This window comes from Salmo salar, chromosome 09 (assembly GCF_965601325.2).
Source record: "Salmo salar chromosome 09, fSalSal1, whole genome shotgun sequence".
In the NCBI taxonomy this organism is placed as follows: Eukaryota; Metazoa; Chordata; class Actinopteri; order Salmoniformes; family Salmonidae; genus Salmo; species Salmo salar.
In genome coordinates, this window is record NC_138299.1 from 15280412 (window position 1) to 15424590 (window position 144179).

Consider the following 144179-nt stretch of genomic DNA (forward strand, 5'->3'; position numbering starts at 1 on the left):
TGTTACGGAATAAACTTACCAATACCCACAGCACTTGGATACAATTAAATTAAATGTCTTTGGGTTGTCCTGGAGTCCACTGATGAGGGGATGTGATGGGGGAGTAGGTGTAGGCCATCATGATTTTGGAATGAGATGTTCAACGAGTATGTGTCGAGTAGTGTATCACCTTTTCCACAGTGAAGTTTATGAAATGCAGACCTTAGAATTTGGGATGAAATTTGGAGGCCCAAGCTACAGTATAGGCTTCTCTAGCCATACGCAAATGGAAGTATAGCGCCAAACCTACCAGGTTAGGATTTATATAATGTTTTAATCATTTCCCAGGACTTTTCACAGTATTTTTTAAACAATTTGTATCGTGTCAAACATTAGCCACTATCGGTAGCCACGTCAGTTAAACCCACATACATTTTGAACTGCCACTGACTTTGTTTCCTTATATTTTGCATCATTCCATTACGTCGCTAGTTTACCTTTCCTCTGTCACGTTCGTGTGGTTGTTCCTGAGGATGGCTAGCAATAGTGGATCATATTATGCTAACATATTACAAATTGTGTAATAATTTGGGACATGTAGCTGCATGGACCATTGTTGAGGAAAACTCAATCCAAGGATCAGGGAGAGCTCATTATCCAGTTAATAATAGTTTATTCAAGAATTGCAAGGGAGATTACATTCAAGATGAATCTGAGAGCAAACAAAACATTTCAGAGTCACACACACAGTCATTATAAGGAGGCAATTTTACATGAGAGAGAAGGGGTATTTGGCTCCACTTCCTTAAAGCATTGTACACCAGTCCTCACAGCCCACATGTCTAAGAGAGGGGAGTGGTGAGTTCTTTAAAGCCTATGCAGCTGCAAGAAGATTTCAACCTTGAGCTAGGCCTCTGGTGCCCAGAGTGATAAGGAGTCAGCAGCACATCACTCCTTTGTGCGCTATGAGAAGAGGAACACAAGACAGTAATGGACAGTTACCGGTTTAATAGCGCTATACAACTCAAGCATATTCATAGCATTTCAGACTGTAACAAAACATTTTTTTGCACCCACACCATACATAGCAGTTTAAACCTGTAGCCTGGCAAAAGTTTCACAACGACTGGACTGTTGTCATCACAGTTCCATGATTAGTGAGGATTATTAGGATAGATTTATAGGACTATTGTTCAACCCCTATTATATACTTCTCACCTTCCAATATTTCATGGTTTGAAGAATGGAATATGGCAACCTTCAGGATGACTAAAACCAACCACTGTATTGTTTATTCACCAATATATTTTGTGCGTAAAGGCTCCCCAAACCAGTTTTTTTTTAAATAATATGCAAGATCAGAGTATTTTTAAATCTACCCATTGGTGCTGAAAATGAGAGGGATATGCGTGTATTTAGAACTGCGTGGCTTTCTTTCGTTGATCCCATATATTCAGAACTGCTCTCCCCATATATTCAGAACTGCTCTCCCCCATTTATTCAGAACTACTCTCCCCATATATTCAGAACTACTCTCCCCATATATTCAGAACTGCTCTCCCCCATATATTCAGAACTGCTCTCTCCATATATTTAGAACTGCTCTCCCCCATATATTCAGAACTGCTCTCTCCATATATTCAGAACTGCTCTCTCCATATATTCTAGTGAGTCTGTCCAGAGAAAAAAAATATTAAAGGGATGGCTTTAGAGAAATCTTCTGAAGACGTTATTGAATGAAAACTCCAAGAAAATCTGTTGGCCAGCAAGTGGGAGGGTTTTCAGTGGTTGAATTACATTAGTTCAGTGCGCAAGCGAGCCACGCCTGCAAAGCCCATTACGCACCTGCATAAGGTAAGTCTAAATACCAACTACTGAGAAGTGCGTAGGAAGGGTGTGGGTAAGAAAGGGTACATTTCTTAAGTCTGATCAAGCCCGATTCAGACTTCGGAAATCTATTTCATTTTTGCAGGTTTTGATTTAAGGACTTCTGAATAGTTGGTATTCAGATTTACCGTATGCAGGTTCGTAACGGGATTTGCAGGTGTGGCTCGTTTACACACAACATATATAGGTGAATACAAATCCAGTGGTTTGAGTCATCCTGAAAGTTGTCATATTCAATTCTTCAATTCATGAAATATTGTAAGGTGAGAAAAGTGTACAATAGGGGTTGAATTATAGCCCTTCAAATCTACGCTAATCTTCACTAATTACAGAACTTTGATGACTATGGTCCACTTGTCATGAACCATGCCCAGGCTCCAGGTGTAAACTGCTACGTATGATCTGCGTTCCATAATGATTCAAATAGGCCACATGTCCGAAATGATTGCATAACTTGTAATACGTTAGCCTAATATGATCCACTATTACTAGAGATCCTCAGGAACAACCACACGGACGTGACAGAGGTAAGAAAGGTAAATTAACGATGGAATGGAATGATGCAAAATGTAGGCTACAAATTGGAAGGAAACTAACAGTCACTGCACTAAAGTGACAGTTATTATGTAAGTGGGTATTACTGACAGTGGCTATCGATAGTGGCTAATATTTTATATGATAGAAATGGTAAATAATAATCTGGCATATAATTTAAACATTCTAGAGTGCATAAATCAACTTGCTGTCAGAGCACACAGGTTTGTCAGTGCGCACATGTTTCCATAGGCTCAGCCTCGACTTGGGTCTCCAAATTTCAGCCCCCCAAATTATGAAGCCATAGGCCTACAATTACAATTCTGAATAAATACAACTATTTGTACTCCACTGTGGAAAAGAGGCCAAAATACCTGTCATGTTGTCAGAATTTTCAGTTTGCTGAAATATGACTGGTTTCACATTTGTCTCCAGCAATCATGAGGTAAAATAGATCTAAAACAATTGTCATTTATATTTACAATCCCTTAATCAAGCGGATTACTCATTTACAGTTGAAGTCGGAAGTTTACATACACTTGGAGTCATTAAATGTTGGAGTCATTAAAATGTGTTTTTCAATCACTCCACACATTTCTTGTTAACAAACTATAGTTTTGGCAAATTGGTTAGGACATCTACTTTGTGCAGGACACAAGTACTTTTTCCAACAACTGTTTAGACAGACTATTTAACTTATAATTCACTGTATCACAATTCCAGTGGGTCAGAAGTTTACATATGCTAAGTTGACTGTGTCTTTAAACAGCTTGGAAAATTCCAGAAAATTATGTCATGGCTTTAGAAGCATCTGATAGGCTAATTGACATTTGAGTCAATTGGAGTTGTACCTGTGGGTATATGTCACGTCCTGACCAGTTTAGGTATTATTTGTATTGTAGTTTGGTCAGGATGTGGCAGAGGGTATTTGTTTTGGTTGGTTCGGGGTGGTTGGTTGTGTTTAGGGTGTGTGATTTGTTAGTTCTGGGTGTTGGGTATGTTCTAGGTTGTATTTTCTACGTTCTGTCTAGTTTACTTTTTCTATGTTTAGGTTTGGGTGTGGACTCTCAATTGGAGGCAGGTGTTTCTATTTTCCTCTGATTGAGAGTCCTATATATAGGTATGTGTTTGGGGTTGTTAATTGTATTTCGTACTGCTGTTATTATTTAGCCTGTGAAACTGTCGGTCTCTGTTTTCTTGTTTTTTTCTCATGTTCACAATAAATAATATGATGAACATGCAACCCGCTGCGCCTTGGTCCCCTCTTCACTACGACAGCCGTTACAGTATATTTCAAGGCCTACCTTCAAACTCAGTGCCTCTTTGCTTGACATCATGGGAAAATCAAAAGAAATCAGCCAAGACCTCAGAAAAAAAAAATTATAGACCTCCACAAGTCTGGTTCATCCTTGGGAGCAATTCCCAAATGCCTGAAGGTACCACGTTCATCTGTACAAACAATAGTACGCAAGTATAAACACCATGGGACCACGCAGCTGTCATACCGCTCAGGAAGGAGACGCGTTCTGTCTCTTAGAGATTAACGTACTTTGGTGGGAAAAGTGCAAATTAATCCCAGAACAGCAGCAAAGGACCTTGTGAAGATGCTGGAGGAAACGGGTACAAAAGTATCTATATCCACAGTAAAACGAGTCCTATATCAACATAACCTGAAAGGCCGCTCAGCAAGGAAGAAGCCAATGCTCCAAAACCGCCATAAAAAATCCAGACTACAGTTTCCAACTGCACATGGGACAAAGATCGTACTTTTTGGAGAAATGTCCTCTGGTCTGATGAAACAAAAATAGAACTGTTTGTCCATAATGACCTTTGTCATGTTTGGAGGAAAAAAGGGGATGCTTGCAAGCCGAAGAAGACCATCCCAACCGTAAAGCACGGGGGTGGCAGCATCATGTTGTGGGGGTGCTTTGCTGCAGGAGTGACTGGTGCACTTCACAAAATAGATGGCATCATGAGGTAGGAAAATGTGAATATATTGAAGCAACATCTCAAGACATCAGTCAGGAAGTTAAAGCTTCGTCGCAAATGGGTCTTCCAAATGGACAATGACCCCAAGCATACTTCCAGAGTTGTGGCATAATGGCTTAAGGACAACAAAGTCAAGGTATTGGAGTGGCCATCACAAAGCCCTGACCTCAATCCTATAGAAAATGTGTGGGCAGAACTGAAAAAGCGTGTGTGAGCAAGGAGGCTTACAAACCCGATTTACACCAGCTCTGTCAGGAGGAATGGGACAAAATGCACCCAACTTATTGTGGGAAGCTTGTGGAAGACTGACCAAAACGTTTGACCCAAGTTAAACAATTTAAAGGCAATGCTACCAAATACTAATTGAGTGTATGTAAACTTCTGACGCACTGGGAATGTGATGAAAGAAATAAGCTGAAAAATCATTCTCTACTTTTATTCTGACATTTCACATTCTTCAAATAAAGTGGTGATCCTAACTGACATAAGACAGGGCATTTTTACTAGGTTTAAATTTCAGGAATTGTGAAGAACTGAGTTTAAATGTACTTGGCTAAGGTGTATGTAAACTTCCGACTTCAACTATTCCTACTCATCAATTTAGTAAATTACAGTGCCTGGAGAATGGTGTTATTTCTATTGGATACTTTTTAAGTGTTTTTCCACTAGAATGTAAAGGTGGTGGAATTAAGTCAAGGTCATAGTATCTGTAGACACACCTCCCCCAGACCTACATTTGATCTCCACTCCAAATGCATACCTTGCTGGCACTGGCTTTTCCCCAAGCGTAAATTCAAGGCCAGAATACACTTAGAAAGAAAAGTGCATAAAAAGGGAATACAGTTCAGGTCTGAATTCCCCCCTAAAGATCTAATAGGCAAAACCAATCCTATATCATCACTCCTACACTGAGACTTTGTGAATACGGGCCTAGATTGTCCTACACCCAATCCTAAACGTAACCTTTAGGGGTTGAAATTAGCTATACCAGACTTTCTACTCTGTGTTTGTTGTGCCATGTGACTAACCGTGCTTCAGGGTATGGTAATCTAACCTAAGGCAAACTAGTCTCCTCACAACCCTCTCATGAGTATTGCTTGGAACTGCACACATTAGCAACCATTCTCAAAGTTATCAAAACATATTCTGATAAGGTAAACATTAGTATATAAGATTAAAATTGCCTTGTAAAGTTTTACTATTTGCACTGTGTATGGAAAGTGGTTTGTGTTCTTTTGTTCCAAGTACAAATATTGATAAAAGCCTGAAAACTCTGCAGACACACAGCAGTAGCTTTTAAGTACACATTTCATGCGATAAAGTCTCATTTATAATGGCCATTATGATCAGACAGATGTGTAAACATGCTCCTAATGCAACACGTGAAAGGGTTCTCTGTACAAATCAAATACTACTGAAACAGTTTGTTTATCTTCAAACACAAGGGAGCAACATTTCATGGTGTTCCTTTATTAACATTACACATTGAACTGTACTGTATGTGATGCAATGGATAGATTTTCCTTCAGGCTCGTGAGCACTTTTGAAAAACTACTGGCTGAAATTATACAAAAGTTCTGGAGCATCACTTTAAGTGGGTTCATTCGGTGGTAGTACCCTGGAAAAGTAACCAGAAAAGGCCTTTTTCTGAGTATGTCCTTTCCTTGACCATCATCCATCTGAGTAGGTCTGTATCATCAGTTTAGTGTCCATGTTTCTCCTCATACAACGGAGGTCTGCTCTCTCTCATAGACCTCCTCACCCATCTCCCCCTCTCCAGCATCTCCATGGTAACGGATGGGGGGAAAGCCTACCTTCTGCTCTATCCACTGGGCTACCGTCAGCAGCTTCCTGTCCTGGAGGGCGGGGCCTATCAGCTGCAGGCCAATGGGAAGGCCTCTGTTTGATAATGCTGTTGGCACGGAAACAGCAGGGAGCCCTGGGGTAGAAATAGAGAGTTGAAGGGAGAAAGGTTGGGAGGGTAAGGTTATCTGAAGATCAGTGGCTGCGGGGATAAAAGTCGGGTGAAACTTTAACTGCCTTCAAAGTGATCGGTTTCCTTTTGGAGATGAACTGTTTGAGATAGACCTTAATCTGATTTCTAAATCAATGGGTTGACCGAACTATGAATTCCAACCCAATTACTTTGAAAAGGGAGAGTTAAAAGATTAACATTATTTCCCTTGAAGTGTCGGGGGAGTGTGTGTTTCCTCAGTACCTGCCATGTTGACAGGCTGTGTAAAAATGTCCTCCTGGGCACTGCGTGTGCGGTTGTCTTCCTGCATGAAGTCCGTGTAGCGCATAGCGTCACTCAGTGTGGTGGGCGTGAGCAGCACGTCAACACCAGAGCTGAACACTCGCTTGAAGTCCTCCGCTATTAGCCGCCGCACCTGCTGGGCCTTCACAAAGTAGTGCTCGTAGTTCCTGAGGGAGACAACCTGTGAGAGATCTTAACTTTTGTCCAGAAACTCTAATTTCCGCTTGATCACTCATCTTACAGTAGTAGAAATGTGAAGTATTTTTTTTATTTGCTATAAGTTAGCTATTGAAATTAAAATGTTTTTTTATTTATTTATTTTTTTACTGAAAATGTGTCTGATGTATCTTACTGTCTGAGCAGGAAGTAGTTCCCGGAGAGGATTCTTCCTCGTACAACATCATTGAATCCCTCGTGGCGAGTGGTGCTGTACATGGCCTCTGTTGAACTGTCAATCCCACTACGGTGGCCTGTGAAGAACAATTCACAAATAATATCATATCAATCTTGCTTTACAATGACAAATCCCTTGTAAATAAATATTATGTTGTTGTTTTTTGTATATGTTTTGTCACATTTGCCGGATAGGTGCAATGAAATGTGTTGTTTTACAGGTGGTACATAGTGGTACATCTTTTCTGAGCAAAAGAGGGTCAAGTGCCTTGCTAAAGGGCAAATCAACCGATGTTTCACCTTGTCGTCTCGGGTATTCGATCCAGCAAGCTATTGGCCCAAACGCTGTAACCGCTAGGCTACCTGCCTCCCTACACATACAGCAATAATGAAAATAAACAGAGGTAGCCATCATGGGCTTTGCTGGCTATAGGGCATTTACAATAAATGTAACGTCAAGGAAAACTTCACTTTGTTGGGCTTTCAAATGAAATTACCTTCGTCTTGCATTTACTGAGCAAAATAAATTCACACCATAGATCATCAAACAATGTCATAGCCAGACAGTCAGATAGATCGAACCACTCAATTCAATACAACTTAATCCATAAGTGGCAATTAGAAAAACATTTTCAGCGCAAGGTGTTAAATATCGAAACGTGGTTTGTACCATATTCCAGGCCGTCAAAGCGTGCCATGTTGGATGCCACCTCGGTGTGGCATAGGACGTGGTAGCAGACGATCGAGTGCTGGGTGTGGGGGAGGGACACCTGCTCCACCCGTGCCCCCGCCCGCTCAAACATGTCCGCCACACGGCTCCACTGGGCCAGGGTTTCCTGGGACAGACCTGGGGCGTGGTACTCCTGACGATGAGGGAAAGGACACACAACACAACCAGAACAACAATCTCCACGTTAAACCACTGGAATGAGCGGAGAAGCCTGATCCTACTGGGAGAATAGGGAAAGCTCACCTTGGGAATGCCCACACAGATGTTCCTGACATCAAAGTCATCAAATAGGTGTGTCAGTGTGGAGGGGTTATGGATTATGGTAGTAGAGTCTTTGACATCATGGCCTTGGAGAATATCCAGGACTGTAGCTGCGTCATGGACACTCCTGGTTATGATGCCTGGGACGTCCATGGAGTTGACCAGGGGGATGAGGCCATGTCTGGACACTAGGCCGTAGGTGGGCTTCAGGGCCACAACACCACACAATGCCCCTGGGTTACGGGTGGAGCCACCTGTATCCGACCCTAAAGAGCTGCAAGTGCCAGAACATGAAAACAATAAATCATTTTTGTGTTTAAATTGTCATTTCAGTTTGGAAAAGTCCAAAGCTCTTGAACGCAGCCCTGGGTCTGCAGACTCACAGGAAGCTGGTGAGAGAGGCCACGGCTGCAGCACTTCCTCCAGAGCTGCCTCCAGTGATGACCCAGTCAGAGTCCATTTCAGTCCCTGTCTGCTCTCTGTAAGGGGCAGCATAGCTCCAGGGGTTCCGGACAGGTCCAAAAGCACTGTCAGTACTGCCTGCACTGGAGAAGGATGGAGGGAGGGATGTAAATGAAGGCCAGAAGATGATAATACTCTAGTAAGTCTGCAAATAAATATAGTTCTTAGTGTATGCATAGTTCTTGAAATGTGTTTAAGAGGCTTACCCCATTGCAAACTCATCCAGGTTTGTTTTCCCCATGAGAACAGCACCCTGATCAAGGAGCTTCTGAACCACTGTAGCACTGTATGGAGGAGTGTAGTCTACAAAACAGACAGCAGGGGATTATGATTATCAATGCACCCAACTCAAATGAGGAGCAATGAATCCCTTTTTTAGATATTAGGGGACATACCTTTCAGCATTTTGGAGGCACAAGTGGTCTTGATGTTCTCTGTGCAGAAGTTGTCCTTCACAGCAAAGGGGATCCCATCCAGTGGACCTTTGGGTGCACCTGTAGGAAAGAAAGATAAGGCAAGACCTGATCATAATCTGCACTGTACAAAACATGCACATACAGCACACAGAAACAAACAGATACAGACAGACAGGAAACACACACCTTTGAGGAGCCTACTCTCAGCCTCCCGTGCCTGTTTCAATGCAAGTTCCTCTGTCACGGTGATGTAAGCATTGAGATAGTGAGTTTTCTTGATGCGGTCCAGGCATTTTCGACACAGTTCCGTGGGGGAGATCCTACCTTCCCGCAGAGCCAAGGACACCTGTCAAATAATGTGAAATGTGTATGATTCTATAATAATCACAATGATTTCCATTTTGTGAACATTATGGTTGCTGAATCAACATGACTATACAGTACACTGCTGAAATGGTTGGAAATCTGTGCCATTCAACTTTAACCATGTCTCTGTGGGGATGTGGACTAATACATTGATGTTTTATATGTGATACTGTAGCTAGCCAACTAACTCCCAGAGTTTAAGGCTTTGCATCAGTTGATATGTGTAGCTAGGTAGCTAACGTTAGCTAGCTACATTACATTGCAACTAGCAGACTAGTCGTTATTGCCAATAAAGTACACCAAATACAAACTAGCTCATGTTACTGGTAACAAGTTGATTAAACGTACCTCTCTTATAGACAAGCTCAGCATACTTTCTATGTCATGAGCCAAATCAACCTGGGAAATCTACAGCAACCTTCAGCGACAGGAGGCTGCCATGTTTGTTTCGCTTCTGGAATCCCAACATCGTGCTCTGTGATTGGATGGGGGATGAGTAAACCGCACAACCATTGGTTGAGTAGAAGCTGTCAGACGCTGCCAGCAGTAGACGAGGAAGCAGCGGGATTAAGTGCAGAGCTAAATGAACACTGTCCTTCCAGACTGTAAAAACTATAGTATCTGCAACTTTGCCCATTGTATTGTCTAATGAATGGAAAGATTAGATATCAGTCATTGAGCTAATTGTAGTCGCGTGCATGGCTTGATAACTAATGTGCAGAGTACACGATTGAAGAGGAAGTGTAGTGACAATTGATATCTGGAGATAATCATGCTTCCTTTGAGACAGTTGGCTTGCAGTTGGTGGTCGTGTCTCCTTAACAGTAGAGCACCATGTGTGAAAACATTGGTGCATGGAGATCAGAGGAGACTGTTCAACACCTCAAACAGCCGTATGACAATAATGCCTGCTTGGGTTATCGATAGATACGGCAGCAATGATGTCCTACGGTTCACTAAAAACGCCGGCTTCCCAATCATCAACTATCCGAATGAAGTCGTCGTTCAAGTTCATGCCGCAGGTCTAAACCCCATTGACGTCAGCATGAGAGGTTGGTGCCTGATAAAGATATGTGGTCTTCTAGCACGTTTGATTCCCGTGATGTAACTTTTTTATAGGCTACCTCTTCATTGTTCATGTCAGTGGTTTTCCTATAACCTTCAGTTCTTAGAGAACATAGACTATCAGATATTTTACATATAGCCCGTGCTTGACTTGGGCAGGAGCTCACCACAGCTGAGTACCAGCACCTCAAATGTTCTACTGCTTGAGCTCCTGTTCCTCTTACAGAATATCAGCTCAAACGTATTGTGGAGCTCCTGTACCTATATGAAGACAGATGCAAGACATTTTCACATTTGTGCACACACCACTAGTGAAAAGGAAATTCAACATCCCTCAGTCTAAACTGCTCTCATTCAGAGTTGACTGAGCATCTGTTTTTTTGCCATTCAAATATGGTCTGTGTGAGAGAGAACTGTGTGGGCATAATGGATCACACCAGGTAACGAGTAAAGCTCTTCTGACGCAAAGGGAAAGTAGACTGACGAAACTTGTGGTTTGGGTGTTGAACTCCCACCACTCAACGACTGGTAAACCACAGCTAGGCCTATATGTGCTCTTTGAGGAGGTAGGGTGCATTGAGTTCTTCATGGTTACCTCTCTGCATATTCAGTGATGATCTTGCCAGTTAATCTGTGTTCTCATCATCTTGTGGCCTCTGTTCGTAACTGAATCCACATGTCTCCACATGGACTGTTGTGGTTATTTCTAATCTGGTTAGGCCTCATTTCTGTGTTGTTTCTGCCCTCTCAGGTGGGTATGGGGCTGCCACTATGGCCATGAAGAGAGACCCCCTGAACATCAACCAGTCGGGCAGTGAGTTCCCCCTCATTCTGGGCCGAGATATGTCCGGAGTCATCATGGAGTGTGGTCTGGATGTGGCATCAGCCTACTTTAAAGAGGGGGATGAGGTAACACAAACACGGGCCCCAGGATGGAGTAGAATAGGGCGACACTTTCTCTCTCTCTCTGTGTGTGTGTGTGTGTGTGTGTGTGTGTGTGTGTGGCTTATAGTATAAATACAATGTGGCTCCACAGTGCCTCTTCATGAAGTCATGTCATTGTAGCATGTTATGACAATGAGGGGCTGTCTGTTTTTTGGCTCTTCTGTTAGTGCTTTGTTTACTTAATCCAAGTGCAGTTGAGATGTGGAGTACCTCATTATATAAGGTTACATTTAATTGCACCACCTTGGGGCAGTAGCGTAGGCATTAATTGGTTGATGGGTGGGTCAAAGAATATACATTCAACTTCCTGCAATTCTACACATTTTGCCACGGAGCAAAGAGAAACGTGCAGTTTTATAGCTAATCTCATGCTATTCTACAACGTTTTGCCATGAGGCTGAGTGAAAATGTTGCATTTTTAAAGCTAATTAAAGCTAAAATATAGGTGTGTTGTCTGATAAAAAGCACTGGATTATGAGCTGTCTTGTTTGCTAAATTAATAAAGGAAGTAGGCAGTGGCATGGTGCATATAGCCATAGAATCACAGTGTATTTGTCAATAGAGTCATATTCGTGGCTTAATGGGGGTGTGACTTACAGTTAGTTATTTTCAGCCACCCATCCCAAGAGAGTGAATGTCATTCCAGTGCACTGCACTGCACTGCTTGCTATGAATTCTATCTGATGGTGTTTGCATGTTTAGGTAAAAAGACAAATAATGTCCTGTTTGGAACACTGGGCGGATTCGATTATGCTGAGTACCGGTCTGTGGCCCGTGACGTGAACAAGCAAAAGCCGTGAGGGAGGAGGGCCCTTCTCAAATGGAACAGTAATCTGCACCACTCGGTCATGTTGTCAACAAGGTAGCATGGTGCTTCGTTTCAAACTAATTTTCATTGTTAAGGCAGATAAAGCGTTTTTATCCAAAGCAATCACTTTTACATGTGAAAACACAGAATGCTACTATTTACTCCTCGTGCTTAATTACGTCACTTTGGTTTTGAGCCAACTTCGCCGTGGGCTTTGAACAGGGCACCTGGGTCGCGCCCGGGAGGCAACCCGGTTTTAAAACGAATGCAATCATCTTTCACCTGGTGCAAAACATACCTACCTGGGTGCCCGGGCCAGATTAATCTAATCCCCTCACTGACAAGTAGAGCATCATTTTTTACATTTTTTTAAAATGTATCTGATTGGGTGGGCCTGTGGCTTGCAGTGAAACACTATCCCATTAAATGGATGTAAACATAACATACACTACATGACCAAGAGTATGTGGATACCTGCTCGTTGACCATCTCATTCCAAAATCATAGGCATTGATATGGAGTTGGTCCTCCCTTTGCTGCTATAACAGCCTCCAGTCTTCTGGGAAGGCTTTCCACTAGATGTTGGAACATTGCTGCGGGGAGTTGCTTCCATTCAGCCGCAAGCTTTAGTGCGGTTGGGCACTGATGTTGGGCGATTAGACCTGGCTCGCAGTCGGCATTCCAATTAATCTCAAAGGTGTTCGATGGGGCTCTGCAGGCCAGTCAAGTTCTTCCACACCGATCTCAACAAACCATTTCTGTATGGAGCTTGCTTTGTGCACAGGGGCATTGTCATGATGAAACAGGAAAGGGCCTTCCCCAAACTGTTGCCACAAAGTTTTCCAACAGAATCGTCTAGAATGTCATTGTATGCTGTAGCGTTAATATTTCCTTCCACTGGAACTAAGTGGCCTAGCCTGAACCATGAAAAACAGCTCCAGACCATTATTCCTCCTCCACCAAACTTTACAGTTGGCACTATGCATTGGGGCAGGTAGCGTTCTCCTGGCATCCGCCAAAACCAGATTAGTTCGTCGGACTGCCAGATGGTGAAGCGTGATTCAACACTCCAGAGAATGCTTTCCACTGCTTCAGAGTCCAATGGTGGTGAGCATTACACCACTCCAGCCGACGCTTGGCATTGCTTATGGTGATCTTAGGCTTGTGTGTGGCTGCTCGGCCATGGAAACCCATTTTGATTAAGCTCCCGACGAACAGTTCTTGGGCTGACGTTGCTTCCAGAGGCAGTTTGGAAATCTGTAGTGTGTGTTGCAACCGAGGACAGATGATTTTTACGTGCTAAGTGCTTCAGCACTCGGTGGTCCCTTTCTGTGTGGCCTACCACTTCGCGGCTGAGCCGTTGTTGCTTCTAAATGTTTCCAATTCACAATAACAGCACTTACAGTTGACCGGGGCAGCTCTCACAGGGCAGAAATTTGACAAACTGACTTGTTGGAAAGGTGGCATCCTATGACGGTGCCATGTTGAAAGTCACTGAGCTCTTAAGTAAGGGCATTCTACTGCAAATGTTTGTCTATGGAGATTGCTTGGCTATGTGCTAGATTTTAAACACCTGTCAGCAATGGGTGTGGCTGAAATAGGCGAAACCACTAATTTGAAGGGGTGTCCATGTACTTTTGTGTATATAGTGTATATCCAAACAGAGAATAAAAAATTTCACAATATTTGTATCTGTGCCACCCATGCAGGGTCATACTAGTGCATGGTTGGTTAAGCCATTGTTGTTTTTTTTCTTCTCAGGTGTGGGCAGCCATTCCCCCATGGAAACAAGGCAGCCTGGCTGAGTTTGTGGTGTTGAGTGCAAATGAGGTACTGTTTTGTTTCTGACCCGTTTGTTTTATGTTGTATTTTTTTGTAATTTTTTTTTTACCACAACCACTGTTTGCTTATTTCTACATTGTACATGCAAATATGTGTACGAGTAGTTAACATTTCAGTTGAAGTACTATATGTTTTTTTAAATCTCACTTTCTTTACCACTACCAGGGATACTCTGCTTTCTCTAGCATGTTCACAAGACAATGCACAGTAGTGTTTGGATACCTTGGTATAGGCAATACTAGGTATCTCTTGTGAGCTAAATTATGTTGCTAGGCTGGAATGGACTTTTGGGATAGACTACAATTGGTCTCAGATTTGAGAAGAAAAGCTGCAGGCAGTGTGGCTGCTGCTCAGTGAGGCATGGTCATTAATGGCTTCGGTGTTTCCCCTTTGATTAGCGTGGGTGTGGCCAATAGAGTGGTTTTAGAGGCCCTCTTTACATTTCAAAATTGTAAAGCTAATTTCCTGCAATTTCCTACAGTTCAACACATTTTCCCATGGCTTATTCCGTGTTCTTATGCTATCTAAGTGAGTCAAACATGACATTTTTTGGAATTTTATATTCTCCCCGATTTAGGTGATTGTTAGTTCTCAACGATTCTTTTATAAAAAAAAATATTGCTCCATTATCTTTTCTACATGCTTTGTATCTGGTTTTAGTTGTTTAAGTTTACACTGAAAACGTTTTACCATCCCCAAAATGATATACAGTACCAGTCAAAAGTTTGGACACACCTACTCAGGGTTTTTCTTTATTTTGACTATTTTCTACATTGTAGAATAATAGTGACGACATCAAAACTATGGAGTCATGTAGTAACCAAAAAAGTGTTAAACAAATCAAAATATATTTCAGATTCTTCAAAGTAGCCACCCTTTGCCTTCATGACAGCTTTGCACACTCTTTGCATTCACCAACTTAATGAGGTAGTCACCTGGAATGCATTTCAATTAAAAGGTGTGCCTTGTTAAAAGTTAATTTGTGGAATTTCTTTCCTTCTTAATCCGTCTGAGCCAATCAGTTGTGTTGTGGACAAGGTAGGGGTAGTATACAGAAGACAGCCCTATTTGGTAAAAGACCAAGTCCATCTTATGGCAATAACAGCTCAACTAAGCAAAGAGAAATGGCAATCCATCATTACTTTAAGACATGAAGGACAGTCAATACGGAACATTTCAAGAACTTTGAAAGATTCTTCAAGTGCAATCACAAAAACCATCAAGCACTATGATGAAACTGGCCCTCATGAGGACCGCCACAGGAAAGGAAGACCCAGAGTTACCTCTGCTGCAGAGGATAAGTTCAGTAGACATTCCAGCCTCAGAAATATCAGGCCAAATAAATGCTTCACACATCTCAACATCAACTGTTCAGAGGAGAATGCATGAATCAGGCCTTCATGGTCAAATTTCTGCAAAGAAACCACTACTAAAGGACACCAATAATAAGCAGAGACTTGCTTGGGCCAAGAAACACAAGCAATGGAAATCTGTCCTTTGGTCTGATGAGTCTAAATGTGTGATTTTGGGTTCCAACCGCCGTGTCTTTGTGAGATGCAGAGTAGGTGAACGGATGATCTCCGCACGTGTGGTTCCCACTGTGAAGCACGGAGGATGAGGTGTGATGGTGTGGGGGTGCTTTGCTGGTGACACTGTGATTTATTTAGATTTCAAAGCACACTTAACCAGCATGGCTACAACAAGTCATTTGTTTTTCAACAATGACCCAACACACCTCCAGACTGTAAGGGCTATTTGACCAAGAAGGAGAGTGATAGAGTGCTGCTTCAGATGTCCTGGCCTCTACAATCACCCGACCTCAACCCAATTGAATGAAAAGCAGCCAACAAGTGATCAGCATATGTGGGAACTCCTTCAAGACTGTTGGAAAAGCATTCCAGTTGAAGTTGGTTGAGAGAATTCCAAGAGCGTGTAAAGGTTTCATCAAGCCAAAGGGTGGCTATTTGAAGAAACTCAAATATAAATATATTTTGATTTGTTTAACACTTTTGGTTACTACATGATTCCATATGTTTTATTTCATAGTTTTGATGTCTTCACTATTATTCTACAATGTAGAAAATAGTAAAAATGAAGAAAAACCCTTGAATGGTGTGTCCAAACTTTTGACTGGTACTGTATGTATAAATAATGTGGCAGTGCGCCCCTGCTAAATGCATTTAGGGGAAAAGCTGACCTTACTATGTGAAGAGGAGGAGAAATTAGGACTGCAGACAGATTAGTCAGCTTTTACATGGCATCATAATGCATAACTTTTAATGGATGATTACTGAACCGTTTCAGATAGTGACAGGTTTGGTGGGAGGTTTGTCAGGCTCAAGGTGGAAGTTGATCTAGGATCAGATTTCTCTTCCCCCTAATCCTTACCTCAACCTTTTGACATATGGACAGATATTTGTGACCTACTTCTGAGTGCGCCATTTTGTGTCCGAGCCAGGTGTCCAAAAAGCCCAAATGTCTGAGTCACATAGAGGCGGCGGCTGTTCCTTACGTGGCTGCCACAGCCTGGTCTGCCCTAGTCAACACAGGAGGCCTCAACAAGGACAACTGTGCCAAAAAACGGCAAGTCCCCCCCCCCCCCCCCACACACACACACACACACACACACACACACACACACACACACACACACATTTCCTGCCACTTTGAGTTCAAGTTGTCTCTTTCCCCTTCTAACCCATGCTGTTGTCCATATTCATCTAAAAGACTTCTCATGTCTTTGATCTGGTTGAGTATTCAACTTGGTTATTTCATAAAAATCCTGTCTGTGAGGCCTGTGGGTAATGAGCATGTGGAGGGAATTGTACTGTGGGCAAAGTTGGTTCTTTGGAAATGGGCTTCATCAGTGGCTGGCATGGCACTGGACCCTGAAGCACCTGGTTCACATGCAACATATTGAACAATTGGACACATTTTTGTGTATGACTTTGACTTCGTGTACAAAACATTAGGAACAACTGCTCTTTCCATGACAGACTGACCAGGTGAATCCAGGTGAAAGATATGATCCATTATTGATGTCAGTTGTTAAATCCACTTTAATCAGTATAGATGAAGGGGAGGAGACAGGTTATTAAAGAACAATTTTTAAGCCTTGAGACAATTGGGACATGGATTGTGTATGTGTGACATTCAGAGGGTGAATGGGTAAGACATGTTTAAAATGCCTTTGAACAGGGTTTGGTAAGGGTGCTTGGCGCACTGGTTTGAGTGTGTCAAGAACTGCAACGTTGCTATGTTTTTCACATTTCCCGTGTGTATCAATAATGATCCACCACCCAAAGGACATCCAGTCAACTTGACAACACTGTGGGACGCATGGGCCAGCATCCTTGTGGAACGCTTTCGACACCTTGTAGAGTCCATGCCTCAACGAATTGAAGGTGTTCTGAGGGCAAAAGGGGATGCAACTCAATATTAGGATGGTGTTCCTAATGTTTTGTATACTCAGTTAAATGTGTGTGTGTTTTGTACACACGTTAAATGTACATCAAAGTCAAACACAAAAACCTGGATTAGTAAAGGACATATGTTTGTCTCCATCATGACTCTGTGTTTACTCCATCATGACTCTGTTTTAATCCGGTGTTTTCCGTCCTCATACAGCATTCTGATCCTGGGAGGTTCAGGAGGAGTCGGAACATTTTCTATACAGGTGATCAGGCTGCTGATGATAACCATGATGCTCTCATTCTGTAGATTCATGACTTAATCTTCAATGTGACTCTGTTTGCTTTCAATCTTAGGTATTCAAACCACATCGCGGTGACGATAGCTGCGTGGTCATAATACAAAACAATGGTGGAAAAGAAAGATCCTTAATAATAAACAAACAATTATATTATCTAAATCCTGTAAATTCTGTTCCATGGACAGCTGTTTATAATTATGTCAGGGATGTTATACGCTCGTCTTGGATCGGGTGTCCTAGTGTGCCACTTCAGCCTTTTGCTGTGACTTCAATCTGCACATGTATCTTACATCATGGATTCAGTGCTGGTTCATCTGATCTCTCCTGTTATAAGAGATGATATGTGTGCCGGCTGCACCCTCGCTCACTTCTATTACACAAGTCTTACTGATATTATCAACATCATTCCAGGTAAAGAGTGTGATGATGATGTAGATCCTGTTTTCTCGTCTCAGATGCTCAAGGCCTGGGGAGCCCATGTGACAGTAACCTGCTCCCAGAATGCCGAGCGGCTGGTGAGGGGTCTAGGGGTGGATCACGTGGTGGACTACACAGCTGGGCCTGTTGAGGTGCCCCTGAGGGCGCTGGAAAAGTGAGCTCGCCCACAAACACACACACCTTTTCCCTTGTCACACAGAAGCATACAGAAGCACATGCAGACATACTTTAAAACCTCCATGGTGGCATTTATCTGAATAGGATGAGGAGTGTTCCCCATTGGTCAGGTTGCTGTAATCAAGGCTTGGGCACATCTCTCTCATAGCCACAGTCAACTCTCATTGGTGTGTGGGAAAATGACTCTCCATGTAACAAAATTAACTCCCTCTCTGTCTCTCTCCATCTCTCTCTACCTCTCCTCCCCCGTCCTAGGTTTGATCTGGTTCTGGATAATGTGGGCGGGGACACAGAGAGCTGGGCTCTGGGCCTGCTGAAGCCGTGGTGTGGCGCCAAGTACGTAACACTGGTAACGCCCTTCCTCTGTAACACTGACCGGCTGGGTATCGCTGATGGAATGCTCCAGACTGGGGTCACCGTGGCATCCAAGGCCCTCAAGGTAACTGTGGCAGCGTTTCTGTATTTCATTTTCTGTGTCCTTTATTTATACAGGTGATCACAGAACCATACAGTACCTGTCAAAAGTTTGGACACACCTACTCATTTAAGGGTTTTTCTTTATTTGTGCTATTTTCTACATTGTAGAATAACAGTGAAGACATAAACTATGAAATTACACATATGGAATCATGTAGTAACCAAAAAAGTCAAAACAAATCAAAATCTTTTTTATTATAGATTCTTCAAAGTAGCCACCCTCTGCCCTGATGACAGCTTTGCACACTCTTGGCATTGTCTTTTCCAACAGTCTTGAAGGAGTTCCCACAAATGCTGAGCACTTGTTGGCTGCTTTTCCTTCACTCTGCAGTCCAACTCATCCCAAACCATCTCAATTGGGTTGAGGTCGGGTGATTGTGGAGGCCAGGTCATCTGATGCAGCACTCCATCACTCTCCATCTTGGTCAAATAGTCCTTACACAGCCTGGAGGTGTGTTTTGGGTCATTGTCCTGTTGAAAAACAAATGATAGTCCCACTAAGTGCAAGCAGATGGGATGGCATATCGCTGCAGAATGCTGTGGTAGCCATGCTGGTTAAGTGTGCCTTGTCTGATAAATAAATCACTGACAGTGTCATCAGCAAAGGACCATCACACCTCCTCTTCCGTGCTTCACGATGGGAACCACACATGCGGAGATCATCCGTTCACCTACTCTGCATCTCACAAAGACACGGCGGTTGGAACCCAAAATCACACATTTAGACTCATCAGACCAAAGGACAGATTTCCATTGCTTGTGCTTCTTGGCCCAAGCAAGTCTCTGCTTATTATTGGTGTCCTTTAGTCGTGGTTTCTTTGCAAAAATTTGACCATGAAGGCCTGATTCACGCTGTCTCCTCTGAACAGTTGATGTTGAGATGTCTGTTACTTGAACTCTGTGAAGCATTTATTTGGGCTGCAATTTCTGAGGCTGGTAACTAATGAACTTATCCTCTGCAGCAGAGGTAACTCTGGGTTTTCCTTTCCTTTTGTGGTCCTCATGAGGGCCAGTTTCATCATAGCGCTTGATGGTTTTTGCGACTGCACTTGAAGAAACTTTCAAAGTTCTTGAAATTTTCCATATTGACTGACCTTCATGTCATAAAGTAATGATGGACTGTTGTTTGTCTTTGCTTATTTGAGCTGTTCTTGCTATAATATGGACTTGGTCTTTTACCAAACAGGGCTATCTTCTCTATACCACCATTACCTTGTCACAACTGATTAGCTCAACACAACTGATTAGCTCAAAAACATTAAGAAGGAAAGAAATTCCACAAATTAACTTTTAACAAGGCACATCTGTTAATTGAAATGCATTCCAGGTGACTACCTCATGAAGCTGGTGGAGAGAATGCCAAGAGTGTACAAAGCTGTCATCAAGGAAAAGGGTGGCTACTTTGAAGAATCTCAAATATAAAATATATTTTGATTAGTTTATTATCACTTATTTGGTTACTACATGATTCCATATGTGTTATTTCATAGTTTTGATGTCTTCACTGTTATTCTACAATGTAGAAAATAGTAAAAATAAAGAAAAACCCTTAAATGAGTAGGTGTGTCCAAACCTTTCACTGGTACTGTATACGACCTCTGCCTTGAACATGTGCAGTAAAGCACTTTACAAGACATCTGCAGTGTCCCCTTATAAAGCAAAACCCCATCTCACTCCCCTTGCTTGTCATCTCACCCTTACAGAGTGACACTGAGATCCTGTTGGCATTTTGTGGTGTACAAACCGCAATATGTGTAGTGCATTTTGAGGCTTTGTGCGTGCCAAGTTTGTTCTTCTTACTCCCACTCACCACACAATACACACAGAACTACAGATAACTGTATGCTTAAGTGAGTCTTATCAGGGAGAACCAGAACTGTGATGTGCGGATTGCATTCATTGAATACAGCACTGCTGGAATACTGTAGCACTTCTAGGCTGAAGTAGGACTTGGAACACATTGTACTCCAGTGCCATAAGGTTCTCACTTTATCAGTACTGTAATAGTATCTAGTAACAGAAATGGAAAAACATTGACTCTGGGAAATAGAAACTGAAGACAAGGTGGGTGTGTGTGAAGACATGGTTTGGGGGAACCCCATGGAAACATGCACCATTTTTCTCCCCCACTATAGGTAGATTGGCACGGTGGATTTGTACCATGGGGTTTGTCTCGGGACAGTGTTGACAGTAGAAAGTGTCAGACCTTGGCTAGAATATAGAAGATATGGGGGAACTTAAATCAACACACCTTATCAACACCCCATACTGTCTATCACTTTTTGAACACCCACTGATCTCTCCCTCTTTCTCCCCTCTATACCTTAATGTCTCTCTCCGCTCTCTACATCATATGATCTCTCATTTCCAAGACAGCCTACAAAGTGCTTAATGGAGCATGGCCTCTAAGGTCTGGGGCCAACGATGGGAAAACATGGCCCCTAGGCTTTCGGGAAACAGAGCTGGATGCAATGATGTGGGAGTGTTGAGCTGATCTCGCGGCCACCCCAGTATTAGTGGGCCTTGGGTAGTTTGGGTAGAGAGAAGGCCTCTGTCCCCAGAGAGGGAGCATGTCACAACGGGGTACAATTCGCTCATCAAACTACTGGCCTGGAGTCTCCATGGAAACAGCCCTCAGACAGGACTGAAAGAGGCATACGTAACAGATTTGGTTCATGTTTAAATGTTTACCTTTGGTTTGGTGGTTAGATACTTTGGAGGCGTATTTTGTTTGAATATTACTAATACAGACAGTGTATGCTCACCTGGTTTGTTAGGTGTCAAAATGAGAACCTCAGTTCCTTTGGAAATCTTATTCTCACACACACACACACACACACACACACACAGTGGCTCTCCTAAACATCTCTTTCTCCATCGATCAATTGCAACTCTGCAATTGCAGAAGATTGGGCACCGGTAGAATAAAGCACTGAATTGCAAAAACTCAAAAGTGGAAAATAATGAATGACGGATGTAGTCTGTGGGTTAAGACAGGAAATAACCCAACCTCTCAGTTCCAACCTTTCTTTCTCCTCAAACTATTAGTGCTCATAGTGCACGCACAGTGTAATCAGAACTAAAGTGCAGACAACCGGTTTGCCAGTCGAAGTTGTCCTCGTTTAAAAACCCTATAATCTCCCTAGGTGCTTTATGTTGAGGAACCTTCCCCTGGACCACGCCCCCGCTGAGACACCACCCACAAACCCTAGCACTCAGCCATCTCCTTTTTCTGTTTGGAATGGAGCCGGGAATGCCATCTTGATGCTGGGAAAAATAATGGATAGGGAATGCCTTCGTGAAAGAGGGGTGCTCCACACCCTGTCGCCTGACATACTTTGACACTTAGACAGTCCTCTTTTGGTTAAAATGTAAACTCATAAAAAAAAAAAAGAAAGTGCTTTGTGTGTATGGTGTCTGGGATTAGAAGGCAGTTGATACAGCCAGGGATGCCGTTGTCTGTGTGGGTTGGTGTCTTGCCTTGTGTGTGCCAACACTGCCTCACAATGGTATAGTGAGTGATCGACAGCAGAATAATAAAACCAATGCATTTGTAATGAAGAGCATTATAAACCACGGATATACCACATGCAACGAAGGCAAATATAACCAGAGATTCAGACAAAGGTGCTCATCTACATATGCATGTTTCTATTTTACAGGCCACTGGTTAGGAGTGATTTATAAACTGGTAATAATCTCAACCTAATTATCGACTGATAAATTTGTATGTGAAGTTTGTAGTTTGTTTAATTTATATATAGTACATCTGAGACACATATTTTTACTTAACCATCTGCATTTAAGTCTGTATGGGTGGACAACAACACCAGTAGTCTGTGTGTGGGTGGACAACACCAACATCAATGTCTTTGTTTTATTTGAGTGTACAAAACCTTGTTCATCTCCCTTTTTCTCCTTTGTCGCTCCTAGCATTTATCCAAGGGAGTGCACTATCGCTGGGGGATGTTTGCACCCAACGGACTTGCCCTGGATGACATCAGCGAGATGGTGGATGCGGGAAAGGTACTGTTCAGTCTTAGCGTTCACTTTCTCAGTTGAGCCACCAGCTGTTTTCCCTTTTTATAAGAGTAATCAAGCTGAATAACAGGTGCTGAAAGCATCCTGACTGAATGGTTATTGGTATAATAATAAACTATGCAACCATCCAAGAAATGTTGAATACTTACAAAGACTAACAGTGAATGTGACCGTTCATGGTCTTTGGATTTGATGAAAACCTCTTCCACTTGACTTGTAACCTGACTTTTGTAATCTGAATCAAACTAAGACAAATTGAAATGTTGAAGGAATTAACAGAATTGAACCACGTTCTTTATATGGCAGTTTTGGCCTTGGCAAAACACTTAACTGCCAAATACGGTCTCTCACAACAACAAGGAAGTTGATTTGTAAGAATGCTAATGACTAAACATAATTTGAAGTCAAATTATTACATTTTACTGTAGAATGTACATGAAATCAAAGTCCAGTAGGCTGACTTAGCTGCCAGAAACATATAGTTTGATGACGACGCTCTTCTGTGGCTGAAGCCTCAGTGTTTCCAGGGAGTTGGGGCCCAGGCAGTCCAACCTCGAGCTGGTCACAAACCAGGAAGTGAACACAGCCCCAGGAGCGTAGGAAGGCCAGGATGGGGGGCGATGGCATGGCTGGGTAGAAGGTGGAGGAGGAGAAGGGGATGGAGGAAGTGTTGGAAGCTGCCAAAAAGGAGGGTTTCCTCTCTTGACCGGGAGTGACTGAGGGAGCGGAAGAGATCCAAGCTGAAGCTTTTGAGTTTCCCCTTTTCCCCCTGAGGATCCCCCTGCCCATTTGGTCTGATCATGTGCCCTGCCCTCTACAGACATGCTCTGTGAATGGCTGAGTTCTTTGCCGTATTTGACAACAGGTGTTCCAGGTAGTGTCATCACCAGAAACATGAGTAGCCTCTGCAGCCCCTGTGATGCTTCACCACTGCCCACCATCAGACTCTGCAAAATGTCTCCCTGGAGATTTTGCAGGTGTCTCTCCATGGCAACGGCCACTTCCTGTCCGGACAGGAAGTGATTTGTGCGTGGCTGCAGTGACCTCACATCTAAATCCACCAATGAGATGTTGGGAGCCCCTCCGGGCAGGTAGAGACTCATCACTTTCCTGTCATCGTCCTCTGAACTGAACTCCTAGACCACAACTCTCCAGAATCTGAGCTCCCACCCCAAGGGACTTCAGGTAGGGCATACAGATTTGTTTTTATTTTAACTAGGCAAGTCAGTTAAGAACAAATTCTTATTTACAATGACGGCCTACCCCGGCCAAACCTGGACGACGCTGGGCCAATTGTGTGCCACCTTACGGGACTCCCAATCACGGCCGGATGTGATGCAGCCTGGATTCGAACCAGGGACTGTAGTGACGCCTCTTGCACTGAGATGCAGTGCCTTAGACCGCTGCGCCACTCGGGAGCCCCCTGGTCTGGCGCTCACTATGTCCATGAAGGAGGCTGGCTGCAGGGCGGAAGAACAGTGTCCTCTGCCACCAAAGAAGATGTGGCGGAACTGGCCGAGTGCTCCTTTGATGACTATAGTGGCGCCCAGCATGGCCAGTCAACCTAGCCAGAAGAGCAGCAACAGGCTGGAGCGCACCTTCCTCCACCCTGGTCCCCCAGTCACAAGCCTTAGTCCCTCCTTGGACATGTGCTGCTATTTGGATTCTTCTGGTTTGGGCTTCAGCATCAACAGTGGGTCTCAGAACCACCCAGACTGATTAAGAGCCTGGGGCCTGCGCTGGCCGCCATGCTGCTGTTACCGGGATCGCTATTCCCATACAAAGGCATTCTGAATGACGGATAGGTGAAGGCTGTTGACTTGGTGAGGAGTGCAGCTATGTGCAACTCCGAATGTAGTAGTTTTCTCTTAAAGAGGGAAGGAAATTCATCTGTAAAACTTGACCCGCTTCAGAACACTTATTTGTGTTATCGCACAGTGCCATATCATAAACTGGCTCTATACTATTGTATTTTAAATGTTTTATTTTTTTTAAATGTAACCTTTATTTAACTAGGCAAGTCAGTTAAGAACAAATTCTTATTTACAATGACGGCCTACACCGGCCAAACCCAGAGAACGCTGGGCCAATTGTGCGCCTCCCTATGGGACTCCCAATCACGGCCAGTTGTGATACTGCCCAGGATCGAACCAGGCATCGAGCCAGGGTCTGTAGTGACGACTCTAGCACTGAGATGCAGTGCCTTAAACTGCTGCGCTATTTGGGAGCCCTCGTAGCATCAGTACTGTACTTTTAGGCTTTAAAGTATATCAGCTATACAATGAAAGTGGGACCAGTACTCCAGGTCAAGGCATAGCATCATGTTGGTGGTCTATTTCATGTGCCGCAAGAAAGCATGTGTGAATACCTTTCAAATGTTGTTGTGATTATAGTGTTGTGTAATTGAAAAGGAAACAAATAGTATTTTCTCATTGCAATTTTATTCTGCAAAAGGGAAGTACAAATCATGACAAAAGGGTCAAACAGGAATAGTCAATTCAGTAGGAGTTGCCAGTTGGGCATCTGGCCAAGACACAGGAGTTAACACCCCCTAGTCCCTACTCTTGGTGACTGTTCCATGGGATCCTCAGTGGCCATTGTCAAGACTCTGGCCGGTATCATTTACAGCATCTGAAAGAGAAAGCATCCAATAGATTTGGTTGGGAAAAATACGCAACACCAACATTTATAGCTGTATATAAAACATTGAATATTACCAACCTGGCCTCAGGAAATTCGTAAGATTTGGTACATAAATCTGTTCCCCTCTATTTAGTATGATACATTACTTTACAACCAACTCAGTGGCCTTGTGGTTAGTGTCTGCCCTGAGATTGGAAGGTTGGGAGTTCGATGCCCGGCCAAGTCATACCAAAGACAGTAAAAATGTGAACCAATCCGTCTTTGCTTGGCACTCAGCGTTAAGGATATAGATTGGGGGAAAGGCCCTATGATAGACTCGCATCCTGTAGGGGGTGTACTTGTACTTCAAGCTGCCTCACGCTACAGAATTAGAAGATGGGCTTCTCCTACGCTGCTGCTAAATCGATTATTGATTAGATTTATTACTACCACTATGCTGCTGTTCATTGATTATTGATTGCCATTAACATTAGTATCTATCGACATTGAACAAAAATATAAACGTAACATGTAAAGTGTTGGTCCCATGTTTCATGAGCTGAAATAAAAGATCCAAGAAATGCTTTCAAATTGTATGCACACATTTTTTTACATCCCTGTTAGTGAGCATTTCTCCTTTGCCAAGATAATCCATCCACCTGACAGGTGTGGCATATCAAGAAGCTGATTAAACGGCATGATCATTACACAGGTGCAGCTTGTGCTGGGGACAATTAAAGGCTACTCTAAAATGTGCATTTTTGTCACACAACGCAATGCCACAGATGTCTCAAGTTTTGAGGGAGCGTGCAATTGGCATGCTGACTGCAGGAATGTCCACCAGAGCTGTTGCCAGATAATTTCATGTTCATTTTTCTACCATAAGCCGCCTCCAATGTTGTTTTTAGAGGATTTGGCAGTACGTCCAACCGGCCTCACAAGACCACGTGTATGGCATTGTGTGGGCGAGCGGTTTGCTGATGTCAACGTTGTGAACAGAGTGCCCCATGGTGGCGGTAGGGTTACAGTATGGGCAGGCATAAGCTACAGACAACGAACAGAATTGCATTTTTATCGATAGAAATTTGAATGCACAGAAATACCATGACGAGATCCTCAGGCCCATTTTTTTTTTAAAGGTATCTTTGACCAACCAATGCATATCTGTATTCCCAGTCATTTGAAATCCATAGATTAGGGCCAAACAAATTTCTTTTAATTGATTTATTTCCTCATTTGAACTGTAACTCAGTAAAATCTTTGAAATTGTTGCATGTTTCATTTATATTTTTGTTCAGTATATTTAGCCTGCTACTGGTCACTACTCCTTTTTACATTACTGTTTACTCCAGTTTACAAAAGTATGTGAACCCTTTGGAATTACCTAGATTTCTACATAAATTAGTCATAAAATGTCATTTGATCTTCATCTAAGTCACAACAATAGACAAACACAGTCTGCTTAAACTAACACTCAAACAATTATACGTGTTCATGTCTTTATTGAACACACCGTGTAAACATTCAGTGCAGGCTGTAAAAAGTATGTGAATCCTTGGTTTTAATAACTGGTTGACCCTCCTTTGGCAGCAATAACCTCAACCAAACATTTTCTGTATTTGCAGATCAGAACTGCACAACGGTCAGGGGGAATTTCGGACTGTTCCTCTTTACAAAATTGTTTCAGCTCAGCAATATTCTTGGGATGTCTGGTGTGAACCGCTCTCGAGGTCATGCCACAGCATCTCAATCGGGTTGAGGTCAGGACTCCAGAAGGCGTATTTTCTTCTGTTGAAGTCATTCTGTTGTTGATTTACTTCTGTGTTTTGGGTCGTTGTCCTGTTGAGCTTCAACTGGTAGACAGATAGGGAAAGGGGGATACCTAGTCAGTTGTACAACTGAATGCATTCAACTGAAATGTGTTTCTTCCGCATTTAACCCAACCCCTCTGAGTCAGAGAGGTGCGGAGGGCTGCCTTAATCGACATCCACGTCTTCGGGGCCCGGGGAACAGTGGGTTAAATGCCTTGATCAGGGGTAGAACGACCAATTTTCTTTACCTTGCCAGCTCGGGGATTCAATCCAGCAACCTTTCAGTTACTGGCCCAATGCTCCTATCCGCCAGGCTACCTGCCGCCCCAGATAGCTTTACATTCTCCTGCAAAATGTCTTGATAAACTTGGGAATTCATTTTTCTGTCGATGATAGCAAGCTGTCCAGGCCCTAAGGCAGCAAAGCAGCCCCAAACCATGATGCTCCCTCCACCATACTTTACAGTTGGGATGAGGTTTTGATGTTGGTGTGCTGAGCCTTTTTTTTTCTCCACGCATAGTGTTGCGTGTTCCTTCCAAACAACTCAAATTTAGTTTAATCTGTCCACATAATATTTTTCCAGTAGCTCTGTGGAACATCCAGGTGCTCTTCTGCGAGCTTCAGACGTGCAGCAATGTTTTTTTTGGACAGCAGTGGCTTCTCCCGTGGTGTCCTCCCATTTACACCCTTCTTGTTTAGTGTTTACGTATCGTAGACTCGTCAACAGAGATGTTAGCATGTTACAGAGATTTCTGTAAGTCTTTAGCTGACACTAGGATTCTTCTTAACCTCATTGAGCATTCTGCGTTGGGCTCTTGCAATCATCTTTGCAGGATGGCCACTCCTAGGGAGAGTAGCAACAGTGCTGAACTTTCTCCATTTATAGACAATTTCTTACCGTGGACTGATGAACATCAAGGCTTTTAGAGATACTTTTCTAACCCTTTCCAGCTTTATGCAAGTCAACAATTCTTAATCTTAGGTCTTCTGAGATCTCTTTTGTTCGAGGCATGGTTCATATCAGGCAATGCTTCTTATGAATAGCAAACTCACATTTTGTGAGTGTTTTTTATAGGGCTAGGCAGCTCTAACCAACATCTCAAATCTCGTCTCATTGATTGGACTCCAGGTTAGCTTTTGGAGAAGTGATTAGCCCAGGGGTTCACATACTTTTTCCAACCTACACTGTGAATGTTTAAATGATGTATTGAATATAGACAAGAAAAATACAATAATCTGTGTGTTATTAGTTTAAGTGTTTGTCTATTTTATGACCAATTTATGCAGAAATCCAGGTCATTGAAAGGGTTCACATACTGTTTATTGCCAATGTATATATTACCAGCCGCACACAAGCCTAAGATCACCATGCTCAATGCCAAGTGTCGGCTGGAGTGGTGTAAAGCTCGCCGCCGTTAGACTCTGAAGCAGTGGAAACGCATTCTCTGGAGTGATGAATCACGCTTCATCATCTGGCAGTCCAACGGAAGAATCTGGGTTTGGCGGATACGCTACCTGCCCAAATGCATAGTGCCAACTGTAAAGTTTGGTGGAGGAGGAGTAATGGTCTCGGGCTGTTTTTCATGGTTCGGGCTAGGCCCCTTAGTTCCAGTGAAGGGAAATCTTAACGCCACAATAATTACTTTACTTGTCTCATCGCGCTCTAGCGTCTCCTTGTGGCGGGCCTGGTGCCTGCAGGCTGACCTTGGTCGTCAGGTGACCGGGTTTCCTCCGACCCATTGGCGCTGCTGGCTTCCGTGTTAAGAAGCGCGGTTTGGCGTGTCATGTTTTGGAGGACGCCTGACTCGACCTTTGCCTCCCGAGCGTGTTGGGGTTTGCAACGATGAGACAAGATCGAAATAGGGGAGAAAAAGGGGATAAAATACAACAAAAAATAAATGGTTTGTCGAGATCAGTGTGGAAGAACTTGACTGGCCTGAACAGATCCCTGACCTCAACTCCATCTGACACTTTTGGAATGAATTGGAACGCCGACTGCGAGGCAGGCCTAAAACTCAACATCAGTGACCGACCTCACCAATGTTCTTGTGGCTGAATGGAAGCAAGTCCCTGTTCCAACATCTAGGGGAAAGCCTTCCCAGAAGAGTAGAGGCTGTTATAGCAGCAAAGGGGGGACAAACTCCATATTAATGCCCTGATTTTGGAATGGGATGTTCAATGAGCAGGTGTCCACATACTTTTGTTCATGTACTGTACCTCAAATACACCAATCCCTTTTTATTTAACCTTTATTTAACTAGGCAAGTCAGTTAAGAGCAAATTCCTATTTACAATGACGGCCTACTGGGGAACAGTGGGTTAACTGCCTTGTTCAGGGGCAGAACGACAAATTTTTACCTTGTCAGCTCGGGGATTCAGTCCAGCAACCTTTTGGTAACTGGCCCAATGCTCTAACCAATGCTCTAACCACCTGCCGCGCCAGATTTACCCTGTATATAGCTTCCTCTCTTATTTCTTGTGTATTTGTCAGTGGATGAAAAAGTACCCAATTGTCATACTTGAGTAAAAGTATAGATACCTTAATAGAAAATTACTCAAGTAAAAGTCAGCCAGTAAAATACTACTTGAGTAACAGTCTAAAAGTATTTGGTTTTAAGTGTACTTAAGTATCAAAAGTACAGGTATAAATCATTTAAAATTCCTTATATTAGCAGACAACACAATTTTCTTGTTTTTAGCCAGGGTCACACTCCAACTCAGACACTATTTACAAAATATGAATTTGTGTTTAGTGAGTCTGCCAGGCCAGAGGCAATGGGCATGACCACGTGTTCTCTTGATAAATGCTTGAATTTGACAATTTTCCTGTCCTGCTAAGCATTCAAAATGTAATGAGTACTTTTGGTTGTCAGGGAAAATGTATGGAGTAAAAAGAAAAAAAAAATCTAGGAATGTAGTAAAGTATAAATAGTAAAGTACAGATACCCCCAAAAAACTACATAAGTAGTACTTTAAAGTATGTTTTACTTATGTACTTCACACCACTGGTGTTTTTCTTATTTTTTCCTCATTAGTTATACTTAAAAAAAATATGAAATACTGCACTGTTGGGTACTGCTTGCAAGTTAAGCATTTCACTGTACTTGAGCATGTGACAAATAAAACGTGCCCCTGTGAGATGTTCCGGCTTGCACAAGCCAAGGCTCGTGCAAGGGTACCTACGTTACATTGCATTATGAATGGAATAGGGGTCAATGCATTATACAATATCATACGAATTATAGGAGGTATAGTATCATAGGTCGTACCCGTCCGTACATACATAGCATACGAATTGGATGGTGTATCTTATCATATGTCTTGGGAGGACCTATAGTAATATAGATCTTTCTCTGAGACCAAATTGCTGGTTGCGTCTAACAACAAAGAATTACGGTGAGAATTTACGTTAGCGGTTAGGAGAAAATGTACGTAAAACGATAAAGGTTAGAAGAATTTAATAAAAGGTGAATTGAGTCAAGGTTAGGGGAAGGGTTAGCTAAAATGCTACACTTGTCCCGGACGCACCTCGAACACGCAACCTTTGGGTTGCTACTCGGCCGCAGTATACGCCCCCCCACCAGTCACCCCACCCCCACTAGTCACCCCACCCCCACTAGTCGCCCCCCACACCCACCCACCAGTCATCCTCCCCAACCAACCTCCACTAGTAATCTTCTGTTTTTAGTTTTTAGTAACGATACAAAACGTTCCATATACTTATTTGAGGAGCAAATATTTACGTAAAATCGCAAACGTGAGTCCAGTCTGATATTACTGCTATGCATACAGTAATTGGAATGTATTTGAAATTCATAATGGGACACTGCATTTCTGATTTATCAAGTCAGTTTCGGTCATTGATAAACTTACACATTCGGCCATGTACATCCCATTTTTCCAATGTTAGTACCACCAGAAGCAAGGCACAAACGAAGGTTTCTGCACCCGCCCCCACTAATGAAACATAAGTGTAGAGATGCAGATGCCTCTTGTATTCCACCTGGAATTACCAGAAAAATGTAAATCTCATTATTTCCTAACATTATAGCACATAAATAGTTTTTACAGTTTCTAGTTTTTACAGTTTACAAAAACAGTTAAAAAACTTTTTTTTTTTTTTTTGCTGTTCAACTGTAAAATCGAAGCTGTGTTATAGGAGCTGTTGCTCATGTGCACTGCCTTTTAAGAATGAATTTGATTTGACTTACAAGCAATGACTAAAAGAGCCACTAGCATGAAGATCATCAGGCAGTTCATGGTCTTTGATTTGATGAATATGACTCTCCGTTTAGAAGAACGCAACGAAGCTGAATTGCAAATGTATTTTCCAATCTCTGTGTTGTCCTTTTATGACCTAATTTTAGTGCCATCCCTATTTAGGGGTGGAGATGATTGTGGTCCAATTGAATGAAAGAGTCTTATCTGATCAGTCAATAAACAGTGGTTGTAATATTTAACATTTCTTTCATGTTAAATATTAGCCACTGTCAGTATCGACCGTAAGTAGGCCTAATAACCACATATTCAACTCTCAATTTACTGTTTGTTTCCTTCAGTTGGTATAGCCTACATTATAATTCAATTTATTTCCGTTGTTTAATTTACTTTCATTTGCTTCCTCTGTTAACACCTCACTGCTGTGTGGTTGTAGCTGAGGATCCTTAGTAACAGTTTATAATATAAAAATAATAAAATGCATGTAGGCTAATTTAAATCTTTATGGAGCAGAGCCCACACCAAGTCATAACAGTTTGAACCCCATGGTTAGTGCAGGCAATAGACAAGGTTATTCTACACTATTCTGCCTATTATAATTCTATGCTCACTAACCTTCCAACATTACCATGGGTTGAAGAACTGAATGTGGACATTTTCAGGGTGACAAATATGCATATATTTAGATGGCTTTCTTTTATTCCCTAATATTCTGAACCGTACATGTAGCTGCTGGAAGCAGGGGCGCCCTAAAAACAAATCTGAATTACAAGTGTGTGTGTATATATATATATATATAGTTGTAATTCAGATTTTTTTTTATATAAAAACACACAAATCATTTTAAAGGCACTAGGCCTTTAATTGTCTTCCATGAGGGGTAAGTCTTTTAATAGACATTCCCTCATGGGTTTCTGGTTGTGCCATTAAAATGGTATAGTAACAGAAGGGAATAGATGGTCAACAACATGCCATAATAGTGAGAGACTCAATTAATAATAATAATAATGCGTCAATTCGTGAGTCTGACATTTCTTTACGTTTATATGGCTTTTGTATAAGTGTACTTTAAACATATTTTTTTTTTAACACAGGCTGCCTTAGAAACCTCAACCTATTACTCTTGTGACCACATAGAATTAGACACAGGTGAACACTCACTCACTCACTCACTCACTCACTCACTCACTCACTCACTCACTCACTCACTCACTCACTCACTCACTCACTCACTCACTCACTCACTCACTCAGAGACAGACAGTAGGTAACTAGGCCATAGCACCTATAGTGGAGCAGATGGTTGTGACTTGATCATCTCTGCCCGTTTTGACATAAAAGGGTGAGTGAGATGTACAAAAGACCTGGATGGGTCTTTGCCCAAAGGGGGGATGTGACACACTTCACTGTGAGTGTATGTGTGTCTCCCATGCCAGCGGGTCAGTGGGAACCCACTTCATTACTCTATACAGAGTTTTTGTAAAGCTGAAGACAGCCATGAAATTATTTCTAGCATCCTAGCAGATACCCATAGACTTTGTCATTGCACTAATGCTAGTTAGCGTTGGCTCACGAAATACCTCTACCTTCCTTAATACTGGACACAGAGACATGAAAATGGTTTCCACGATTTCATCTGACTCTGGGGAAGTAGATAATCCTGAAATATCCCTTTGATATGGTTGGCAAATGTCATATAGCGCCTATTGATGAAAGGGTGAAATTATATTGGTCAATAGTGGCACCATTACATCTGAGTGCCACGTTATATTGGTCAATAGTGTGGGTTTTATGACCCCCTTGGCCAAGTGGAGGAACTAATCGGTACGCTTCAGCCATCAAATGGCTGAAGCCACACAAACACACGTACACGACACACACCTCCCCTTCTCCTCTGTCAGACAGACAGTGAGGCAGGCTGGGTTTGGTATGGTCAGACCAGATAATCACCTGCTATGTCGGGGCTGTCCTGACCGGCCAAGATGGAATGCCAGTGTAATCCTGGTTCTAGGCCCTTAATCCGGGCCCTTTGTCAGCCCCCGGGTCCACTCCCCAGCCTGGAAGCGGGACAGATTCCTGTCTCTTCATGGCCTGCCTGGGTGTTATGGAAGCGTTCCACCATGACATCATGGTTCCATTCTGTTCTGATGAAACGGCGACGGCTAGCTTCAGCCTGGCCTGGTCACCAGATCCTCTACAGTTGGTTGTCCTACCATGCTGTTGGTATGTTTGTCATGGCAACAAACACAACAGGATGCAAATGTGTGTGTTGACTCATTACAGTGTTAGGTTAGCAACAGAATATGCGGTATACTGTGTCAATGATGTAATTTTCTCTTCAGTGAGCTGTTTTGTTCATGTATTTTTTTTTTTAACTCATTTTCAAATATACAATACACTACATGATGAGAGCATCTTAGGCTGAACAGGGTGCTGTTGTGTACAGTGTTGGTGTACGTCGTAGTTTGTGAAAGATGTCAGTACATCCTCACCAATTCAATTACAGGTTATCTTCATTCAATCCACTCAGAGGTAAGGATCAGGTCATTCTGTGTAGAAGAGGAACTGGCTCGGTGGCCTAATCACCATCACAGCCATTCTCTCCGTTTTTCAATGTAGGCTACTCTGCCAACAGATACACCATATCTGACTCAACTTTTTCTTTTATTCATTTTCGGAAGATCAATTTGGCCAGGATTCATTCAAAGGCCCGTTGCAGAATTGTGCACTGCACTACCAACAATGCGCCTTTTAAAGGCAATTTCTCAGATGTTTGTGGAGATCAATTCATGCTAAGTGCTGCATAGATTTTGGCTCAAGTTGAAATTTTATTTTGAAGGTAACTTGTCGACAACAAGCCTTTGAGTGAATCCTGACCTTTGCCCCTTCACACGTCTAAAGTCAGGTTTGTTTTAGATTTTTTTTACTTCCTGTGACCGCACTTCCTGTTCCTGCAGATCCGTGCGGTGGTGGAGGAGGAGTTTACCTTCTCCCAGGTGCCCCAGGCCATGCTGAAGGTAGAGAAGGGTCACGCTCGGGGGAAGACTGTGGTCAAGATCAGCAGCGGAGAGGACTCATCCGAGTAACCAGCGAAATCCTTAGGCATCCATTATGAGAAATGATCCTTTATGATCGTCTGTGCTAAGGCTATGACTGTGTGTCTGAGATTAGGCTGCCTGTTGTAGCTATGTGATAAGTAAATGTATTCAAGTCCTTGACCTTGTGATCTTCATTGAAAGTGTAATTGAGATTCTTCGCCATAGTAACACCAATCAAGGAAACTATTTTTTTTTGTAGATGTAACAGCATTTTGTTGACATATTTACAAGCAAGACCGTGGTTAGCATGATACTGTAGCACAGTGTTGAAATTGCTATTTAGTCATTCAACAAAATCTATACACCTGCAGCAGCTAATGTACTGTGCAGGGATGTCTGTAGTAAAGTAGAAAAATATGAAGTTGACTTCAAAAGATATGAAAAAACATTTACACAAAACATTATTTGGAGAATTTAAGGAGTGTTTGAATATGTGACCATAGAACAATAAGTGTGCTAAAAAAGATATACATTTACAACATTGTTGTAAGAAAACAGACATCTCAGTAATTGACTGGTAAAGTACCATAAAGAGATTTGTGGATAAACTCAGCATTAATACAGGGCTTAAGTCATTGTAAATGATATGAATACAGGAGAGACACTAGTGCATTCCCATACAGTTATTCTTTGGTATGCTCAATGAGAGGTAAGTGAACAAATGAATTGTGCTATTTGTACAGCATCAGTCAAGTCCTCAAAGTAAAATGCTGTGCTCCTTGCTCGATAGCCGTGTGTAGTTTTGCCTTCAGAGTGTAGATCACTGGTTTATGGTTGTATTTCATAAAGACGGTTTGGAATTTCTGCTCTCAAGCTCAACAAATGTTGCAGAATGTAGGGAGGCCCACTGCAGACCAGCATCACAGAGCACTAAGGCCCATGGAGAAACTTAATCAAGAAGCAAGAGTATGGGCCCCACGGTGGAGCTGCATCACAGAGCTCTGAGTGCCAAGGCAGAGCTGCTGTGGAAGGGCAAGGGCCAGATTGACATTCCATTACAGGATTTCCAAAGACCATCTTTGGGTGTGTTTTCTCTCATCAAATGTGTTGAGAATCACTTGAGTTTTGTCATAACTTTGTCCACCTGTGAAAAGAAGACAATACATTTAAAGGTGCACTCCAGGATCTTAAGCAAAACAAATTCGTATAATATTATATGAATTGCAAAAAAAAGTGGGCAGGACGTAAAATATCATATGAAATGACGTAGTACACAAAACGGGAACCACTTTTGTCTCGTGAGCACCACTCAAAAATACTGGCTGAAATTATACAAAAGTTTGAGAGTGTATCTTTAGGTTTGGTGTAGGCTACCTTTTCAATAGCTTGAGGATGTGGCAACAGATGGATAATACAAAGAACTACACTTCCTAAACCTACCACCAGATGGAGCCAGACTATAACTATGGGTACTGAGCTGAACATCAGAGCTCCTATCTTTGTAGCTCTTAGCTAATGATAGTAAGGCTAGCTGAGAGAGAGAGCAGAAGAAGTGATCTGACCTTTAATCTCCAGCACCAGGTCAGGTTTGAGGTGGCATCGGACCAGGCCGTCTGGGGTAATGCTCCACAGCTGGTTGTCTGTCCCTGGCTCCGGAGGAGACACACTCAGCCTGCTGCCCGCCATGATAATGCTCCCCGATGTCTGCAGGCAACAGTCCTCCACCAGCTGTAGAGACAGAGAATATGGGTTCAGATGTGAGTGGATTCTGTATGAATACAAACTGACAAGCATGGTACAGATAAAGTTTAATTTGATTTTATATGAGAGATAATTGACAATTGCACTGGGATATGCTCAACACGTGACATGAAACTATGTTGCAAGAACAAGGAAGCCAGTTCTGCAACACTTGAAGTTGGTGGCGATGGAATGAGTGGAAATGATGATTCAGTGCAAAAGCTTGAGCCCATGAAGTACCTTGCAGCGTAGAACTCCGTCATGGTAGATCCAGACCTGGTCCGCTCCCCCTGTCTCCTCCAGGGCCTGGACCCGCAAAAGCTTGATTTCATCCAGAGGCCCTGACAGGGACATCACATAACCCGTCTCCCTGCTCCGCAAACGGAAGTACACCTGCTTCTGTAGAGGGCAATAGGCAAACAACACACTTAACATTAGCTTGACTAGGCTAGATAAGAGTTCTTCTCACCCGACAGTGGTCATTATCCAAATCCTAACTTGAGGGGGCTGCATATCATTTGCATTATGCGGTAATTCATGCAGTGATGACAAAATGAGATTAGTGCAAAAGTTGAGTTGCGTACAGGATGCAGTCCATTGACTGTTGTTTAGTTATAGGGAAAACTGTATTGGATAGACAGCAATATGTGAATCTAAAATGGAACCATGCCCCGCATCCATACCTGCAATAGTGGTCGCAGGGATCCGATTCGTGGCCAGCTGCTGAACTTACACCAATCATTCAGTTCGCTTGGCGGTAGCAGGATCTGACGGCCGCGGTGGTTACTACCCTCATACAACACCCAACTGTAGGGCAGGAGAAATCAATCCAACACAGTCAGTTGGTCTTCTTATACAAAATCTCTGACACACCTCAAATGTAAACAATCAACCTTCCTACACCGTTTCAGTTTACAATAGCCCAGCAAAACTATGGGCTCTATTCAATCCATATCGCGGGAGTTCAGTTTTACGGCGCGATTGAAATGTAAAGGCAATGCTCCCGCGTTAGCGGAGACTGCGTTCACTGTAAACGCTGCATATGTCGGCTCAATCGGAAATGACCTTTACATTTATATTGCGCAATCTGCTTCGCTTCAGGGATACAGATTAAATAGAGGCCTGGTTGATGGTTTATTAGGTGCTTAGACAGTGCTTCAACCAACCAAGATGAATTGTTTGTTTTTGATCGCCTAATAAAAACGGCCAAATCTAACCAGGTATGACTTACATTCCTCCGTGGATCACCAGGGAGCGTATGCGTCTGTCCGCCACAGCCAGCTGCAGGTTCACCGTCTCTCCCGTCAGCACCACCCTACGGCCTCTACAGCCAACCTTACTGAACAACGTTATGGACGGGAGGGAGAACTCCTGGAGAGACAAGGGGGAAGGGGAGGGTGGGTAAAAACGTGAGCTTATACATCATTATGGTATTGTAGGTACAGGACATCTCTAAGATATGCAGTCACTTTACACAGACATGACTTAGGTTCACAAATACGCGTGCATACCATGCCAACGCACATAATCCACTCTACTCACATGGCTGATGGTCTGTATGGAGCGGATGGTAGAGTCAGGACCCAGACAGCCCATTGACTCAGTGTTGGGGTAATCTCCCTCCTCCAGGACAAACATGTGCTCTGTGAACTTGGATCCCTCATATGCCACCCAGCTGGAACATAGCATAGAGGCACACAGTCAACATAGCTCTCTCCAGTACTAAGTCCCCTTTGAGTGTTCAGTTGGCTCTTGACAACGTCTTCGTCAACAGAAAAGGAAAGCCTACACTTTCAGTATTTTTTTCCTATCAAAAGGCACAGTAAAAGGTACAGTATTGATGTTTACATGCTGCATTTAAAGCAGATTATTTTTCTCACCTCCCAGCCAGTACTCTACAGGAGCCAGGGGAGAAGTCTTCCTCCAGGGATTCCACACTGTCCTCCAGTACCACCACTCTGCCCTGGAACCCAGGCTCTGAGAACAGCTGGACCTATAGTACATACACCAGAGACTGACATGAGACAGGGTCGCCATAATGTACAGTGGATTACAGGTAGGTAGTGGGGCCTGGAGAAGTAGGTATACTCTAATTTAGCAAAAAAAATCCTCAGCGGCCCACCCGGCTAAGCAAAGGTGCCCTGTGTGAAGAATTCTATGAGAAACAGTGACATACAGTCTGAATGACCTAAAATGATAAATCCATATTGGTCTTTCACAGTTAGGCCAACCCAAGCTGTACTGTGCAGTAGTCTAAAAGTAGGCCTACTATTGAAACAGATAAATGATGCTGTCAACTAAGTCTGAAATTCACAGGTTTAATAGTAAAACTACAAAATTGGATGTTCTCAGACCACAACAATGCTTAAACCACATCAGCACACCACTTTTGAGGTCTGGGAAAAACAGAATACATTTTTTTTTAAATTGTGTAGTTACCCTTTAATTCAAGTGCTCGGGCACCTAGCACTGTTGTTTGGTTAGTAGTGTTTTTGTAGCATATGAGATGGAGTTTGCAAAACAAATGTCCACAGGATTGACGCAAATAATATCATTCTGCCAGGTAGGCATAGGCTACTTTGTAGCTAGTTAACATTTAATTGAGAAGATTTTTGGGAAAGACTTTCCCATCTACCACAGGGGTGTCAAACTCATTCCATGGGGGGCCGAGTGTCTGCGGGTTTTTGGTTTTTCCTTTCAATTAAGACCTAGACAACCAGGTTAGGGAAGTTCCTAACTAATTAGTGACCTTAATTCATCAATCAAGTACAAGGGTGGAGCAAAAACCCGCAGACACTCGGCCCCTGTGGAATGAGTTTGACACCTGACCTACCAGAAGATGGTTAGGCCTATCATTAGTATCGCTATATTTTTCCTGTTCCTTAATTGTTTAAAACCTGGACATTTTACTTCATATTATGAGGCATGCTTCAAAGTAGCCTATAGCTAAAATCCCACCATAGAAACTCGGAGGCAATTATTTTATAAAGACTTCCTCATATGCTTTCTCCTGTTCTATTAGTTTTCTTTTAACTTTCATTGTTTAGCAGCTAAAGGCATTATCCTAGTCATTTTAGCAACCCATGATAGTTGTTGCATCTTTAGATCTCCCCTCTCTACATTTCTAACAGATATTTCCAACTCTGTCCATGAAACCGCTCACACGTGTGGTATGGATTTTAGAACAGTGTTTTCCCGCAAATTGCATTCTGGAACATTTGCACCGTTCTAGGTCTACCGCCGTGTGCACATTGCTGTGCTGAAAATGTGAAGAAATATTAGTTTAGCAACATTTTAAGCTAAACATTCTGATCTGGTCCACCAGCCTTGTTAATTGATTCGGGGTATATCTCCACTCCACTACTTTCATACGCATCATGGGGATTAAGAAGTGAGTATACGCAATGCCCACTGAAAAAGAAGTGGGTATATGGCGTAAACCTGCTTATAACCTCCACTACAGCACTGCACGTAGGCTACTCTTCATGCAAATTGATGGTTAAATCACTCCCATACACTATTGACTATGTTAAGATAGTGTTAAACAAATAATATTAACTATCTGACTTTACCTTGAACTTGCTTGATCCACCCAGGTTATCCTGAAAGTAATAAAGAAGGAAATGATGAATTACATTCTTTATCGTCACTGGATAAACAATTTCAAAGTGTCCTCACCAACCTCATAACTTATCAGTGTCATGCAAGTAAAAACTTAGTATGATAAAGTATGATACTACTGTGATTATTATTTTACAACGGCTTTCCCTAGTCCACCCATTAAAAGTTCTTGGACATGTTTACCTGGAAAACTGGCTGCAGTGAGGAGATCCTGAGGTTCTGTCCTCCCCAGTCCTCTGGGCTTCCGTAGAGGCCTTTCTCTAGAACGTAGAGCTCTCCAGAGAACATTGGGTTCTCAAAGGCAACCCACCTGTTTAGAGCACACAACAGGTTGGATCTGGTAAATTAACACTTACAGTAGGACACCCCATAATACGGTACAATTTTACAATATAACATGTTGTGAATAGCATCATTCCCTCCCATATTACATAAACTTTAAACAGGTGGTCTGAATATGATCATTACAGGCCTCATTTGACTGTAGTCTCTAGTCCTCTAACTTCACTGACATTTTCAACCTCTCCCTGACCGAGTCTGTAATACCTACATGTTTCAAGCAGACCACCATTGTCCCTGTGCCCAAGGAAGCGAAGGTAACCTGCCTAAATGATTACCGCCCTGTAGCTGATCGTGGACTACAGGAAAGGGCGTGCCGAACAGGCCCCCAATAACATTGACGGGGCTGTAGCGGAGCGGGTCAAGAGTTTCAAGTTCCTTGGTGTCCACATCACCAACAAACTATCATGGTCCAAACACACCAAGACAGTCGTGAAGAGGGCGCGACAACGCCTTTTTCCCCTCAGGAGACTGAAAAGATTTGGCATGGGTCCCCAGATTCTAAAAAAGTTCTACAGCTGCACCATCAAGAGCATCCTGACCGGTTGCATCTCCGCCTGGCATGGCAACTGCTCGGCATCTGACCGTAAGGCGCTACAGAGGGTAGTGCGAACGGCCCAGTACATCACTGGGGCCAAGATTCCTGCCATAGGGGACCTATATAATAGGCAGTGTCAGAGTAAAGCCCATAAAATTGACAGAGACTCCAGTCACTCAAGTCATAGACTGTTTTCTCTGCTAACGCATGGCAAGCGGTACCGGAGTGCCAAGTCTAGGACCAAAAGGCTCCTCAACAGCTTCTACCCCCAAGCCATAAGACTGCTGAACAATTAATCAAATGGCCACCGGACTATTTACATTGACCCCACCCCCCCTCCATTTGTTTTGTACAGTTTATTATCTATGCATAGTCACTTCACCCCCACCTACATGTACAAATTACCTCGACTAACCTGTACCCCCACACACTGACATGGTACCGGTACCCCCTGTATATAGCATCGTTATTGTTATTTTATTGTGTTACTTTTTTATTATTTTTTACTTTAGTTTATTTGGTAAATATTTTCTTAACTCTTCTTGAACTGCACTGTTGGTTAAGGGCTTGTAAGTAAGCATTTCACAGTAAGGTGTATTCGGCGCATGTGACAAATAAAGTTTTATTTTATTTATAACTTAAATCACTAGCTGTAACTCCCTTATATTACTACCAAACCACCAGCCCTAGCATTAGATATTCATAACTTAAATCACTAGCTGTAGCTCCCTACTAACCAAACAAACCACCCTGGCATTTTGAAAGACTATAAAACAATTACTGAGTAAACAGTAAAAGGGTATAAAGAGATTATGTAAGGGTTATCCCCATTCAGTTGTTCATTCTGAACTACATAAGATTTAGGATTATGCTCTACGAGGCCGATTCCAATTTAAGAATGTACACCTTTCCTACGCACTCCTCAGCATTTGGTATTCAGACTTAACTTATTCAGTCGGGTAATGCGCTCTGCAGGTGTGGCTACTTTGCACGCTCTGAATACATTTAATTCAACCAATTAAAACCCTCCCACTTGCCAACAGTTTTTCTCTGGGAGTTTTCATTCAATAGGGTTTTCAGTACATGTATCTTAAGCCATCCCTTTAAATACGGTGTATCTTATAGTAGGAATTTTGGCGACAGACTCGAGAGAACAGGTTCAGAATAGTAGGAATCAATTAAAGAAAGACATTTAAATATATGCATACTCGCCTCCGTTTCAGCACCAATTGGTAGATTTATAAATACTCTGATCTTGTAGATTATTTAGGTTTAGGAAAGTATTTATGAATCATAGAAACTGGTTTGGGGAACCTTTATACATGAAATAAAGAAAACTGTGGTTTGACTCATTCTGAAAATTGCCACTTTCAGTTCTTTAACCCATGGTAATGTTGGAAGGTTAGTGAACATATAATTATAATAGGGAGAATAGTGTACAATAGTACTGTACACTTATGTTTTGCCTGCACTAACCATGGAACAGTGTGATGACACGGCCAAGTATTGTGCTATGTGTCGGGTTCAAACGGTTACGGCTTGGTCTGCGCTCCACTCAATAACATTTTAATTAGCCTACATATCGTTTGTTATTATCAACTGTTACTAAGGATCCTCAGCAACAACCACACAACCGTAACGGCGTTTACAGAGGAAGCAAACTAAGGTAAACAAAACAATGTAATTAAATGGATGATAATGTAGGCTATACCAACTGAAGGGAACTAACAGTAAATTAGCAGCTAAATATGTGTGGCTATTAGTCCTACTGACGGTTTGATAATGAAAGGGGCTAATATTAACATGATAGAAATAGGAGACAGAGAAAGTCGAGGTAACCTATAATTAAGACATTCGAGAGTGCCCATCCCTGCATGTTAAAAGGCCGTACATTCTGCATAATGGCACAGCATTTCATAAACTTTACTGTGGGATATGCTTGATATACTTCAGTTTGCTGCCATATGACTGGTTTCACATTAGTCTCCAGCGATTATAAGGTAAAATAGATCCCAAAAAATATTTATTTAGGCCTATATTTACAATTCCCTGATCCAAACGGATTACTCATTTCATTTACCTGGCTCTTATCAATAGCTCTTATGAAGTTCTAAATTACAGTGCATGGAGAATGGTGGTGTAAATGTGGTAGAATTATTAGAGAATTAAGTAAAGGTCAGAATACACCTCTGCCACACCTTGATTTGTAGGATCTAACTATGTGAGAATAGCATGCTATTCTCATGCTTAAATTCAAGGTCAGATTACGCAAAGAAAGAGAAGTGCATAAAAAAGGAATTCTGTTCCATTTACATGCACTTAACTGGGGTCACAATCTGGCCCTACATAACTATATAGTTTGATACATTAAAATGAAAGTGAAAGTTCTAATTTCATTCTAACACAGAGACTTTTGTGATAGCTTATGAACCACTGTGACAACTGAATATACTGTATACAAAAGAGCACCGGCATCCATCCTGCTAATAGCTAATGAAGCTGAAGGTGATTCAATTCATGTCTGGAACATGGCCACTCCCTTTCGAAAAACGTACAAAGCTCATAGAGTTTTAATATTGACTCCAGCACTGTGCCTTTACACACTAATCTCATCTTTTAGAATATATAGCCCTAGAGAGCGCTCTCATTCCTCCGCCCATTGTCTAACCTTCAGTATTACTTTACTAAGCGTGACATTCACACACCTCTTTCATGTTTGTGCCCTCCAGTGGTGTGTGTGTGTGTGTGTGGTGTGTGTGTGTTCATTATTTATTTATTTTATTTCACCTTTATTTAACCAGGTAGGCACGTTGAGAACAAGTTCTCATTTACAATTGCGACCTGGCCAAGATAAAGCAAGCAGTTTGACACATACAACAACACAGAGTTACACATGGAGTAAAACAAACATACAGTCAATAATATAGTAGAAAAATAAGTCTATATACAAAGTGAGCAAGTGAGGTGAGGTAAGGTAAGGGAGGTAAAGGCAAAAAAGGCCATGGTGGCGAAGTAAATACAATATAGCAAGTAAAACACTGGAATAGTTGATTTGCAGTGGAAGAAAGTGCAATGTAGAAATAGAAATAATGGGGTGCAAAGGAGCAAAATAAATAAATAAATACAGTAGGGGAGGAGGTAGTGGTTTGGGCTAAATTATAGATGGGCTATGTACAGGTGCAGTAATCTGTGAGCTGCTCTGATAGCTGGTGCTTAAAGCTAGTGAGGGAGATAAGTGTTTCCAGTTTCAGAGATTTTTGTAGTTCATTCCAGTCATTGGCAGCAGAGAACTGGAAGTAGAGGCGGCCGAAGGAGGAATTGGCTTTGGGGGTGACCAGAGAGATATACCTGCTGGAGCGCGTGCTACAGGTGGGTGCTGCTATGGTGACCAGCGAGCTGAGATAAGGGGGAACTTTACCTAGCAGGGTCTTGTAGATGACCTGGAGCCAGTGGGTTTGGCGACGAGTATGAAGCGAGGGCCAGCCAACGAGAGCATACAGGTCGCAGTGGTGGGTAGTATGGGGCTTTGGTGACAAAACGGATGGCACTGTGAAAGACTGCATCCAATTTATTGATTAGGGTATTGGAGGCTATTTTGTAAATGACATCGCCGAAGTCGAGGATTGGTAGGATGGTCAGTTTTACGAGGGTATGTTTGGCAGCATGAGTGAAAGATGCTTTGTTGCGAAATAGGAAGCCAATTCTAGATTTAACTTTGGATTGGAGCTGTTTCATGTGAGTCTGGAAGGAGAGTTTACAGTCTAACCAGACACCTAGGTATTTGTAGTTGTCCACATATTCTAAGTCAGAACCGTCCAGAGTAGTGATGCTGGATGGGCGAGCAGATGCAGGCAGCGATCGGTTGAAGAGCATGCATTTAGTTTTACTTGTATTTAAGAGCAGTTGGAGGCCACGGAAGGAGAGTTGTATGGCATTGAAGCTCGTCTGGAGGGTAGTTATTAACACAGTGTCCAAAGAAGGGCCAGAAGTATACAGAATGGTGTCGTCTGCGTAGCGGTGGATCAGAGACTCACCAGCAGCAAGTGTGACATCATTGATGTATACAGAGAAGAGTCGGCCCAAGAATTGAACCCCGTGGCACCCCCATAGAGACTGCCAGAGGCCCGGACAACAGGCCCTCCGATTTGACACACTGAACTCTATCAGAGAAGTAGTTGGTGAACCAGGCGAGGCAATCATTTGAGAAACCAAGGCTATTGAGTCTGCCGATGAGGATGTGGTGATTGACAGTCGAAAGCCTTGGCCAGGTCAATGAATACGGCTGCACAGTATTGTTTCTTATCGATGGCGGTTAAGATATCGTTTAGGACCTTGAGCGTGGCTGAGGTGCACCCATGACCAGCTCTGAAACCAGATTGCATAGCGGAGAAGGTGCGGCGGGATTCGAAATGGTCAGTAATCTGTTTGTTGACTTGGCTTTCGAAGACTTTAGAAAGGCAGGGTAGGATAGATATAGGTCTGTAGCAGTTTGGGTCAAGAGTGTACCCCCCTTTGAAGAGGGGGATGACCGCAGCTACTTTCAAATCTTTGGGAATCTCAGACGACACGAAAGAGAGGTTGAACAGGCTAGTAATAGGGGTTGCAACAATTTCGGGAGATCATTTTAGAAAGAAAGGGTCCAGATTGTCAGTTAGAAAAGCCAGGCAGTTAGAAAAGCCAAGGCTGATTTGTAGGGGTCCAGATTTTGCAGCTCTTTCAGAACATCAGCTGACTGGATTTGGGAGAAGGAGATATGGGGAAGGCTTGGGCGAGTTGCTGTGGGGGGTGCAGTGCTGTTGACTGGGGTAGGGGTAGCCAAGTGGAAAGCATGGCCAGCCGTAGAAAAATGCTTATTGAAATTCTCAATTATAGTGGATTTATCGGTGGTGACAGAGTTTCCTATCCTCAGTGCAGTGGGCAGCTGGGAGGAGGTGCTCTTATTCTCTAAGGACTTTACAGTGTCCCATAACTTTTTTGAGTTTGTGTTGCAGGAAGCTAATTTCTGCTTGAAAAAGCTAGCCTTGGCTTTTCTAACTGCCTGTGTATATTGGTTTCTAACTTCCCTGAAAAGTTGCATATCACGGGGGCTGTTCGATGCTATTGCAGAACGCCACAGGATGTTTTTGTGTTGGTTAAGGGCAGTCAGGTCTGGAGAGAACCAAGGGCTATATCTGTTCCTGGTTCTAAATTTCTTGAATGGGGAATGCTTATTTAAGATGGTGAGGAAGGCATTTTTTTCAAATAACCAGGCATCCTCTATTGAAGGGATGAGGTCAATATCCTTCCAGGATACCCGTGCCAGGTTGATTAGAAAGGCCTGCTCGCTGAAGTGTTTCAGGGAGCGTTTGACAGTGATGAGTGGAGGTCGTTTGACCGCTGACCCATTACGGATGCAGGCAATGAGGCAGTGATCGCTGAGATCTTGGTTGAAAACAGCAGAGGTGTATTTAGAGGGCAAGTTGGTTGGGATGATATCTATGAGGGTGCCCGTGTTTACGGCTTTGGGGTGGTACCTGGTAGGTTCATTGATAATTTGTGTGAGATTGAGGGCATCAAGCTTAGATTGTAGGATGGCTGGGGTGTTAAGCATGTCCCAGTTTAGGTCACCTAGCAGCACGAGCTCTGAAGATAGATGGGGGGCAATCAGTTCACATATGGTATCCAGAGCACGGCTGGGGGGAGAGGGTGTTCTACAGCAGGCGGCAACTGTGAGAGACTTGTTTTTAGAGAGGTGGATTTTTAAAGGTAGAAGTTCAAATTGTTTGGGTACAGACCTGGATAGTAGGACAGAACTCTGCAGGCTATCTCTGCAGTAGATTGCAACACCGCCCCCTTTGGCCGTTCTATCTTGTCTGAAAATGTTGTAGTTAGGGATGGAGATTTCAGAGTTTTTGGTGGTCTTCCTAAGCCAGGATTCAGACATGGCTAGAACATCCGGGTTGGCAGAGTGTGCTAAAGCAGTGAATAAAACAAACTTAGGGAGGAGGCTTCTAATGTTAACATGCATGAAACCAAGGCTATTACGGTTACAGAAGTCATCAAAAGAGAGAGCCTGGGGAATAGGAGTGGAGCTAGGCACTGCAGGGCCTGGATTCACCTCTACATCACCAGAGGAACAGAGGAGGAGTAGGGTAAGGGTACGGCTAAAAGCTATGAGAATTGGTCGTCTAGGACATCTGGAACAGAGTAAAAGGAGCAGGTTTCTGGGGGCGATAAAATAGCTTCAAGGTATAATGTACATACACAGGTATGGTAGGATGTGAATACAGTGGAGGTAAACCTAGGCATTGAGTGATGATAAGAGAGATATTGTCTCTAGAAACCAGGTGATGTCATCGCATGTGTGGGTGGTGGAACTGAGAGGTTGGATAAGGTATAATGAGCAGGGCTAGAGGCTCTACAGTGAAATAAGCCAATGAACACTAACCCGAACAGCAATGGACAAGGCATATTGACATTAAGGAGAGGCATGCTTAGCCAAGTGATCAAAAGGGTCCAGTGAGTAGTGAGGTCGGTTGCGGTCACGGCGATTCAGACAGCTAGCCGGGCCATGGGTAGCAAGTTGGCAGAAGATGGTCTGTTTTTAGCCACCTCGTGCGTTTCCGTCGGTAGATTAGTGGGGTTCCGTGTGGTAGAGGGGACCAATCCAATTGGCAAAATAGTTATAGTTATAGTGGCCCAAGAAAATTGGCCGATAGACCTATTCAGATAGCAGCCGATAAGACAGCTAACGATTAGCTGGCCGCAGATGGGCGTTCAGGTTACGTCGCGACGGAGAGGCCAGTTGGATAACTCCCTCGGGCAGATAACGTCGGTAGTCCAGTCGTGAAGGCCCGATGGGGCTCCGCATCGGCAGTAAAACGGGTCTGGATAGGTGATTGTAGCCCAGGAGTGGCTGATGGAACTCTTCAGCTGGCTAGCTCCGGAATAGTTGATGTTAGCTCCAGGACCGACGTTAGCCAATAGTCACTCAGATAGCAGCTAGCTAGCTGCAAGATGAAGGTGTAAATGTCCAGAGCTTGCGGTAGAAATCCAGGGATATGGAGAGAAAATAGGTCCGGTATGCTCTGGTCTGAGTCGCGTTGTACAAAACTGGCGATAGCTTTTCGAGCTAAGGGATAGCTGATGACCTCCAACTGTGGTTAGCTGAATTCTAACGTTAGCTAGTGAACTGGCTAACTTCTGGCTAGCTTCTGTTGTGGATTTCAGATTTGAGGTAAATAATACTTTCTTTTTTTAATTGGTGAGGTGGGTTGCAGGAGAGTGTTTTGAAGTTGAGTTTTTAGAAAAAAATATATAAAAAGATATGCGAACAAAAGATGTAAATATAAATATACATGGGACACGACAAGATGAGGACAAAGGACGTCTGACCGCTATGCCATCTTGGATAAGTATGCAAATTAAAAGCGTGCAATAAGAGGAAAGAGGATAGGAGTGACCCACCTATATATCTCTAGCACAGCAAGCCCAAGCCTTGGTGCAGTTGTGACACACCGTGTTTCAGTAGATGCAAGGCCTGCTACATAGGACTGTCAGAGAATTTGACTTACACTCCACCCTGGACATTGATGGACTGCGTCTTGGGGCCGCAGCAGGTGTCCTCCATGTTAGTGACAGGCCCCAGCAGGTCCATGTTGACCCCTCTCTCCCCAAAGTCCCTCTCACTGAACAGCTTCACATGGGGAGACAGGAAGTCCTACAACACAGGGAATGTACACACAAACACCATTCAAATGGCCCCTCTGGATTAACAAGATCAAAGTAGACCCATCTTTTCAACTACCTGACCATTCATACTTTGAATCATCAAAACCAATCAAAGACAGGTCGGAAATAGATTAAACAGAGTTAAACCATGGTCATGTTCACATAGCTCTGAATAGAGTTGCAATACTTACAGTGCATACAGGGCGTAGTGACAGGAGCTGATCTCCGTAGCCTCCCCACTCTCTCCAGTCAGGGTACTCCCCCTCCTCCAGGAGATACTGGTGACCCTCAAAGTCTGGCTCATCATAGCCCACCCAGCTACAGGGACAATCAGGAGGGTGATTTTCGAGTACATACAACCCAATACAGTACAGAATTAATAAACCGTTAATCTGTGTTATGATAGGTTAATAACATAGTTAGATAAGATACACAATTCTACAATATTATTCCTTACTGTACAGTATGTCAGCTGAGATCAACCACCAAGTACTTACAGTCCTCTAAGGATCTTGAGGGATCCCACAGAACACAATGTCTTCCTTTTGACTGGATTCCCTTCTTCCTCCTCCTCCTCCCCCCCATCTTCCTCATCTCCTCCCTGTCTGAAGTCGTACACATCATCGTCAATCTCCACACACTTGCCCTCGAAGCACGGCCTCTCGAACACCAGAGCCTGAGGGGGAGAGAAGGGGTTCAAGTTTAGGCTTATGTGCTGAGGTGGGCAGTGTTCTCCATGCCCGTCCCCATCCCCATGCCAGAGCTGCATGCTCCTCATACCACAGATTCCAACTCCCTAGGCCCTGTGCCATCTGGCCAAAACATACTGTATTTCACCACTGCCTGTCTGTCGGTGTAATTTAAGCCCAGATGGCTACGTGGTACTTTTTCCTAACCTATAAATGAATCATATGCTTGAATGGATACACAAATGTTCAGCACATACTTTGCCGGACAACTACATTATCAGCCCCTTGAAACGCATAAACGGCGCTTGCATATTTGTACATTTTAGATTGACTATTGAACTTGACCTAAACAAACAGCTCTACTGGTAACCACAGGCCTGTCTTCTGGGTTAGACAGAGAGAGTGAGAGCATGCAGAGACAGCACACTGGTGCCATGTGTCCATAGAGCTGCCAGTGCACACATAGTTCTCTCACTAGTCACTGGCCAATTCACCTGCAACAACAGGCCTGTCTGTCTGATTCACAACGGACAGATTTGATAAGGCAGAGGATTTAGGATGGCAGTGGTGCTATAATAATATGCCATGTCATCATATCAAAGCTCGTCTTCGGCCGTGTCACAAGAATAACATTTTACAAGCAATTGTATATTATGAGTTTTGTGATAAGAGGCTCTTGCAGTTGTTGAAACTTCCCAGTGTCATTCACTGACTATGTTTATTTTTTTCATCCTTAAACATTGATGTAAATATGAATGGCCATGGAAATAGCTATAAAACAGAAGAATTCACAGAGGGGAAACCTACCTTTACTTCATTAGAATGCTCCACCTTTATCCCACCCTGTAAGACACGGAAAACCACACAGTAGGCTTTTAACATCATAAAGATAAAACAGTAGAAGCTATATGGGGAAAGTGATTTTCAGAAAATAAGTAAGGATGCCATAATGATACCATTTTGAGGGGTTTCAGAGATCCGATGAAGGGCTGAGGGAATCCCCAGGTCTCTGGACAGGGATACTCTCCCACCTCCAACACCGCTAGCAGACCCCCAAACCCTGGGTCACCATACACCAGCCAGCTACGGGACGGGGAAAATGCCCACACACACACACACCGCATACAAAGATTAGACACTTGCTAGTCATTCAAAAAAAATCCCAATACAAGTTCAGGGTGTTAGCCCTGTGATTCTGCTTCATACCTGAGAAGACAGACATGAGTAGATATCCTAAACTATATCTAAAATGACGATATATGTGACTCGTTTCAGGAAACTAGACGTATGTTGCACGTCACTACTTCACAGGAGAGCCATTTGAACGTAAACTTTTTTTATTTTTATCAAAATGCATTTTTTGGCAGAAATGCCTTCTGGAAAATGTGAACTTCATGTGTCTTAATAACAAACATGTATGTCACCTGTAAATACGAAAAATAATGTTAAATTACGAGCCTAGTTGGTTTAGCCACAGAAAAATGAAGCAACCTTCCCGCTAGCCATGATTTGCTGAGATAATGAGTGGGCTAGACATGCCAAGAGATTGATAAGGGAATAATATGCTTAAAGGTAAATGATTAAAGAATCCAACCCTGTCACGTAACCAATTAGTAATTAGTAGTTATGTAGCATGTATAATGAATAATTAAAGTACTAATCGAAAGGACCATAAGGTCTCGTAGAGGCCCGGGACAAAAACGAAATGTGTGTGTGTGTTAGTGGGCCTAAGAAAACAACAAGTAGACTGTGATTGACAGCTGAGGAACTTTGAGTAACTTAGAAAAGAAAGGGAGTGACCCTCAAGGTCTCTCTAATCTCGGGGGAAAGGAACAGACAGCACTGGGAAGTGATTAGCTTCTCTAGGATAGGGGGCAGTATTTCGACATCCGGATGAAAGGCGTGCCCAAATTAAACTGCCTGCTTCTCGGGCCCAGAAGGTAGGATATGCATATTATTAGTAGATTTGGATAGAAAACACTCTGACGTTTCTAAAACTGTTTGAATGATGTCTGTGAGTATAACAGAACTCATATGGAAGGCAAAAACCTGAGAAGAAATCCAACCAGGAAGTAATCCCTATCGAAACTACAGTGTCTGTGGGGTCATTTTGCACTTCCTAAGGCTTCCATTGGCTGTCAACAGCCTTTAGAAACTTGTTTCATGCGTCCACTGTTACTGGGCAGAGAATAGGAGCTCAGTCAATCAGTGGACTGCCTGGGACCAGTGAGTTGTTTACTGCGCGGACACGTTGGCGCGCCGCTCCTTCTTTTTCCTCTGTAATGAATACGCTATTGTCCGGTTGGAATATGTTAAAAAGACACTAAGGATTGATTGTAAACATCGTTTGACATGTTTCTATGAACGGTAATGGAACTATTTGACTTTTCGTCTCTGGTTTTGCGCTCTCGCGTTATGCCTTTGGATTAGTGATCTGAACGCGCAAACAAAACGGAGGTATTTGGACATAAATATGGAGTATTTCAAACAAAAAGAACATTTCTTGTGGGAGTCCTGGGAGTGCATTCCGACGAAGATCAGCAAAGGTAAGGGAAGATATATAATACTAATTCTGAGTTTAGTTGTCTCCAGAACTTGGCGGGTAACTGTATAGCTTGCTTTGATGGCTGAGCTCTGTACTGAGAATATTGAAAAATGTGCTTTCGCCGTAAAGCTATTTTAAAATCTGACACAGCGGTTGCATTAAGGAGTAGTATATCTATAATTCTTTCAATAACTGTTGTAAAGTTTATCAACCTTTATGATGAGTATTTTTGTAAATTGATGTGCTCATTCACCGGACGTTTTGGTGGGCATACATTTTCTGAACATCACGCGCCAATGTAAAATGGGGTTTAAGGATATAAATATGAACTTTATCAAGCAAAACATACATGTATTTTTTAACATTGAGTCCTGGGAGTGTCATCTGATGAAGATCATCAAAGGTTAGTGATTCATTTTAGCTGTATTTCTGGTTTTTGTGACGCCTCTCCTTGCTTGGAAAATGGCTGTGTGGTTTTTCTTGTCTCGGCGCTGTCCTAACATAATCAAATTTTATGCTTTCGCCGTAAAGCCTTTTTGAAATCGGACACTGTGGTTAGGTTAAGGAGAATCGTATCTTTAAAATGGTGTATAATACTTGTATGTTTGAGAAATTTGAATTACGAGATTTTTGTTGTTTTGAATTTGCCGCCCTGCTATTTCACTGGCTGTTGATAGTGTGTCCCGCGGGTGGGAGGCTAGCGTCCCAGATGTCCCAGAGAGGTTAACAGTGATGAGAACTCCAGGGAGGGATACAACTCACCCACTGTTTGTGTGGAGGTATGTGCGTAAGTGGAGAGTTAGCATAAAATGAATGTCTTTGTATAATGGACTTCAGAACGTTCTCTGAATAATCTGTACAAACCTTTTGCAGAAAGCTGAGTCCTTGCCTAATTATTCTTAACCGAGTGTCTTACAAACCTTGGGGATTAGTCAAGGCTTATTGATTGTTAATTATTATCATTGGGATAGAAAATTCCACTGACAGAAATGAATTCGGATTGGTCTGCCATGTAGCACACTTCTGTCTATTTGAGCTGGTCAGTAACGTTATGTGTAGGTAATCCTGTCTAATGTGGCTTTAAAAAATATATATTTCATAGTAGAAATGCATGTGTTGCTCTCCACTTTCTGGAGGACCGAGTTTTGAAATCAGTGGAATTAGAGTCTGATAGCTAAGGAGAAAACACCTGTCTCAGGATTACATCTTCAAACTAAGTGCAACCATGGCATCCGTGAGAGAGGGAGAAGTGTCCATCCATACGGGTAAGATAGTCTAGCTAGCTACATTTTCAGATATTACACATTTCAAATTTTTGTCAGAAAGTCATTTTCATTTCAAGTTAGTGTACTGTTAGCTAGCTAGCTAACATTAGCTGGCTGGCTCGCTAGTAATATTATTTGTATCTCAGAGCCATTTGTTTTGCTAGTTATAGCTTAATGTTAGCAAGCTAACATTGAACCTGGTTAGTTAGCTACCTGCAGAATCATGCAGGGTATTAACGTTCATGAGTTGGGATTATGGTTCATTGTTTAGTTAGTTAGCTACATGTCTTAATAACTCCTTATGGCTCAAATCCCGTTAACAGGATCGATTTGACAACATCCGGTGAAATGGCAGAGCACCAAATAAAAAATAATTTAAAAAATATATATTGAACTTTCATACATTCACATGTGCAATACACCAAATTAAAGCTGAACTTCTTGTTAATCTAGCCACCGTGTCAGATTTCAAAAAGGCTTTATGGCGAAAGAAAACCATGCGATAATCTGAGGACAGTGCCCAGCATACCAACACATGAAAATCAGATTTCAACCCGCCAGGCGCAACACAAAAGTCAGAAATAACGATTTAATTCATATCTTACCTTTGAAGAACTTCTTCTGTTGGCACTCCAATATGTCCCATAAACATCACAAATGGTCCTTTTGTTCGATTAATTCCGTCGTTATATCTCCAAAATGTCAATTTATTTGGCGCATTTGATTTAAAAAAAACACCGGTTCCAACTCGCGCAACATGACTACAAAATATCTTATAAGTTACCTGTAATCTTGATCCAAACATTTCAAACAACTTTCCTAATACAACTTTAGGTATTTTTTTAATGTAAATAATTGATAAAATTTAAGACGGGATAAACTGTGTTCAATTCCAGAGGAAAACAAAGAAAGCGCGTTCCTGGTCACGCGCATCAAAACATTAGAGAGCCCTAGGCTGGACCCTCGTTCTGAAAAGCCGTACTTCTTAATTTCTCTAAAGAAAAACATCAACCAATTTCTAAAGACTGTTGACATCTAGTGGAAGCTATAGGAACTGCAAGCATATTTATATTAAAACGGCTTACCATAGAAAACCAATGGAAAACAGATTGACCTCCAAACAAAATTTCCCTGGATGGATTGTGCTCGGGGTTTCGCCTGCCAAATCAGTTCTGTTTTACTCACAGACATTATTCAAACAGTTTTAGAAACTAGAGTGTTTTCTATCCAAATCTACCAATTATATGCATATTCTAGCTTCTGGGCCTGAGTAGCAGGCAGTTTACTTTGGGCACACTTTTCATCCGGATGTGAAAATAGCGCCCCCAAGCTAAAAGAAGTTAACAAGAGACTCCACTATGCAAGTATCCATTTCAATAGGGTGAGTAAAATGGTCAGAGTGAGCTGTTCTCTCATTTGTGTCTGGAAGTAGCTAGCAAGCTAGCCAACGTCAGCCAGTTACCTTGGGTGCTTGACTGCTGTTGTTAGGTCAGCTAACGTTACGTGTATGATCTGTGTATTAATATTATTTGTTTCTCAGAGCCATTTGCTTTGCTAGTTATAGCCTAATGCTAGCTAACATTGAAACTGTTTGGTTAGCTACCTGCAAATTCATGCAGGTTGGAACCGGTGTTTTGGATTATGGTTCATTGTTTAGCTAGCTAGCTAGCTACATGTCTTAACAAAATACTCTACTATGCAAGTAACAATTTCAATAGAATGGTAATGATGTGATTACAACAACTGTTGATAGATGTAGCTGGTAAATTCGCTCTGGCTATCTACCCCGATTTTAGAGCACTCTCATCTGAGTGTGCCAGAGCGCAGAATAACTGACAAATTTACAAACGCTCAACACTATGCTCTGGATAACATAAAAACAGCCTAACCAGCTCTGCTAGGGCGAGTAAAATGGTCAGAGTAAGCTGTTCTCGCATTTGTATCTGGTAGTAGCTAGCAAGCTAACCAACGTTAGCCAGTTAGCTCGGGTGCTTGACTGCTGTTGTTAAGACAGAACGCTTGGATCAACCCTTAAAGAGATGGGTTGGGCTAAAGCTTAAGAGGGTGTGAATGATGCTGAATGGGTGTAGACAAAGAGGTCTCCAGTAGGTGTACCAAAACATTCAAAGGCCATTTTCTCAAAAGTGAGGTTACAAGTTTATCAACTTTCAAAGCAGAATTACTTTCCCATTGTTCCTTAACTGTAGTGTATGAAATACCATTTTCTAGCTCTGAGTCTCTACTTTTATCCAATGTAAAAAGCACCATTTCAAATTTTGCTACATAAGACCGAATCGAGCCGGTCGGTCACATATATAAAATCACCAAGGTAACTACTATATATAGAAAACAACAACAGTTTGTGTGACTGAGTGAAAACATCTAACTGCAGGTTTAAGTCACTCCAATAAACAAACAGGCCAGCCTGTATTCCACTGAGGAAAGAGAAGATGCCAGACTATTACACTCTCAGGTCTTATTGTGTATTTCATATGACACGGTATATCTAAAGTGACGTAAGCTCCGTCTATGAGAAGAGTTGCCAACAATAACGCATACACACAATAGTGAGTGAACATGAAAAATGATAGTTTGCACACTGTTTCATCCATTTCAACACGCTTTTGAGCAATAGCAAGCCTGCTGGGGCGATGTAGTACAGTATACTGGAATCAATTTAATATTATAGCAATATCTGGACTATGATTTGGACCTTCAACCTTGTTGGTATGAGGGTAGAACTTACACTCCAGAGTGGACCTTGATGGAGCCGGTGTTCTGTATGTTCCCATAGGAACAGATCTCAATGGTGTCGTCACAGAATGATGACATCCTCCCCAGACCATTCACCTCAGTGTACAGGTCAATCTGAGGTAAACTGTAGTCCCTCACTGCCAGGCGGATGGATCCAATGATCATGGGTGAAGTTGGGACAGGCTGACCCATCTGGTCCAGTGCCCCTGATATCACCTCCTCTGCCCACACGTTGACAAGCTCCATGGGGCCCTCCTCCAAGGCGATGGTCCGCCCCTGGAACCCTGGCTTCTCATATAGCAGCCAGCTACACAGACAGGAAGTGATGACAGATGACACACAGGCATGTTCATAACAGTGACAATATGTTTAGAGTTGCTGTCATGCTTTGTTAATATGAGACATTCATCAATTCATAAAGGATTGTGTCAAGTTAATAACATTTTTATGTGTGTGAGATTTATATTAATCTAAGCATTTATTGATGGAATAAAGAGTGAGGGAACGAGGGAAAGAATGTTGTCCCCCACAAACAGTCTTACCATCCCCTGATGACCCTGACTGAGATGACAGGAGACAGCTTCATCATGGAGGCATCCTCCACGTCGCCAAACACCTCGTAGGCCTCTCCTTCAAACTGAGCCTGCTCATGGAGCACTATCTACAACAGGAAGTAGAGATTGACACTAAGTATATCTCATGGTCATTACATGTGACACTTGGTGATTGTGTCATGGCCACTTGCAATTTCTTAAACACACTTAGAAAAGAGGGTTCCTCAAGGGTTCTTTGGGAAGGGTGATTGTTCTATGTGGAACCATAATGACTCAAAGAACCCTTTGAGCGCTTCAATGGTTCTTCAGAAAAGGGTTATTTCCTGTTTTAGTGATAATTAAAGTGTAGGGGCGGTGGCTCATTAGAATATTTTGGGGTGAGGTTTGCACCCATATCTTTTTGTGCAACCGTGAGTGAGTGTCATTCCAGTTGATCTAATCTGTTAGATATTAAATATGACTATGGCCAGTGATGGTGCCTTGTGAAAAACTCACGTATGGCCTTGCGTCAATTGAGAACCGTTGTCTAAATTAGTGGTTCTGAATTCCCTCCTAGGGACACCCAGCCGTTCCAGAGCTAGCACACGCACACCTGATTCAACATGTTATTAACACAATAAGGACACCTAGGTTGTTTTTTTTTACAATATAACATGGCTAACCAGAATAAAAAATCCTGATGGTTCTTCAAAAGGTTTTGTAGATTGAGAAAGTTTCTTTATAAAATCATTCTCCATAAAGGTTCTGTAAAGAACCATTCAAAACAGTTCTATATAGCACCAAAAAGGGTTATAATGATAGCGGAAGCCTTTTTGGTGCTATATAGAACCTTTATTTATTGGTTCTTTATAGAACCTTAGGATATGGTTCTTTAAATCACAATAAAGGTTCCATTTAGAACATTATGAGCATGGTTCCTTATAGAACCTTCAAAAAACGGTTCTATATAACACCAAAATGGGATCCACTATCGTTACGAGCCAAATAGCCCTTATTTGGCACTATATAGGAACCATTTATTTTTAGTGTGTAAAATAGAATTGAATACTGCAGATGTTGTTTTATTAAATATCTATCCAGATTATCACCATGCAATATGAATAATTATATGAGAGTAAATAATTTAGAACTCCAAAACACCACTAGGTGTATACCTTGCATCATATTATAATATCAGTGTGTTACTGTAAAACACTGGATATTGATTAGTTAGTTTAATGTAAAGTCAACTGTACCTTCCCAGGCCGTTTATGAAACCCTCTCGCTTCTGGAATCTGCAAAGGAAAAGAGAGCATGCTGTCTTTCATTTTCTTCTGAGGGACTGGGGGGTGGAAAAGCAGAAGTGTCCTGTGTATTTCCTGTACTCCCGACAAAACTATGGACCGCCTCCTGATAAAAATAACTCAAAAGAGTAGCAGTTAAAAATTTGCCAGCTTAAGAACATCAATAGTTAGTCATCTACACGGTATTTGGTGTGTAAGAAAAAAACATTGTTGGTCTACACCCACTGCTTCCTTGCTGGGAAGGAAGTAAGATGGCAATCATGGCATCTGGCTCATATAAACAGAACAGCATGAGAGAAGTAGGGCTATTCGCATGTTGATAAAAAACTGGTGCACAAAATGAGGTCGTTCTGGACGTATATGAAACATTTATTGTGAAGAATGCCTTTTCTTCTAGTCTTTCCTTGTAAACAATGTATGGCTTGTTTCTAAGAGACAACTTGTAAAGATCTAAAACTTGTGAATGGATTTCAACATTCCAAAAGAAAAAGCTGGACCTGAGGTGATTTAATGATGTGTTGCCCTGGGGATAGATAATACTGTCACTGCCAGAACTTTGTACAAGGTGAACCGTTTCTGAAAGACCTGCCCAGCCCATAAAATAATGCCTTGCAGGTCAAAACTCATTCAGTTGTTAAAGTGAATTATCGGTTTGAAGCAGTGAAGCAGTGACGGTACTGAGCGAATATAATAGAAGCAGGTAGAGACAACCATAGCTATACTAATCGGTCAAAAGTTTTAGAACACCTAATCATTTTTCTTTATTTTTACTATTTTCTACATTGTAGAATAATAGTGAAAACATCAAAACTATAAAACAACACATATGGAATCATGTAGTAACCAAAAAAAGTTTTAAACAAATCAAAATATATTTTATATTTGAGATTCTTCAAATAGCCACCCCTTGCCTTGATGACAGCTTTGTACACTCATGGCATTCTCTCAACAAGCTTCATGAGGTAGTCACCTGGAATGCATTTCAATTAACAGGTGTGCCTTCTTAAAAGTTAATTTGTGGAAATTCTTCCCTTCTTAATCATTTGAGCCAATCATTTGTGCTGTGACAAGGTAGGGGTGGTATACAGAAGATAGCACTATTTGGTAAAAGACCAAGTACATATTATGGTAAGAACAGCTCAAATAAGCAAAGAGAAAGACGGTCAGTCAATTCAGAAAATTTCAAGAACTTTGAAAGTTTCTTCAAGTGCAGTCGCAAAAACCATCAAGCGTTATGATGAAAATGGCTCTCATGAGGACCGCCCCAGGAATGGAAGACCCAGAGTTACCTCTGCTGCAGAGGACAAGTTCATTAGTTACCAGCCTTTTTGGTTCCAACCACCATGTCTTTGGGAGACGAGGTGTGGGTGAACGGATGATCTCTGCATGTGTATTTCCCACCGTAAAGCATGGAGAAGGCAGTGTTATGGTGTGGGGTGCTTTGCTGGTGACACGGTCAGTGATTTATTTAGAATTCAAGGCACACTTAACCAGCATGGCTAATACAGAATTCTGCAGCGATACGCCATTGCATCTGGTTTGGGCTTAGTGGGACTATCATTTGTTTTTCAACGGGACAATGACCCAACACACCTCCAGACTCTGTAAGGGCTATTATACCAAGAAGGAGAGTGATGGAGTGCTGCATCAGATGACCTGGCCTCCACAATGCCCTGACCTCAACCCAATTGAGATGGTTTGGGATGAGTCGGACCGCAGAGTGAAGGAAAAGCAGCCAACAAGTGCTCAGCATATGTGGGAACTCCTTCAAGACTGTTGGAAAAGCATTCCAGGTGAAGCTGGTTGAGAGAATGCCAAGAGTGTGCAAAGCTGTCATCAAGGCAAAGGGTGGCTATTTGAAGAAACTCAAATATAAAAATATTTTGATTTGTTTAACACTTTTTTGGTTACTACATGATTCCATATGTGCTATTTCATAGTTTTGATGTCTTCACTATATTTCTACAATGTAGAAAATAGTAAAAATAAAGAAAAACCCTTAAATGAGTAGGTGTTCTAAAACTTTTGACTGGTAGTGTGTGTCTTAATCATACACTTCTGTATTGTCTCTATGTAAAATAACTTCTAAATCTAGTCAAAGTAGGGGAGAACGGGGTTGGTGTCACACTTTTTACTCTTGTGCGTATTTCTCAGCACCAGTGACAGAAAAAATGTGTGAGAGAGAGGCAACGAAGGGAGCTTTTTATATCACAAGCACAAAAGAGCTGAACATTCCCACCCTTTGTTAGAATGTCTGAGACCTTCACTGGGATTTGTTTAAACAGAGTTGATAGTGACAACCAACCCACATTCCATGTGACAACCATCCCCAACCACCCCCTAATTAAGATGCTAGTTACCACATGGCTTGACCTAGGAACTCCGAAATAAGAACTTTTCAACAAACATAACTGTTGGATAGAGGATACATGTATATTTTTGAAATATGTTTTTTTACCTATGAAGAAGAACACATAAATTCCCCTCACTTCAATGTTTTGTCATCCTGACATAAATTGACCAACCTGTGAGACAACCAACCCCGGTCTGCCCTACCTGGCTAAAGAGATTTTACACAGATAAATAAAATAAGGTAGACACAGCAACAATGCAAAACCCCAAACTGTCAGTTGGTTTCATGCAGTCATCTGAGACTCTTACCTTTATGTTGGCTGTAAGAAGACCATTCAGAGGGGCCTTTGGGAGGTGGTTATCAGCTGAAAGATTTCCTAACGTAAGTCCCTTTACGCCCATATTTAGAGGAGGAAGTCCAGCACCCTGACCTAGGTCCATTACAGTACTAACCAAAGCACTCTGTGTAACATTACTCTGTGAAGCTCCTTTGTCTTTCTTGAGATATTTCTCCAGGTGATCTGGTAGCTTTAGCTCAGTGAATGAGGGCAAAGGAGGGGAAGAGGGACTGATTATTGACTCACAAGCTGCCCCCACACCCACAAGCAGGCCTGGATCCATACCGCTCCCGCCCGCCCTTCCTGGCACTGTGCCCTGGGTTGTAAGAGAAGGAGGAGCACCATTAGAGACTGAGGAGGAAGGATCCACGTTGCCTTTTCTGGAAGTCTTGGGGGAACTCAACAATTTGGACAGTATGGACATCCTTCCAAGCCGCAACGAGAGCTGCCCGGTTTCTTCTCCTTTCCCTTGCTCCTCTTCCTTCTCCACCTCCCTCTTCACTTCTACCTTCACTTCCACCTCTCCATCTTTCCTGTCTGTTTGATACCCTGGTTTTCTCAGGGCTCTAGATGGAGACTGGAGAGCTTTGTAGAGAAGGCTACCCTCTGCTCTATTCTGTCTTGTCCCTGTCTTCTCCTCCCTGTGAGGCTGTTTCTTTATCAACATGGCCGGGGTTACTTTATCCTTCGTCCTCTTCTTCAGGCCAAACTGAAAGCCCTCAGCATCAAATGGGTTCTCGAAGCGGTCCTCCTTGATGGCGGGCAAAGCAAAGGGTGGTGAGGGGGTCTTGGGATGACTGTGGTGCCTCTTGGAGGGCAGGGAAAAGGGGGTGCCCAGTTCCTTTATGCTCCTGATGAAGTCCTCCACATCGTCAGACTCAGCAAGACTCTCATCCTCGCTGGCAGAACAGTCCAGCCTCCTCCTGGTCTCCTTCTTCTGCTCCTGCTTGGATCTGTGCTCCACATCTAACCAGCTGGAGGGAGAGGCCTGTTTCAAAGGGAGAGGTTTAAGGGCAGAGGGGTGCTTCAGAGAAGTTGGCGGCTGAAGAGGCAGTTTAGTATTGGCGGTTGCTTTTTTAGTTTTAGGGGGTTCTTTGAGGACCAATACCTTCTCATCCTGAGATTTTGTGCTTATGGTTTTTGATTCCTGTTTTGTGTCTAATATCTTAAAGACTGTGTTTTTAGTCACTCCTTCACTCGGTCTATCTTCTTGTTTTGTCACCTTCTCCTTCTTCTCCTTAGCCTTTGTGGTTATGGACTTTGATTCCTGTTTTGCGTCCATCTTAGTTACGGTACTCTTATTGGCTGCCTCATGGGGTTTGTCCTCTTGTTTCTTTCCTTTGTGTGGCTGCCTATGTGCATTTGCCAAATTATGTGTCAGTGAAGGAACCTCTTTGTTCAGTTGGACCTCTCCATTTTCAACTGTTTTCTGAACAATCCCACCCTTTGTTAGAATGTCTGAGACCTTCACTGGCTCTCCCTCCTTCTGTAATTCACTCTCTTCCCTAGAAACTACGGATATATCAGAAACTATGGCATTACCAATAGGTACTATATCTGGGGTTTGAACATTAGCTAGTGCCTGTGATTTTTCCTCCAAGCCAATCAGATTTGGCTGTGTTGCCATATTGTGACTATCTCCACTTTCAACCACAGTGGAGGCATTTTGGGGTGAGCTTTCCTTAGCTTCATCCAGGCCATTTTCCACAGGCTGATTCGTACTACCTATTTCCTCTCCAGCACCAGATATGAGCTTCTCTGATGCTGTAGAGGTATTGTCATTGCTCTCATTACTCTTCTGATTGGTTCGGGTGTCAGTGTCAGTATGAATGCGGTCAGTCAATGCAGGCTTGGTAGATGTATCTATTACTTCCTCATGGGTAGGTGTGCCTGAGGCAGACACAATGGGGCTTGGTTCAGATGGGCGTTTCTCCACAACGACACCTGGCTCCTCATTACCTGTCAGCAGCTGTGGTGTATCTGTTAAGGCTTCCACATAGTCACTGCCAATCGCTGATGAGAGATCTGGGGGTGGTTTGGTTTGTTGTTTCTGTGTAAAACAGGTAGTTCTGACTGACAGGGATTTTTCCTGGGCAATTTCCGATTTTGCATCCAGTTTTGTTTCAGGTGTACTACTACTGCTGTCCTTCAGTGATTCCTTCGTTCCAGTGATTGCTGGTTTATCGGTTTGATATTTTACAAGCTCAGTGCTACAGTCTGCTGCTAGTGAGGAGCCTGTTGCTGGTTTGGTTTGTTGATCTTCTATCTGAGAGTTATCTGTGATCAGCGACACATGATCTTGTACAGATGTAGATTGTGTTTCAGATAGTGTTTCAGAGTTCATAGTTTGCTCAAATTTCTTAAGGCGTTTGCTGGGTTTTCCTTTAGGGGGGGGTTTCTGACGCAACATCGGAAGCTTGCTAGCCACGGTTACAGAATCACTTGGATCTTTCACTGGACTTTTCAAACTCCCAGCATCCTCAGCAGTCTTGTTCATGGTGGGAGATGTGATGTTACTCTGCTTCTTCAGTCTAAGGAAGGCAGGTTTCTCTGACTTGGTTAGTACCAGTGCGGGAGAGGTGGGTGTGTCACCATCGTCATGTGGAGTGCTCTTATTGGAGGGCCGTTGGGGCAAGTTTGTTGGCAAAGGGCAAGGCAGCTTGCTTCCTGTTGGTGATACATTAGTTAGTCAGACAATTCGTATAACGGTGTGTTGGTTCGTTTTTAATCATACAATGCAAAGTGAGAGCTATCCCTCTATAAAATATGTGAAATGTACAACACCTCAAGTCCATCAAAGCAATTAAACAATTCTGAAACATTACCACTACTAAACACACAGCTAAAGTGTGTTAGCTAGACAGATGCCATAAGCAAGCAGAGAATCTTATCAATACTGCATGTTTAAAATGCATGACACATTTGTCTTACCCTTCTCAGGTTCAGGGATCAGGGTCTCATCTGTGGGCCTTTCCTCTGGGCTGGGAAGCTCCTGCTGCTTTGGACTGGTTGGTGTGGAAGGCCTACTATTGACACCTGATGCTCTCTCAGTGGTTTTGGTCTTTTTACTGCCTGTGTCGATGGTTTGGGGTTTGCCATTTTTCACCTTTCTGACCGAAGAGTTGTCAGGGGCTTTGGGTAACCGACTCTTTGGTATCATGCTGCTGTTGTTGCTGTCTGGGCGTGTGGGAGTCTGTTTTTTCACATCTTTGGGTTCACTTGCAGTAGTGTTGTCCTCTGGGTCTTTCTCCAGTCCATTTACCAGGTTAACCTTATCTGAACTCTCTTTGCTCTTGTCTTTGCTGAACTTGACAGGTGACATGAGTGGTACTTTAGTAGGTGAGACCTCTTCTGACTTAACAGGCCCAAACATTTGTTTTTCTCCTGAACCCACTCCCTTCACCTCCTCAACGATAGGCTTTGTGTCTGTTTTCATCATTAAATGTTTAGGTTCAGGAGTTTTCTGTTGTTTGGAACCAGCCACAGGCACAACCACTGAAACATCAACCACTGAGGTTGTGTCTGGTGATACTGGGGGTTTCGATGCAGATTCTGATAATGACTTTTTGGGGATTCTCGACTTGGGGCTGTCGGTGACCTCTGTTTTTCCTGAAGTGAGTTGACCCTTTGATGTAGACGGCATATCCCCTGTTTTCTCGCCGCCATCTTTAATTGTCCTTTGCGATGGAGCCCCACTAGAAACCCCCGACTTTCCACCATCTGTGAGACCCTTTCCCTTAGCCATGCCCAGGCTAGCTTTGGACTTGGGTTCAACAGAAGGAGGTGGGCTCTTTAACCGACTGGCAACATGTCCTACTTTATCCCCTGGTTTAGACGGGATGACCTGGGGCATCCCCTGACCTCTAATCCCTGAACCCCCAGCGTTAGGCTCTGTTTTGCGTCCTGGCATGGTTGTGGTTGGAGAGGCCTCATCCAGATCTGGGGTTGGGGAACTGTCTACAGCTTTCGGCTCATGGTGGCTTAGGTCAAAGTCTGTACCCTCAGTTATCTCTCCCACAGAGATGATACAGTCATTGTTTGGTTCCTTGAGATTTACATTCACCTTTTTGAGGCTTGGCAGCCTGGAGAGAAAAGATAGAAAAATAGTGAGTAGCCCTTTCCTGCAGTCAGTGACCAAAAGCTCCCTCTTTCGCCTCATGGGTAAAATGTTATTTATATTTTTCTTTAATTAATAAAGATTATAAAAATGTAAAATAAAATAAAAATCTGGTGTTTCTATGTCAAACAGTTTTGTTATATTTCAGTCTTCTGTGATGTATATAAAAGTGAAATATTGGGATACAAAGTCAAAATTTAACACATTTCACTTCTATATCTGACATGGTACAGGTGTCTTCTTTTTTTAAGCCCATAACCATGTGTGTTTGGTCTATACTTTTGTTTTAAGGTAGATTTGTTTAAGACTACCAAGAATCACTCTGCATGATCCTGATTTAGCCCACTGCAGTAAAAGGTTGACTTTGAGGGGAGGAGGGGAAAACAATTTAGTGTGCAGAATAAACTTGTCACCACAAACAGGTGTGCTTGTTAAACTCAGGTAACATGACATTGATACTACCTGAGTTATACATTCAACTTTTAAATATATAAACACATTCTTCAGATAAAGAAAAACAGCCTTTAGCAATACCCATAAGTGCAAAGTGAAACTGAAATAAATCTTTCTGCTCTGTGTAACTTGACAAAACATATTTTTCTAAACTGCTCTTAATTAAAACTTTCAGCAATGCAGAACATCCCCTCAGGTATCAGTAGAACAGTAGAAATCTGATTCCATTGAGGTACAGTATAACAATAGTTTTAATCTAAAAACAGGCTATTCCACCTGAATATGATCCAACTAAATACATATTCCTTGTGACAATACTACATCTGAAAGATGGATATCAGAATGGCATGCCTTACTTTTATCAGCATTGTATTGTTTTTAGTAAACCTTTTAGTCAAACAAAGTGAGTGACTTCAGAGTAACTTTCGTCATGAGTCATCATTCAGGATGGAAATAACGCCTGAAGTAAACACAGCCCAGCGGTCACAGATGTGTATTCCACATTGGTTTAAAGTAATTTCATTGAAATGACGTGGAAACAATGTTGAATGAACCAATGAGTGCCCAGTGTGAGATGCCCTCCATTTTGATTGAAATATAACAACAGCTCATATGAACAAACTATTTTTTATTTTCTTTCAGTGATTTTAATTAGCAGGTTACATCTCATGCAATATATATTATATTTTACACGTCCTACCTTTATCTACTATGAATGTTCTGTTTACCAACTTCTGCTTACTCCAGTAAAGTGGCCTCCAAAATAACTAGTGTGAAATGTTACAGTAAATTTGAAAAACAGTTGTTTTAAGACAATCTTGGTTGGGCTGAACATTTATGATATTTTCTCTTCAGAATCCCCTGTGCCAGAGGACACAGTTAACAGTCCTAACCATATTGTTAAGATAATAGGCTTTGCATCAGTAGTACAGATGTTGGATCTTAATTTGATCACTCTTTTGTTGCTGAGAATGTTCCTGCACGGCAGCAAATGCAAACCTGTAGTGTATTTGAGGTATAAAAAGGCTTCTAAAGTTTGGAATTTCCACTTCAAAATGTCAGACTTGATTTGCCCTACCAAAAATATAAATTCATTATAATCCACATAATAATTAATATCTCCTGTTGCTGCAGGATTATTTTCCTGCTGTAGCAAACTGGCTCAAATTAAGATCCTACATCTGAAGCTGTCATGGTCGTTGCTAGCATAATTTAACAATATTCTTATTAGCTTGGTAAAAGGAACAGTTGCTCATGAGTTTACTTGTTGCATTATTCAAATAACTGCTGCATCATGATTTATTTGCACTGAATTACAGTATACTACAATATTGAAATGTTTCCCCTGTATTTTTTGTTCTTGCTCAACAGCAGACTCTTAACAATTTAGGGTAGCCTATTGACTCGGTTGTAAAGACTGACTGACTGTGCACAGTATTTTGTGACGAATACATAAGATATTGTTGTACTGTATAGTCAATCGCCTACCGTACATACAGTAGTCTTGTCAGCATCATTCAGTCAAAGTAAAGTATTAGTACTGTAGGTGAACATTTTAATGACGCAGGAGTTTTTCAGCTGTGTAACAAACTGTTCTTATTGTTCTCCTTTGGCACAAAAGGACATGGGAATACACAGGTTAGGTTGCACACCTCTCTCTCTCTGTCTCGCTCTCCCTCTCAAAGATCAAAGTGCTCATTAAAAAGACTCCCAAAAAAGTGAAATAAAGACACTTACAGTTTCACCTCAGACTTCTGAGGAATCTTTGAAGCCAAGTCTACGATGTAATTCTTTTCCAGCTCTCTCTCTGTCTGCTCGTCCCCATCAAAACTGGGCTCAGGGCTCACATACACCTTCTTAGTGAAAAGCTTCTCACAGGGGGACAGTTTCACACTCCTGCGTTTTTCCTCTTTGCTCAGGGCCGTCTGATCCTCTAGAGGGGGGCTGCACTCGGAGTCTGTTGCTGGACTGGTCGCCTCTGGCCGGTCTGTGTTTGTTTCGGAGTCCTTGGAGACTGGTGCTGTGGACACAGCCAGCTCTGGCTCTCTGCCACCGGATACCGCTGAAAGGGTTACAGTGGCCAGGACACCGGCAGTATCAGTGTACTCCACAGGGGCCACAGTCACAGGTACGGGCTCTTCTCCCAGGAGTGTTTCCACCCACACAGGTTTGTGTAGCTTCGCAGGTGAGTGCCGCCTCGTCCCCTCTCCCCCAGGTAACGTCATCTGGCTGGGGGGAGCTGTTTCAGCCGAGCTGATGCTGGTGGGCTTCAGAGCCCTTCTCCTGTTCTTCTTCCCCATGGCTGGGCTGTTCTCTCCCTCCTCACCCTCTGGCTGTGGGTCTGAGGAGGACGGGGTGTGAGACTGAGAGCCTAGAGTCACTCCCAGCTGGTAACTCCCCTTCCCTCCAACAGATGTTTTCAGAGAGGTCTTTTTAGACTCGATGCCGAGAGAGGTGACGTCAGTCTTAAGGTGAGATTGAGAGAGCTCAAACGACCTGAGGGTGGTTTGGACCACTGGGCTGCCCCACTCCGACCCCTCTCCGTCTTTCACAGTGGTTTGTTCCTTCAGATATACCTGCAGCCTCCTGCTCACCTCCTCCACCACGTCCTTAGTGAGGCCGAGCTCTGGGGCTTGCTCTGCTCCGGAGGGGGACAAGTTCGTGGGAGTCAGATTCCCAGAATTCCTGTCTGCCTCTCCGTCTGACTCTGCTTCCGCCCGGCTGACCCTGCACACCTGCACCTCCCTCACGCTGCCCCGGCCGCTGCTGTCACTGTCTGCAAACGGCAGGTCCCCTGTGTCTGCCATCACCAGAGAGGCTAGGCTGGATGTATTAGGGCTGGAGCTGCTACTGAACACCGACCCCTTCGCTTGGAGCTCCGACAGACTCTCCAGCACTGGCCCAGCTCCCACTTCCACTACCCCCCCCTCTTTCTGGGTAGTGGTGGTCCTCAGCCCGTCCTTCTGGTGGGGGGAGAGAGGAGAACCAGGGGACTGGGGAGAGATGGGAGAGCCAGGACCCAGCCAGGATCCATCCTCTGAGCTTACTGAGAGTGAGCCACTCCGGCTCTTCTTTTTCTTGGTGGAAAATAAACTGCTGATGCGGTTAAACATTCCGTCCGAGCTCTGGGAGGAGACAGAGAGACAAAATAAAAAGACAAATAAATACCCAGATGGAGAACAGACACACCTGTTGTTTTTGGCACAGCTATACAAATAGCCAGAGGTTGGTTCTCATCTCACTTCGTTCAGTCCTTTGATATAATTTAGTACATTTTACCTTAATATCCTTAACGATAACCTCGAAGATTAGGTAAAGATTCTTGTCAAAATCAAAACACCAGCCAAGCTGAATAGTGAAGATGTCTTTCTACTAACAGCCAGGTTGAACATGACCAGGCTGCTACAGCACCTGGGTAATGACAACATTGGACAGATAGAACATTACAGGAAAATTTCTGCCATGCCCACAAGTCAGTAACCACAGGTATTAAAACCCACTGCGGGATAGGTGGAATGAGAACCAACGAGGCAAACTAGGAATGGGAGGGTCATCAAATAATACTAGTTTGTAATAAGATCTATACAGTATCATTGGATTAATATCCTATCTATTTCTGTCTTATTCAACCTATACTTAGCCAGGTAAGTCAATAACGACATGGTCTGCTTGTTTCAGTTAGCCAGGATAGTCTATTCAGTAACACTTGCCACTGTTCTCCAGGGAGACCTGGGTTCCATTGAATCAATAAAACATAAACGTCACATAAAAGTTGACTAGATAAAAACACAGGTGACACAGTAGCATACATACAAAAGCACAGCACACTCTGTCTGTTTCCTAGTACAGGCTGGAACAGGATACAGATCATAACAAAAGATAATACACACTAACACAAAAAGAATGAGATCGCTGCATACCATTTTAGTGACACTTGCTGGAATTTAACCGGTAGATTTCCTTTCTTTAGAATCCCAACATACTGACCATATACTGCACCACTCCAGCCCAGTTGACCACTCGCATATCAGCTGCAAAAAGTTAATGTTTATCCGCTTTTTAACTTCCTGCTAAGCTGGGATAAGAGTCATAACGCCGCCAAATCCAACAATGTGGGAGGGAAAAAAATGAGCTTCACAGAGAGACAGACAGTCTGTGTGTGATGTATGTGTGTATCTGTATATGTCTAGCCTTGAGTAGACTATCAAACAAACTACAGTACATCGCTTCAGGGCATAAATCCATTTGTACTGCCAAGTACAGTGCAGCATATAGGCTATTGTGAAAGAGCTTTCACATAGCAAACAACTCACAGGAATGAATGATCCAATGAGAATATATGGACACGGATGTCTGCCTAACAACCCCACCCTTCCTTTCTCAATCAAACTGGAGCAAGTAAGTCGTCTGGAAACCACTTTATCAATATAATAATACCATGGACAGGAGAGCTACTTTCAGTTGGACTGAGACAAGGAAATAATACACCTCTTGTGGTTGTACGTAACACAGTATGGACATTTGCATACTTGCAAATCGCAGCATGTTTCAGTTGTGTACAGTATAAATGTTTTGACCAACTCCGACACATGCAAGGACACACATTTTGACCCTTTCCCTCTAAATTGACACAAGTTGAATGATTTGCTGGCATTGTTTCATATGGACCTGTGCACATCCTTCATTCAGTAGTAGAAATGGTTTTACAGAAGAGTCTGGATCTCAACAGGACTTTTACCTAATACAAAATCCTGTTGAAACAGAGCTCATTGTTCCTTTGTTTCCAAATGGCCTCAGACAGGTCAGGAAACACATGAAAGGAGAAACCACAGACTTTGGGTTACAGTACTGTACTCCAGTTTATGTTCCAAATTGTATGCCTAGCATAGAAATAAAAGTCTACCCCAGTAACCAGGTTTCCAGGAAAAACATAATTCTTCTTGAATGGCTGAACGTGCTCAATTATGTACTTGTAAAAGTTGGATGAATATTAATAGAACACAGAGTGAATCCTACCCCATTAATTACTCCAGGTTGGAGAACAGGTTGGACAAGTCTGTGTCAATGGAGAATTACACAGTGAGAAATGTAATCCGAAAGAATCATTTCTAGCATGCCATTTCACCTAGGACATCTAAGACATCTTTTAATTGGACCTTTCGCCCCTTTAATGATTTGTATACAATTTGACAGGATGCTGATCAAGAACATCAGTCTTACGTTCATCTTAATACCTCCAGGCACTGAAGAAATGCTCATATAGATCGTTATTCCAAACCCAAATAGTGCGTAATGCAACGAGTCATAAACTTATATTTTAGGGGTCTGTCTGAAGAATCTCAGTTGCTGTAGAAAATGTTTACGGCCAGTGTGGTTATAGGATGCCTTCCAGATACACAAATTCCGCACAGGCCTGTGCAAATGACACAATCAATATGGATTTCCTTGGACATTGTAAAGACATTCTGCAGAGGATTTGTGTATCTGGAAGGCATCCTGTAACCACACTGCCTCTCCTGCAGCTGATGCCCTGCAAAGTGAGTCAATACTGCCCTCCTATGCACCCTTTTTATATGACTTATCAGCCAGGCTCAGTGCAAGCAGTAACAATCAGTAGTATGGGGTAAACGTCTCTAAGCTAAGAGACAGATTCTGTCACCCTCAAATGATTTGACATTTTTTTTTTTTTTTTTTTATCAAGTGTTATCAAGTGGGTTGGATACTATTCTAACCACTCTGAAAGTCCTCTATGTTTGACACATACTTTGGACAATTGTAGAACTATGGTAAACATGTATGGTACAGTATGATTAGCCACTATGTATTATATAGACACATTTCATCATTCATCTCAACATCACTCTTAGATGAGTCTGTCCTAAGGCTAGCTGGAGCCATTGGCATTGGCTAAAGGGGATCCTAATAAATTAAATAAAAAAAATCCTACAGAAGGTAAAGAGGGGGTGGTTTGAAAGTACAATAATTCAGATACAGTATATCATGGGTATTTCCTGATTAGTTCTCCACAACACAAAAGAGGACTCCTATTGTACTCTACTATATTGTGCCGTACCTTATTTCTGGACTTGGTGGGGCTGAGGCTGTTGAAGGCTGACATGTCGAAGCTGAACATGGAGGTAGCGTCCCTGTCTCTCTCCGTCCTGGTGCTGTTGACGCTGTACTCTGTCGACACACTCAGCTGATCAAAACTCCTGTCACAGAGAGAGAAAGATAGGTACTGTTAGGCTTAGAGCAGGCAGATCTTCTCACCCATTACCACTGATAACATGTAACTTTGTTTCTATCCGGTGCCTACTCGCTCAGCCTCTCATTCTTTTCTTTCATATTCTTATCCTTTGACCCACATTCTGTCACACATTCACAGACCCATGGCATGGCTGATTGTCCCACCCACCCATATGTTGTTGTTGTTGGTATCACATGAATGTTATATGACCTTGTCAAAATGAAAGGTACAAAAGTCCAGTCACCTCCCATGACTGCTTGACCCTCTGAAAATAACATAACCATACTTTTCTGTTTCACAGGTGTTATTAAACATCAACTTGTCCAAGAACAAAACGACAACACTTGTGTTTCCTGTTTCAACTATGGCATCTGTTGTTCTCTTCACACACTGTGTACATACATGTACTGCAGTACAGGAACAAACACAACCAAAAACATTTCCTGCCTCCAAATGGGGTGAGTCCATTAGAGCATTCATTGTAAGTGTTGACACCTTCATCATGCTCGGCAGACAACAACAACAATAATAGCAGAGAAATGGGACACTGGTCAGATGACATTCACTCCACACTTAGTCACACCAGTGTGTGTGTGTGCAGCAGTTAGAATACACACCGTGGATTCTGGGACATGCGTGTGAAGAGGCACTGGTCTGTTTTCAGGAGGTTTTGCCTGTCATCACTATACCCAAAGGCTTTTAAGTAGACTCTGTGTTGTCAACAGAAGCAGTTAGGCTAGGTCACCCACTGTGGCATCCCATAATAGTGAGCTATGGTCATCACTCCCCGAATGCAGAATGGTCAACAGCATTCCTCTGTAGATACTGTAGATACATGTGCAACACCAGGGGTGTTTTAAGAGGGGTGAAATGTTCAGAAATAATTAGGCTAGCTCACCCACTGTGGCATCCCATAATAGTGAGCTATGGTAATCACTCCCCGAATGCAGAATGGTGGACAGCATTCCATTGTAGATACGTGTGCAACATCAGGGGTGTTTTAAGAGGAGCGAAATGTTCAGAAAGTAATTCAGCAATGTTGAAGATTAATCCAGTACCTAGAGAAACACTTTTCACATCAATCAATACAATAGTCGTCTACACTATTCACTTACATTTTTATCTTCTATGTTCGGGAACTTTCAACCACCTAAGCCCTTGCCAAGTGAAAATGGCTGGTCATGGGAATTTTTCACCACAAGAGGACGCTGTGTTTGTTCCAAGATAGCTGACCAGCATCTTCTGGCTTTATTATACCATCTTAGCCCACAAGAGGGTGTATCAGATTACATTTTCCTGTCTTCAAAGTTGACTGAGGAATCATACGGAATAATAATAAAACATACTGCCATTCTACAGAATCTATTGTTTCCCCACGGCATATGTTTAGTTACCCTGGTCATGCCAACTTTGCCAACACTTTGAAGCCAGTCTCTTTTGTTAATGATTTACTGGTACGGTGACGTTGGGTAAACTGTGCAGAAAGGTGTGCTACAACATTCAGTCTATGAGCCATGAATTGGGAATGAACCAGGGATGATTTTAATTCATGGGACATCATGCATGAATGGTGTTGATTATTAATTTGTTTTCTGCAAAATGATGCTGAGTTTGCAAGACTTCCACAGAGAAAGCATCCAGCGCAGATGCATTCTCTTCGTGTCTACGTGAAGATGTCTGGCAGAGCATGATATCTCACATACGCAGCTTGATATGAAAAGATCTGAAAGGATGACAATACATATGAATGCTAATTGCTTTCATTAGTTAAATAATGGATATTCACTATTACATAGGCCTATCCAATGCAACAACTATGCACTATAAGTTCATTTAAAGACCACAGAAACCATTAACAATTTTTCAGTTTGCAGACTCTTGACACAAAGCCAAGGCCCAAACCAACCAGCTCCAACCTGTCTGGAGTCTTTCTCTGTTACATTTACATTTGAGTCATTTAGCAGACGCTCTTATCCAGAGCAACTTACAGTTAGTGCATTCATCTTAAAATAGCTAGGTGGGACAACCACATATCACATGCATAGAAAGTACATTTTTCCTCAATCATGTAGCTATCAGTAGAATCAGAGCTAGAAAGGGGGGTGGGGAGGGGGGTCAAGTGCAAGTGCTGGTTAAGTGTTCTTTTTTAATTTATTTTTGTAAAAAAATGGGGGGGGGGGTCGAGGTGAGGAAGAAGATTATTTAGGGTACTGCTTGAGGAGGTTTTTCAGATGTTTTCGGGAAGATGGGCAGGGACTCTGCTGTCCTAGCTTCAGGGGGAAGCTGGTTCCACCATTGAGGTGCCAGGACAGAGAAGAGCTTGGACTGGGCTGAGCAGGAGCGGACCTTCTGTAGGGGTGGGAGGGCCAAGAGACCTGAGGTGGCAGAACGGAGTGCTCGGTTAGGAGTGTTGGGTTTGAGCATAGCCTGAAGGTAGGGAGGGGCAGTTCCTCTTGTTACGCCATGCCAACTGATGTAACCCACATAGTACAGAGCTGTGGAGATAGAGCGTCTTCAGATCAGGCACAATTTTGTATAACAAGAGGAACCGGGTAGACGCGTAGAAAAAAAAGGTGCTTTCTAAAACCGGCTGTCCCATAGGAGAACCCTTTGACAAACCCTTGTTGGTTCCAGGTAGAACCCTTTTGGCTCCAAGTAGAACCGTTTTAGCTTCCATGTAGAACCCTTTCCACAGAGGGTTCTACATGGAACCCAAAATGGTTCTACCTGGAACCAAAAAGGGTTATCCTATGGGGACAGCAGAAGAAGCTATTTGGAACATTGTTTTCTAAGAGTGTAACATTAACAGTTTCAATAAGTTTTCCTGTAACACCAGCATTAATGTAACTGTTGTACAATGTTTTAGACATATTGGAAGTTCAATGAACTGTTGTGCAATACCGTTGGTCTCTCCCACTAGTTTCCTGGGCATGTTCACATGATACACTTACAATGGCAACACAAGCATGGCTGTTTTGTCAAAAAGGCAGTGTATCAGGCACGCACACACACACACACACACACACACACACACACACACACACACACACACACACACACACACACAGGACAGCTTGGCACAGCTTGCAGCTTGGCACAGCTTGCAACTTGGCACAGTGCGATGCCATGACAATGCCAACTTGCCTAGGTTTTCAAAACAGTCACATGAATCGCATCACTCATCACACAGAAACAAACACACAAACATGTTTTAATAAACATACACATGGAAAAAACATGTGGACGCTGTGGGACTTCATAAAGTCAAACAAGGGATGGAGGAAAGTCAAGGCCTGACTCAAACACTATTCTACAAGTTATGAGTGGGGCTGGCTGGGTGACTCACCAGTGGCTATTGATGAAAGATATGTTTGTTTTTGCCAGGCCCAATCTAATGCAAACTCCAAAACACACTTAAACGGCTCTGGTTTGGACAGCAGCTTACAATGGTAGCTGAATGATGCATGTGTTTCCGTTTAATAGACAGAGAATATGAACATTAAACATTATATAGCACTCTGTGCACATACTGTACATTGCGCAACGATGCATAGTTTAGCAGAAAGCTGAAAGACAGAGCTTTTGTCCAGAATAGCAATGTACTATATGAGTTTCAGGGCTCCAGACTAACTTCTTCAGTTGGTTGCACCAGCCCATGATTTGATGACACCAATTATTTTTTTGCTATGCTTTATTAAGAGGTTTAATAGACTTCTGAAGTGGCATTCAATGTCATGATTCAAGATATTTTGAGGTGCAACCTAAAATCCAGGGAATTTTCCGGGGAGGTTTTAATAACGTTCTGAGAATGGAAATAACAGGTTATTTGAAGGTAATTAAATAATGTTCTGAGAACATGTTTCAATAAGAATTTTAACAACACTGCTAGCTTAGTTTGGGTTAACTGTTTTGAACTCAAAGCACAGATAGAAATGTATTTGCTTGGGCATTAATCATGCAAACACATTTATTTTTTTACTGTGGCATGTGAGATTCAAACCTATGATCTTCTTCTGTTCTCTATCCATGGAATAAGTCCACTGCTCCACCAGGATGGGGCTAGCATGCCATGTTTTTATAACTCATACAAAGCTGTTTATTTGAGTCTATTCAAACAGACCCTATTTCAAAGGAAACAAGCGATCATTAAGACCAGGTGTGGCCAATGTGTGGGCGCGGCAAACACAGCTGAACACACTTAACAACACAGAGGATAGAGAGAGTTTTGTTGACTCTGAGAACAGTGTACAGTATATGTTTTTAAATAACATTTTTAGAACTCTCTTGTTTTCTTGTTTTTTTTTATGGAAAGTTTTCTTAATGTTCTCAGAACAATTTGAGAACAGTACTTTAAATACAACCATGAAGAAACCTGTAGGAAACGTACCCACAGAAGAACGTTGTTTCTTAACTTTCTTAGAACAATGAGAACATCACTTTAGATAGAACCATGACGAAACCTGTAGGAAACGTTATGCTGAAATATTGAAATTCTCACAGAAGAACATTGTTTCTTTACGTTCTCTGACCCCAATGTCAAAGAAGTTGGAGAACATTCTTAGAACATTACCAACATTTTATCAAATGTAACCATGTTTGAACTTTTAGGAAACGTTCTGTTAAAGTAATGAAATAACAAGAAAATGATATTATTTTCTCAAGTTCCTTCAATGTGCTGAGAATGTTCCAAAGCCAAGCAACTATCCTGCAAAATAACTCTAGGATAACCACACTCTAGCCTAAAATATAGGACGTTTGGAGTGAGGTGAGCATGTAGAATGTGCAGCTCAGTTCGATGCGACTAATAAAAAATGTTACTCGCGCAGTTAGGACTTAATTGTCACAGTCACGGTTGAGTGATTTCGGACAAAATTGAAGCAATACAACAGTTCTTGGGATAACTGTTGGCGGCAGAGAAATTAGACTGGTTCTTAGTAAAACCAAGGGAGAAGGGCTAGGAAACACGTCTCGTTCAAACAGGCAGGTCGGTATGTTGCAATAAGTCCTGTATTCACTGCAGCACAACAAAGATAGCTTTATTTCCCCAGAAGATGACTGGTTTCAGCGTGATCCTCAGGTCTTTATTGAATAACACTCTGTGGGTCTGTGTGTATACAGTACGTACGGTATGGGATCTTGTCTTTGTATATACAGTGCGTGTGTTCAGGGGGGGTGAGGTTCAAAGCAGGGTTATGTTTGCATTTTAGTCCTCTAGAAAGACTGTGTTTGCCCAAAAGAAGCTAGAGTACTTATTGACTTCTAACCAGTCCCCTCAAACAACAGAAACACTCCCTCCCTCCACACACTCCATCACACATTACATTAATATCCTGCTACTGTGCATGGTTTGCAGAATGATAGGAACTGTATTGACAGGGTCAATAGTCTTTCGAAGGTCATGCGCGCATGTGCGCACACACACACAGACACGCACAAATAACAGGATGTGCAGCACACGCACACACACCTATAATACGCGGGCCCAGATTGCATTGTATTGGCTTTGGATGTAAAAATAACAAGAGTTACACCTTTAATGTTAAGTGCTATATACCAAAGTCAGATCATTGTCACATGCCCCCTGCTAATCTGGCATTTTAACTAGCTAAAGCTGAATCTGGGTCAGTTGTAACAGTTTGTATGTCTAGTCTCAGACTGTACCAGCCACAGACCAATAGACTGTCACAGGTTATCTAAACTTAAACTTTGCAGGTGACAGTCACTTATTCACGTCTAGTTGAACCTGGAGCACCAAATTGCTGCATACATACCGTAGAGACAGACTGCATTCACACCCCCTCGCCTTGTTCATAACAGGCACAAACATGCGTTCTCTGTCTTAATATTGTTCACATTCTGATTGTGCCCACGTTTTCAGAAAAGTGTCTACACATGGCATGAAGATGTGTCTCTTATCTGTCCACTGTATCGCGTTGTGACCAGATTTCGTAGTCTCCCTAAATGCAAAATATTTGACGGATATTTTTTCTAAATTATATTTCTTTATTTTAAGACTTGATGTCATAAGTCAGTAGTGCGCCGCCACCTGTCAATGATTTTAGATGATGGGATAATGATGAATGGTTAAATGGTTTCACTGCCCAAATCTGTCTACACCTGTAAAATATCCAGTCACAATGTGTGCTCGACTACTTCCTGGGGAGGCCAGGAAGATCTGATCACAATCAGATCACAATGCGTCTTTTAAACGTCTACAGCTGTCTAAAAATGCGGGGACAATCAGTATGTGGACAAGATCAGGGCAAAGGACACATGTTAGAATCAGGTATAAATGGGGCTCCTGATGTTACTCTAGAATGGAAACAATGAAGCCAGGTGGGATGGAGGGTCTTCAGCCTCAGAAGGCCTTCTTTAATTATCATACCAATCAAAGTCCTCCGAACTTGACAGAAAGGCCTGTCTCAAAGTGGAGAAAACACTACCTGTCAATAACACCCAGTCAAGTATTCACATAAGCCCACGCACACACGAGAGTCACAGCAAAGCTGGATACCTTCCATGTTTTACAATCCCTTGTCTAGGCATCAGGAGCAGCGACACTTTTGAGGGTTGGGCTGGGGAAATGTAACCACTCTGAAATGTAACCACTCTGAATGAACACACACACACACACACACACACACACACACACACACACACACACACACACACACACACACACACACACACACACACACACACACACACACACACACACACACACACACACACACACACACACACACGTTTTACTATCCTTGTGGGGACCAAACAATTGATTCAAAATCCTATTTTCCCTAACCCCTAAACCTTAACCCTAACCAGAACCCTAACTCCTTACCCTAACCCTAATTGTAACCCTAACCCTAATTGTAACCCATAACCTAAAATAGTATTTTGCGAAATGTCCCCACTTCTCAGATTTGTCCATGTTTTACTATCCTTGTAAAGGACTTCTGAACATCACAAGGATAGTAAAACCAAAATCACACATAAAAATTTGCCCGTGATGTTCCCAATCCCCTGCGTATGCCAACAGCTTGCATAGTATTTTAGAGAGTGACAGCTAGGTCAGCTGCCTATGTGTCAAAACGAAAGTTTAAATTACAAATGTGTGTGTAATGGCATGGTGTTGTACACTTCCATTGAAGTAGTCTCATAGGCCTATACTTATAATCTTGTGAATATATGTCACGGACTGCACGGAGAAGGATTGCGCGTCCCTGTCTTGCCGTCCTGGAGCAAGAGGCGATGATCCACCATCTCGGCGCCGCCATGAACCGCGTTGTCCAAATCATGGACCGCTGGGAGAGACAGGGAGTTCCTCCAGCGCCTCCCCCAGCACAACAGGGGCCTCCACTACTCACTCCCCCTGCACCCGGTTCCAGTGGGATTCACCTCACCCTACCCGGGGAGAACGATGGGACGGCTGCCCGCTGCCAGGGGTTCCTACTGCAGTTGGATTTATACCTGGCAACCGTCCACCCGGCTCCTTCGGGCCGTGAGAGGGTGTCCTCCCTCGTCTCATGCCTCTCGGGGAAAGCCCTGGAGTGGCCCGGAGATGCGGTGTTGGAGCATTTTCCACCTACGGCAGGGGACGAGGAGCGCACAGGAGTTCGCTTTGGACTTTTGAACCCTGGCCTCCGGAGCGGGATGGAACGACAGGGCCCTAATCAACCACTATCGCTGCAGTTTGCGTAAGGATGTCCGTCGAGAGTTGGGCTGCAGGGACACCATCCTTACCTTCGACCAGCTGGTGGACCTGTCCATTCGGCTGGATAACCTGCTGGCTACCCACGGACGTCCAGATCGGGGTCTGTTGGTTCCATCCCCCAGCACCACCGCTCCGATGCCCATGGAGTTGGGAGGTGCTGCGCTCAGGGAGACTGGAGGAGGTTCCATCTCGTGCACCATCTGTGGCCGCAGAGGTCACACTGCCTGTCGGTGCCGGGTTGGTTCCTCTGGGGGTCGAGGCAGCAGGCAGGGCGCTCTGGCATCACCTCAGGTGAGAAAGCACCATTCTCACCCAGAGCCCTCTGTTACACACATGTTTTTGTTCGTCACTTTTCTTGAGTTTTCCCCGCATTCCCAGCATAAGGTGCTCGTCGATTCAGGTGTTTAGGGATCCCCATCGTTCCTGTGGATTCACCCTTCCCAGTTCACACCTTAGATAGTCAAACATTAGGGTCAGGGTTGATTAGGGAGGCCACCGCTCCTCTGGGCATGGTGACGCAGGGGGGTCACACGGAGAGAATCAGTCTCTTTCTCATTGACTCTCCTGCGTTTCCCGTGGTGCTAGGCCTACCCTGGTTAGCCTGTCATGACCCCACTATTTCATGGCTACGGAGGGCTCTCACGGGGTGGTCGCAAGAGTGTTCTGGGAGGTGTTTAGGGGTTTCCGTAGGTGCTACTACGGTGGAAAGTCCAGACCAGGTCTCCACCATGCGCATTCCCCCCGAATATGCTGATTTGGCTCTCGCCTTCTCCAAAAAGAAGGCGACTCAATTACCACCCTATCGACGGGGGGATTGTGCAATAAATCTCCTGGTAGATGCTGCACTTCCCAGGAGTCACGTGTATCCTCTGTCACAGGCGGAGACGGTGGCTATGGAAACATATGTCTCCGAATCCCTGCGTCAGGGGTACATTCGGTCCTCCACTTCCCCCGCCTCCTTGAGTTTCTTTTTTTGTGAAGAAGAAGGAGGGAGGTCTGCGCCCGTGTATTGATTATCGAGGTCTTAATTACAGTTACCCCGCTACCTCTTATCGCCACGGCGATTGAGTCAATTCACTGGGCGCGCTTCTTCACCAAACTTGATCTCAGGAGTGCTTACAACCTGGTGCGTATCAGGGAGGGAAACGAGTGGAAGATGGCGTTCAGTACAACCTCAGGGCATTATGAGTACCTCGTCATGCCGTACGGATTGATGAATGCTCCATCAGTCTTCCAAGCCTTTGTAGATGAGATTTTCAGGGACCTGCACGGGCAGCATGTAGTGGTGTATATTGATGTCATTCTGATATACTCCGCTACACATGCCGAGCATGTGTCCCTGGTGCGCAAGGTGCTTGGTCGACTGTTGGAGCATGACCTATACGCCAAGGCTGAGAAATGTCTGGAGATGGAGAGTGACCGCATCTCAGTCGTGCGTAATTGGCCGACTCCCACCACGGTAAAGGAGGTGCAGCGGTTTCTAGGGTTTGCCAATTACTACCGGAGGTTTATCGGGGTTTTGGTCAGGTAACGGCTCCCATTACCTCACTGCTGAAAGGGGGACCGGTATGTTTGCAGTGGTCAGCTGAGGCAGACAGGGCCTTTGGTCACCTGAGGGCTCTGTTTACCTTGGCTCCCGTGCTGGCCCATCCAGATCCCTCTTTGGCATTCATAGTGGAGGTGGACGCATCTGAGGCTGGGATAGGAGCAGTGCTCTCGCAGCGCTCGGGTATGCCCCCGAAGCTCCGCCCCTGTGCCTTCTTCTTGAGGAAGCTCAGCCCGGCGGAGCGAAACTATGACGTGAAGGACCGGGAGCTGTTGGCTGCCGTCAAGGCTTTGAAGGCGTGGAGACATTGGCTTGAGGGGGCTAAACACCCTTTTCTCATCTGGACTGACCACCGCAATCTGGAGTACATCTGGGCGGCGAGGAGACTGAACCCTCGCCAGGCAAGGTGGGCCATGGTTTTCACCCGTTTTGTTTTCACACTTTCTTAAACAGACCAGGTTCCCAGAACTGTAAGGCAGACGCACTGTCCCGGCTGTATGACACAGAGGAGTGGCCCATGGATCCCACCCCCATACTCCCGGCCTCCTGCTACGGGGTGCCTGAGGACATAGTGTCTGATCGGGGTCCCCAGTTCACTTCTAGGGTCTGGAGGGTGTTCATGGAACGTCTGGGGGTCTCGATCAGCCTTACCTTGGGTTTTCACCCCGAGAGTAATGGGCAGGTGGAGAGAGTAAACCAGGGTGTGGTTAGGTTTCTTAGGTCTTATTGCCAGGACCGGCCGGGGGAGTGGGCAGCGTTCGTGCCCTGGGAAGAGATGGCCCAGAACTCGCTCCGCCACTCCTCCACTAACCTCTCTCCCTTCCAGTGCATACTGGGGTATCAGCCGGTTCTGGCTCTTTGGCATCAGAGTCAGACCGAGGCTCCTGCAGTGGACGACTGGTTCCGGCGCGCGGAGGAAACATGTGACGCCGCCCATGTTCACCTTCAGCGCGCCGTGCTGCGCCAGAAAGCCGGCGCAAACCGTCACTGCAGTGAGGCCCCGGTGTTTGCACCGGGGGACCGGGTCTGGCTCTCGACCCGAAACCTGCCCCTCCGCCTGCCCTGCCGGAAGCTGGGTCCGTGGTTTGTGGGGCCATTTAAAGTCCTGAGGAGACTGAACGAGGTGAGTTACAGGTTACAACTTCCCCCAGATTACCGTATTAACCCCTCGTTCCATGTGTCTCTCCTCAGGCCGGTGGTGGCTGGCCCACTCCAGGAGTCTGAGGTGCGGGAGGTTCCGGTTCCATTCGATCCATACTGGATTCGAGACGTCGGGCGAGGGGCCTTCAGTACCTCGTGGACTGGGAGGGGTATGGTCCGGAGGAGAGATGCTGGGTTCCGGTGGAGGACGTGTTGGACCCTTCAATGCTGCGGGAGTTCCACCGTCTCTGTCCGGATCGCCCTGCACCTCGCCCTCCTGGTCGTCCCCGAGACCGGTGTCGGCGCGCTGCTGGAGCCGCGCGTCAAGGGGGGGGGGGGGGTACTGTCACGACTTCCACCAAAGTTGTTTCCTCTCCTTGTCCGGGCGGTGTTCGGCGCTCGGCGTCACCGGTCTTCTAGCCATCGTCGATCCACTTTTCATTTTCCAATTGTTTTGGCTTGTTTTCTTACACACCTGGTTTCCATTTCCCTCATTAATTGTTGTGTATTTAACCCTCTGCTCCCCCCCATGTCCTTGTGTGGAATTGTTTGTTTGTAAGTGCTTGTACTCTATGTTACTGGTGCGCGTCGGATTTTGTACCCATGTAGGTTATTTTGTTTTGTCGTGGGTTTTTGTATTAAACTGCTCTGGCTATTACCTACTTCTGCTCTGCTGCGTCTGACTTCACTGCCACCAGTTCCACAACCCTTACAAATGGACAATATGCCCCTGTTTTGGGATAACATCCTTGAACATCCTTGAAAACATCACCGATAGATGGATACGTGAAAGGAGATTTTACGCTAGGCTACCAACCAAGTCATGTCAGATAAGTGATTATTTCTTTATTGATCATTGATCTAATAGATCAATATTTAGATCAGTGATTATTTCAAGAAAGGGAGAATCCATCCAGTTTGAAGTTGCCAGGGGGAAACTTGGTGTGTGTGTGGTGTGTGTGTGTGTGTGTGTGTGTGTGTGTGTGTGTGTGTGTGCATGAGTGCGTGTGTGTGTGCATGAGTGCGTGTGCAGCGACGCCTGTTTAAACAAGTGTATCAGATCATTAGATTGATGACCATTTGTTTGTTTTGCCCCTACGTTTTACCCCCCCCCCCCCATACACACACAGCTGCATACACACACAACCCACCCACCTCTACCTATGTAACTACACATACTCAAAATACCTCATCCAAGTCCGTGTGGTTCCCCCTTCTGAAAAGACCAGGGTTGGGGAGTAATGGTTCCAAAAAAACGGTAACTGTAATCCGTTATGTTAAAAAATCTTTGACACTTAAGTTTGTTCCACCTGAGCAAGTCTGACCACAAGTCAGAGACCACTATGACGACACACCAAATGTGTTTGATGGACCGCGGGAAAAGAGCACGAATAGGCTTTTGTAGGCTACAGTCCAAGCTATGCCTTCCAATGGTGCGACTGCTGTCGGCATCCAAAGATTATCCAACTTGAACAAATGCTTGGAGGTAAGGATGACAGCAGTGTAGTCTACGGCGATATGGATAACACTTACTATTTATATCATAGCGCATTGATGTGAATCAGACTGCTGATCTCTCATTTAGCTATTTAAGCTTTACAGATTGTGGTTGTTGTGGATGGCTGTTCACAAACCTGAATGTGTATTTCAACCCAATAACGGGTGAATTCAAGAAGTTTAAGATGCCTATCAATCATTGCTTTTGAAACTAGTAGAAAGCCAGTGAGTGAAAAAATGTGCTTGTGCAACAGCTGCATGGTGCGGATCCAAGCCTATGGAATAAAAGTGGGGCTTTAATTGCTCAATCTAATTCATGCTTATACAAGAAAAAAATCCAAAGGCGTAATGGACACATGCTCAAACTTGCACACTTTTGATAGACTTAAAGGGGCAATCTGTAGCTGCTACATCCATTTTTGGACTTATAAATTATATCATGTATATGCATTGATTCTTGAAGAATAAAACGTATAAATGCCTCATGAGTTTAGTTCAACTGTCGCACTTCATGAGAACCTAAAATATAGGCTTGTTTTACTCCAATGTTTGCAAACATTGTAAATGTAACAAACACTGTGTAGCCTCATAACATGGTTAAAACAATCATTGTTATATCATGGATGGTCAGTCCTTGCATCCATAGCTCTGTCTATTAATTTGAGAATGGGTCTATTTTTACAGGCCCATTCCTCAGCCTTTTACCAAAACGACCGTTTTTTTTATTGTTTTATCTGAGGATTTGCCCTTTAAAACAGCTGCATATTATCAAGATATCAAAGTGTCACCAACAAAAAGGTAAACAACAGGCTTATAGCAGATGCAGCATATGGCATTCATTTTTCACATGTAAATAGCACTTTTCAGTAGTGCTCAAAGCATGTCATTCCATGAGCGCAGGATTTATTTTTCAACTCGAATCAGTCCTCCATGACAACAAAATCATAAACAACAGAGCATGGCTGGCTAATACGTCCTTAGTTTTGGGGTCATGCTCAGGTAAATCAATTTGGCTAATCTATACTTCCATATTTCTAAATCCTATTCTTGAAGATCAAGGGGTATAACATTTATTGGAATGACTGGAATTCTGATAGACCTTGGTTTTTAATGTAAAGATATACTTTAATCTTATTATTATATGTAGTAGAAAGCGATGTGTTAGAAGAAGCCTACATAACCAACCCATAAAGGAAAATGTAACATCCATATATGGCCAGCTATGTAAACTTTAACATTGATTTATCCTGCAATAGATGTCGTTCAATTGGTAACATACATTTTTTGTCTTCTTCTAATGCCACTTAAGGGGAAAGTAATCTAAAAGTAACAGAATGTAATCAGATTACGTTACTGAGTTCTGGTAATCCAAAGTTACGCTACTGATTACATAAATCAAATGTCTCTTCACTTGGCCCTAATTCGCTTCCGCACGTGAAAAATATAAAGTAATACAACCTTTTATTTTGGATGACGATTGGTAGGGTAAGACAGGTGTACTAAGCTGAATTTAATTGACCATTGAAAAGGAAAGCCTTGATTCATTGTCTCAAAATCAAGAGTTGGCCTTGACGAGATACAACAACATAACCTACAAAATACCCATCAGTGTCAGTAACAAACTGTAGGCTACGTCCGGCCTTGTCGGCACTGTGATTGTGTCAGTGAATATGTGTTGGGGATGGAGTGATGCCTAAAGCATCCATTTTACCTGGAGGTGTGGAGAGACATCTGTCAACATAGAGAAGTGTAGGGAGGGGAAACAATGAAGACCAGTAAAGCAGGGACCAACATACTGTCACTCAGAGGGATAGTTGTGATATGGTAACTGTGACCTTGCCATGACGCCTCAGTCATTGGGTTTAAATGGTTGTTAACTCTTTTCTGTATGTATTTTTAAATAAAGCATAAAGGAACTAGGCAAACAACACATTTCATTCAGGAGAACAAATTCAATAGGATCTCGCAACCTTGGTTCCGGTTCATATCATGCACATTCTATTTCATTGCAGACAAGTGCTCACTGCAGACAAGTTTTTAAGGTTTCTAGTTCTCTAGACTCCAGAACCAGTCAGCCATGACAGTTCAATTCCAAACACATCTCCCAACCCTTTGGAAAGCACTGGGCGGTATGCTTTACACATCTTGAGCTCATGGAGACTGTCCCACTGTCCACTGTCCCACTTCCTCATTCCCACTCCTCGCAACTCCACTCACTCACTCACTCACTCACTCACTCACTCACTCACTCACTCACTCACTCACTCACTCACTCACTCACTCACTCACTCACTCACTCACTCACTCCTCCCACCCATCCCTCACTCCAACCTCACCCCATCCCCTTCCTCTTTTTGCTCCCTCTCTCCGACCTCACCCTCTACTCTGTCTCTACCTGCAGGGCCCTCTGTTACTCTCTCTTAATCCACTTAAACTCACACAAGCTCTCAATATGACAATGCTCAATACCTAGGATAGCACAGACAAGCCTCCCCTCAACCTTTGCCATGACCGATTAGAGTTTTTAATTGTACTTTTTTATGCTTTTGACAACAGTCCTTCATGCTCTCCACTGACAGGCCTTGTGCCATATGTAAGAGTTTTACAGAACCTCCCCCTGGGAGTGAAGTAGGGCCAACACCGGTTTAGGAATCCTGACAGAAATACTGTCTGTCAGTAGGGGATGATGTCAAAAGGGCTGATATGGACAGAATGGTGAATCAATGTCTTATCTAATGGTCCTAAAGTAGGGAACTATTTGTCAAAGCTTTGCTTGCTAAGTGCATTCCACTGGAGTGACTCTGATGATCTAGGGAATACGGAAAAGGTAGTGAAATCAATTATGTCACATCGGAGAAGATTTATACAGATTTAGTATCTGGTAAAGAAAAGTAATATGACTCATCGAGCAAGGAATGTTTAAATAAGAGAAAAATGGATTGGAACTAGAGCAATCGAGTTTGTCTATACAGAGAGGATGATAATGGTTCATCTACATATTCTATTTCTATGATTGAAACGTGTCAGCTGATGAGCTTCGTGACTGTGTCTACGTGGTGCGTCTCACCACAATATTACCAGTCAATCATGATGGCATCTTTCCTTTCGCTTTACAAGAAGTTTCATACAAACACTCTCCCCGGGCGAGCTGGGATCAAAGGGAAAGCAGGGAGCCGGTTACAGACCACTAATAGACTGACTCTGCTCTGATCTGCAGCATTTGGCAGTAAGGCTACTTCTGTTTATTGTTCAGAGTTCCCATGGCAAACTCCATCAACAGAAATGCAAATAACCCTTTACTACACATACTGTATGTGTCTGCATCTACAGGAGACAACTGATTTCATACAATCTGTACCTGAACTGCCACATTCCCACAAAACCAATAAACAATAACATCAAAACATCCAAACTCATAATGAATTAATATATGAATCATATCATCACAGTCTTAACAATGGAAATCTCCTACAGGTAGAATAACACATAACATTAACTTCAGGGAACTAAACTGGAATGTATCTCCTAGGAAATCTTCAGCAAACAAGCAAAACGAAGGTAGTTGAAACCTTGGTAAACATAAACAAGCACAGAGAGGAATATCCATATTTATTCATCCCAGAAGGTAAATTGTACTTTGGCCAATGGCCATGTATAGCTAGTTGTCTAGGGGCACAGCCTACTCTTTGCTTAAAACAACTCCCCTTTCAGTAGTAGATAATGAAGACAAAGACAAGCGGTATACACACACCCATAGAAGATCATTTGGGGATTTGAGAGCAGACTACTTTAACCATCAGTAGGAAACAACAATATTAGTGTCACAAAGAGGACCATCCTTCCAGTTGTTACTGTACAAACCCATTGTAAATGAGTCATAACCATACCATAACCTTGCGTGTGTTAATCAGGAGCACAGGTAGGCCTATAAACTACAGCGTAGGAGTGTAGAAGCAATCCAACGGTGTGAAGGGAAACCACAGGTGTTGTGTTAGAATCCACTTCTCATTTATCATACAACCTGCTTGGCCCTGTCTACACCCTCCCCCAGGCACTCACCACAACCTGGCTGTTATACATCATACTGGAGATCCTGTCAGTACAAAGCCTAGTAGGAATATAGAGCAGTAGAACGCTCAACGATACTGATAGAGACTTGTCTGTAAGGCTCATAGCCAATGTTCCCTCTAAGCTGAGCAGATGTGTGGGAGCGCAGCTCCCCAGGGTCTGTTGTGCAGATGAAATATCAGCCTCTGCAGATAAGCACGAGATTTAACTTCTATGGGCTAGGTGGGTCGCTGGCGTCCCACCTGCGGGACACAGGCAGTGAAATATCAGGGCGGCAAATTCAAAAACAACAAAATGTCATAATTCAACTTTCTCAAACATACAACTATTTTACACCATTTTAAAAATACACTTCTCCTTGATGTAACCACATTGTCCGATTTCAAAAAGGCTTTACAGCGAAAGCAAAACATTAGATTATGTTAGGAGAGTACATAGACAAAAATAATCACACAGCCATTTTCCAAGCAAGGACATGTGTCAATAAAACCCAAAACACAGCTAAATGAAGCACTAACCTTTGACGATCTTCATCAGATGACACTCCTAGGACATTATGTTACACAATACATGTATGTTTTGTTCGATAAAGTTCATATTTATATCCAAAAACAGCATTTTACATTGGCGCGTGATGTTCAGAAAATGTAGTCCCACCAAAACGCCTGGTGAATGTGCACATCAATTTACAAAAATACTCATCATAAACGTTGACAAAATATATAACAATTATTTAAAGAATTATAGATAGACTACCCCTGGATGCAACCGCTGTGTCAGATTTTAAAATAGCTTTACGGAGAAAGCACATTTTTCAATATTCTGAGTACATAGCTCAGCCATCACGGTGAGCTATTCAGACACCCGCCAAGTTCGGGGCAACCTAAACTCAGATTTAGTATTAGAAATATTCTCTTACCTTTGCTGATCTTCGTCAGAATGCACTCCCAGGACTGCTACTTCCACAAGAATACCTCCGTTTGGTTCGTACGTACAGGTCACTTATCCAAAGGCAATAACGCGCGAGCGCTGAACGAGAGACGAAAAGTCAAAATGTTCCATTACCGTACTTAGAAGCATGTCAAACGCTGTTTAAAATCAATCTTTATGGTATTTGTTACGTAAAATTGCGATAATATTCCAACCGGACAATAGCATATTCATTCAAGAAGAAAAAGAAGGAACGGCGTGCTCGAGTGACCGCGCTTATCCAATCCCTTTGTTGCCAGGCAGACCACTCAGAAACTGAGCTCCTATACTCTGCCCAGTGACAGGAAAATGCTCAAACCACTTTCTGAAGGCTTTAGACAGCCAATGGAAGCCTTAGGAAGTGCAACGTCACCCCACAGACACTGTAGCTTCGATAGAGAATCAAAAGAAGAACTACAATTCTCAGACTTTCCACTTCCTGCTTGAATTTTTCTCAGGTTTCTGCCTGCCAATAGAGTTCTATTATACACACAGACACCATTCAAAGAGTTTTAGAAACTTCAGTGTGTTTTCTATCCAAATCTACTAATAATATGCATAATCTAGTTTCTGGGTCAGAGTAGTAACCTGTTTAAATCGGTATGTTTTTCATCCGGCCGTGAAAATACTGCCCCCTAGCCCAGACAGGTTTTAACTTTCTAGAGTTTTCCCCATTAGTTAACACTATCAACGTTTCCCTTTACTGTGGGAATTGTGATCGAATAAACGCAGTATTAGCCACTTTCAAAGCAACATACCGAAACAAAACTAACGCTGCAAGAGATGTAGTTGCAGGCAAAACACATCGGAGTAGGATTCTATCGCATTGACAGGCAGGACTCAGTCCTGTTCTCTACACAGACCGTTGCGCCATAACAGCAGTAGGCTTATGCAAATAGACCATTGCCATAATGCATCTGTGCCATTCACTTTGAAATGGGCTGCGTTTACAGCATGAGCGGTCGTGAGTAGATGCGCTTGTTTTGAGACCAAAGCCAGAGCTGCATGTAGCCATGTGTGCACATTTGTTCATATCCTTTGCTAGTTTGAGAGTTTTTAGCCCAGTTATAGATCATTTGTAGTCAGCAATGGGGGAGGGATTGCTTCCTACAAGAGCACAAAACATGCGTATTTCTAGACATCTTTGAAAAACAAGTCAGGTAAAGAGCATTTTTTTTGTGTCTTAAAGGGGCAGTGTTGTATTTCGAGACAGGCTTGAATAAGCTAAGTAGCCAATAGCCAGAGGGTAGCATCATTTGTCTGATTCTCTGTCATAATGGTATGGGAATAATAATCCGTTCTATTTTGCAAAGTGGTTTCTTGCATCAAACACAACATGTTCAGTCACCTCCTCGTCTGAAGGACAAGTGGATAAACAGGTTAATGTCAAGCCCTGCATGTTTTTTTTAAAAAGTCTCATGGAATGTAGGCCTACATAGAACACCACAAATCAAATCAAATCACACACATTGGCTGCTACTGTAGGCTGAATGATAGAACAGCTATTTCCATGTTAAAATGTTATGGGATGCATTTTCTCCATTGTTTTTGATGGTACTGTAGGCCACTCTGGTAGGCCTACATTATAATCATCCACAGTAGCCTACTTGACCAATGTCTGAAACTGTAACTTAAAGCTAGTACAGCCTCAGTGTTCACAGTAAACGCACGCTGGAAGTTGCACAGAATTTTAACTGGATACACAGTGCAGTACTGGTCCAATTCCAATTAGCCGCAGGCTTGGAAATATAAAAGACAGGAACATAAACAAGATGCCGTAACTCAAAAAACTCACAAAGCACAGAAAGAGAGCAACTGCACCACACTCAGAGTGTCCCATTTCTGTCACAAAACACCATTTACAATACATTACTGAAAGCAATCCATCAGTTCTATAGTATGATAAGCAGATAATGTATCCACGCTGTAAGGCTGTTAATGTTTGGTCAAACTGTGCAAACTGACTATATGGGTCATATCTAAAAGAGATACATCCCTTCCCACTATTCAACATTATGAGTGTGTGGCGCTCTGTTTTGGATTGGTCGTCGGTCTTATAATTCCAGTATGGGTGGGCAGAAAAATGAAAGGGTGCTTGTTTTGTTGAAGAAATGATAGTGGGACCGCTGAAGGACATGGATTATCAAGTTAATGACGCTAACATTTGGATGGATGACATGTCTTTGGTAATCCAAAACCATACATTCAAGCATGCTGGAGCCACGAGCTACACCTTTCTGGCTTTCGGTCTGGCAATTGTGCTACAATCCAAAATCATTACATATCCCGTTGCTATAACTGCTTTGTATAGAATTTCAGCTGAGGACCATTTGAAACCTTGCAGTGACAGCTGTTTTGAGCCCAAGACCTGTGCCATTCAAAGTGGAGAAAAACGAGTGTGACACTTATACCTGACGATTGAGAATACAGAACAGTACTAGGGTGCTATAAATACGTTTGTTTGTATAGGGGTGTTGTTGACAGAGTACGGTAGAAGGTTTAGGAATTTAAAGCATATCTCTGAAAACATATCTGTACAAAGCTATGTTACTGTACGTAAACTGAATGGTCTGTGTTTCTTTGACCTACGATGAACAAACAAACACAGGACAGAAAGTAAGTCCACCTGACAATCTGTGATGACAGTCACTAACTGGTGATGTCACTGTGGTATTGCAATAAAAAGTTACAGCAGCTCTCCTCTAACCTCAAGAACAGATAGGATCTGTTTGCGAACATTTACATGGACTCTGAAAACCTCTTCTGTCTCAAGTATAATTTGCTGAACGAGTGCGTGCGTGTGAGTCATATTCCTCCTTGTCTGGCCTGCAGGGATCACACATCACTGAGCTCAGGTTGATATGATTGCACTGCATGGACCCACCGGTGCAGCAGGTTTCTGATCCACTATTCAAATATGATGGAAGGCTGGCCAGTCCACCTCCTCAGCCAAGTATATGATCCACACTACATCATCATCATCATCACACCGGATTAGTCAGTAGTCAAAGTTCAATGCTAAAACATAAAATGTGTAGAAGGACACAACCCTTTCTCTGAATTAACTGCATGCATACTTGCAAGGCCAATTACACTGGATAGCACCATGTTCGTGAGAGTCCCACCATAAGGATTTATAATGTATCTGTCTGACAGTGGAACAGACAGATACATTTGGTTATGGTTAGGTTATGGTTGACTGTCATCATCCAGTAGGGAGAGTTGTTGGGGGTGTGTTATGCAATTTGGTTTATAATGGAAAACATGTGCAGTACACTTGCATAGCCATAAGGAGAGTCTACAGCTTTTTGAAAGTAATAGTATTTACACCACATAGTAACACAGACATCCAGGTTGCATAGATACAAGTGTGACAGTGACTATCTGCTGTTAGTGTTCAATGGCCATTTCAATGATATACGGTACCCATTGCTTTTTGAATATTATAAACTGGGTGGTTCGAGCCCTGACTGCTGATTCCCTGAAAGCTCTGGTATATCAGACCGTATATCACGGGTGTGACAAAACCTTTATTTGTACTGCTGTAATTACGTTGGTAACCAGTTAATAATAGCAATAAGGCTCCTCTGGGGTTTGTGATATATGGCCGATATACCACGGCTAAAGGCTGTGTCCAGGCACTCCACATTGTGTCGGTTCCACTTTACCTGAAGACATTACCGCCGCCGTAAGGATGACATAATCATGAAATAACCGTCATGAACAATTAGCAGATGTCATGGCTGTTTATGTCATGTGATAAAGCATGTATAGCTTCAAAATACGTTGAGACACATTTCCTCAACCCCATCCAGGCTGTTAAAATGACAGACTGGACACTTAAATTCACCTAAACCATTTAAGAACAAACAATAAAACACAGTTTAAACACAGGGCTTTTCCAACCCTGTTCCTTGAGAGCTACTGTCTTCTAGGTTTTCCACTCCGACCCTAATCTAGTGGGATGGAGCGAATCTAACTGATTCTAATTTGCTGGAGGATAAACTGAATCAGGTTATCTACAACCAGTGTTGGAGCAGAAATCTACAGGAGGGTAGCTCTCCAGGAAGATGGTTGGATAACCCTGGATTAACATAAACTTCCCATTTAAATGTTCACCTAATTTACCCCGTTACCCTTCTCACACCTTGTTATTGTCTTTCCCATTGTTATACTGCTGCTGCTTGCTGGTAAATTCCCCATTATGTCTCACAGATGGAAGGATGACGGTCACGACCCAAACTTCAGATCAAACTTGTCTCCCTTCAACAGTGACCAAAACCTGAGCAAGACCAGACTAGACGAGCAGGAACTCGACACCTCACTGGTTTACCTATGCAAACTGCCACAAGGGAAAAGATACACTCCGCTCTGCGTTTAGAACGACATGAATACATCAAAACGCATTTAGTCGCCAAACACCTCCAGTACAGTAATACATGTGGGACCATAATTGGAGGAATGAGTTTAACTTGAGAAACATATGTCTGGTCTAGTGGTGGTTTGTTACAGTATTAGCTATAGTGTTACCTGGAATACCATAGAGTTGTTATGTATTGTAGGCCCGACTGAAATATAGGATTAACTGGGACTGTAATCTATTATACTATAATATGCACATACAGTAATTATTTGAGGAGCTCACTTTATCTTTATGAGAGTACAAATGGGAGAGTGCAGGTGGAGAATTACACCCTAACTGCATATTACCTGGCCTGATCCCATATATGCTTGTGCTATCTTGCCAACTCCTTATGACTCATTGTTTGGTGGGAAAATTAAGCAGTTGGCCAAATTTTACGTTTTATCCAGCCCATCATATCAGATAGGCCCATATCTGTTGAAATCCAGTAGCCAATCCCAACAACATTGCTAACCAACCAATCAACACACACACACACACACACACACACACACACACACACACACACACACACACACACACACACACACACACACTAGCTGTTGTTACACTGTGCAGATTATGATGCATTTATACATTAAAGTAGCCAGTTCTTATAATAATTGCTCCCCATACAAGACAAAGACAGTGTGATTAGGCAATCAGTCAATAGAAGATCTGTGATAACTATACAGGGATTTAAAACATAATATAAACTGGGTGGTTCGAGCCCTGAATGCTGATTGACTGACAGCTGTGGTATATCAGACCGTATACCAAAGGCATGACAAAACATTTATTTTTAATTACGTTGTTAAACAGTTTATAATAGCAATACGGCACCTCAGGGGTTTGTGGAATAAGGCCATTATACCACGGCTAAGGGCTGTATCCAGGCACTCTGCGTTGCGTCGTGCTTAAGAACAGCCCTTAGCCTACACCATATACTACACCATCTCGGGCCATATTGGTTAAACATATTCTTAATCACATCTCTTATTGCAATAGCCTGTTTCTCAATAACATTCCCTATTATTGAATATGGAGGTGAGCTTTAAGGCAAATAATCATACTGTTAAAATCAGTCAATTTGATTTGTTGTCAGAAGTATAACTCTGCCTGAGGTAGGCCTACCTGTATAATACCTTAAATTGTGGCCTACATTTGAGCACCAAGCTGGCACTGACAGGTATCCATGCAGGTAGCACTGCAGGGTAAGATATGCCATCCATTCTGTCATAATGGCATGAAACATTGGGGCAAATTAGGATAGGTGGGCCTATCTATTTTATGTCTTACCTAGCTAGGCTACCTACATAAATAGTGTAGCCTGTTCAACAAATCAAGGCGATAATAGGTCTACCCCAGTCCCCACAAATTTTCATAAAGGTTATAATTTACATGTTACTGCTGAAGATGTCGAGCTCGTCGGTACCGGTACAGAACAATGGATCGTCGATGCTCCCTGAGTCCTTGGAGCGTTTCTTCTTGAGCTTAAAGGACAGGAACCGTTTCTTCTTCTTTTTCTCCTCGCTCGGAGGTAGAATATCACCGGGAAACGTCCCATCTTGTGGGCTGACAAGTCCGCGACTCGACGGTAAAGGGCTTGCAGGCTCTCCATCTACATATGAAGTTGCATCTTTACATGTATGCTTTCCACCGTCCTTGTTTACTTTATCCAGTGACTTTGTTCTATGAAACAAATTATTTATTTTAAATGTTCCAGATTTACTCATGGTTGCACGAAATTATGCTTTTCAATGAAGTCGATAATACATTGAATTGAAAATATTATACAGAAATCGAAATAAGAAACAGAAAAAGTTGATTGAACCGATCCACGCAGACTATTTGCAAGCTATAGCAAGAGAGAGAAAAAACCGCATGCCAAGTAGCCAAGAGCGCATTTGCAAATGCGCAGGGAGCGCAGGTGATAAAAGTCTGTCTCAGTGGAACTCCTAAATCTCATAACTCCTTTACTGCGGAGTGTCGTCTTCCGGTTTCTAAAAGAGTTCCAGCACACAGGTAGAATTTCCTTTGTTCACTTTCAGAGCCACCCGCAGCTACAGGTAAAGGGTGCTCATATTTGTCACAGTGATAACCAATGATGTATATATACGTCATTGTATACAAAACCAAAAATAATTATGTTGATTCATAATTACATACATGAATCACACATTGCTCAAGCAGAGCTGTATCCACTTATCTGACTGGCGCTGGCACTCAATATTGCAAATAGTACGCAAAAGTTTTTTTGTCCAAAGCCTTTTGTCCTTTACTTGTAGGCCTATGCCAATACAATATCAAAATATTTCAGTTATAAAGGGTGTTTTATTTGGACAAGAAATGTTTTTTATACTTTGTGTCTCACATAAAAATGTAGGCTATGCTATATCCATCCAAACTGTATTAAGTGGGCATTTTGTGGCATAATAGCCAAATTACTGTCTCAATAATTGCATTTTATGCATGTTGGCCCTCCCTGCTGGCCATATTTGGAATGTTCAATATCAAATTGATATATTTATTCACATGGCAGAATACAATTGAGATCTGGAAGAACCAGAGGACCAGTTTCTCATCCACACGGACTACAATGGCATGAAACAATCCAAATGGACCTCTAGTCCCCAACCCTATTCACTTTAGGGGAGGATTTAAAATGCCATCTCCTGGCCTCGGCTCTGTCACTCAGAGGCAGAGGAAATCAATGATTTGTCTGGATAGGCCAGAAAATGTGACACATCCAGTGGCAATTTTGGCATGTAAATCTTGGTGGGGAAAAGTCCCCACATTTGTTTTAGATGCATACCAGAAAAGACACAACACAACACTAAACAATACATTAATTGCACTATAACAGCGACAAGCAGTGCCCACAAACTGTTAGGGCGTACATAAAACTGTCCCCAACAGCAGAGCTTTCCTTCCAGCACAATGGAGTGAATCCTTACCAATGCTACACCTGGCTATCAGCGGAGCCTTGTCTGGCAGCGAAACAATTAATTCAGTCTTGTTTACTGCCTTTTTAAAAAACAAAGCTGACATGGCTGACTTGCATAAACAAATGTGGTTTCTACTGACAATTGAGGTATACAAACTATGGCATAAGAGAACGATGAGCGGATAAGAGGCATTCCGTAATTTAGATTAAGACATTAATGAGCGATCGACAGTAAGATGGACGTAGTCAATAAAACTGTGTTCAGCACTTTTGAAATGTACAGCGACAGAATGCAGAACATGGGCTGCTCTTACAGTTTTTTCCCTGTACACCAAGTCAGAACCGTAGGATAAATAAAGGGGGCATATAAGCAGACAATAAAACCTCTTACAATATTAGCTGATGACATTTCTCAAAAACAGGTTATAGACTACAGTACATGTGCAGCACCACCGAGTCAGAACAGTAACGTTAGGTGAAATTAGGAGGTGAAAATAGACCAAATTATTAGGGTGAGGCACATGTGCTACAAACAGCTTACTACACAACATACACTTAGTATTACTTTCTTAGCTACAGTATACATATCTCCCTTGCATATTACATAATTGATGCAGAAGCATACATACATTTTTGGACTCACCTTGGCTTGTGATGTGCTCGCTTAAACATGAAGGTGGCGCTGCGGTCCATTGTGGGCAAATTTTGTCATCAAACTTTATCATCAAAGTCTGTCATTCCCTGGATTTATGGTGGGAACTCCGAAGCAAAAAACACACAGCCACTCCATTGAATAGCAGGCTACTGGTTGCTTTGCAATGCTTGCAGTTAGCCACTGAATCCTTCCAAACGACTCATTGTTGAATTTGCGATTTCCAACTAGTTGTGTAATCTTTATGTCCAATGGCCGATGAGCACCGATACGTTTTATCTATAATTCCTCTTCATTATTTCTCTTCATATGACAAGGATTAAAAAGGATTTGCCAGGAGATTGTCTACTTGATTCATGATGATGACTGCTAGCAAAGACTTTGAAAGTAAGATGTTGACATGATCAGTCCAATCAAAGCTACTGTACATATAACATGATTTTACGTCATTTTATCTGTGGTCAATGACTTTGAGCCTTCTTGGAAGGGCACTTGTAATATTACTCTATGGCAGGACCCAAAGGGCGGAAATTTTAGATGTCTACCTTTACTAAGGATGTAAACTTGGTGACGATGTAGTGTTCCCATGAGTGACAGAACATTGAGCCAATCACGGCGCAATGCTCCTATTTTTTGCTGCCCCCCCGTATTAATGCCAAAATAACATGCAAAACAGGGAAGGCCCAAAAAATAAATATATTTATATATTTATTTATTGCTAAAAATGTGGGGCTCAAAACAAGTGGGCCTCTGCCCCACTTGCCCTGAAATACGGGTCGCCACTGGACACATCACTCCCTATGGCTGTGAAACCTGACACTTCGTGGTAGCGGAGTGCAGACAGATGAGTCCTTCTGGCACTATAAGGCAGTGGTTCTCAAACCTTTCCTCAACGACCCCCAGATGTTTAATGTATTTGATTTATTCCACAGATAGCACACAATTCAATTTGTCAAGCCCTTGACTATGTGAATCAGGTGAGCTACTTCAGGGCTACAACAACATTGTGAAACATCTAGGGTTCCCTGAGAAGAGGTTTGAGAACCACTGCTATAAGGCACTGGACCCTGTGAAGTTCACAGAGTGCATTGTACACCGAAATATCAGTCAGAACCGGTCCAGAACCACTCAAAGTCTCCCAAATAGACGACTTAACATCTAAGAGGTTAATACTATAAGTATAAGCAATGTGGTAAAAACTCTATTGAGCCCATCATATCCTTTAAGACCTTATGCCTAGAATGTTGGGCCTAAGGGTTCATGTATGTAAATTCAAATGTCAATTCATTTTCATGTGGAACTGAAAATGCTCAAACTACCAATTGAAAGTTTGATTTGCATATCAAGATGTCACTGGGTGTGTGTAGGCATTACATAAAAGCCTAGGTATCTTTGAACACAGGCGGGAGGTAGATGTGCAGGAGATGAGATCAAAAAAGAGAGATCAGATAAACAGAGATAAGATTATCTGTGCAGAAGCTAGTAGCTGTGACACGGTGAGGTTTCCACCTCCCAGGAGAGACACAACCAACCAGACTGAACCTCTCTATCCTGATCCCCACACACAGTAACTTCTGTCTGCAGAGATCGTAAAGTAGCCAAACTAGTCTCTGTAGACAGACCGTTGCATCAGGCAATATACCAATGCTAGCTTACATTGCTCCAATGTCTGGGATATCCCAGACTATAGCCTAACAGGAGTACTCTCAAATCAAGTTAATATATCTGGGCATCCTAGCTTACAAGATTGACCAGGCTTTGCCTGATTTGATTTAGAAGGCTTTATTTTGGGCTTAACCTGACCAGAACATTTTTCATCAACTGTTTTGTATCCTAGCAACCTGTCCTCTCAAGGGCTTGTCTACAGGTATGTACTGATAACTTATGAAGTGTATTTGATATAAACTGGTTCTTAGTTACATCTGAAATAATGTCTAGTAATGAATGAGGCTTGTAAAACCTTTGACGAACCAAAATAGTGTTATTTCTCACACACACATGCACAACACCTGCTCGCTCACTCATTCACTGACACACCACAGGCTTTCCCTTCCTTGAGCCTGCAACCTGGTCTCAGAGCATTTCATATTATTCTGTACATAAATCCGGGACACCCCATTTAGCATTATATGTTGCGTTTTGTATGCTATGTATTAATTTGTGGACTTACATTACCCATTTTGTATGATATGTTACAAATTACAATTCGTATTATATGTTCCCAAATTTGCAAAACGTGCAATATGTTACAAATTTGCAAAACGTATGATATGTTGTGAATTCTAGCTTGGTGGCTAACGTTAGCTGACTTTCCATGACATAGACTGACCAGGGGAATCCAGGTGAAAGCTACTGTATGATTCACTAAAGTCTGTGTAGATGAAGGGGAGTAGACAGGTTAAAGAAGGATTTTTAAGCTTTGAGGCAGACAATTGAGACATGGATTGTATATGTGTGCCAGAGGGTGGTGAACCATCAAGACAAAAGATTTACATACATATCCCGGAAGAAAGAAATGATCTCACTCCAATACATTTTAATAGAAAGTTAGCAAAAATAGATAAGATCTTGCTACCATGGAAAGGAAAATACCTGTCTGTGGAAAAATCACCCTGATTACATTTTTAGTCATATCACAGTTAATCTATTTGCTTATGGTTTTGCCTACACCTAGTGACCTGCTTTTTAAATTATATGAACAAAAAATATTCAACTTTATTTGGAATGGCAAGCCAGACAAAATTAAAAGGGCCTATTTATATAACGAATATGAATTCAGATGGCAGAAAATGTTAAATGTTAAAGCATTAGACCTCTCAGTAAAGGCATCAGTCATACAAAAGTTATACTTGAATCCGAAATGGCTCTCTAGCAAAAATGTCTCACCCCATGTTCAAGAATGTCCTTTTTCCCTTTATTCAGATTACATTTTAGTCATTTAGCAGACACTCTTATCCAGAGCGACTTACAGTAGTGAATGCATACATTTCATAATTTGTTTTTCTGTGCTGCCCCCCCGTGGAAATCGAACCCACAACCCTGGCATTGCAAACACCATGCTCTACCAACTGAGCTACAGGGAAGACTGCTCACTTTCCATTATTTGAAAAAGAAATAATCTCCAAAATATCGTTATTTTTTAAACAAGCCTTAGAATGTTGGTTGCAATTTCAGTTTAATACACCTGAAAAGACATAACAAATAAAACAACAAATATTGTGGTTAAACTCAAATATAGTAATTGATTAAAAAAAATTGTTTTATATATATATTTTTTTAAGTATAATTTTTGTAAATTATATCATAAGTATATATATATATATATATATATATATATATATATATATATATATATATATATATATGGGTATGTGTATGTATGTATGTATGTATATAGATACCATTACCCCCCAAATATATTGGGGATTGGAAATGATGCAGACAATTACATTGATATGAATATGTTAATATATCAGCATATATTAATGCTGAGCCACCCCCTGAAAAAATATATAATCAATAAAAAGACAAAATATTCAAGTGCCTTTGAACTGGGTATGGTAGTAGGTGCCAGGCGCACTGGTTTGAGTGTGTCAAGAACTGCAACGCTGTTGGGTTTTTCATGCTCAACAGTTTCCCGTGTGTATCAAGAATGGTCCACCACCCATTGGACATCCAGCCAACCTGACACAACTGTGGGATGCATTGGAATCAATGCTTTTGACACCTTGTACTGTAGAGTCCATGCCCTGACAAATTGAGGCTGTTCTAAGAGGAAAAGGGGGTGCAACTAAATATTAGGACGGTGTTCCTAATGTTTTGTACACTCAGTGTGTGTAGGCTACCTGTTTGAGCTTCTGTTAGACAGATTCAATGTGGTTTCTCAAGGGAGGCTGTGCGGTCTTGCCCTCGACCTGTGTTGGTTCAGATAGGACAGGTTAAGCCTGACACAGAGGGTATTTATTTTGGGCTATTGCCCGTGTATATCCGTGAATATTTGGTAAATCTACTTGTATATTTTGTATAATATGACACTTTCACTGGATCATTGGATCATTGGATCACCAAGGCCTGGAAATATATCTACACTCTGAGCACATCAACCTGCCCTGCCTTCTGCTGATTACAGGCCCTTACCACTGCTACAAGGTCTATATTTTACAATTACATAGGCTAATTCAGCTAATAAAAATGGCTGTCTGGTAGCCTCAATAAGTAGACAAAGATTTGTAGTTGAACAAATAATTGCACAAATATGGATTTTTTTAAAATGTAGACTGGACTTGAAAAAACTTGCACGACTTGGACTTGACCTGTTCTACTTCGGACTTGACTTGAGACTTGGACCTTGTGACTTGCTTGTGACTCGAATAATAGTGACTTGGTCCCACCTCTGGTTTAGAGCTCAGATTAATATTTTGTTTCTATGGTTGTAAAGCAATTTTGGGTCCTTGAAAAGCTCTATACTGTATAAGTCCCATGTATTATTTTTACTATTTGAAGAGGATCTGCAATGAATCACATTACATTCCAAGGCACGAGCAAATCCTTGAGCACTATGAGCACATTCATTCGTAACCGTTCTTAGATGATTGAGAGATGAATGTCTTCACACTGTGGACCAGCACTATTGTGACACTGAGCACAGAGAATCTTGCAATTAATTGCATTTAAATGGCTGTCAGTGAGATACAGAGTGTGGTTGGGAAGCTAAATGTGAAACAGGAATATTTATTGAGTGAAAGACAGGGAAGAGTCTTTTAACATAGCACGTGTGTAACATATGAGTGGTAGCATGACAATATCACACCGTAGTCAGATTGTTCCTCATACAGTATGTCACTGTACATCTCTACAGCTATTTGACTATTATCCCTTATATGTAGCTACAGTACATGCGTAATATAGTGTAGTTTACAATGCTTTACACAATTTGTCTTTTCGGTCATGTTTATCATTCTTATCAAACAGAAGTCATGACAGTCGTGATAATTCCGTGTGGGAGCTGACTCTCAATGTGCTTGTCTCATCTGTATGTGACAAGCAGGCTTCACTGGCATCATGTTGACCTGTTTTAGTCACATCAGTGTTGATGTGAGAACATATCTGAGATGCTGTGTACAATGTGTCTCAGTTTCTCTAGCCTTGGGTCTGATAAGGATCTGAACAGTGCTTTAGATCTGACATATACAAATACACCTACACGCGCCTTGATGTACTCTCGGTCAAAACAGAAAATGGGGTCATTCACAACTAACGGATGTTCTCAAGCTCTCAGACATGTTGGTTTCTCAGTAAATAGGGTTTGCACTCCGCAGTTGAACACTTTCACTGCTGTATGTGTAAAATAGGACGTGCCACATTGAAGCTACAGACAATAGTTCACAGTTACTGTGATGTTTATATCTTCTCTTTTTGTCATGGACTTGATTGTACATCATGACATTCGATAACTAAATCATGATAGAAGGCCTACTATTTTCTGCAGAAATATATTTTTTCTCCACAGGTGATAAACATGGAGGTGCATAATGAGACGCAAACAGATGAATATGATTATTATGACCCAAAAGACTACACTGAAGGTTATCCTGATGATAGCGAAACAGAATATATCTGTAACCTTAATCTCAACCGTGATATGGAGATAGTCATACAGACCTACGTCCATTCCTTCATCTGTGCATTCGGTCTCTGTGGCAATGCGTTGGTGATTGTCACATATGCCTTCTACAAGAAAGCCAAGACCATGACGGACGTGTACCTTCTGAACGTGGCTGTGGCAGATCTGCTGTTCATCGTGGCCCTGCCACTCATCATCTACAATGAGCAGCATGACTGGAGCATGGGCTCAGTGGTCTGCAAGGTACGGGTTTGGTGCGGTTCCTGATGCAGTTCCTAATAAAGCTCCTGATGTTTCAATGTCGTTCATGTTATACAGTGAAGTCAGAGGCAGATGTCCACATTGCATGGAATTATAAGAATATGTTCTTCATTCTCTAAGGCCCTACGAGGAGCCTACAGTATCAACCTGTACAGTGGCATGCTCCTGTTGGCTTGCATCAGTGGAGACCGCTACATCTCCGTCGTCCAGGCCAGGCGCTCCTTCGGCCTCCGCTCCCGGACCCTGATCTACAGCCGCCTCATCTGCACAGCCATCTGGACACTGGCCATAGCCCTGTCTATCCCCACAGTCATCTACAACGAGCGGGTTGAGGAGAACAACAGGTTGGGAAAGACTATAGTCGTGTGCCAGGTGCAGTTCGAAAGTAACAAGACCGCCCGGCTGATAAAAGTGCTGGTACCCAGTCTGCAGGTGACCATGGGGTTCTTCCTGCCCATCCTGGTCATGGTCCTCTGTTATGCCAGCATCATCTGGACCCTCCTGAGGGCCCACAGCACCCAGAGGCACAAGGTTCCAGTATCCACCAAAGTTCCAGTCATAGAATTAGAATGTTTAATTTTAAGAATATAGTCAATGTTTCTTATAGGGGCAATTAAGTTTATCTTGTTGTTTCTTCTCTCACTTAAGGCAGTGCGTGTGGTCCTAGCCGTGGTCGTGGTCTTCATCGTGTGCCACTTGCCCTACAACATGACCCTGCTCTACCACACAGTGGCTCTGTTCCAGCAGAGAGAGTGTGAGGGGGAGAAGGTCATCCTCACCGCCCTCACCGCCACCAAGAGCGTGGCCTACCTCCACTGCTGCCTCAACCCCATCCTGTACGCCTTCATCGGGGTCAAGTTCAGGAACCACTTTAGGAAGATCCTGGCGGATCTGTGGTGCCTGGGCAGGAAGTACATCTACCCCTCGGGTCGCTCCTCACGCATGACCTCTGACCTCTATATCCCAACTCGCAAGTCCACTGACGGATCCAACAACGAGAATGGCTCCTCGTTCACCATGTGAAGATGGGAGTAGGTTGAGATTGCCTCCAACTACTACGGGTGATGATAACATGGTTAGTCAGGAAGTCCAGTAGTGACTGTTATGTTCAATATGAGCATTTGTTTGATGCTGTAGCTACAGTACATGGTATTTGTCATATGGATGCTGATCATTATGTATTGAAATTGCTCTAATGTCCAATATTCCTCTTTGCTTATCATTGCCAATTTGTTTCACAGCATGATACTGCTTTTTGTCAAAATATAGCCAAGAATTACTAAAACATAAAAACAATCAAATAAAAATGTACTGGATGCAATCTAATAGAATACAATGACGCTATGTGTCTTTAAAGTAAATGTATTTGTCTAGAACAGATCTCATCTCTCTAAAGTACAAATAAGCATTCACTAGTTCCATGGGATGTTTTGCATAAACCAGTCTTTCAGTAAAAGTAATGTGGTCCCAAAGGGGAGCTTTCCAAATTAAAGTGTGTGGGCTACGGAGAGATACAAAATGCTGCAGTTTGAGGACATATGGTGGAGAGTGATTCAGGAGCTGGAGATGGGGGTGTGAGCATGTGGGTCTGAGCAGGTGTGATGTAGTTGATGCTTGTGTGATGTTGTCGTTTGTATGTGTAAGTTTGTATTGTTAAAAAATATATATATACAGTACCAGTCAAATGTTTGGACACACCTACTCATTCAAGGGTTTTTCTATATTTGTACTATATTCTACGTTGTAGAATACAAGTGAAGACATCACAATTATGAAATAGCACATACGGAATCATGTAGTAACCAAAAAAGTGTTAAACCAACATATATTTTATATTTGAGATTCTTCAAAGTAGCCACCTTTTGCCTTGATGAAAGCGTTGCACACTCTGTCCCGTGGCTCAATTTACCCTATAAGTTGTCTCAAGAGAACACATTTTTTGGGATAAGCTATGTTTTCACAACTGTAATGGTTACATGACCTATTTCCAGGGATACACAACATCCTGAAATATATGTAGATATCTTTGTTAGAAATAATACTATATTTCCCTTGACGGAGTGTGCTGAATTTAAAAAATGCTTCAACTTACCCCACTCTCCCCTGAAGCCTTTGAATACAGTATACTGTATTTACAAAAGCAAGCATAGTACTCTCCCTTCTCTGTGCCCATAATCCCTACAAGACCCATTAAGACCTTCCACTTTATTTTCTTAACATCCTGTTTTTTATTATATTTATAAGCTTTTCAGGTAAGACACCTTTGAACAACAAATAGAGTTTTGGTTTGAGCAAAATTAGAGGAGGGTAAGAGAAAATAAAACAACTTCATGCTAAGTTTCCACATGAAAGCGTTCAAAGATGAGCAGAGTCAATAGGCATAGATAGAGTGGAGGAAGGGTAGCTAAAAGTGGAGACGACAACACAGCTGTACAACTGCGGTATAATTGGAATGATTTCATAATAGGAGAAGGTCTACAGTATTTGTGTCACAGACGCCACCTAATGATGACACACTTCAACAAAATCTAATCATATAGACAGTCAAAGCATCCTTAGGCTGCTTGAGATACGTACTCATTGTGAATAGTGTATTTTTGACTGATTTCAGGTTCTCATGACAATCAGTGATATCATATGGTGTATTATATGAGGTATAGATTCTATCACAGTGTATTATATGCACTATAAACTATAGCTATAAATATGGCAGAAGAATCGAAAATGTGCTATATAGCAGTACAACAGACTCCAAGAGGATAGAAAATGCTTTGAGCAGTTCACCTCTTATCTTCCTAAGAGAACAATATCTGTAGACATGAAACTGTCTTCGAGCTGAGCTGTGAGCAGCATTGTTTCGGTGGCTATGTAGCTGTTGGTTAATTACTGCAGTAGGCTAAATCAGGGTCACACAGAGTGATTCTTGGTAGTCTTAAACAAATCTACTTTGAAACAAACTTATACACCTCACACACATGGTTATGGGCTTAAAAAAAGAAGACACCTGTACCATGTCAGATATTGTCACGGGTCCCTCCGGAAACTTTCATTACGCACACCTGTCCCCTATTCCCACTGATTAGTACTTGTATAAGTGTGCCCTTTGGTTCCATTGGGCTGTAGATTATTGTTACAATGTCCTTTGGTGCGCGTGAGTACCTGTGCAGTGTTGTTTTGGCTTTTGTGCCACTTGTATTGTGCAGATGATTACGGTTTTCGTCCCCTGTGATAATCATTGTGCGATTGTGTATTTATTTGAGGTACTCCTCGCTCTTTTGTTTGGGTTTCAACCCTGTGTTTTGTATAGTGTTTGTTTGGTCTTCATCCCCGTGCCTTTACACGGCACACCGTAATTTGGGTGAAATAAAAAAATCTGCATTACGCATTCCTGCGCCTGTCTCCCGAATCATTCATACTTACGTGTCAGAATAATCGACCAATAAGGGAAACAGCGGGAATGGCCCGTCCGACGACGCAACTTCAGCAGCTACAACTGGCCGGTCCGACACCGCCACAACCAGTTCGTCCGACGCCACTGCTACTGGTCCGTCTGACGCACCGCAACTTCGGCAGAGGCAACTGGCCCATCCAATGACGACGCAACTTCGGCATCTGCATCGGGTCCTGATCGACCCGCACTGCGTTCCTGTGATTGTCCTCGAGGCCGGTGTCATTGCGCTGCACAGGCGGGGGTACTGTTACGGATCCCTGGTCTTCGTCCCCGTGCCTTTACATGGCACGCTGTAATTTGGGGTAATAAAAACCCCTATTATGCATTCCTGCGCCTGTCTCTCGACTCGTCATACCAACATGACAGATATAGAGTTGAAATGTATTGAATTTTGAGTTTGCATCCCAATATTACACGTTATATACAGTACATCACAGAAGACTGAAACACCAGATTTCCATGGGTTATATTTTTATTTTATTAATTATGAAAATTATTAATAATCCCCTTTGGGGCCAAAAAGGGCGGTTTTGGTCAGTGACTGCAGGAAAGGGACACTGTTACAGTTGGCCCCCTTTTCTGACCTACATAAGACTGGATTTGAGTTCACAAAGATCAAAATCACAACACCACAGAGTGCAAGAATCTTGATCGAGTGTAAAAGACACTGCTGAAACCATTGTATGCAACATGTGTTGTTAGGGCAACCTTGAACACAAAGGTACATTTTTCACAAAACTCCCTATGATGATTTACAATAATTAGTAAAGGCTCTTCACACTAACTGGACTTTTCGCAAAAATAATCTTGACTACACATTTTACTGCAATGTAAACTTTTGAATGTGTCACAACTCAACCGCTACATCCAGAGGGAGCACAGGAGACTAACCTGACAGTTGCCCCCCTCTAAGCAGGGCAGTGAAAACAGATGTCTCGTTGAGCCAGCAGTCTTACATGAAAACATGTAATAGCTGAGCAATGTTTTTGAAACAGCTGAAATGTCCAGATATTTTCCTTCTTTTTGAGACTTGCTTTATTGAGTTTTAACCTGATGAAATTGAAGTAAAAGCCTGTTACATTCTGAAATTGTCACCATATCTTTAAATCTCAACGGTGTAGTTTTTGCGTAACTGCACTGAGCCACCGATGTCCAGGAAAGAAGCAACTCACATGCTTCGTAAAGAACAGGTGTAGACTAACAGTGAAATGATTACTTATGCAGAGAGACATATAGAAAAACAATAACACAAGGAATAAATACACAATGAGTAACGATAGCCTAACTATATACACGAGGTACTAGTGCCAATTCTATGTGCAGGGGTACCATGTAATTGCGGTATGTACAGTTAGAGTCGGAAGTTTACATACACTTAGTCATTAAAACTTGTTTTTCAACCACTCCACAAATTTCTTGTTAACAAACAATAGTTTTGGCAAGTCGGTTAGGACATCTACTTTGTGCATGACACAAGTCATTTTTCCAACAATTGTTTACATACAGATACAACTCATTGTATCACAATTACAGTGGGTCAGAAGTTTACAAACACTAAGTTAACTGTGCCTTTAAACAGCTTGGAAAATTCCAGGAAATGATGTCATGGCTTTAGAAGTTTCTGATAGGCTAATTGACATCATTTGAGTCAATTGGAGTTGTACCTGTGGATGTATTTCAAGGCCTACCTTCAAACTCAGTGCCTCTTTGCTTGACATCATGGGAAAATCTAAAGAAATCAGCCAAGACCTCAGAAAAAAAATTGTAGACCTCCACAAATCTGGTTCATCCTTGGGAGCAATTTTCAAACACCTGAAGGTACCATGTTCATCATACAAACAATAGTACGCAAGTATAAACACAATGGGACCACGCAGCCGTCATACCGCTCAGGAAGGAGACGCGCTCTGTCTCTTGGAGATGAACGTACTTTTGTGCGAAAAGTGCAAATAATTCCCAGAACAACAGCAAAGGACCTTGTGAAGATGCTGGAAGAAACAGGTACAAAAGTATCTATATCCACAGTAAAACGAGTCCTATATCGACATAAACTGAAAGACCGCTCAGCAAGGAAGAAGCCACTGCTCCAAAACTGCAATTAAAAAAGCCAGACTACGGTTTGCAACTGCACATGGTGTCACGTCCTGACCAGTAAAAGGGGTTATTTGTCATTGTAGTTTGGTCAGGGCGTGGCAGAGGGTGTTTGTTTTGTGCGTTTCGGTGTTTTTGGGTTTAGGTTCTATGTTATCTATTTCTATGTTTATTTCTAGTTTTGTATTTCTATTTTGGGTTTTTGGCAATGACCTCCAATTAGAGGCAGCTGGTTGTCGTTGTCTCTAATTGGAGGCCATATTAGTTATGTTTGTTTCACTTGTGTTTTGTGGGTGGTTGTTTTCTGTATAGCCTGGGAGCCTTACGGAACTGTTTTTCGTCATTTGTTTATTTTGTTTAAGTGTTTTCTTTAAATAAATTAAGAAGATGAGCACTTTACCCGCTGCGCCTTGGTCCTATCCTTACGACGCCCATGACACATGGGGACAAAGATCATACTTATTGGAGAAATGTCCTCTGGTCTGATTAAACAAAAATAGAACTGTTTGGCCATAATGACCATCGTTATGTTTGGAGGAAAAAGGGGAATGCTTGCAAGCCGATGAACACTATCCCAACTGTGAAGCACGGGGGTGGCAGCATCATGTTGGGGGGTGCTTTGCTGCAGGAGGGACTGGTGCACTTCACAAAATAGATGGACAATGACCCCAAGCATACTTCCAACGTTGTTGCAAAATGGCTTAAGGACAACAAAGTCAAGGTATTGGAGTGGCCATCACAAAGCCCTGACCTCAAACCCATTGAAAATTTGTGGGCAGAACTGAAAACACGTGTGCGAGCAAGGAGGCCTGCAAACCTGACTCAGTTACACCAGCTCTGTCAGGAGGAATGGGCCAAAATTCACCCAACTTATTGTGGGAAGCTTGTGGAAGGCTACCCAAAATGTTTGACCGAAGTTAAACAATTTAAAGGCAATGCTACCAAAGACTAATTGAGTGTATGTAAACTTCTGACCCACTGGGAATGTGATGAAAGAAATAAAAGCTGAAATAAATCATTCTCTCTACTATTATTCTGACATTTCACATTCTTAAAATAATGTGGTGATACTAACTGACCTAAGACAGGGAATTTTTACTAGGATTAAATGTCAGGAATTGTGGCAGTCTCTATGGGGGTAGAGGAATTAACATTTTCATTAGCAATTTGCTTTTACATAAAATGAAGCATGGTTTGTTCTACAATAAATGTAATACGCTAACTAGTGTAAGCGGTCCTATCTAGCTATGGCTCAGCTAAACATCAGCATTCAGCTAACAGCCAGCACGGTGATGTGAGGAGGATGCAGAAATATTTTTGCTTAGCTAGCTAATGTTACCTAGCTGAAGAGCCTATATTATAATAGGGATAACACTGTATGATAATGTTTCTGTACTTTTATATTCGTAGCTACGGGAGGGGTTAACGTTAATTATTGCCACACTAACATTACTTGATCATGAAGCATGTTGTTAGTTAGCTATCTATCTTGCTAGCTTGCGGGAGTTAGCTGTTTATTGTCGACTAATTTAATGTGCTAGGACATGCTTGTGAATTGTTGCATTTTTCAAGAGTGTAATATGGTTAAGTTGAATTATTCAATAGTGTAATACGTTTTAGAAGAAAAGTTGCTTGGATTGTTAAATAGTTTGTGCTTACTGTCTATTGGCTATTGTGATATTTACGGTCAATTTGAGCTGAGGACCAAGAATGTTGTCTTGACAGCCACAATGAAAGGTAAGACAAGGCAAGGATGTAAAGTAAAAATCTCTTTCGCCAATCCACTCCTCAGACTGTCCTTTATCTGTCGTATCGTAGGGGGAATAGGGCCTTAGTATAAGAGAGACTTGAGGGTCTTCCCCCAGACTGAAGTTTCCTGCACCATGAGGAAGGTTCACATCCACCAATAGTGGGGAACTGTTACTATGCATATCAATACTAAAGCCTTTGGATTCAGTACTGATAATGTACTCAGAATTGAGGTTGTATTCTTGACAAGTTTATTGCATAAAGCACTGTGTAATGTTCAAAGTATTATAGCAATAAAAAACGTTGAGAAAAACACAAAATAATGTTTAAAGTATAAAGCATAATACATAAAAGCTGCTACATACAACATTGCATACAGCTTCTTGCATAAACCAACCAAATAGGTTCTGTATTCTGATTGTGCTAAGGAGTGAAGCAAGCAGCAGCAAGACACAGTAACATGGCATAGAATCCACTAGATTTACCTCCCAAACCTCTACTATTGCTGGTGGGGAGGATACCTCCCAAACCTCTACTATTGCTGGTGGGGAGGATACCTCCCAAACCTCTACTATTGCTGGTGGGGGGGGGGGGGATAAGACTGGGATGTATTATTTAAGATACTCTTTGAAGACGTGTGGTTTCAGACCTTAGAAATGATATGATGCCAAATCTTTCGAACAGAAAGGCCTGACAGGTGCTTACTATGAAGCATGGTCAAATCAAATCAAACTTTATTTGTCACATGCGCCAAATGCAACAAGTGTAGACCGTGAAATGCTTACTTACAAGCCCTTAACCAACAGTGCAGTTCAAGAAGAGTTAAGAAAATATTAACTAAATAAACTAAAGTAAAGAATAATAAAAAGTAACACAATAAAATAACAATAACATGGTGTGATCTTATTGGTGATAGGAGGGAATATTACTGAATCCCCTGAGCTACAAGTCAGTACAGCCTTGGCTAACAGTACACTATATTTACTAAAGCAAACATAGTACTCCATTCACTATAATAACTAAAGCGAACATAGTACTCCGTTTACTACCCCATGTCCATTATCATCACCACAAGACACATTAAGACCTTCCTCTGTATTCTCAGTGTTGATGTGAGAACATATCTGAGATGCTGTGTACAATGTGTCTCAGTTTCTCTAGCCTTGGGTCTGATAAGGATCTGATCAGTGCTTTAGATCTGACAAATACAAATACACCTACACGCGCCTTGATGTACTCTCGGTCAAAACAGAAAATGGGGTCATTCACAACTAACAGATGTTCTCAAGCTCTCAGACATGTTGGTTTCTCAGTAAATAGGGTTTGCACTCTGCAGTTGAACACTTTCACTGCTGTATGTGTAAAATAGAACATGTCACATTGAAGCTACAGACAATAGTTCACAATTACTGTGATGTTTATATCTTCTCTTTTTGTCATGGACTTGATTGTACATCATGACATTCGATAACTAAATCATGATAGAAGGCCTACTATTTTCTGCAGAAATATATATTTTTCTCCACAGGTGATAAACATGGAGGTGCATAATGAGATGCAAACAGATGAATATGATTATTATTACCCAAAAGACTACACTAAAGGTTATCCTGATGAAAGCGAAACAGAATATATCTGTAACCTTAATCTCAACCATGATATGGAGATAGTCATACAGACCTACGTCCAGACCTGATGCAGTTCCTAATAAAGCTCCTGATGTTTCAATGTTGTTCATGTCACAGTAAAGTCAGAGGCAGATTTGTTGTGACGTGTTGTGACGTGACTATCATTAATGTGATGACGATTATTTTATCAAATCAATTAACTATGTTTAAATATTACGTGATTAAATTAATCATGTAACAATTTCTTTAAAAAAAAATGTATTTATGTATTTTTTTTTACTTAAAAAAAAAAATGATTTTAGGGGCTTAATATTGCGGAAAGAATATTGCTTCCATCAATGTAATTGTCTGCATCATTTCCAATCCCCCATTTATTTTTTTGGTAAATATATATATCCATACACGCATGCATACATATACACATATATACATATACATACCTATATAGACATACATACTTTTTTAAAGAATATACCTTTATTATTATTCCCCGCAAACCCTACCACCGATCGCCCAATTGGAGTAAACTAATAAACACTTCGGCTTTTACCCTCAATTTATTCATCTTATACACATTTTACAGACACAGTCTATTTTACAATAGTTATTTTTTGTTTGTTTTTAGTCCTTCCTCTATTTCTGATGTCCATCCAGTTTGATTTCTATTTGTAACTGTGCTATATCACAAAAGTTCTGAACCTATATACATTTTACAGACCCCGTATGTTTCACATTGTTTATCTTGTTATAAGTCCCACCCTTCAGCTCCATTCAACCCCTCCCATCTATCCATCAACATCATCCATTTCGGATTTCTATTTGCCATATATTTTTCAACTGTGCTGTGATGCTTCACAAAACAATTGAACCTTTCTATTCTCATAGCTTCTACGGATTGTAAATTAAAAATAAACATTTTTGCTAAAATAATTATTATATTATTGATTGATTGACTATGGCTTTTCAAATCACCCAGTATTGCTATCTGCAGCGTTAGTTCTAGGCAAATTTTGCAATTCTTCAGCCATTCCTGGACCTGTGACCAAAAACGAGCTACATATCCTGTTAGGGCTAGGGGGCAGTATTGACACAGCCGGATAAAAAACGTACCCGATTTAATCTGGTTACTACTCCTGCCCAGTAACTAGAATATGCATATAATTATTGGCTTTGGATAGAAAACACCCTAAAGTTTCTAAAAATGTTTGAATGGTGTCTGTGAGTATAACAGAACTCATATGGCAGGCCAAAACCTGAGAAGATTCCATGCAGGAAGTGGCCTGTCTGACAAATTGTGTTTAATCTTGGCTCTTTTTATTGAAGACTGAGGATCTTTGCAATAACGTGACACTTCCTACGGCTCCCATAGGCTCTCAGAGCCCGGGAAAAAGATGAACGATATCGAGGCAGCCTCTGGCTGAAACACTTTATCGCTTTTGGCAATTGGCCGATCAGAGTACTATGGGCTTAGGCGCGTGCCCGAGTCGACCGAATGCTTTATTTTCTTTTGTCTGTTTACCTAAACGCAAATTCCCGGTCGGAATATTATCGCTTTTTTATGAGAAAAATGGCATAAAAATTGATTTTAAACAGCGGTTGACATGCTTCGAAGTACGGTAATGGAATATTTAGAATTTTTTTGTCACGAATTGCGCCATGCTCGTCACCCTTATTTACCCTTTCGGATAGTGTCTTGAACGCACGAACAAAACGCCGCTGTTTGGATATAACTATGGATTATTTTGAACCAAACCAACATTTGTTATTGAAGTAGAAGTCCTGGGAGTGCATTCTGATGAAGACAGCAAAGGTAATAACATTTTTCTTATAGTAAATCTGAATTTGATGAGTGCTAAACTTGCTGGGTGTCTAAATAGCTAGCCCTGTGATGCCGGGCTATCTACTGAGAATATTGCAAAATGTGCTTTCACCGAAAAGCTATTTTAAAATCGGACATATCGAGTGCATAGAGGAGTTCTGTATCTATAATTCTTAAAATAATTGTTATGCTTTTTGTGAACGTTTATCATGAGTAATTTAGTAAATTCACCGGCAGTGTTCGGTGGGAATGCTAGTCACATGCTAGTCACATGCTAATGTAAAAAGCTGTTTTTTGATATAAATATGAACTTGATTGAACAAAACATGCATGTATTGTATAACATAATGTCCTAGGGTTGTCATCTGATGAAGATCATCAAAGGTTAGTGCTACATTTAGCTGTGGTTTGGGTTTATGTGACATTATATGCTAGCTTGAAAAATGAGTGTCTGATTATTTCTGGCTGGGTACTCTGTTGACATAATCTAATGTTTTGCTTTCGTTGTAAAGCCTTTTTGAAATCGGACAGTGTGGTTAGATTAACGAGAGTCTTATCTTTAAAATGGTGTAAAATAGTCATATGTTTGAAAAATTGAAGTTTTTGCATTTTTGAGGAATTTGAATAACGCGCCACGGGATTACACTGGCTGTTGAGTAGGTGGGACGCAAGCGTCCCACCTAGCCCATAGAGGTTAAGGACAGTACCAAAATAAATGATCTAATGACTCTGCCTCCTCACAGCAGAATCTGCAGAGCTGGGAAGATTGTATCCCCCATATATGTAACATTCTATTAGTTGCAAGAATTTTGTATAGTAATTTCATTTGAAAAATTCTAAGTTTTGAATCCGGCGTTGTTTTGCGTATCAATTCATAAACCATGTGCCATGGATTGGGCACATCGAAAATCTCTTCCCAAGTATTTTGCAATTTATATGGCACAGCTATCAGTTTTTTGGTCCTTAAATGAAATTGGTATATGTTTTTATTTATCACACTTTTCTTTAACCATTTATGTTCTTTAATACAGGGCCGACATACAAGTTCCTTACTTTTTTCCCCTTCTACTTGCCTCTTAATCATTAATCATGTAACAATTAACTCATTAGCAATCTTAGGGCACCACGGAAAAAGTTTGTTTAATACCGTTTCCCGAATTAACTCAAGAATATATCAGAATATATCGTTATCATATTAGTCATCCATTAATTATTATTACCTCATATCAGTCTCATTCTGAACGTCGTTGACTTCAAATCTGCATGAACTCTAGTCTAAATGATGATTCAGCGATACACAAATTGGCTTAATCATTTATTTACTAATGAACTAAATAATCACACAGAATTACAGAAACACACACACACAGGATAGGTTATACGTTGATTATTAACATAATTTAATGAAATGCCCCTAGTGGACTAACCCGATATGACGGCTTGTTACACAATGAAAGGGGTGGGGAAAGAAAGAGTGGGAGAGACAGAGAGGGGACCCATTGTACATACATGTGGAAAATACGCTTAGCATAAATATGGATATTTAGCACCCTAACCACCGCTCATTCAGATTTAGAAATGCAACACATATTTACGCATGTATGTCTTTGTTGTCTCTCTGTTGAAATCGCCCGGTCCATCTATGGGGAGTCAGTTCAACAGAAGTCTCTGGTTGTGTAAGTCTCTGGTTGTCCACCAGAAGTCACAATGTCCTCAGTTGTAGTAGTAGGCTTTCTTTGTTCATGAGTGTTTTTTAGACAGGATACATCAGACGCACGGTGTTGAGAGGGAAATGTTCTTCTTTTCTCGTCTTTGGTCGAGTTTCCTAGACTACATTACATACAGAGCTGCAGGTGGTCCATGTCTTAGTCTAGTCTTCTTCTTCTCTGTTGAGTTTCAGAGGGTCTTACCATTTCATAACGTTCAGCTCAGGCAGTCGGTCACGCTGGTCTGTATTTAAATTGCAACCATTTCAACGTGTAACCACCGCTCCATGCTTTCTGGTCTTGTATTTTTAAACCATTTGTCAGCCGTGTAGCCACTACTCCATGCTGTCTGGCCTCAATGGTTGATTGTTTAGGGTACAGCTACAACCACTTTACACACCGGCAGCAACTGGCATGTTTTGGTCTAATATGATAATTCTTTAGGAGTCCTTTATAACCACTCTGGCAAAAGGGGCGTTCCATCCTTCTGGCATAATGTCTGTGCTCATGTGGGCGTGGTTACTGGCTGGGTAAAACTTTATATGAAAAACAATTATCTAATTTAGAAGGCTAAAATCACATGTCATCGTCTAACAAATAGTTTCATATTTAATCATATAAGTTTTACAACATTTAGAAATATATATATTGGGAAAGCTCTTAAAGTTACAATGTTTCTGTTATAACGTCTTTAATGATGTCACAAAACAATAAATTATTTGACATTGTTGTTTTTTAAGTCCCTCCCAAACATTTTCCACATTCTTTGTGTTAGAAATATTGTTTCATTATCCACTTTTGGATGTTGGAGTTTTAGCGGGAAGTATCTCGTTGTAACAAAGGGTTCTTTCCCATCAATGCTGCATGGCAAGGGAGAGAAAATTCCTGTAAGGTATTTTACGACCGCTTACCTCCACTGCTGCCTCAACCCCATTCTCGACGCCTTCATTGGGGTCAAGATCAGGAACCTCTTCAGGAAGATCCTCTTGGACCTGTGATGCCTGGGCAGGAAGTACATCTACCCTTTGGTCGCTCCAATGATGGATCCAACAATGAGAATGGCTCCTTGTTCACCATGTGAAGATGGGAGTAGGTAGAGATTGCCTCAAACTACTATGGGTGATGATAACATGGCTAGTCAGGGAGTCCAGTAGTGACTGTTATATTCAGTATTGAAAATATTTTTTCGAGATTGCTCTGAATTCCAATGTGTTTTTACAAGTCTATGGACATGTTATTTTCATATTATTCCTCTGTGCTTATCATTGGCAATTTGTTTTTACCTCCTTTTTCTCCCCAATATCATGATATCCAATTGCGATCTTGTCTCATCGCTGCAACTCCCCAACGGGCTCAGGAGAGGCGAAGGTCGAGTCATGCGTCCTCCAAAACATGACCCGCCAAACTGCGCTTCTTAAAACCTGTTTGGGATAGGGGGCAGTATTTTCACGTTCGGATGAAAAGCGTGCCCAGAGTAAACTGCCTGCTACTCAGGCCCAGAGTCAGATATTTGCATATTATTTGTAGATTTGGATAGAAAACACTCGGAAGTTTCTAAAACAGTTTGAATGATGTCTGTGAGTATAACAGAACTCATATGGCAGGCAACAACCTCAGAAAAATCCAACCAGGAAGTGGGAAATCTGAGGTTTGTAGTTTTTCAAGTGATTGCCTATCCAAACTACAGTGTCCGTGGGGTCATTTTGCACTTCGTAAGGCTTCCACTAGATGTCAACAGTCTTTAGAACCTTGTTTCATGCTTCTACTGTTACTGGGGAGAGAATAAGTGCTGTCTCAACAAGTGGACTGCCTGAGACCAATGAGTTGTTTACTGCGCAGTCACGCAGGTGCGCCGTTCCTTCTTTTTCCTCTGTAATGAATACGCTATTGTCCAGTTGGAATATTATAGAGTCTTTTTATCATAAATATTCTAAGGATTGATTGTAAACATCGTTTGACATGTTTCTACGAATGGTAATGGAACTATTTTACTTTTCGTCTCTGGTTTTGCGCTCGCGCATTATGCGATCTGAATGCGTGAACAAAACGGAGGTATTTGGACATAAATATGGAGTTTATCGATCAAAACAATCATTTCTTGTGGAAGTGTCCTGGGAGTGCATTCCGATGAAGATCAGCAAAGGTAAGTGAAGATTTATAATACTATTTCTGAGTTTTGTTGACTCCAGAACTTGGCGGGTAACTGTATAGCTTGCTTTGATGGCTGAGCTCTGTACTCAGAATATTGAACAATGTGCTTTCGCCGTAAAGCTATTTTGAAATCTGACACAGCGGTTGCATTAAGGAGAAGTGTATCTATAATTCTTTCAATAACTGTTGTAAATTATATCAACTTTTATGATGAGTATTTCTGTAAATTGATGTGCTCATTCACCGGAAGTTTTTGGAGGCAATACATTTTCTGAACATCACGCGCCAATGTAAAATGGGGGTTTTGGATATAAATATGAACTTTATCGAACAAAACATACATGTATTGTGTAACATTGAGTCCTGGGAGTGTCATCTGATGAAGATCGTCAAAGGTTAGTGATTCATTTTAGCTGTATTTCTGGTTTTTGTGATGCCTCTCCTTGCTTGGAAAATGGCTGTGTGGTTTTTCTTGTCAAGGTGATGTCCCAACATAATCTAATGTTACGCTTTCGTCGTAAAGCCTTTTTGAAATCGGACAATGTGGTTGGACTAACGAGAAGTTTATCTTTAAAATGGTGTAAAATAGTTGATTGTTTGACAAATTTGAATTATGAGATTTTTGTTGTTTTGTATTTCGCGCCCTGCTATTCCATTGGCTGTTGGCGAGGGGTCCCGCTGGCGGAACGGGGTTCCGCCAGCATTCACTTGTTCCATTGGATGATTTGCACTAACCAGGTTTTTCAGTAAAAATTATTTGGTGCCAAAGGGGAGCTTTCCAACAGAAAGACCAAACAGGTGCTTTCTACGAAGCAGGGTGTGATCATATTGGGTGATATAGTGAATATTGCTGAATCTCAAATTGACTCCTGACCCACAAGTCAGTACAACCTTGGAATACAGTACACTGTACCCACTGGGCACGCCAGGTAATTTCCACGTGGAAATTTGGGTAATAGTTGGTTGAGACATTGAGATTTCAACCTTTATTCACCCGCTCAAAAAAGACAGCCAGAAGTTTGTTGAATTCCCAATGTGTTATCACTATTCTTTCAACCATCTATACTGAACAAAAATATAAACAACATGTGAAGTGTTGGTCCCAGGTTTCATGAGCTGAAATAAAATATCCCGGAAATGTTCCATAGGCACAAAAAGCTTATTTCTAACAAATGTTGTGCACAAATTTGTTTACAACCCTGTTAGTGAACATTTCTCCTTTGCCAAGATAATCTATCCACCTGACAGGTGTGGCATATCAAGAAGCTGATTAAACAGCATGATCATTACACAGGTGCACCTTGTGCTGGGGACAATAATAACAACTCAGTAAAATCGTTGAAATTGCTGCATGTTGCGTTTATATTTTTTCTCAGTATATTTTTGGTCAGTATTAAAGCACAACCAAATTCCAATGGAAAAACAATGTCCGATTTCTGGTTGTTATCATCTAAATCAAATCAAATGTATTTATAAAGCCCTTCTTATATCAGCTGATATCTCAAAGTGCTGTACAGAAACCCAGCCTAAAACCCCAAACAGCAAGCAATGCAGGTGTAGAAGCACGGTGGCTAGGAAAAACTCCCTAGAAAGGCCAGAACCTAGGAAGAAACCTAGAGAGGAACCAGGCTATGAGGGGTGGCCAGTCCTCTTCTGGCTGTGTCGGGTGGAGATTATAACAGAACATGGCCAAGATGTTCAAATTTTCATAGATGACCAGCATGGTCAACTAATAATAATCACAGTGGTTGTCTAATGTGCAACAGGTCAGCACCTCAGGAGTAAATGTCAGTTGGATTTTCATAGCCGATCATTCAGAGTATCTCTACCGCTCCTGCTGTCTCTAGAGAGTTGAAAACAGCAGGTCTGGGACAGGTAGCACGTTTGGTGAACAAGTCAGGGTTCCATAGCCGCAGGCAGAACAGTGGAAACTGGAGCAGCAGCACGGCCAGGTGGACTGGGGACAGCAAGGAGTCATCAGGCCAGGTAGTCCTGAGGCATGGTCCTAGGGCTCAGGTCCTCCAAGAGAGAGAAAGAAAGAAAGAAAGAAAGAAAGAAAGAAAGAAAGAAAGAAAGAAAGAAAGAAAGAAAGAAAGAAAGAAAGAAAGAAAGAAAGAGAGAGAGAGAGAGAGAGAGAATTAGAGAGAGCATACTTAAATTCACACAGGACACTGGATAAGACAGGAGAAATACTCCAGATATAACAGACTGACCCTAGCCTCCCAACACATAAACTACTGCAGAATAAATACTGGAGGCTGAGACAGGAGGGGTTGGGAGACACTGTGGCCCCATTTGACAGGGCCAAATAGCCAGGATATAACCCAACCCACTTTGCCAAAGCACAACCCCCACACCACTGGAGGGAGTGACTCAACCCCTGTAATAGGGTTAGAGGCAGAGAATCCCAGTGGAGATAGGGGAACCGGCCAGGCAGAGACAGCAAGGGCGGTTCATTGCCTTTCCGTTCACCTTCACACTCCTGGGCCAGACTACACTCAGTCATAGGAACTACTGAAGAGATTAGTCTTCAATAAAGACTTAAAGGTTGAGACCGAGTCTACGTCTCTCACATGGGTAAGCAGACCATTCCATAAAAATGGAGCTCTATAGAAGAAAGCCCTGCCTCCAGCTGTTTGCTTAGAAATTCTAGGGACAGTTAGGAGGCCTGCGTCTTGTGACTGTAGCGTACGTGTAGGTATGTACGGCAGGACCATGTGTTATCACTGTGCTTTGAACCATTTAAAAACAACACAGTTCAAATGGGAGTTTACTGTATTGTGTTTGGTTGTCAAATTCCAGTTTGTCTACAAAGGAATGTATAGTTTTTGTATAGTTGTCTAATGTTGGTGGGGCATATTAACCTGTTTTAATGATACTCCTGAATCCCTATGATCAATAAAAATGTTTTACTTCCACATGCTTTCACACTATTGCTTACACCTATCAAAGTTGTTTCAAATCTACACAAGTGCGTAGGGAGGAGGGGTTAGGGTTTCTTCTGGACAGGGCCTAACTACACAGTGTTGGTTGTATCCCTGGCCCAATAAGCACATGCCTTAGAAATAGACCTTATTGGGACATTGATGCTGGTGGCCTGGGTTCAAAATCTGCAAGGGGAGTCTCCCTACTCCCTCACATTCTTGCCATTTTGAATTGCATTTATCAGAAATGTTGATTGTCTAAATGTACATTTCATTTGAACACTCGAAATATTATTTTTGCGTCTTTTTACATTTCCATAATGTGTATAGAGTTCTCTTTCACGCATTTCTGGAACTTTCGTTACCAGCTTTGTGCGTTTGTGGACGACCACCAGATGCTTTTTCAGGTTTGATGTGGTGTATCTGGAAGAAGAGATCAATGCTGCCTTTGCAGAGTTTGCATTTGACTAAAATGTTTTTCTCTTCTCCTCGATTAACTAAAAATAATGGGAGCATTTCCACTAGGAAAAGGTTAAGTAGGGTAAGAACACAGTTGCCATCTTTTTTAGATTTTCAGCTTTAAGTTAGCCTACAGCATGAATAACATTAGCATGAGACAAGGCTTTAAAATATATATATACAAGCCGGTAGAGATGTGCACCTGAAAGTAATATACGGGTTACTTGAAAAAGTAACTGTAATAATATTACAACATTTGAGACAGTAATTCATTCATTAGTCCATTACTCATAAGGTAATATATATATATACAGTCAGTGGTGTAAAGTATCTGTTAAACTCTGAGTGGTTGTTTTGGGCCCAGTACAGGGCCTGAGTTTGGGGGGTTGAAAATCCGTTCAGCCATTGTGGCATGGTGACTCACTACCCAAACCAGATGCAACTGATTTCAAGTGGCCAAGCGAAGACATGTGATCTCCTACCTCCATCTAGTGGACGAACTGGGAATCAGACAGAGGACAGGTAGAGACTTCAGCTTTCTCCTCATATGTGTATAATTCCTGTAAGACAAAACATGAAGGTAGGGCACGTTGCACATGCCCTGCACTATTACAATGACTGTGTTCCAATAGGAATTTGCGCATGTTTAAAGCACCACCATTAGGTAAAAGATCTGTCAATTGTTTTATTTGATTAACATTCCTTTTGGAACAGCAGGTTGCACAGATGACCAGCGCAGAGAGGGGCTTCACAGTAATTTGTGATATCAGTGCAGCGGGACAGTATGTACTGCCCCTCTTCATCTTCCCCCGGAAGAGGATGAACAAACAGCTGCTGGTTGGAGCAACTCCTGGGTCCGTTGGAAGGGTGAGTGACTCAGGTTGGGTCAACAGTACCATCTTTGTCAACTGGCTCCACCACTTCACCCACAGTGTTGGTTGCGTCCCTGATGGGCACCACTCCCATAAGACCCTGGAGGCTGTTCTTACAGCAAGAGGCCAGGGATCACTCTGCCACCCCACTGCAGCCACAAGATGCAGCCATTAGACCCTACCGTCTCCAAGGGTCTGAAGGCCTTTTCCAACAGGGAAGCAGATCAGTGGATGACGACCCATCCTGGGAAAAGGATCGGTATATCCCAAATGGTTGGCCTCTTCGCAAAGGCCTATAACAAGGTTTCCAGTGTGGAGAGAGGAGTGGAGGCCTTCCGGGCCAGTGGGCGGACTTCGTGGCCGTTATAGAGGAGCAATTAGCCCATAAGAAAAAGTAATTTCAATTAACGAAAAATAGCAGAAGCAGCATGTACTTGGTAGAAAGTGTTTATTGTACTAACACCAATGTATTGTTTTTGTTGTTTATTTTCAGTGCAAAGAATCCATTCAACCACAGTGCTCTACTGCCGCCGCTGCCACCTCTGCCGATACAGCCACCAGCTCTACCGCCGCCATCACTAGCTCTACCTCTACCTCTACCTCCAACACATCTACCTCCGCCACAACCTTCACCCTGCAGCCTACCCTTGCTCCAAATGTTGGTACGATTTATACATTTTTTGTTGGGGGGGGGGGTATATATTTGCATATAGTGATTAGAAGTGTCTATTGTACCAATACACATGTGTTCTTGTTGTTTGTTTGTTTTTGCTTAAACCAACAACAACCACCAGCTGCAGCAGTCCTATTGGAGTTGTCCCCGAGGCTCCAGGAGGCTAGGCCGAGGAAGACGAAGGCAGAGTCTGCGGCGGTACTGACATAAACAAAAAGTAGAAACATCAACATCAATAGAACAAGCCACATCAGCCACTAAAGAAGGGGATGTGGGGTGTCTTTTCTGTGAGGAGCTGTTTTCAGTCCCAGGTGGGGACTGGATTAGGTGGGCTCATGAGTTGTGATCCAATTTTACTGGAGCTTGATTTGTGACCTGTGTACAAATTAGAATTGCGCAATAGTAGAGCATAATAGTTGCAACAACAATGTTACACTGAATTAGTTAAGTTATGATTTATTGTTTTTAAATGTTATATTCCAATGCTATTTCATTTTATTAGTTATATTCCATTCCAATATTATATTCCAATGAATATTTATTTTTTTATGAATTAAAAACAACTATTGAAAATCTTTTGCTCCAAAATGTCATTTTAAAGACTGCTGGGATTTCAAATCTTGCATTATTCCAATAATATTTGGTGCAATTGTACATAAGGGATTGTATGGAAAAGGAACAACAAAGAAGAACAAAGAAAATGTATGTGCAGGTGAGATAAAAAAGAGACTTTACATCAAGTCTCCTCATAGTGCGTATACTAATAGTGACATGTGCAACACCATTACCCCCATATAATTAAACTAGACTTAGCAACTAGACTTAGCTTTTAAGGATTTCTAAATAAAACAGATTTAATTAATTTTAACACACTTATGGGAAACCGTATGCCATAATCTTCTACCGGGGAAAATGGCCCCCCGCGTACTTACCCCGTTACTTTAAAAGAAAAACACCCCTTTTCTAAAAACAACATTTCATGAAATAGCTAAAAAAAACTGTAAACTGCAGCCATTTATTTCTCTTTATAGTGTATTCGGCTAAGCATGACCTTCCTCCACATACCATTTTTTTCCCCCCAAACATTGCTTTTTTGTGTCAGCAATAAGACATTGTTCTTAGTGGGGGGCTAGTTACCCCCTAGTAAATCAAATCAATAAAATTGCTGAATACAACAGGTGTAGTCCCCGAGGCTCCTTACGGTGAAATGCTTACTTACAAGCCCTTAACCAACAATTCAGTTTTAAGAAAATAGTGTTAAGAAAATATTTACAAAATAAACTAAACTAACGTAAAAACTCTGTGTGGTCATTTTATTAATTTGCTTTGGCATTTAATCTGGGGGACTGCACACTGAAAGAGGTTACAGAAGATGGAAATGCAGAAAGTGTCCCACTTCCGAATTTACGGGCAAAAATAAAGAGGATGGTCAAAAAATGAGGACATGGGCTCTGTTTTGAAATACATCCTTTTTAGTTAGGCCTTGGCCTATATGACAGCAGTTCCACACTTTTGAAACTCAAATTGTGTGGGCTTGTGTATTTTATTCTGTTATATTCCATGATATGAATTCTTAAATAGGCCCTACGTGTGTTGACTGTGATCAAGGCAGGGTAATGTAGCCTAACATGCTGAGCAGAGCGGACACGTCACGTACGTTGCAAAATAAACATACACATACATGTTATTCAGTCATTGCACCCACACTGCTGCTAGCATCTGCGTGGCCAGGCGCTAAAATAGAACTTGGTTCTATTTGTGACGCTCAACCGGCTGCAAGTCCTGCCTCTCAAATCTCCTCATTAGTTTTTAGGAACATATACCCTTGTGGGTGATTGAAAGATGAGCTGACGTCCACACTGCAGTCGGTTGTAGTAATGCACCTTAGTTGTTAGTTAGTTGCCAACCGCCATATAAAGTCAAAAGAAGAAAAAGAAGCTTGAAGGAAGGAGGAGAGATGATGAGAAACACATTTAGTTTATCGTTTTATCTGTGGATTAATGGTGGGAGTAGAGGACCTTGTGCATTTCAGGTAAAATAACAATCCAATTTTTATATCCCAGGACAAATGATCTAGTAACAACAAGCTAGCTAGCTAAATTGCCAAAAATGTTAAATGCTTTTCGACCTGTCCCCAAGTTAAAATAATTGGTTCAGAGTTTGTTTTGATATTTCAACCTGTGTTCTCTGATCTTGTCTGGTGTGGGGGTACAACATCAACATGAGCGCAAAGGCGGCAAGAGGTTTGGTTAGAGTGTAAGTGTGTATCCTGCCAGACCCAGTAAGTCTCATTTACATATTTGTGATGATGAAATATCAAACTGTCGGGCGACAAAACAAACCCAAGCAAGACATAATATAAACAAACCCAGGCAAGACTTAATAACGTGCTCTGAGAGTTCTCAAGCGGCCGCTGGGCTACCACCCAGCCAAAGATCAGTCAGTAGCCTATCAGACAGCTGGTGTTCAAGTTTGCTTGTAGCCTACAACAAGCATGTAAGTTACTCTACTGTATGAAAATTACAATTTACATGTTGAGTCTGCTTTGAATGTTACAGCAGTAAAATGTAATTCAAATGTACATAGCTAGACAAGTTCAACAATAATATAGGCCGCCTATTGCCGTGCACCAGCAGTGTCATCATCTGCTTGATCTCTTGCAGCTCAAACACTTGCCTGAAAATGTCGATCCTCACCAACTATTGGGTTGAATAAATAGTAAACTCGACTACATCCAAGAGGACAACAATTACGTTAGCAGCTAGCAACTCCAGCAAAGTTTGCAAGTGCCTGAATGTTTATTTGGCTGTAGACTAATCAACCGCTGGTAGAATATACACATTTGCAAGCAATCGTGTGTGGATATATCTGTTTGTTAGCAAGCTAAATTTGCTAGCTAGCTTCCCTCACTTACCAATAGACAGAGCTGGCTTTCGTGATTATTATCCATAGTGATGCTGCTGGCACTGGTCATGCTTAGAAGTCTGAAATATGGGCCAATTAGCAAGTGAACCCCGTGCTTAATAAAAATCACCCCAAATTCAATTTTTTATAAAAAAACTCAAGGTAGCAACATCAAAGCAATTTTGTAACGACAGACCCACCAGTGTTTCAAATCTGCGCTCCTGCGTATCGTCAGCTTTCGCACAAACAGCGAGGAGCCAATATTATTAACAATTACGACATCCATTTGTCAGCTTAATTACACGTTTATTCTGTATCACTTAATTCTAATTTCACGAGTCTCGTTTATGTTGAGAGGGATATAGCTAGATATGTATTGTTAATATGTTGCTATGGTCCTGGATGGAGAGGGACGAGAGAAATTATCAGTAGGCCTATGCGTAATAATTACCTGGATAAATGTGACCTAAAATTTGTAAACAAAGCTGCTGTACTTATAATTCGTAAAACCTTCATTTGTATCACTTTGAAGTGATTCAAATGGCAAATTCACCTTTCATCAAATTCATACATTTCGAGATATGAAACCAGTTTTATTTTGGACTTACTGAGTCTGGCATTAATTAACAAATTAATTTGCAATGTGCAGCCATGGGCGGAACATAATTAACCTGTCTGGGCTAGGGGGCAGTATTTTCATGGCCGGATGAAAAACGTACACAATTTAAAATAGCTTTACGGAGAAAGCACATTTTTCAATATTCTGAGTACATAGCTCAGCCATCACGGCGAGCTATTCAGACACCCGCCAAGTTCGGGGCAACCTAACCTCAGAATTAGTATTAGAAATATTCTAATACTATGGAGAAAAAAAAAGTTGTCTCGTGCACGCACGCTCCAGTGTCATTGTTCTCAGCAGGACCACTCACAAAAACTCCTGCTGTTTTTCACCCAGAGACTGGAGAGCTCTCATTCCACTTTCTGGCGCCTTCTGAGAGCCAATGAAAGCCTTAGAAAATTTCACGTTACAGTAGAGATGCTGTATTTTTGACAGAGATGCCCTAGAAGGAGAACAAATCGTCAGTCAGGGCACTTCCTGTATAGAATCTTCTCAGGTTTTGGCCTGCCATATGAGTTCTGTTATACTCACAGACACCATTCAAACAGTTTTAGACACTTTCGAGTGTTTTCTATCCAAATCTACTAATTATATGCATATTCTAGTTTCTGGGCAGGAGAAGTAACCAGATTAAATCGGGTAGGTTTTTTGTCCGGCCGTGAAAATACTGCCCCCTATCCCAAACAGGTTAAAATCTGACACAGCGGTTGCATCCAGGAGTAGTCCATCTATAATTCTTTAAATAATTGTTATATATTTTGTCAACGTTTATGATGGGTATTTTTGTAAATTGATGTGCTCCTTCACCGGCAGTTTTGGTGGGAATACATTTTCTGAACATCACGCACCAATGTAAAATGCTGTTTTTGGATATAAATATGAACTTAATCGAACAAAACATACATGTATTGTGTAACATAATGTCCTAGGAGTGTCATCTGATGAAGATCGTCAAAGGTTAGTGCTTCATTTAGCTGTGTTTTGGGTTTTATTGACACATGTCCTTGCTTGGAAAATGGCTGTGTGATTATATTTGTCTATGTACTCTCCTAACATAATCTAATGTTTTGCTTTCGCTGTAAAGCCTTTTTGAAATCGGACAATGTGGTTACATCAAGGAGAAGTGTATCTTTAAAATGGTGTAAAATAGTTGTATGTTTGAGAAAGTTGAATTATGACATTTTGTTGTTTTTGAATTTGAAAACATGACTTAGTACTTGGTGGCAGAACCCTTGTTGGCAATCACAGAGGTCAGACTTTTCTTGTAGTTGGCCACCAGGTTTGCACACATCTCAGGAGGGATTTTGTCCCACTCCTCTTTGCAGATCTTCGCCAAGTCATTAAGGTTTCGAGGCTGACATTTGGCAACTCGAACATTCAGCTCCCTCCACAGATTTTCTATGGGATTAAGGTCTGGAGACTGGCTAGGCCACTCCAGGACCTTAATGTTCTTCTTCTTGAGTCACTCCTTTGTTGCCTTGGCCGTGTGTTTTGGGCCATTGTCATGCTGGAATACCCATCCACGACCCATTTTCAATGCCCTGGCTGAGGGAAGGAGGTTCTCACCCAAGATTTGACGGTACATGGCCCCGTCCATCGTCCCTTTGATGCGGTGAAGTTGTCCTGTCCCCTTAGCAGAAAAACACCCCCAAAGCATAATGTTTCCACCTCCATGTTTGACGGTGGGGATGGTGTTCTTGGGGTCATAGGCAGCATTCCTCCTCCAAACACGGCAAGTTGAGTTGATGCCAAAGAGCTCCATTTTGGTCTCATCTGACCACAACACTTTCACCCAGTTGTCCTCTGAATCATTCAGATGTTCATTGGCAAACTTCAGACGGGCATGTATATGTGCTTTCTTGAGCAGGGTGACCTTGCGGGCGCTGCAGGATTTCAGTCCTTCACGGCGTAGTGTGTTACCAATTGTTTTCTTGGTAACTATGGTCCCAGCTGCCTTGAGATCATTGACAAGATCCTCCCGTGTAGTTCTGGGCTGATTCCTCACCATTTTCATGATCATTGCAACTCCACGAGGTGAGATCTTGCATGGAGCCCCAGGCCGAGGGAGATTGACAGTTATTTTGTGTTTCTTCCATTTGCGAATAATCGCACCAACCGTTGTCACCTTCTCACCAAGCTGCTTGGCAATGGTCTTGTAGCCCATTCCAGCCTTGTGTAGGTCTACAATCTTGTCCCTGACATCCTTGGAGAGCTCTTTGGTCTTGGCCATGGTGGAGAGTTGATTGATTGCTTCTGTGGACAGGTGTCTTTTATACAGGTAACAAGCTGAGATTAGGAGCACTCCCTTTAAGAGTGTGCTCCTAATCTCAGCTCGTTACCTTATAAAAGACACCTGGGAGCCAGAAATCTTTCTGATTGAGAAGGCGTCAAATACTTATTTCCCTCATTAAAATGCAAATCATTTTCTAACATTTTTGAAATGCGTTTTTCTGGATTTCTTTGTTGTTATTCTGTCTCTCACTGTTCAAATAAACCTACCATTAAAATTATAGACTGATCATTTCTTTGTCAGTGGGCAAACGTACAAAATCAGCAGGGCATCAAATACTTTTTTCCCTCACTGTAAATACAAGGTCATTATTTATTATTATTATTAGCTGTCACGTCCTGACCCTTGTAAGAGGTCAGGGGGGAGTTTGGCGATGTCAGGGGGGAGACCTGATCTAACTTCCCGTGCTTACCGGAGAGAGCCGTGCAGTTCCCCGTCCAGAGCTTCCGGCGACGTTTTTCAGTCCGGAACCTACTGAGACGGCCTACAGTCCAGAACCTACTGAGACGGCCTACAGTCCGGAACCTACTGAGACGGCCTACAGTCCGGAACCTACTGAGACGGCCTACAGTCCGGAACCTACTGAGACGAGCTACAGTCCGGAACCTATTTAGACGGACCTCAGCCCGGAACCTCCAGCGACGCCCCCCAGTCTGGAGCCTCCAGCGACGCTCCCTAGTCCGGAGCCTCCAGCGACGCTCCTCAGTCCGGAGCCTCCAGCGACGCCTCCCAGTCCAGAGCCTTCGGCGGCGGTCTGCAACCCGGAGCCTTCGGCGGCGGTCTGCAGCCCTGAGCCCTCGACGGCGGTCTGCAGCTCAGAGCCCTCGGCGGCAGTCTGCAGCCCAGAACCTTCTGCAGCAGCCTGCAGCCCAGAACCTTCAGCGGCAGCCTGCAGCCCAGATCCTCCAGCGGCGGCCTCTAGGCCAGAACCTCCAGCGGTGGTCTGCAGCACTGAGCATCCAGTAATGATCTACAGTCCGATTCCTCTGATAATGATCCACAGGCCGGTGTTACAGAAGCGGAGGGATCTGAGGCGGAACAGGGGTTACGCCCTGAGCCAGAGCCACCTCCGTTGCTGGAGGATCGGAGGGAGAGGAAGGTTCTGGGTGTAGCACTAGAGCCGCCATAGACTTTTGTCACCCTCCCTACCCTCCCTTTGTGTTTTGTGGTTGTTTTGTTGGGTTTGGTTTGTGTGCAGTCGGGGTCTGCACCTTTGGGGGGGGGGGGTACTGTCACATCCTGACCCTTGTAAGAGGTAATTTTCTATAGTAGAGTGGGCAGAGCGTGACAGGGGGTGTTTTGGGTGGTTTTCTTGTTTTCTGTTTCAATGTGAGTTTTCTAGATTTCTATTTCTATGTTGGGGTTATTGGGATGATCTCCAATTAGAGGCAGCCGGTTCTCGTTGTCTCTAATTGGAGATCATATTTATGTAGGGGGTTTTTCCTTTTGGTTTTGTGGGTTGTTATATTTTGAGTAGTGTGTTTTCCTCTCTGCGTCACGGTTTGTTGTTTTGTTATTTTTGCATTTAGTTTCATGGTTAATAAAGATGTGGAACTATGAACACGCTGTGCTTTGGTCCGATCATTTGAACAGCCGTGACATTAGCACCGCATGTCCAGGGAATCCTCACATTGTTACATTTGTAATGCTTACATGGCTAAAGTTACTCACCAACTGATCGACTTCTTGGCAATGTTCCTGTGACGCCAATGATATCACCAGTGCCTACGAATACCAGGGCCGCATGCCAAAGAAACAAAACAGAAATAAATAAATATGCCATATTTCACATCGACCCCACACATTCTCTTTTCCTCTATGCACTTGTGAACAGGGCCAGTTCCAGTCATAAGCGACATAAACGGTCGCTTAGGGCCCCCGGCCACTAGGGCGCCCCAACCCAAAACATAAAAAAAAATAGGAACTCAGTGGGGTCTCAACTTACTATTGAGAGTAAGAATACACCAAGTGCAATTTCAAAATGTGTGCATAATTCGTTTTTCTCTTGTTATGTCTGTCACTGATAGTCACTCAATTAGCCATGTCGTGAAGACTCAGACTAACAGGCAATACAGACGTCATCAGAGCGCGCAACAGGACATTGTACTGTCTACACTCGGTTTGTTGTTTTCATTCAAACATTTTAATTAAATCGATTTTAATCCGAATTAAAGTTTTGTTGCTAAGGATTCCAGGACGCGGTTAGCCTTTATGGCTGGGACTGCAAGTTTGTGTTCCTTTTTTGCGTGGATTTGCGAGTGCTAGCTGGCTGTACTACAGACACCTGTCATCGTCATGGGAAAAACTCATTGTTATCTTTTCGTAAAACAACTGGTTGCAGTAAAGAGCCAATCTGGATACTAAGGAGATCCTGAGGGAAATCGATGAGTACAATAGCTTTACGCTATGGAGGAACAACATACTCCTTCATGGAAAGATCCGACCACCTCACAAAATAACTTTAACCCGACAAAAAAAAAGAAAAACAGATTCATCTACAGACACGGACGATTTACTTAAGATTGAGGTAGAGGCTAGTGCTCTGGCTGGAATCCATGCAACACTGGAAAAATTGTGTGAGGAGGTAGCAGGGCTGAGGGGGAGTTTGGAGTTCAGCCAGAGTGAAATTCTCACGCTCCAAAGAGAAAACAAGACACTCATAGCCAAGGTAAAAATCCACGATTCCAACATGGATTGTCTACTCAGGGAAAATAGGGTGATGAAGGAGTCGCTACTAGATATACAAAGCATGCGTGAAAATGATTTTTTTTCTGGGATTCCTGAGGACGCATCGAATAATCCAGAGGGCGCAATCAGAGAATTCATGCAATCCGCCTTGAAACTTCCTATAGAGACTGTAAACAAGGTGGCTTTCCACCGAGTACACAGACTTGGAGCTCGGAGCGACAATTCCAAGGGTCCCCGACCGATCATCGCAAAATTTGAACACTACCAACAAAAGGAGCTGATCAAAAGCAGAGGAAGGGAGCTTAAAGGGACCAAATTCGGTCTCAACTTCCAAGGGAGATCAACGAACATCGTAAGAGACTGTATCAGGTACAAAGACAACAAAGGAAGGATGGTAGGCGTGCCTTTATCATTGTGGACAAACTCTACAAAACTTCCGGCGCCGACAGAGATGGCCGCCTCGCTTCGCATTCCTAGGAAACTATGCAGTATTTTGTTTTTTTATGTGTTATTTCTTACAATGTTACCCTACAAAATCTTAGGTTTTATTGCATACAGTCGGGAGGAACTATTGGATATAAGAGCAAAGTCAACTCACCAACATTACAACCAGGAATGCGACTTTCCCGAAGCGCATCCTCTGTTTGGTCCACCACCCAGAACAATGGATCGGATCCCAGCCGGCGACCCAAAACAACGCCGTAGAAGGGGCAGACGGAGCGGTCTTCTGGTCAGGCTCCGTAGACGGGCACATCGCGCACCGCTCCCGAGCACTCAACTCGCCAATGTCCAGTCTCTTGACAACAAGGTAGACAAAATCCGAGCAAGAGTTGCCTTCCAGAAAGACATCAGAGACTGTAACATTCTTTGTTTCATGGAAACATGGCTCACTGTCACGCATCGCGCCGACAGAAACAAGCATCTCTCTGGTAAGAAGAAGGGCGGGGGTGTATGCCTTATGATTAACGAGACGTGGTGTGATCATAACAACATACGGGAACTCAAGTCCTTTTGTTCACCTGACTTAGAATTCCTCACAATTAAATGCCGACTGCATTATCTACCAAGAGAATTCTCTTCGATCATAATCACAGTCGTGTATATTCCCTCCCAAGCAGACACATTGACGGCCCTGAAAGAACTTCATTTGACTCTATGTTTAACTGGAAACCACATATCCTGAGACTGCATTTATCGTAGCTGGGGATTTTAACAAGGCTAATCTGAAAACAAGGCTCCCCAAATTCTATCAGCATATCGATCGTGCTACCAGGGCTGGCAAAACCCTAGACCACTGTTATTGTAATTTCCGCGACGCATATAAGGCCCTCACCTGCCATCCCTTTGGAAAAGCTGACCACGACTCCATTTTGTTCCTTCCAGCCTATAGACAGAAACTAAAAGAGGAAGCACCCGCGCTCAGGTCTGTTCAACGCTGGTCTGACCAATCGGATTCCATGCTTCAAGATTGCTTCGATCACGTGGACTGGGATATGTTCCGCATAATGTCGAACAACAACATTGACGAATATGCTGATTCGGTGAGCGACTTTATTAGCAAGTACATCGGTGATGTTGTATCCACAGTGTCTATTAAAACATTCCCCAACCAGAAACCGTGGATTGATGGCAGCATTCGCGCAAAACTGAAAGCGCGAACCACTGCTTTTAATCAGGGCAAGGTGACTGGAAACATGACCGAATACAAACAGTGTAGCTATTCCCTCCGCAAGGCAATCAAACAAGCTAAGCGTCAGTATAGAGACAAAGTGGAGTCGCAATTCAACGGCACAGACACGAGAGGTATGTGGGAGAGTCTACAGTCAATCACGGACTACAAAAGAAAAAACAGCCCATCGCGGACCATGATGCCTTGCTCCCAGACAGACTAAATAACTTTTTTGCTCGCTTTGAGGACAATACAATGCCACTGACAGGGCCCGCTACCAAAACCTGCGGGCTCTCCTTCACTGTAGCCAACGTGAGTAAAACATTTAAACGTGTTAACCCTCGCAAGGCTGCAGGCCCAAACAGCATCCCCGGCCGCTTCCTCAGAGCATGCGCAGACCAGCTGGCTGGTGTGTTTACAGACCTATTCAATCAACCCTTATCCCAGTCTGCTGTTCCCACATGCTTCAAGAGGGCCACCATTGTTCCTGTTCCCAAGAAAGCTAAGGTAACTGAGCTAAATGACTACCGCCCTGTAGCACTCACTTCCGTCATCATGAAGTGCTTTGAGAGACTAGTCAAGGACCATATCACCTCCACCCTACCTGACACCCTAGACCCACTCCAATTTGCTTACCGCCCCAATAGGTCCACAGACAATGCAATCGCCATCACACTGCACACTGCCCTAACCCATCTGGACAAGAGGAATACCTATGTAAGAATGCTGTTCATCGATTACAGCTCAGCATTTAACACCATAGTACCCTCCAAACTCGTCATTAAGCTCGAGACCCTGGGTCTCGACACTGCCCTGTGCAACTGGGTCCTGGACTTCCTGACGGGCCGCCCCCCAGGTGGTGAGGGAAGGTAACAACATCTCCACCCCGCTGATCCTCAACACTGGGTCCCCACAAGGGTGCGTTCTCAGCCCTCTCCTGTACTCCCTGTTCACCCACGACTGCGTGGCCATGCATGCCTCCAACTCAATCATCAAGTTTGCAGACGACACTACAGTGGTAGGCTTGATTACCAACAATGACGAGACGGCCTACAGGGAGGAGGTGAGGGCCCTCGGAGTGTGGCGTTAGGAAAATAACCTCACACTCAATGTCAACAAAACAAAGGAGATATGTGTGTGTGTGTGTGTGTGTGTGTGTGTGTGTGTGTGTGTGTGTGTGTGTGCGTGTGTGTGTGTGCGTGTGTGTGTGTGTGTGTGTGTGTGTGTGTTCCTGCTGTCACTTTCCACCTGGCTTCCTGGCTTTAGGTCTGAAGTGTGATATATGACCCAGCACTTATATTCACCTAAATGACACACTGTAAGAGGCTATTCTCCTGGATGATTCAGGGACCCTCTCCCCTCCAGCTAGATTCCTCACAGGACTCTCACTCATATGGTATGGGCTGGCTAAAATTGTGCAGTATTAGCTGCCATGCTAGGTGCCACTGTGGCTACAGCCTCTTCTGTAGCAAAGTACTCAACACTGATCCTGTAACAAGACCAGACTTTTTTTATAAAACTGTCAAGCCAATAGCTGTTCAAAGGATGACTGAAGGTGACCAGCGATCTAGATAAACAGAAAAGCAGACATATGACTTTTCTCACATTTCTAGGATGTGCCATAACAAAACGTGGGCTGGAAAGTGGGGAAAACGGACATGTAGAACACTGTATACAGTTAGTCACTGCCTTATGAGGGGGCTACTCCTCTCTTTACCACTCTCTACATTAAGACACACATCTGTCATTTCATGACATAACCATTCCTCTGACTCCACAGCACCAGCGCCCCAGATTCAGGCCTGTACAGTCACTCATCTATATTCCCCAGGATGCCTCACTGACAGACTGCACTGGTGGGCCTGTGGGTTTTTACTGCTACAGCAACCCCCAGTGTTCACCGCTGCTCTCAAACCCCCTTTGGTGTGACTGCTAAGGCATAAGTATGAGGAGGGGCCAACCAGTGCATGTGAGAAAGAGAGAGAGGGTGTGTATCATGTATGTGCAAAGTGTGTATGTGTTTATCTACTGTATGTGCTATACGGATGTGTGTTTGTGAGTTTGTGAAGCATGTGTTTGACCGACGGAGGAAGGTTAGGGGGGTTTTCCTCAGACACACAACCAGCCCACCAGACCAGATGGTCAGGAACTGCATGGCCTAATTGTTAGACTTGGCTGAAGAGGAGAATGTGTTCTCATTCCAAGCCAACATGACATTTGCACACTTTGCCCGCTTGTTTATATCGTAATAATTTGGGAGGTGCTTATATTTGTCCTGTCACACTCACTTGTGTAATGAAAATGCAGTTTTTTTGCATATCCCAACTACCTCCTGAGACAACTGCAGGGAGTGGGGTAACAGGCAGGGTCACCATGGTGCAATTAGAGTTAAACCTCTGGGACATCTGGGACGCTAGCGTCCCACCCGCGGGACACACTATCAACAGCCAGTGAAATAGCAGGGCGGCAAATTCAAAACAACAAAAATCTCATAATTCTAATTTCTCAAACATACAAGTATTACACACCATTTTAAAGAAAAGATTCTCCTTAATCTAACCACAGTGTCCGATTTCAAAAAGGCTTTACGGCGAAAGCATACAATTAGATTATGTTAGGACAGCGCCGAGACAAGAAAAACCACAGCCATTTTCCAAGCAAGGAGAGGCGTCACAAAAAACAGAAATACAGCTAAAATGAATCACTAACCTTTGATGATCTTCATCAGATGACACTCCCAGGACTCAATGTTACAAAATACATGTATGTTTTGCTTGATAAAGTTCATATTTATATCCATAAACCCCATTTTACATTGGCGCAGGATGTTCAGAAAATGTATTCCCACCAAAACCGCCGGTGAATGAGCACGTCAATTTACAAAAATACTCATCATAAACGTTGATAAACTTTACAACAGTTATTGAAAGAGTTATAGATATACTACTCCTTAATGCAACCGCTGTGTCAGATTTTAAAATAGCTTTACGGCGAAAGCACATTTTTCAATATTCTGAGTACAAAGCTCAGCCATCAAAGCAAGCTATACAGTTACCCGCCAAGTTCTGGAGTCAACTAAACTCAGAATTAGTATTATAAATCTTCCCTTACCTTTGCTGATCTTCGTCGGAATGCACTCCCAGGACTCCCACTTCCACAAATGAAATACTCCATATTTATGTCCAAATACCTCCGTTTTGTTCACGCGTTCAGATCACTAATCCAAAGACATAATGCGCGAGCGTAAAACCAGAGACGAAAAGTCAAATAGTTCCATTACCATCCATAGAAACATGTCAAACGATGTTTACAATCAATCCTTAGGGTCTTTTTAACATAAAACTTCGATAATATTCCAACCGGACAATAGCGTATTCATTACAGAGGAAAAAGAAGGAGCAGGGCGCCAACATGCCCGCACAGTAAACAACTCACTGGTCCCAGGCAGTCCACTGATTGACTGAGCTCCTATTCTCTGCCCAGTAACAGTGGACGCATGAAACAAGTTTCTAAAGGCTGTTGACAGCCAATGGAAGCTTTAGGAAGTGCAAAATGACCCCACAGACACTGTAGTTTCGATAGGGATTAGATAGAAAAACTACAAGTCACTTCCTGGTTGGATTTTTTCTCAGGTTTTTGCCTGCCATATGAGTTCTGTTATACTCACAGACATCATTCAAACAGTTTTAGAAACGTCAGAGTGTTTTCTATCCAAATCTACTAATAATATGCATATCCTACCTTCTGGGCCCGAGAAGCAGGCAGTTTAATTTGGGCACACCTTTCATCCGGACGTCAAAATACCACCCCCTATCCTAGAAAAGTTAAGGACCTTGCTCAAGGGCACAGCAACAGATACTTTTTTTTCTTATCAGCACTGGTATGTGAACCAGCAACCTTTTGGGTACTGGCTTAATGCTCTAACCTCTATGCTACCTGCCTTCTCTGTGGAAAGGGGATAGTGCAGAGCCGAGGAAATGCACACTTCCCGGGTTCCCATCCTGTCCAGGTGTTTGTTTGGCAGTAGTGTGTGTTTGTTTGGATGTGGTGTATGGGTGAAATGCGCCAGACATGACACGGTGCTCCTTCATTTCTCCATAAGCTATGGGACGCCTGAGGGCTTGTCTTTTCCTATGTTTCCGTGTAGATGGGAGATAGAGGTGTGTGTGTGTGTGTGTGTGTGTCTGTCTGGCTAGCAGACTGGCAGGCAGGCAGATGTTTCCACAGAAAGATGGGCTGTACAAACAGACGCCACCAGGCTTGCAAAAATAGAGTCCTTCTGAGCCTTCTCACTCTCCGGCATGAAATAAATCTCTGCTCCCCTGGAATGTCGACGAGACATTCAGCTTCAGTTAACACACTGATGTTCCAGGACCACGGTAAGGACCACCAGATGTTGGGGGAGGTGTGTGTGAATGTGTTGGGGGGGGGGCTTTCTGTCATAATACACAAATGCATCCAGTTGGTATATAAAAATAATTATCCGTGTTGCAAATGTGGAAAAGCAGCCATGCAGCCTTGCTCACTAACACTAGCTCTGAACTAGTGTGGTCCAAGAGGTGAGCTTGAGCACTTAACTCTTTAATTGGGAATGAGGGTGAAGACCAATGACCTGAGAAACCTGGATCAGTGTTTAAATGGACGAGGGTGTGTGTTTGTGTGTGTGTGTGTGCTACCTATTCCAGGCACCATCAGCCAACCATAAATCAGCCTGCCTGACCCTCGGAGTGATGTCATCTCCTGAAGGAGTGTTTTTTCCAGTCTGCAGAATCCATCCCTTGGAGCCATTTAAAACGAGGCACACACACGCACACGCACACACACACACACACACACACACACACACACACACACACACACACACACACACACACACACACACACACACACACACACACACACACACACACACACACACACACACACACACACCTATCCATCACACACACACACCCACACACAGTCACACACAAACCTCTCCCTCACACACACATGCTAATCTCCTGAACTGATCTTCACCTGCTGTTATCAGTATCAGAGCAAACTGGAAAAGGCAACAGGAGAGCTGCAATAGAAAAACATGTGGGAGAAGACTGGATCCAATGTTTCTTGACTCTAGTGATATTGCAGAGTTTGGCAGCCAGGGGTTGGTGATACAGAATCCAGTTTCAGTATTAGTCTACTGGCACGCTCTAACCTAAATAATACACTCTGTGTCTGATAACTGATCATCTGACAACACAAGCCTCCTGGCAGGGGATCACGCTTGGACAGGGGACGTGTGTTTGCACATCAACTGAATTCCCTTTATAAAAGCTTCACACTAGTTTGAATAACTGAGACACTTCCAAGCCATTTTGGCAATCTCATCCTTTCTTCAATTCTCACACCTCAAAAGATTTCCCACAAAGGGCCACATCTCCTTTATACATTCAGTATCTCACATTTCTTCAGATTGGAGATGAGAGGGTATGTACTGTACTGTAGACGGACCTGTCCCCTTTGGGGCTGCAGAAGGCAGAGGTTCTCTGTCTGTTTTATGGAATCTCTCCTTCTTCCCCTGGCTGAGCCTATTAGGCCATTTCAGGCCTAGGAAAGGAGAGCTTATTAGGAGCTCTACCTGGAAGGCAGGAGATTATTACTGGTGCAGACCGAGCCCTGTTGGAGTCTGCAGAGGAATGCAGGGCAAGTCAGTCACAGTCACGCCTCAGACAAGATTTAGGTTCGTTTTTAACGGCGACAATTACTTCAGGGGATTATGTGCCCTCCCCCCTCCTACCTCCCACCACCGCTACATCTTTCCCTCCTCTCCATCACCTCTATCGCTCAGTGAATGATCTTATCTAATGTCGGAACACTCCCCCTCCTTGAAAACGGACCCATTTTTGCAGTTCGGTTTACAGGATATATTCTGTTTAGGCAATTAGGGCTAATAGACGAGGGAAAGATAGTTGGCATTTTCATATGGCTGAAAATCCTGGGGGAGGCAGGGGGAAGGAATCAGATGTAGCACTCTCTCTGGGTTCCAGTTTCAGACGTAAATCTAATTACTGTAACTTTAACATTAGGAGTGACAAAGCTGGAAATGTAATCAAGGCCTGAAGTGGAAAAAAAGTAATGTAGATTGCCATATAATGCTAACAAGTGCTCCTCTCCCCCAAGTCTCGTCTAGTCCACTTTCTGTGCAAAAGCAGACCCACTGACATAAACCGACATAGTTACTGTATACCTATACTCAGTGGTGTAAAAATATGTTTTTGGGGGTATCTGTACTTTACTTTTTATATTTTTGAAAACTTTTACTTCACTACATTCCTAAAGAAAATAATGTACTTTTTACTCACATCCTGACCATAGAGTGCACACAGGAAAGGTCCCGTGTGGCTCAGTTGGTAGAGCATGGTGTTTGCAACGCCAGGGTTGTGGGTTCGATCCCACAGGGAGAAAAAATGTATGAAATGTTTGAAATATATGCATTCACTACTGTAAGTCGCTCTGGATAAGAGCGTCTGCTAAATGACTAAAATGTAAAATGTCTTATTTTCTATGGTAGAGTAGGTCAGGGCTTGACTGTTTTTTTTGTCTAGTTTATTTTTTCTATGTGTGGTCTAGTTTCTTTTTTCTATGTTGGGGTTTTTGTATGATTCCCAATTAGAGGCAGCTGGTCATCGTTGTCTCTAATTGGGTATCATATTTAAGTAGTTGTTTTTCCCACCTGTGTTTGTGGGAGATTAGTTTGAGTTAGTGCATGTTGCACTGCTGTTGTCATGGTTTGTGGTTTGTTTATAGTTTATTGTTCGTTTGGCTAAGTTTCACAATATAATAAAGATGTGGAACGATACTCACGCTGCGCCTTGGTCCGTTTCTACACACAATTGTGACATATACATTTTCCCTGACACCCAAAAGTACTCAGTACATTTTGAATGCTTAGCAGGAAAGGAAAATGGTTAATACAGTGCCTTCAGAAAGTATTCATACCCCTTACTCTGCATTTTGTGTTACAGCCTGAATTAAAAAAATTATTAAATATATGTTTTTTCTCACCTATCTACACACAATACCCAATAATGACAAAGTGAAAACATGTTATTAGAAATTTGGCCAAAATTTGTGATAATGCATTATCAAAATATCTCATTTACATAAGTATTCACACCCCTAAATCAATACTTTGTAGAAGCACCTTTGCCAGCGATTACAGCTATGATGTTTTGGGGTAAGTATCTAAGAGCTTTCAACACCTGGATTGTGCTACATTCGCCCAAAAATGTTTTTCCAATTCTTCAAGCTCTGTCAAATTGGTTGTTGGTCATTACTAGACAACCATTTTCAGGTCTTGCCATAGATTTTCAAGTAGATTTAAGTCAAAACTGTAAATCGGCAACCCAGGAACATTCACTGTCTTCTTGGTAAGCAACTCCAGTGTAGATTTGGCCTTGTGTTTTAGGTTATTGTCCTGCTGAACGGTGAATTAATCTCCCAGTGTCTAGTGGAAAGCAAACTGAACCAGGTTTTCCTCTAGGATTTTGCCTGTGATTAGCTCCATTCCGTTAATTTTTTTATCCTGAAAAACTCCCCAGTCTTTAACGATTACAAGCATAACCCTAACACGATGCAGCCACCACGACAGTAATGTGTTGTATTAGATTTGTCCCAAACATAACATGTTGTATTCAGGACAAAAAGTTAATTGCTTTGCCACATTTCTTGCAGTATTACTTTAGTGCCTTGTTGCAAACAGGATGTATATGTTTTCAAGTATTTTTATTCTGTACAGGCTTCCTTCTTTTCACTCTGTCAATTAGGTTAGTATTGTTTAGTAACTACAATGTAGTTGATCCATCCTCAGTGTTCTCCTGTCACAGCCATTAAACTCTGTAACTGTTTTAAAGTCACGATTGGCCTCATGATGAAATCCCTTAGTGGTTTCCTTCCTCTATGTCAACTGAGTAAGGAAGGACACCTGTTTCTTTGCAGTGACCGAGTGTATTGATACACCATTAAAAGTGTAATTAATAACTTCACCATACCAATGGTGCTTTGTTTGTTTGCTTTGGACATTAGACCAGTGGAAATTTGTCCTTTGGTCTGATGAGTCCAAATTTGAGATTTTGGTTCCAACCGCTGTGTCTTTGTTAGAAGCAGAGTAGGTGAACGGATGATGTCAGTATGTGTGGTTCTCACCGTGAAGCATGGAGGAGGAGCTGTGATGGTGTGGGGGTGGTTTGCCCTTGACACTGTCAGTGATTTCTTTAGAATTCAAGGCACACTTCACCAGCATGGCTACCACAGCATTCTGCAGTGATATGCCATCCCATCTGGTTTGGGCTTAGTGGGACATTCATTTGTTTTTCAACAGGACAATGACCCAACACACCTCCAGGCTGTGTAAGGGCTATTTGACCAAGAAGGAGAGTGATGGAGTGCTGCATCAGATGACCTGGCCTCCACAATCACCTGACCTTAATCCAATTGAGATGGTTTGGGATGAGTTGGACCACAGAGTGAAGGAAAAGCAGCCAACAAGTGCTCAGCATATGTGGGAACTCCTTCAAGACTGTTGGAAAAGCATTCCTTGTGAAGCTGGTTGAGAGAATGCCAAGAGTGTGCAAAGCTGTCATCAAGGCATAGGTTGGCTATGTTGAAGAATCTCAAATATAAAATATATTTTGATTTAACTTTTTTGATTACTACATGATTCCATATGTGTGATTTCATAGTTTTGATGTCTTCACTATTATTCTACAACGTAGAAAATAGTAACAATAAAGAAAAGCCATTGAATGAGTAGATGTGTCCAAACTTTTGACTGGTACTGTATATATTTTTTTGTTGCCTGTTTTGCATGTTTTTTTGGCAGTGATATGCATCCCATATCAGTTTGCAAACAATTAAAAAATATATATAATTTAGTTAATAATAAAGCTGCATACAAACATGGTCTCTTTTTTTGCTTTCTTGAGTAAGGCAGTTCCAAAATGCAGTTGTTTCAGCCTAGCTCAGTACTTTCTGTGGTTGTGGGGCAGCAAGCAGAAAATATGGAGCGTAGGGGTTGGTAATGTTCTCTAGTTGCGCCATGATTGGCTCTGTGTTCTGTCACTTATGGAGAAACTATGTCGCCACAAAATCTACAGGTAGAGCTCGAAAATTCAAGCCCCTTGGGTGCTGCCATAGACTTACATTAGAAGTGCCCATACAAAAATGCTCAAGGTCAAGGGCCACAGATAAAATTATGTCAAATCACATTATATCTACCGTAGCTTTGATTGGCTTGATCATGTCAACATCATACTTTCAAAATCTTAGCTAGCATTATAAATCCATAGAATGCCAGAATTTGATGACAAAGTTTGATGACAAAATTTGACCACAAGAATGGCCACCGCTGTCACGACTTCGGCCGAAGTTGATGCCCCTCCTTGTTCGGGTGGTGTTCGGCGGTCGACGTCACCGGTCTTCTAGCCATTGCTGATCCATTTGTCATTTTCCATTTGTTTTGTCTTGTTTTCCCACACACCTGGTTTTCATTTCCCAATTACTGGTCATGCATTTAACCCTCTGTTTCCCCCATGTCTTTGTGTGTGATTGTTAGTTGTTCAGGTCAGTATGTTCCGGCTGGTTTGTACCGGGTGCTGTTTATCACCCATGCTTTGTGGCAACCGTTCTTTTTGCACTTTGTAAATTGTTTACTTTGTCCTGTCGAGTAAAGTGCGTTGTTTCACTCATCTCTGCTCTCCTGCGCCTGAATTTATACACCAGCTGCACCCACCAACCTGACAACTGCAACACCGTCCTGTTCAAGTGAGCACAGCACAACAGTCCAAAAATGATGTAATATGCCAAGGAGATATGTATACTGTAGCTAAGAAAGTAATGCAACGTGTATGTGGTGTAGTAAGCTATTAGTAGCTCGTGCCTCACCCAAATAATTTGGTCCCTTTCCCCTCATAACTTAGCCTACTGTTCTGACTTGGTGGTGCACATGTAGCCTATAGCCTGTTTTAGAGAAATGTCATCATCGAATATTGTAAGAAGTTTCATTGTCTGCTTATACGTCCACTTTATTTATCCTACAGTTCTGACTTGGTGTCAGGGAGAACACTGTAAGAATGGCCCATATTATGAATTCTGTCACTGTACTTTTCAAAAGTGCTGAACTAATAGTTATATTGACTACATCCATCTTAGCTAGCTCAATAAATGTCTTATTCGAAATTACGGATTGCCTCTTATCCGCTCATCGTTCCCTTATGCCATAGTTTGTACATCTCAATTGTCAGTAGAAACCACATTTGTTTAAGCAAGTCAGCCATATCAGCTATGTTTTTAAAAAGGCAGTAAATGAGGCTGAATGAACTGTTTCGCTGCCAGACAAGGCTCCGCTGATAGCCAGGCGTACCGGTGGTAAGGATTCACTCCATGGTAATGAAAAGAAAGCTCTGCTGTTGGGACAGCTTTATGTAGGCCCTAACAGTTTGTGGGCACCATTTTTCACCGTTATAGTGCAATTAATGTATTGTTTAGTGGTGTGTAGTGGCTTTGTGGCATGCATCTAAAAACAAATTGGGGGTTTTCCCCACCAAGATTTACATGCTAAAATTGTCACTGGACTCAAGACATTTCAGCTTTTCATTTTTTATACATTTCTACACATTTAAAAAAAAAATCCACTTTGATATTATGGGTTTATTGTGTGTCAGTGTTACGAATCCCTTTTGCCCTGCAGTCTAGGGGGGATGGAAACGAGACCCGTAACATATCTCATGCAAATCATAACAGTGAAAAGGAACAGTGAGAACTAAAAACAACAGACAACCTAAATCTACCGTCAAACACTTAAGGTTTATTGTTCAAACACACATGAGAACATGCCTGGTTATCTGGTCGACTCACTAAACACAAATGCCTCGTGATGTCTGAGTGTTGGGAGTGTGCCCCTGGCTATCTATAAATAAAATTGTGCCGTCTGGTAGGTTAATATAAGGAATTTGATGTGATTCATACTTTAGCTTTTTTAAAGTATATTTTAGCAATTACATGTACCTTTGATATTTAAGTACAGTGCATTTGGAAAGTATAATAGCTGTGCAGCGACGCTCTCCATCCAACCTGACAGAGCTTGAGAGGATCTGCGAGAGAATGGGAGAAACTCCCCAAATACAGATGTGCCAAGCTTGTGACATCATACCCACGAAGACTCGAGGCTGTAATTGCTGCCAAAGGTGCTTCAACAAAGTACTGAGTAAAGGGTGTGAATACTTATTTAAATGTGATATTTCCGTTTTTTATTTTTACTACATTTGCAAAAATAAAACAAAAAAACTGTTTTTGCTTTGTCATTATGGGGTATTGTGTGTAGATTGATGAGGGGAAAAACAATTTCATCCATTTTAGAATAAGGCTGTAAAGTAACAAAATGTGGAACAAGTCAAGGGGCCTGAATACTTTTCGAATGTACTGTATATTTAAAACCAAAAGTACTTTTAGACTTTTACTGAAGTAGTATTTACTGGGTGACTTTCACTTTTACTGTTGTCATTTTCTATTAAGGTATCTTTACTTTTTCTCAAGTATAACAATTGGGTACTTTTTCCACCACTGCCTACACTGTACATACATGTACATACTTCAGAAGGGTTGCGTGCCATTTTGAAAAGGGGTTCCACTGGATGACAACCAATCATATAACCCACTTCTTTGAAGCTTACAGCAGGATCCAGAGTTCTCCCTTTCATCTTGTCAGAAAATTTAATTGACGTTCCAGGGGAGAGTGAGGGAGGGGGGAAACTCCCCACCTTGGCCAGAGAGAATGCAAAACAGAAACAGAGTCTTCCAAATTAAATTCCAGGTCTTGACTAAGAAAGTAGAGTAGAGACAGTGGAGACCCAGGTCTGTGCAGCTGCATGCTGGGGAGGGTCTGTAGGTCTGTCTGTCTGCTTCACACCGTCTGCCTATGTCTGGACTGGAGCAGGACCTGGAACACCTACAGCACTTCCTCACTTACATAATCACACCCCGTCCACCCTCTTGCTTCCCTCCAAAGTCAACACTGGGCATTCGCTCAACGCTGAGTGGCCAGGAGAGAGGCTTCAGTGCAAGCAAGGAGTAGGGGAGATACCTGAAAGAATAGACTATGAAGGGAAATGGGAGAGAAAGACTACACCCCCCATCCTCCCTCCAACATGCCCTCTAGGGTTCTCCCTATCTGATGACTACTTCTGAGGACGTCACCCCAGGCCGGCCGTGGAGTGGTGATTCCATGTTGTTATGGTGATAATAGCTTTTCCTGACTGGGAAGAGGAGGCCTTTTATCCGGCCCGCCACTTGAAACCTCATTTCCACCTCCAATTTCCTTCCTTACATTCCTCCCTCCAGTCTCCCTGGCTGCGAGAGGAGCTTCCACCAGAGGTAGGACAAGGATGAGACCCTCTGACAAGCGGCCAGGAATAGAGAGAAAGAAGGAGGAAGGGAAAGAGAAAAAAAAGAGATGGACAATTGGAGAAGGAGAGAGAGAAAGACAGGGAGTGAGAGAGAGAAAGAGGGGTCACCCGGTTCAGACAAGCCTCAGTTAAAAGCCAGAAGTGGACACCAAGCAGACTGCTGCATGTCAAGACAGGAGCTTGTTTGGTCATGGTTCAGCATCATGGAGAAC

General features: G+C 42.5%; 4 protein-coding genes across 5 annotated transcripts; 2 read left to right on the plus strand and 2 right to left on the minus strand.

Annotated features, from left to right (window-relative positions):
- Nucleotides 1-4809: 4809 nt before the first annotated feature.
- Nucleotides 4810-9757, minus strand: qrsl1 (glutaminyl-tRNA amidotransferase subunit QRSL1). Its single transcript, XM_014210303.3, has 10 exons — nucleotides 9623-9757; nucleotides 9095-9254; nucleotides 8888-8986; nucleotides 8699-8795; nucleotides 8414-8575; nucleotides 8013-8304; nucleotides 7710-7902; nucleotides 6999-7116; nucleotides 6608-6813; nucleotides 4810-6328 (listed from the first exon to the last, which is right to left on the minus strand). The coding sequence occupies exons 1-10, from the start codon at nucleotides 9644-9646 to the stop codon at nucleotides 6111-6113; spliced, it is 1569 nt and encodes a 522-aa protein (XP_014065778.3). The 5' UTR covers nucleotides 9647-9757; the 3' UTR covers nucleotides 4810-6110.
- A 43-nt stretch (nucleotides 9758-9800) lies between these two features.
- Nucleotides 9801-34647, plus strand: rtn4ip1 (reticulon 4 interacting protein 1). The gene is made up of 9 exons (XM_014210304.3): nucleotides 9801-10326; nucleotides 11091-11248; nucleotides 13854-13922; nucleotides 16393-16517; nucleotides 17562-17610; nucleotides 18102-18238; nucleotides 18517-18700; nucleotides 22672-22764; nucleotides 34387-34647. Exons 1-9 carry the CDS (start codon nucleotides 10047-10049, stop codon nucleotides 34513-34515), a joined length of 1224 nt encoding a protein of 407 aa, XP_014065779.1. The 5' UTR covers nucleotides 9801-10046; the 3' UTR covers nucleotides 34516-34647.
- Nucleotides 34648-34928: 281 nt separating this feature from the next.
- On the minus strand, nucleotides 34929-94277 carry crybg1a (crystallin beta-gamma domain containing 1a). Of its 2 annotated transcripts, XM_014210299.3 has the most exons (22): nucleotides 93750-94277; nucleotides 70839-70977; nucleotides 66503-67890; nucleotides 63127-64277; nucleotides 60167-62862; nucleotides 57458-57496; nucleotides 56211-56329; nucleotides 55661-55975; nucleotides 50061-50187; nucleotides 49912-49947; nucleotides 48913-49091; nucleotides 48607-48733; nucleotides 48259-48404; nucleotides 40012-40138; nucleotides 39780-39809; nucleotides 38088-38200; nucleotides 37750-37882; nucleotides 37439-37578; nucleotides 36891-37014; nucleotides 36448-36606; nucleotides 36030-36195; nucleotides 34929-35611 (listed from the first exon to the last, which is right to left on the minus strand). In XM_014210299.3, the coding sequence occupies exons 1-22, from the start codon at nucleotides 94082-94084 to the stop codon at nucleotides 35523-35525; spliced, it is 7878 nt and encodes a 2625-aa protein (XP_014065774.3). In that variant the 5' UTR covers nucleotides 94085-94277; the 3' UTR covers nucleotides 34929-35522. The 2 variants fall into 2 exon arrangements, with proteins under 2 accessions (XP_014065774.3, XP_014065776.3); XM_014210301.3 differs by lacking the exons at nucleotides 70839-70977; nucleotides 93750-94277 and adding an exon at nucleotides 68686-68979.
- A 3147-nt stretch (nucleotides 94278-97424) lies between these two features.
- On the plus strand, nucleotides 97425-105222 carry LOC106610741 (C-C chemokine receptor type 6-like). The gene is made up of 4 exons (XM_014210269.3): nucleotides 97425-97814; nucleotides 101457-101813; nucleotides 101952-102362; nucleotides 102480-105222. The coding sequence occupies exons 2-4, from the start codon at nucleotides 101466-101468 to the stop codon at nucleotides 102852-102854; spliced, it is 1134 nt and encodes a 377-aa protein (XP_014065744.3). The 5' UTR covers nucleotides 97425-97814; nucleotides 101457-101465; the 3' UTR covers nucleotides 102855-105222.
- Nucleotides 105223-144179: the final 38957 nt, after the last annotated feature.

Excerpts from the sequence above, each read along its gene's own strand:
- qrsl1 (XM_014210303.3), bottom strand. The coding sequence starts at position 9,646 with ATGCTGAGCTTGTCTATAAGAGAG. Across the intron at positions 8,796-8,887 it reads TGCCTCCAAAATGCTGAAAG|ACTACACTCCTCCATACAGT; the intron begins GTATGTCCCCTA and ends TCTGTTTTGTAG. Across the intron at positions 6,329-6,607 it reads ACAGCCTGTCAACATGGCAG|GGCTCCCTGCTGTTTCCGTG; the intron begins GTACTGAGGAAA and ends TTTCTACCCCAG.
- rtn4ip1 (XM_014210304.3), top strand. The coding sequence starts at position 10,047 with ATGCTTCCTTTGAGACAGTTGGCTTGCAGTTGGTGGTCGTGTCTCCTT. Across the intron at positions 11,249-13,853 it reads ACTTTAAAGAGGGGGATGAG|GTGTGGGCAGCCATTCCCCC; the intron begins GTAACACAAACA and ends TTTTCTTCTCAG. Across the intron at positions 13,923-16,392 it reads TGGTGTTGAGTGCAAATGAG|GTGTCCAAAAAGCCCAAATG; the intron begins GTACTGTTTTGT and ends TGTCCGAGCCAG.
- crybg1a (XM_014210299.3), bottom strand. The coding sequence starts at position 94,084 with ATGAGTAAATCTGGAACATTTAAAATAAATAATTTGTTTCATAGAACA. Across the intron at positions 67,891-70,838 it reads CCACCAAGTCCAGAAATAAG|AGCTCGGACGGAATGTTTAA; the intron begins GTACGGCACAAT and ends GTCTCCTCCCAG. Across the intron at positions 48,405-48,606 it reads CACTACGCCCTGTATGCACT|GACTTCCTGTCTCCCCATGT; the intron begins GTAAGTATTGCA and ends CCTGTGTTGTAG.
- LOC106610741 (XM_014210269.3), top strand. The coding sequence starts at position 101,466 with ATGGAGGTGCATAATGAGACGCAAACAGATGAATATGATTATTATGAC. Across the intron at positions 101,814-101,951 it reads TGGGCTCAGTGGTCTGCAAG|GCCCTACGAGGAGCCTACAG; the intron begins GTACGGGTTTGG and ends TCATTCTCTAAG. Across the intron at positions 102,363-102,479 it reads ACAGCACCCAGAGGCACAAG|GCAGTGCGTGTGGTCCTAGC; the intron begins GTTCCAGTATCC and ends CTCTCACTTAAG.